Source organism: Mercurialis annua, linkage group LG6 (assembly GCF_937616625.2).
Source record: "Mercurialis annua linkage group LG6, ddMerAnnu1.2, whole genome shotgun sequence".
Taxonomy (NCBI): domain Eukaryota; kingdom Viridiplantae; phylum Streptophyta; class Magnoliopsida; order Malpighiales; family Euphorbiaceae; genus Mercurialis; species Mercurialis annua.
This window is the reverse complement of record NC_065575.1, coordinates 12,241,360-12,385,538: the sequence shown is the minus strand read 5'-3', so window position 1 is coordinate 12,385,538 and position 144,179 is coordinate 12,241,360. Positions and strand designations below refer to the sequence as shown.

At 32.9% G+C, this 144,179-nt stretch overlaps 12 protein-coding genes and 1 pseudogene across 19 annotated transcripts in view; 3 read left to right on the top strand and 10 right to left on the bottom strand.

The window, feature by feature from the left end:
* The window catches only part of LOC126653777 (probable WRKY transcription factor 57), a 6,204-nt gene extending 3,977 nt beyond the window's left edge, over positions 1-2,227 (top strand). The window contains exons 4-6 of one of the 7 annotated variants that reach the window (XR_007632315.2): positions 83-156; positions 1,828-1,875; positions 2,028-2,227. The gene's annotated coding sequence lies outside the window, so the exon portion shown is untranslated. Of the gene's footprint in view, positions 1-82; positions 157-1,827 lie in introns of all 7 variants that reach the window. The other 6 variants (XR_007632314.2, XR_007632318.2, XR_007632317.2 and 3 more) reach the window with 6 other exon arrangements.
* A 21,459-nt stretch (positions 2,228-23,686) lies between these two features.
* Positions 23,687-29,108, top strand: LOC126687309 (pescadillo homolog). Its single transcript, XM_050381839.2, has 13 exons — positions 23,687-23,804; positions 23,868-23,953; positions 24,023-24,271; positions 24,644-24,769; positions 24,878-24,962; positions 25,046-25,156; positions 25,460-25,553; positions 25,696-25,976; positions 26,599-26,706; positions 26,822-26,943; positions 27,680-27,896; positions 28,173-28,376; positions 28,898-29,108. Exons 1-13 carry the CDS (start codon positions 23,772-23,774, stop codon positions 28,976-28,978), a joined length of 1,797 nt encoding a protein of 598 aa, XP_050237796.1. The 5' UTR covers positions 23,687-23,771; the 3' UTR covers positions 28,979-29,108.
* A 6,055-nt stretch (positions 29,109-35,163) lies between these two features.
* LOC126686081 (uncharacterized) lies at positions 35,164-37,616 on the bottom strand. Its single transcript, XM_050380104.2, has one exon. It carries the CDS (start codon positions 36,971-36,973, stop codon positions 35,441-35,443), a length of 1,533 nt encoding a protein of 510 aa, XP_050236061.1. The 5' UTR covers positions 36,974-37,616; the 3' UTR covers positions 35,164-35,440.
* Positions 37,617-61,401: 23,785 nt separating this feature from the next.
* Positions 61,402-62,284, bottom strand: LOC126687593 (uncharacterized). The gene is made up of 2 exons (XM_050382151.2): positions 62,159-62,284; positions 61,402-61,833 (listed from the first exon to the last, which is right to left on the bottom strand). Exons 1-2 carry the CDS (start codon positions 62,216-62,218, stop codon positions 61,411-61,413), a joined length of 483 nt encoding a protein of 160 aa, XP_050238108.2. The 5' UTR covers positions 62,219-62,284; the 3' UTR covers positions 61,402-61,410.
* Positions 62,285-68,093: 5,809 nt separating this feature from the next.
* LOC126687362 (UDP-glucose 6-dehydrogenase 1-like) lies at positions 68,094-70,401 on the bottom strand. The gene is made up of 2 exons (XM_050381909.2): positions 70,293-70,401; positions 68,094-69,775 (listed from the first exon to the last, which is right to left on the bottom strand). Exon 2 carries the CDS (start codon positions 69,749-69,751, stop codon positions 68,309-68,311), a length of 1,443 nt encoding a protein of 480 aa, XP_050237866.1. The 5' UTR covers positions 69,752-69,775; positions 70,293-70,401; the 3' UTR covers positions 68,094-68,308.
* Positions 70,402-75,430: 5,029 nt separating this feature from the next.
* Positions 75,431-77,251, bottom strand: LOC126688155 (NAC domain-containing protein JA2-like). The gene is made up of 3 exons (XM_050382761.2): positions 76,858-77,251; positions 76,496-76,782; positions 75,431-76,403 (listed from the first exon to the last, which is right to left on the bottom strand). Exons 1-3 carry the CDS (start codon positions 77,129-77,131, stop codon positions 76,332-76,334), a joined length of 633 nt encoding a protein of 210 aa, XP_050238718.1. The 5' UTR covers positions 77,132-77,251; the 3' UTR covers positions 75,431-76,331.
* A 1,543-nt stretch (positions 77,252-78,794) lies between these two features.
* Positions 78,795-81,761, bottom strand: LOC126688175 (uncharacterized). The gene is made up of 3 exons (XM_050382783.2): positions 81,061-81,761; positions 80,729-80,906; positions 78,795-80,588 (listed from the first exon to the last, which is right to left on the bottom strand). Exons 2-3 carry the CDS (start codon positions 80,898-80,900, stop codon positions 79,153-79,155), a joined length of 1,608 nt encoding a protein of 535 aa, XP_050238740.1. The 5' UTR covers positions 80,901-80,906; positions 81,061-81,761; the 3' UTR covers positions 78,795-79,152.
* Positions 81,762-82,976: 1,215 nt separating this feature from the next.
* LOC126654135 (UDP-glucose 6-dehydrogenase 1-like) lies at positions 82,977-85,505 on the bottom strand. The gene is made up of 2 exons (XM_050348201.2): positions 85,286-85,505; positions 82,977-84,635 (listed from the first exon to the last, which is right to left on the bottom strand). Exon 2 carries the CDS (start codon positions 84,608-84,610, stop codon positions 83,168-83,170), a length of 1,443 nt encoding a protein of 480 aa, XP_050204158.1. The 5' UTR covers positions 84,611-84,635; positions 85,286-85,505; the 3' UTR covers positions 82,977-83,167.
* Positions 85,506-86,013: 508 nt separating this feature from the next.
* Positions 86,014-95,199, top strand: LOC126687592 (bifunctional riboflavin biosynthesis protein RIBA 1, chloroplastic-like; annotated as a pseudogene).
* A 10-nt stretch (positions 95,200-95,209) lies between these two features.
* LOC126686651 (beta-glucosidase 40-like) lies at positions 95,210-101,942 on the bottom strand. Its single transcript, XM_050380793.2, has 13 exons — positions 101,158-101,942; positions 98,870-98,936; positions 98,238-98,296; positions 98,074-98,149; positions 97,913-97,984; positions 97,606-97,693; positions 97,266-97,521; positions 96,853-96,968; positions 96,547-96,758; positions 96,413-96,444; positions 95,767-95,869; positions 95,575-95,683; positions 95,210-95,489 (listed from the first exon to the last, which is right to left on the bottom strand). Exons 1-13 carry the CDS (start codon positions 101,293-101,295, stop codon positions 95,315-95,317), a joined length of 1,503 nt encoding a protein of 500 aa, XP_050236750.1. The 5' UTR covers positions 101,296-101,942; the 3' UTR covers positions 95,210-95,314.
* A 3,446-nt stretch (positions 101,943-105,388) lies between these two features.
* Positions 105,389-107,180, bottom strand: LOC126686652 (uncharacterized). Its single transcript, XM_056106333.1, has 6 exons — positions 106,918-107,180; positions 106,701-106,845; positions 106,328-106,621; positions 106,147-106,254; positions 105,560-105,856; positions 105,389-105,439 (listed from the first exon to the last, which is right to left on the bottom strand). Exons 1-6 carry the CDS (start codon positions 107,151-107,153, stop codon positions 105,389-105,391), a joined length of 1,131 nt encoding a protein of 376 aa, XP_055962308.1. The 5' UTR covers positions 107,154-107,180.
* A 128-nt stretch (positions 107,181-107,308) lies between these two features.
* On the bottom strand, positions 107,309-111,308 carry LOC130015688 (uncharacterized). Its single transcript, XM_056106332.1, has 7 exons — positions 111,284-111,308; positions 109,614-110,744; positions 109,115-109,427; positions 108,660-109,001; positions 108,274-108,590; positions 108,091-108,179; positions 107,309-108,013 (listed from the first exon to the last, which is right to left on the bottom strand). The coding sequence occupies exons 2-7, from the start codon at positions 110,740-110,742 to the stop codon at positions 107,309-107,311; spliced, it is 2,895 nt and encodes a 964-aa protein (XP_055962307.1). The 5' UTR covers positions 110,743-110,744; positions 111,284-111,308.
* Positions 111,309-121,668: 10,360 nt separating this feature from the next.
* Positions 121,669-131,560, bottom strand: LOC126686649 (beta-glucosidase 40-like). 2 transcript variants are annotated; one of them, XM_050380791.2, is made up of 13 exons: positions 131,182-131,560; positions 125,510-125,576; positions 124,850-124,908; positions 124,666-124,741; positions 124,517-124,588; positions 124,151-124,238; positions 123,811-124,066; positions 123,397-123,512; positions 123,087-123,301; positions 122,958-122,989; positions 122,584-122,686; positions 122,391-122,499; positions 121,669-121,922 (listed from the first exon to the last, which is right to left on the bottom strand). In XM_050380791.2, exons 1-13 carry the CDS (start codon positions 131,326-131,328, stop codon positions 121,748-121,750), a joined length of 1,515 nt encoding a protein of 504 aa, XP_050236748.1. In that variant the 5' UTR covers positions 131,329-131,560; the 3' UTR covers positions 121,669-121,747. The 2 variants fall into 2 exon arrangements, with proteins under 2 accessions (XP_050236748.1, XP_050236749.1); XM_050380792.2 differs by lacking the exon at positions 122,958-122,989 and having other exon boundaries at positions 123,214-123,301.
* Positions 131,561-144,179: the final 12,619 nt, after the last annotated feature.

The window sequence follows — 144,179 nt, the reverse complement described above, 5'->3', positions numbered from 1 at the left end:
GATATTGATCAAATTTAATTTTCAATTCTGAAACTTGCATGACAATGGCATTTCCAATCTGTTTATATGTGTGCATGAGCAGGTGAGAGAGAAAGTAAATCAATATGTCAGTGTACAACCCTCACTATGTTTGGCCTGCTCCTTGCTTTTTTTTAGGTTAGTCTTCTCTGTTTAACTATATAATTATGCTCTTTCTGCAATTAATCTCTATGATATATGAATTTGTTTTGTCTTTCTATAATCATATTTCAAAATGGAAAAGGAATAACAATAGTTGAACTTTTTATATTTAAAATTAAATAAAATTATAATACTATTAGTCAATATATTTCATAATAGGAATCGATTTCCATTTAACTTTTAGGTACGTTAAATTATTAATAATTTTATTTCAATATCTAATAAGATTCTTTTTAAATACTCCCTGCGTTCTATAATTATAAAAGTATTTCTATTTTGAATTGTTTTATATATAAAAAAAATTCTATTTTTAGTTACACTTTAAATACTCTTATTCAAGTTTTCCACAAAATGTATCCTTATTTTTATGGGTGTTAACAATTATGGACTAATCTTAATAGTTCAATAAATTCTTTAATTCTATCCAATGAGAATAACTAACTAGAATAAATCTAAGAGTTATATTGGAATCTTATTAGAATAGTATATAATATTAATGATAATATTTGTTATATGTAGTTAAAAGGAGCTAAAAACATTTTCTGTAATAATGGACTAAAAGAGTATTAATCATTAGAACAAATTTAAAATTAATATTATATAAGAAAATAATAATATGTATTTGTGGAAAAATGACGCGAGAATGTTAGTTAATTGAAAGTGCATCTTTTATTAGTAATCATTTATTAAAAAGATAAATATTTGACTTGTATTGTTTAAGAGTTTTATTTCTGTTCCATGTATTGTGTTTTTTTTCCTATCCCATTCTATGTTTACATGTATAATTTATTAACACTATAATTTTATTTTATTATTTTAATAATTATAAAAGAAGAACGTTTGTAGAAAGAACAAAACTCACAACCTAATATATATGACTTATAAATTATTGGTTATAATTTTACTTTTCATTTATACATATATAATAAATGAAATTGAAAAAAAAAATCGATCTATCAAATGTATTAGTTATCACATAATTTTTTTTTAAGATAATTATTAGAGAGTTTAAATAACTTTTGATGGGTCAAAACAGATAGATAAAAACCTTGTGTAAATATTAGGGTTTAACGCATATTTTGATTTATGTACTATCATACTTCTAAAGATCCAGTCTCTAAATTAAAAATGTCCGCGTTGAATCTTTCAATAGCAATTTCATTCAAATTACGTCCTTCTGTCCATTTCCGTCCATGCAAATACATCGAATTCATCTCTAACGGAATTGAATAGAAGGACTCAATGGGTTTACAATCGATAGTATAAAAATCTAATATGTACGTTTATCAAAAGTGTAATAGTATAGAAATCCAGATATGTATTATATGCCAAAATACCAGTCCATTATTATCAACTTTCGGCTTGTACCTTTTTGAACAAGCCATAGAGTGAAAGCATGAAAGGAGTGTTAGAAGCTGAAGTAACAAACTTTTGATGTGACTTATCATGAACAGATAAGTAGGGTAGACTTGTACATCACTGCTATATGCTACGCATGTCCTCCTTTTGCTTGTGGTAATTGCCAACATGAAAGTGTCCTTATTGAGTTCAAACTTATCTAATTCTGTGACTTGAAAATTTATTACTTTTACAAATTTACAATACTACTACTTCCTTGTTTAACCTGACCTTAATCCTCATGGCCAGGCTCTGATGCAGTCTTCAGATACATGCAGGGGCGGAATCAATCACTAAGTTATCTTCAGTTGTTACTCTGTTTCTTTCAAAGTTTCAATGTCGTTTTTTATCGAATTATTATTGTGTTTCTACTTCGATCACCGACCATTTTTCCTTTTTTCTCTCTCGCTTTCTTCTTTTGTTTCTGATCAGGTGTGTATATGTTGCAGGAAATTCATGGTGCCTTCTTTTATTATGGAGAAGAAAAGGAGAAAGAAAATTTTAACTGGACGTTAATTACTTATTAATTACTTGTCTGAATTGTAATTCTATGTAAAGTTGATAGCTTAAATCTTCATTGTAAACCTAGCTTTCTAATTTGAGTCATCATTTTACTAGTATATAAATATTGTTATATTTTCTGGGGTTAGTTATTCATGAAATGTTTGTGATACTTTAGGTACTGATTATATAAATACTGGTCAGAGAGTAGTTTAGGAAAAGAATGTGGCTGAGAAATGGGCCACTTGATGTTGTTGGTGGTTCAGTTGCGTGGATTTCGATGTTGCTTCAGCCTTGCCGACACTGCTTTTTCACCTTTCTAATTTATCTTTTTCTTTGAATCTTTTTTACCTTTTTAATTGGTTTCTTTCTTCATAATATTGTACCGTTTTTAGCGTGTGCAACAACAGAATCGAATGGAAAAGCTAAATTAAATTAAATTAAAATTGAAAATAAAATAGTTAATATGATTTAATTCGATTAGAATTTATAAAAATTATTAATGAGTTATAGTTCAAACGGTAAAAGCGCTAAACAACAATCTGCTAAATCGTGAAATTAATTCCTCCCACAAGCGTTCTCCCACCCTCTAATTATAAAAAAAAGGAATTTATAAAAATTGTGGTTTTCGATTTCGGTTTGATTTTAGAATATGATATATCGAACCGAAAAAAAACAGAAATATATATCTAAAGCGGGCCAACTTTCATCATCTGGGTCTTAAAAATGTCATTTTTGTGATTTCGGCAGTTTTTGAGACTTTTTAGTTTATTTCGTTTACACCCAATTTAAGGTTTTTATTTTGTTTTAGTATTCAAACAACCTTATGAGTTGTTGAACAACAATGGTTGATGTTTTGAGACGTAACATAAATACTGAATAATTATATAACATGCCAAAGCAATAATAATCCAGTCGGACCAATCCGACAACAACTAGAATAAAATAAAGACGTCTAGTCAACTACTGCGGCCTAAGAATAAAATAGTTTGACAGTCTATCAAAATAAATGAAACCTCTGGGAAAAGTAAAGACGGAGGTCAACAAACTCTCTCAGATCATAACCCTGGGAAAAATTGGGAAAACAACGGGGTCAGATATACTGAGATGAGTTTATACCACTATTTACATTTATCAAGTGGAAAACCTTTAAAACCGTTTAAAACATTTAATAACGATATTACGATTAATAGTTGGAACCCTAATCCACAATTCTAAATAATAACATAATCCAATATGCCTGATCTCGAGAGCTGAGCTACACCGAGTTACCACTGACCACACTTTTACCATATCCAGAGTCCCGAGAGCTGTGCTACACCGAGTTACTCTATTTGGTCCCGAGAGCTATGCTCACACCGAGTTATCACATTTCCATATATACCTTACCCAGATAATTACAGGTGCGCACGCAGTCCTAACGATGTCCATTAGGTAGCACGTTCCAACCAAGAGCCATAATATAAAAACAGTTCGAAATATACGTACAGTATATATATATTTAATATTAAAATAACAATTTACTTAATAAAGCGGTAAATAGTAAGTACAAACTCACTGCTTGCTAATCCACGTGATAACCGGCAAGCAACTAATCATGGTCCGCCTCTGAAGCACGAACAGTAGACGGGTCTAGACAAATAAAATAATTATTAAAAACAGACCCTAACTCTATAGAGCACTAGACACCACATAGGACTAGTACAAATAACACGTCGGAATTAAACAATCCAGAACAACACAAAAATACCCAATAGATAGAAACGCCCAATTAATACAAGTCCATTGAGTTCTCACTTTAGAATCCAATTTACAAATATTATTTAAAAGTCTTTAAATAATAATTAATTTCCAAATAGTGGGTTAACCGAGTTATCAATAACTACCAAGCTAACCTCACTTGTCGGGTGACCCCAGTCTAACCCGACTCAAAACGTTTATCAAATATAAACCCGAGTTTATATTTATAAAAAAATAATTCGATAAAATAATAATTCATTTTAAAAGCAGAACTCAATAACGTCAATTTCAAGTAACCCAAGTTACAACCAAAACTTAACCATTTTAAGTTTATAAAAGTTTAGGGACTAAACTGTACTTTAGCCAATTAGGGACTAAATTGTACTTTAGCCAATTTGATACTCGAAATCAAATTAATTACTTTTTGTTTATAATTAAAACAAAATATAAAATTACTAACCAAAAACTTATTTAAATAACTTATAAAAACGTTCAGGGGCTAAATTGTAATTTAGCCAATTTCATGCCAAATTGATAATCGAAATTAAATATAGAAATTATATTTCAAAATGAACTATGAAGTTATAACCAACAATTTAATTTAATAAGTTTAAAAATGTTCAAGAGCTAAATTATAATTTAGCCACTTTTTGATATTTGAAAATAAATATATATAATTACCCGAGTAATTATATTATCCTAAGTTTGCAAAATACTTATCGTTTACAACAATTAACCTATAAATCATAACAGAATCAATTGTTTACAAAACAAAAGATAAACTAACTTTAAGCATTTATTTGATTTAAGTAAAACATTTTGGTGATCCTAAAGAGCATTTAACCATCTTCCTTATTCAATTTGAAACTCATCTCACTTAATTTTTTTCTTATTTGATTATACGCATGTTTTAAACTTGATATAATGGATTTGTTAGAGCAAAACTTTAATTTCTGAGGTATTTGTGACCTAAGGTACTATCTACTTTGTCTTTGTTCTTCGTTTTGTTATTTTTTTGAGTTTGCTTGTTGATTTCATGGTTCATGGGTTTAATTAATATGTCTTTAAAACTTCTATTTGTGTTTCTCTTTTTACATATTTGGAGAACTTTAAAAGGTGGAAGCCTGAATCTATTGATCTGTGTCATTGATCAAAGGTAGTATATTTTTCTTCGTTTTTCTCTTTTTATTATGTTGATTTTCTAAGATGTGTTGTTATGATCTATTAGTCAGTATTTGACACTTTTATGTTTCTCTTTACATGTTTGCCATTTTTAGTGGAAGCCTATGATCTATCTATGTATTTGTGATTCTCTAGTTTTATCTATGATTCTCTGGTTTTTATAAAAGTGGAAGCCTAAGTCCCTCTGTTGGCAGATGGAAACCAATTCACAGGTATGCACTTGATTGATCAAACTGTCTCTGTGATTTTGTTTGTGGTTTGTTGTTTCTGTGATTCTGAAATGGATACCTAAGTGGGTGTGGCTTGTTTTCCTTTTGTAGATTATAATGGTTGAGCGAATTAGGACTGAGAGCAATGTTGCTCTCGGTCCTATTGCTCCTGTTGAAGGTGTTGCTGCTGCTGTGGGTAATATTGAGGGCTCAACACAGGCTCAACTAGAAAATGTAGTTGAGCCTAATACAAAAAAAAAAAAGAACCCTATTGTTAGAAGGTCAGCTGTTTGGGACCATTTTGAAAGTATTATTAATGATGATGGTAGAGCAGTTTCTGTTAAATGTTTGTATTGCGCTAAAGTATATCAGTGTCATAGTAAAATTAATGGGACCTCAACCCTAAGGGCACATATGCTAGCTTGTTTGAAAAACCCTCAAAGTAAACAAACTAGGCAGGCCTTATTAACTTTGCAACATGTTAATTGCAATTCTCTTGATGATGTTGGTGATAAAGTAAACATAGGGGCTTGGAAATTTGTCAAGATGTTATTAGAGAGGCCTTAGCTTACATGATCATAGTTGATGAGTTGCCCTTTAGGTTTGTAGAAGGATTAGGGTTCAAAAAATTGATGGTTACGGCATGCTGATGTTTAAAATACCTTCAAGATAGACTGTAACCATAGATCTTTAAACTTTATGTTGATGAGAAGTTAAAACTAAAATCTTTTTTAAAACATCATAGTCAAAGGGTTAGCATTGCAACTGACACTTAAACTAGCATTCAAAGAATAAATTACATGTGTGTCACTTGTCAATAGATTGATGATGCCTGGAAATTGCATAAGCGTATAATTACTTTCATGCATGTTAGTGGTCATAGAGTGAATATATCGCTAAATTTGGAACATTGTGTTGTTGATTGGGGTGTAAAGAATGTTTTTTTCTATTACCATGGACAACGCCAATAGTAATGATGTTGATGTCTCTGTGTTTAAGAAGAAGATGATGTCTTGGGGAACTGCTGTAACTGAAGGAAAATATCTGCATATGCGTTGTATTGCTCATATTCTAAATTTAGTTGTTAGTGATGGTTTGAAATATGTCAATGAATTTGTTAAAAAGGTTAGAGATTGTGTGAGGTGCATAAGAAATAGTCCTGCTAGACTTAAAAAATAAAATTAAAAAGTTGTTGAGTTTGTTGGAGTAGAAACTAAAAATGGATTATGCCTTAATGTACCTACTCGCTGGAATTCAACCTTTTTAATGCTTTCAACTGCTTGTTTATATGAGAAAGCATTTGAAAATTATGATAAGGATGAATCTGCATTTAAGAGTGATTTGGGTGGGAATATTCCTGATTTTCTAACCTTGGAGGTGGTTAGAAAGTTTGCAGATAGTCTTTCACACTTTTATTTTGTCACCTTGCGCATATCTTGTTCTTTGTATGTTACTTCTGATATGCATTTTCAAGAAATCTGTGATTTAAATGTTGTGTTGTGTGATATGATGTTAGGTGAGGACTTTGAGGTTAAGAATTTGGGTGGGAAAATGAAACTGAAGTTTCACAAATATTGGGATTATCCTGATAAAATGAACAAGTTAAATTTTTTTTTGCCTATATGTTTGATCCTTCAACTAAGTTAGAAGGCATAGAGTATTCTCTATGTATTATGTTTGGGAATGTGAATGGTGCTATATTGTACAAGTCTGTTATTGATGAGCTTAACTTGTTGTTTAATGAGTACAAAACTTTGTATGAATATGGTGGGAGCAATATTTATGTCATTGAGTTAAGCTCTGAGGCTCACTTATCACAATCTGAAAGGGGCTTTAACTTAGCCTCTGTCCCTGTTCCTGGTGCTAGAAAGAATAAACGTCATTTAGTAATGAAAGCACGATTCAAGCAGCACATGAGGGAAATGGGAACCTCAAGTGCTCGAAGGAGTGAGTTGGATGTTTATCTAAGTGAGGACTTGATTGTGAATGATGATGATCTTGAGGTTTTAAATTGGTGGAAGCATAGCTCATCACGCTTTCTAGTTCTCTCTCAACTTGTCCGAGATATTCTTGATGTTCTTATTTCCACCGTGGCGTCTGAGTCTGCATTCAGTGGTGGTGGGAGAGTTCTTGATTGCTTCAGGAGTTCCCTAACTCCTAAATTGGTGGAGGCACTCGTCTGTACTGATGATTGGCTTAGAGAAGCAAATAAAGCCCCTCTAGTTATCGAAGAATCAATTAATAAGCTTGAGATATTTGAGCAAGGTTATGCAATTCTATCCATTTCATTATTTCATGTTTAGCATTACTCATTATCTATTTTATTCTAAACTTCTTTTTCTTTTGGTTTTGGTTTTCAGAGTTACCAAATGTTGGCCCTCCTACTTTCTGAAATAAAGTATGATATGATCAATCTTTTTGCTTTTAGAACACATATTCATCATGTATAGTTTGGAGCTTTTTGATGGTGGAAGCCAAACTGTGGAAGGAATTGATCTGTTCCAATGTCCCTTGCCTCTTTTGAAATCATAAGCTATGATTCTTTGAGGCCCTGAAAAGCTATGAAGCTTATGTCCATTTGATGAGTCTTGTCCTTTGACCCTTCTGAAAAGCTATGATGTTTTCATTGCTATGTCTCTTCTGAATCTAAACTTCCCTAAATTGGTGGTGGGAAGAAAAACTAAAAATATGATTTTGTAACTCTTTTAACTCTTTCAAAACAGTTTATTTTATACTTTATATAATGTTTATTGACAATGACATTGATTAAATTTGAATGTTTTATGATGAATTTGATCTTTTTTGAAATTCCTGGTTTCAAATTCTATCTTTACTTTTATGTTTTATGTTGAGTTTGATATGTTTTGGAATTCCTTATTTCAAATTATAGTTTTAACTTCCATTTTTTATATTGCGTTTGATCTGTTTTCTGATTCCTGCTTTCTGATTCCTGAGTCTCAGACCTGATTTGAAATCTCTTGTTTCAAAGTTATTGACCTGTTTTGAATCTTTGGTTTCAACTTTCAAATTTTACTTTCATATTATTTAAGTGATATTTTGAAACTTTTAGTTTTGGGTAATGATAAAGCTTGCACCACTCTCAAATTTTATAATGCCTTCTTTATTGATATATGAAACGGAACATTGTGAGCCACCATGTCTTACTTTGCATTACGAATGTCACGCTAAGCAAAATTCTGAGCCCCTGCTTTTTGTTAATCTTTTAACTACTAACAATTTAATAGGTTTAATGTTTAATTGTTTAGTCTTTTGTTTCGTAGTCTGTTTAATTACCTGCTTCTCTTGCAAACAACTCACTACTAGAAAAAAGAGAATTACCGACGAAAAAATCATGATTCAGCGACAGATTTTAGCCTTTTACCGACGGAGAAATAATTTATCGACGGATTTCAACCTTTTAGCGACGGAAAAATCTGTTGCTAAAATGATATTTTCTAGTAGTGAATGAGTTTCTTGATGAATTACAATCAGCTTATGGATTGCATTTGGTAGGATTTGATGCGATCTAAACTTTGAAGTTCATTTTTTTTCAAATATGAACATTTACTGCTGTAAATTTGTGGCTCTGTAATCTGTTTATTGCTGACTTGTAGTTTTGTAAATTTTTTGTAACTTTGGAAAGAGATGTATACAAATAGTAATAGTTAGTTCAATTTTTTGTAGTCTAAATAGTAAAATTGAATTTATTTTTCTTGAATTTAAAGGACCTGGCCTTGGCCCATTTGAAGGCCGATATCGAATGATAAAATCGAATCCGAACCAAACCGACCAAAAAATTACGGTACTAGATTTAGTCGGTTCTATTATAAAAATTAAGTAATTAGGTTTTTAAATTTAGATAGTTAAAAACCGACAGTTTCTGCAAATTTATATATGTTATTGTTTTGGGATAAAAATTGTTTTTTGATGCAATTAGGTTAATTTCAGTCACAAGCTCCTCGACAATTTAGCATGGTAAACTTCAAAAGTTATATTTTATCATTTCGTTCTTTTTTTTTCCGTTACAACCATGTCAATTTTCAGTTATTAAATTTATAACATTAATTAGATAATAGTATTTAAAAATATATTATTATTAAAGTAGAGTCCTAACCAACTAATTAAAGGAAGGCAGAAAAATAAGAATTTGTTGGATAAGAATTAGTACAGTTATGACACTACCTTAATTAAATTTGTCACGTCCTGTGAATTGTTTCTTTAAAAAAACAATAAGATTTTATTGGATAAGAATTTTCTTAAACCATCAAATGTTTCAAATTTCATAGACTTTCGTTTCCGTTTGGACTCTTAAAAATAAGAATCTAAATCTAATTAAAAATATTATTAAGACAATAAAAATTAAATTTAATTAAAACTCTTAATATAATTAGGTTAACTTTATATTTTATATAGAATGCTTCACCTATATATTTCATTATTTTCTACTCTATGTAATTATTATTCTTTTCATCTATTGCAATTATAATACAATGTCGTCGTCTTCTGCTGATACTACACCGTCGTCTTTTGTTGATAATCAGTCGTCATCTTCGATTAACAATGCGAGTAATATTTGAATATTTTTTATTTATAATTTTCTTAATGTATAATAAAAGTGATGGTTTATATAATAATTTTTTTCCAGCTACAATTAATTCTCTTGAAGTCGGTGATAAGAGCATCAAATTTTTAGTTCTTCACATATTTGATGTCGAGACATTTAAAAATAACAAACAAACCAGAAAAATAATATCGATTGATACTAAAATAATATATTTATGATTTTTTTAAATTAAACAACATAATGCCGTTAATAGTTTTTGACATGTTCAACGTTTTTTTATATAAAATAATTACATTCTCTAGTTGGATTTATAGTGTACATCATTCGATATAATATTACAACTAATAAATATATTGTTTTTAACATCTTGTGAGTTTCGGTGGAGCCATTTTAATCAATACTGAATTTTAAAATTACATTCTTTAGGGGCAACGCTTTTTTTAATATTGATCTTAAATCTAGAATTATGATTATTGATTTAATCAATACCGAATTCCTTTAATTAAACCTTTTTTTAGAGGATTCTTTAATTGAACCTTAATCATTTAATGTAATTAAATCTATGCTTTAACCAATAGTAATCGGTTTAAGGATAATTAATATCAACTGTCCAAATGGGTAACATATGCAAAACAACAGAAGGGAAATTTGAGATACTTTATGGATAGTAAACTAATGGGACAATATTCTTAGAACATAATTGAACTAGGACATTCCACAATGACATTCTATCTTTGCTGTTTTGATATATACATGCAAGTTTGGTTATCTTTTCGGCCAACTCGCTCTATATTATAAGTTTATATTATTGAGTATTTGATTTTAATTTATTTGAATTAAAATTTCAGGGAACAAAAATTATGGCTATAATGTGAAAAATAACAATCCAGAGATTTTATTTTAAAGTGGGAAAAACATACCTAAAGAACATGACAATAAATAGTTCATAAAAAATATGAACTCACATTGACAGTATATATAGTTCATATAATGAACATGACGTAAGTATACCTAAAGAAATCGTGATATATAATTTTATATCTTATAAGGACGTGAAGGAATATGCCACGAAACCACAAAAAAAAATTAGGTATGTTTTTTTTCCTTTTTACTTTATTCATATATTTTTAAAATTAATTTTACGTTTTTAATTTATTTTTCTGAATAGATTTTTTAGGTGTTATAGTGCACATCAAACCCGCTTATCCAACACAACTGAATAGTTATATGAAAACAGAAATTACACTTGTATCTAAAAGGTAAGAATTTTTTTTAATGATGATTATTATTATTACAGTTGAATATTAATTTTCTATTTTGAATATAGCTTCGAAAAATTGCCTCTTGTCTTGTGGGAAGACTTAGCTGAAACTGAAGGTGCAATTATTGAAAAATTATTTAATAATAATGACTAAAAGCCAATAATTGCTCTATCAAATGCCAGTGCTCATATTTATAATGGTATAAATAAATTGTTTTTTTTTAATAAATATATGTGTATTATACTATTTTTTTATCTTAATCAACTTATTTTTTATTAACAGGAGAGATTCAACTATCGACAATAAAAATTAGTTTGGTGCAAATAAATCCAAATACATTAAAAGTGAATGAACTGCGCAAAATGTAAGTTAATTATTCATATATTTAATTTTAATATTTTTATTATCATTAAATTATTAATTATTAAATTATTGTAGTGTACTAATATATAAATAAATTATTTTGGCTATAATGACATTGATGTTGGACAATGGTGATACATGTTTCTTATCAAATATGAAAAGATATAAACAAATACTCGAAGTTAGTCTGCACCAAGCAATGAATAAAGAATTTAAGGTGATGTACGATTCTAATATATTATTTAATTATATTTTAAATTTAAAGATATAGTCATAAAAAATATAATCTATTTTTTATAAGAATTTGAATGTTATTTCAAAGCAACATTTGAAGAGATCGAGAATAAATGATCAGGTTGGTATTATTCTTGTAAAAAATGCACTGGTATGGTTTTTCCAACTGTAATCGAGGGAAAACATAAATACTTTAAATGTAATCATGATGATGCCAAATTTATTGATAGGTAATACAAAAAAATAACGTTTTATAATATCAGTTTATTGCATTGTTTTCATATTTATAAATATTAATTAAAAAATATATTTTTTGTAGGTATATGTTGAAATTTTGAGTGACCTATGGAGATAATAAAGTGTGAATCACTATATTTGTAAATATTAAAATACTATTAGGATGTTGAGTAAGCCAATATACAAATTTAATAAAGATATATGCTATTCCATTAGCTATAAAATTATCAAAGTAATAATTTTTTAATTAATTAATTTTTTATTGTAGAAAAAAAAAAGACAGTGAGTACTATAACAAATTGGTTGACATAAAAGAAAGCGAATATTATTTTCTTATTCGATTGAGCAAAATTAATAAAGAGATGACACATTTAAGAGTTTTTATCGCTTTAATAATACAAAAGATTGATAAAGTTAAAAAGATAATCAATATTGAAGATGAAGAGGCACATGAACAAACAAAACTTTTAAAGAAAATTAAAGTCGAAAAAAAATTAAAATAGCTTATATGTAATTTTTATTAAACTGTTCATAATTTTTGTTAAATTTTTTATAATGGATTTTATTTATAACTATTCACTTTGATTTATATATTTATATATAATTATAAGAGAAGATCACAAAAATACCACAAAAATAGCTCAACATTTCACACATTGTCACCTAACTCCCTTATTTATCATTCCTACCACAAAAGCAAAAAAGTTTACAACAAACACCATTCCATTAAATAGGTGACACATGGCAAGCATAATACCATCTTAATAAAAAGGAAACACAACAACTAGCACATGTGATTTTCGTGTCAGAGCGCGTCAGCGCGCGTCATAACGCGTCAGCACGTCAGAGCGCGTCAGCGCGTCAGCACCTATAGCAAGCAAGCATCAACAAATTATAGACACAGTTTTGTAATATCATATGATACATCTCTGATACATCTCTGATACATCTCTGAGACATCATTTCAAAAAAAAAATTGATAGTAATCTATTTATTTTTTAAAAATATATACTGATTATTTATAGTATTTTATTATTTCTGTACATTTACAAATATAAAAATAATCCACAAAACTATTCAAAATAATATTTACAAAAAGTAAAAAATTAGTTTAATTAACTAACAATAAATAATTGTGTATCAATGATGTATCAAACAAATATAATATTGATATATATCGGACACGGGTCCGATGCATGAATAATATATTTTTCATGTATAAATTATGTATCGAAGATTTATCAAATATGTACTAAAAATAATTTTATTAATTATTATCGAATATATTGTTCATACATACCGAACACGGGTCTAATGCATGAATAATATATTTCTCATGTATAAATTATGTATCGAATATGTATCAAACATATATTAAAATAAATATATAATACATATAATAAAAAATTTGATACGTCGCAAAATGTATCAAATAAGTGTAAAAAATAAGTGTAATAAAACTGTATATATCATGTATCTATTTAAATATATATATCGTGTATAAATTTAGTAAAAATGTATCTATCATGTATATATTTAAATATATTTAAAAATATATCTATCGTGTATAAATTATGTATCAGTGATGTATCTATTAAGTACATTTAAAAAATATATCTATCATGTTTAATATTTTTTTATAAATACCACGTATAAATTATGTATCGAAAATGTATCACGTATGTATCCAAGATGCATTAAATATATATCGGAGATGTATCAAATATTTATCGAATATTTTGCACTTATATTCGTCTTTCTCATTTCTTCCACCTTGGGACTTTCAGTCAAATAATGAAAACAAACTGATCAAATATATATAAAACAATAAATATAATAATATTAATTATAAGCTTTTTTAAATTTAAAAACGAACCAATTAAATTAGTCAGTTAATTCAATTAATGTATCAAATATGTATCTATAATGTATAAATTGTGTATCAGAGATGTATTAAAAATATATTCGAGTTACAATTAAATATAGTCGATTAGAATTAAATAAAATATGTATCGGAGATGTATCCATTTTTTAAAATATAATAACAAACGGATCTGATTAGTCGGTTGATTTAATAAAATCGATAAAAAAATAAAAAAAATGTCTAAACGATCTAAATTATATATCAGAGATGTATCAAATATGTATCGAATATGTATCCAAATATGTATCAAAAATATTCACTAGCAAATTAAGGGTTATATATATATAAAACAATAAATATAAAGAATTGGTAAACACATATGTGATTTGGTAGACACATATGTGAAATTGCAGGTGTTAGACTGACGTGATAACCAACTACACCACGACACCATTCAAGCTAATTATCTCAAATAATCTAACAATAATTTCATCAAGAGGGCTAAATTCAACATCACAGAGCAACATCTTAGCCAAAACCAAACAGTTGAAGCGATAGAGCGAGCCACCATGACGAGCAACTCAACATCTCCGCTCACAATCTCTGCTCACAGTTCAATTTCATTAAGACCATGGCAATCCAAAAGATGAAAATTTCATATTGAATGCCTAATTTTGATTTCGTTTTTGATTAGGATCATTGATAGAATAGATAAAACTGACCATATCGGCTTCGATTGAATCAAACCCGAGAACAATATCATCAAGCTTCCCTGTAATGCGAAATCAATCAAGAAACAAAATTCATTGAATTGTTAAAAGCAACCTTGGTTATCGGGAACAAAGAGGGAAGTGATGGTGGCACCATAGTTGGTGAGATGGAGATGAATGGTTCCATTGTTGAGTTCAAAGAGCTGCTGGCTCATCTTTTTTATTGTTTGGTTGTGTTATGGTGTTTTCCTTCTTTTTTTTTCACCTGCAATTTCAAAAAAAAAATGAAAGATGAAAGAGAAGGCAAAGGATGAAAATGACGTGGAGAAAAAGAAATTGGTAAACACATATGTGATTTGGTAGACACATGTTGTCTTGAAAAGAAGGTGGTGGTGGTTGAAAATAATAATGAAAGATGGTATTTTATGAAAGAATAATTGTAAGAAAGTAAACAAATAAATTAAAGTTGTATTATGTGAAAAAGTGGGTAATTATTATGGCTTTCTTGTTATTTTCTCTAATTATAATATCATGTCTTTATGTATAATATTGATTCATTTAGCAGGTATCTATGTGTCGAATAACACTATTAAATAGGTAAGTAAATGTAATCTACTATATTTATAAAATGGGATAATATTATAAAAATTCATCAACTTTACACGTTTTCTGAATTTAATTAAGTTTTTTTAAAACTTCTCATAAAAATACACCAACTTTCATTTTTTTCCCAAATTCATACACGATGCTGATGTGGCGCTCATTCATTGGTGCAATTTGCTAAGGTGTAAGCTATTTTTAACCAATGAATGAGTGATACGTCAGCACCATGTATGAATTTGAAAAATAAAATAAAAGTTGTTGTATTTTTATGATAAGTTTTAAAAAGTGTGATTAAAATGAGAAAAAATGTAAAGTTGGTGAATTTTTATGCCATTTATCCTTATAAAATTAAATAGGAAACAAAATTTTAGTAAGCAAAGTAAATGTCATGCCAAACTATAAAATTAATTTTCTATGGTTATTAAATAGATACTGTACTTCCTTAAAAAAATTTAGTTATAATAGAAGTTGTTTAAGTCAATTATTATTTTTTAGTTAAATTAATTAATAATAAAAGTAATAGATAAAATAATTAAACTTAATGAAATAAGAAATTAATTTTTTCCTTATCGGATGTAATGGTATCTTAATTTTCAATGATATTATCATCACTCAAATTCTAGCATCTCCCATTCCCACATAAATTCCCATCATCATCACTCCTCTTCGAAAGCCAAACACACGATCTACGGCGGTTTGATCATTAATTTCAATTACGTTTTTCTAAATTAACTTGAATCAATGGCATAATCACTAGCTCTAGAAAAAACTCACCTCATCAAATCTCATTCCCACATCTCTCTGTTTCATGATCCGTCCAACCGCCACATTCCCATCATCCGCCTCTCGCTATTTCAAACCAACGTCGTTCGCCAGTTCGACGACGACGAAGATGAACACGATTGCAACGCTTGTCGCCGCTCCCTCTCTCGTCGTCGGGATAACTTCTTTCAAATATACATCTTTTCTCTAGCTTTAATACAAAAAATATTATAAAGTCACTTTACTTTTTTGTTGTAAATTTTTTAGGATTAGGATTATAGGCTCATCGATAAACACAGAAGATCCTTTTTCTGTAAGAATTAGGAAAACCTCTTCTTCTTTAAGAATTATAATTTAAAAGTTTTTTCAGTTTTAAGAATTATGAGTTATACTATAAGCACAAAATATCATTTCCTAAATGGATTATGAGGAAATCTTATGATTTTGTTTTCCAATCTCATTCTGTTTCTATAAAAGGGATTCTTTACTTGGAAATGTATTTTCATCATTCATAAAATAATTTCTTTTAATCTTTATACAAAATGCAGCCTTTTTATGTTATGAAGAAATCTACTCGGATTTTTTTCCTCTCTAACACTGCTAATTTATAATTTGTTCATATGTTTTTTTAATTGTTAATTGAATCAATGGCGCGATCACTAGCTCTAAAAAAACAGCTAGTGGATTGGTTATGTAGAGTTTTACTACAACCCAACCAAGAAGAAGGTAAATTTATTTATTCAATTATATTTGTAAAACTAATTTTAATACTTCAAAGTTCTGGTTCATAGTTTTGAATGAATATGAACGCATAACACTTTAAATCACCTTTTAAACAGATTAACTTATTCATCATCCATTTTGCTCACCTTTACATGAACTGAAAAATGTGCCTTCATGCATGTATTGCGGAGCAAAAGAATTTGAATACGAGACGCAAAGCTTCTGTTGTCAATGGAGGTGGCAAATGAGTGTTCTTGGGCGGGTTTGGGTGGGCTTATCTGGGTTTGGGCATTTTTTTTGGATTGGGTAATTTTGGGTCACAATATTTTTGGGCAGTTTTGGGTTGGGTAACTTTGGGTTGGGTTGGGTTATGAAAGCCTAAAATTACCTAAAATAGAAGGTGAGATACTTGAAATCTATATCGCAGATAAAAAGTTCAAAAAAAAATCAAATTGAATTTTTTTTAAAGAAAATTACTTTTCAAAATATTATTTTTCAGAAACAAATATTTTCCGGAAAAAAAATTTCTGGAAAAAAATAATTTTCCGGTAAAAAAAATAATTTTCTGAAAAAAAAAATTCTGGAAAAATAATATTTTCCGGAAAAATAATTTCTGGAAAAAAAAATAATTTTCTGAAAAAAATTATTTTGAAAAATAAATTATACAACTTATAAATATTATTTTAAAAACTCAAATACTCTTCAAATTGAAATTTGTTTGGACTTCATTTCACCTATTGGGTCATTCTTATAAACCCATTTTAGGCCAAAATATTTTGGTAAAATGGGTTGGGTCAAAAGTTACCCAAACTTTTTTTGGGTGCAAATGGGCTGTATTTCTTTGGGCGGATTGGGTTGGGTGCTTGGGTTGGGCATCTATTTGCCACCTCTAGTTGTCAAAGTGGAAAGATCAAGCTGCAAACAACACGTCCCCACAAGAATTATTTGAACTACTAACGCCAGAATCAGAAGATGCTCTGGAATTTAAAAAAATATCAGACTTTATAACAACGTCTTCACATTCACCTCATTTGGAGTACGCATTAACAGAGAATTGACATCAAATAAATATGGGGTTTACACTATGCGAACCCAATGCCAAATGTACCATTATTTACCTTAGATAACACCTACAGATGAAACCCCAAGGTATTTCTAATTGTATTTTTATGACAACATTAACGAAATACAACACAAGTTGAGTGCAGCAGGTCCCATTAAGTTGTGTGAGTCTGTGATGACAAAGTTGAGAACAATTTTAGCAAACAATCCATATGCTAACGTTTTCAAAAAGAAAAACAGTTATGAATAAATAGAAAATCTTAATATATGGATTAAAAAACCAACTCATCAAAACACAGACAGTACAACGCTCCAATAGAAGATGATGTGGCAAGTATATGGGTGAAAGGGAATAATCCAGTCATCCCTTCAAAAAGAGAAATTGTCATATATTCACATTCAGGGAAAGATTATAGAGTTATGCATTTTTTGGATGTTATGACCCATTGGCATACCCCGATTCTTTATCGAAATGGAGAGAGTGGACGGCATCAAAAGATAAGGATGCGTCATTGATCGGTCAATTCTGCAAGTATACAGAATCAATTGTAGCAAGTAATACTCGGAGTATCCGAGGTCGAATCCACAAGGACGAACTCTTTAAACTGTTATTTGAATTAACTTTTGTTTAAGTAACCGTTCTGTTAATTTGAGTTGGGTTTGAAAACAACTATGTAATAGACGAAAATTAAAAGAATATTTTAGAATAAAATATCAAGAGTTGGAATAACTAGGATTTCGGGTTTCACCGTAGTTTGAGGGGAAACTCTATCATATCTCATATTACATCTCAAAAGCTTTTTCATGACAATTGTTTCTAAAATATGTTTGTTCCCTCTCGAGACACAAACTTGTGTTTAAATGACTCTGGATATTTCTCAATTACCATGTAAATCATTTAAACCCATTAAATAAAACAATTAGCGTCATCACAATTTCTTAGATATATCTCTATTCTTAAGTAAATTGTGTTTAAATCTCTAGATCCAAATTCATGTTTCATCGCTAAGTACTTCACATAAATTCTAGAATAAAAACATTAAGGTAGCTAAACTTAACATTTAAGATCATAACAAGAGATCTAAAGAAAAACCTTGTTTAAAACATTAATGAGATATATTACAAAATAATCAAGAATTTCCCCCAAACTAGGCTACATCCCTAATCCTAGTTTGAGGCTTAACAATCCATTGTCATATTGATAATAACAATAGAATTGTTATACCTCAAGAACATAAAATACAAGAAGAGAAAAGAGAGAATGGTTGAGAGGATTTGTGGATACAAAGAAGTGTGTAAAATGTCTATCTAAAAGGTCTCCCTCTTCTTCTCCAAATGAAGCCTATTTATAGTGGAGCTAGGAGTGTTCCCCAAGGCATGCATTTACTTCGTCTCATAAAGAGGTGGAGTAAGGATCAAGTTTGAGATCATTTGTTTCCATATGTAGCTTGAGTGATGCCCAAGTTAAGCCTTCCTTCCATAATTAGCTTGATTTTGAGATCTTTTCTTAAGTGTTGGCCAAGAAAAATCTCTCTTGAGTGTGGTTCAAGGCTATACTGATATGGAAGGTATTTGAGTGCTCATCAAGACTTCCGGATTCCCCAAAACGTGCCAAATATCATCGGGACAGAGCTTGGCCGGCTCCGGGCCGGTTTGGAGTCATAGACCGGCTAAGCGCCGGCCAAGACTTTTCAAAGTCTTGTTTTGTTAAGCTGGGCCGGCTTGTAGCCGGCTCAATGTCGAGGACCGGCCTAGAGCCGGCCTAGGCTCTGCCTGGGTTATTTTGTTTTGTTTTGGCTTTCGTTCGACCGGTTTGGTTCAGAACTTGGTCGGTTGACTTCAAACTTGATTCAATATACTTTGCCTTTGATTATATCTGCAATTTATTCAAGACTAAATACAAAATTGTTAAGTATTTTATAATTTTTTATTATAAACTACAACAAATGTAAAAGAAATGAAAACCCTTCTATTTTACAAATAAAGTACTAAAAAATACTAAACAAATGGTATAAAAACTACGTAAAATAGAAGGTTATCAGTCATACACCAAATGACTCCAACATCGACTCAGACCGCAATGATGAGGATGGTTCTAATGTGCAAACTACAACGTCGGCTGAAGGTATTCTACAACAAGAGGAGAAATGTAAATACACGAAATTATTTTTGTAAATTATAATTTAAATTCAACACAACTTCCAATAAATTATTAACACTATTTAGATTTTATTCCTTTTAGGTGTCAAAAAACCAAATCCAAAAAAGATATCATGTCGGGAGTACTACTGTTACAATTGTCAAATTAGATAAAAATGGAAATTCTCAACTACTATTGTCACAAAGACTAATGCAACAGTTTGTGGTGGACATGTATATAAAAATAAAATCAACAAGGCTAGACTTCTTGCGAAATAAGCAGTCTCAAATACGATGTGAATTATACCAAGGCATTGTAGACTGTCAAATCGGGAGAGACTAGAGAAATGCAGGTAGGAGAAGATCTTATTCTCCCGGCGTCCTTCATCGGAGGACCACGAGACATGCGCCAGAGATACCTTGACGCAATGGCTCTGGTACAAACATATGGAAAGTCAGACCTCTTCATAACGATTACATGCAATCAAGATTGGAAAGAAATAAAAGAAGCATTGCAACTGAATCAAACTGCACAAAATAGACCGGACTTGAATTATGGGGTATTCGGAGCAAAGCTACAAGATTTAAAAGATCAACTTTATTAAAATACAATATTCGGAAGAGTAGCAGCCCATGTACATGTCATAGAATTTCAAAAAAGAGGCTTGCCCCATGCACACATGCTGATTATACTAAAACTTGGACGTATAATCTCGAATCCAGATCAATTTGACAAGTTCTTTAGTGCTGAAATTCCATATAAATATGAATACCCAGTATTACATTCTTTGGTTGTAAAGCACATGATGAACGGACCTTGCGGAGAGGAAAATAAAAGTTCTTCCTACATGATAGAAGGGAAATACAGATTCAAATATCCAAGAACTTACTCTTCAAAAACAAGTCAAGGAAAATATGGATATCCGGTCTACAAAAGAACGAACAACGGCCATGAGGTAATACAGATAAAATAAAAATTAAATATAAAAATGTATGTTTATATATTATATAATTTGATGCATAATTACTATTTTATAGGTCACATAAAATATAAGAAGCTGGACAACAAATGGGTTGTACCTTATAACCATTATTTACTGACGAGATACGACTGTCATGTCAACATAGAGGTATATTTAAAATTCATATACAAGTATTTATGCAAAAATAACTAAATAATATTAAAAGATTAATAATAAATTTTTTTACAGATTTGTTCCTGTATGAAAGCAGTGAAATACCTATATAAATATATTAACAAAGGACACGATAAGGTTGCAGTATATATTGCTCCAAAAAATAGAAACGACAGAGCTATAGACGAGATAAGACAATTTCAAGATGCAAGATTGGTATCGGCCGAAGAAGCTATGTGGAGGATATTCGAGTTCGGCCTCAATGAGATACATCCAGCGGTCGTGAACTACTACACCTACCCAACAAACAAATGGTCTCATATTAGAAACATCAGAATCTGGAAAAATTAGTTGTTTGGGATGACGCCACAAAGACCATGTTGACACAGTTTTTCAAAAAATGATCAGAAGATGAGCACGCAAAGGGATTGGTTTGCTGAGAATTTCCACAACATTATGTTTGGAACAAAATGTATAAAATTTGGGAAAGAAGGAAAAAGGGAAATGTTATCGTTCAGATCAATGCAGCAAATCCAATTGAAGGTGAAAGGTATTATATGAGGCTACTATTAAGCCATGTTAAAGGACCAAAATCATTTTGAAGATCTGCTTACATTGGATGGCACCAAATGCAATTCGTTCAAAGAGTCTGCAATCAAGAGAAATTCACTCGAATCAGATCAAAGTGCATTAAAGTGCATGAGCGAGGCAGTGGCTTTCCAAATTCCTAGAGAGTTGAGAAGACTATTTGCAATTTTATTGGTATATTGCGAGAAAACAGACGTCAGGCAGCTATGGGATGATTAACATTGAAGACATGTGTGAAGATTTCAAACGGCTCCATGAAGATTCGGTGGAAACCCAAATATCATTGATAATAAATAGCATTCAAAAGCACTTATAAGCATGGGAAAAGATATACATAATTACGATGTGCCAATAATTCCAGATAATCAAGCACAAGAGCGGTCGAGAAATATAAGAGAGATTGAAGAAGAACTGGCAGTTGAAATACCGGCTGAAGATGTTGATGCGGAAAATAATATAAACCGGGAGCAAACATATGCATACAACACTATACTAGATAGAGTCAAATCTAATACAAATGGAGTATTCGTTGTGGATGGACTTGGAGGAACTGGAAAAACATTCTCATACAAGGTATTACTGGCTAAAATCAGATCAAGTGTTATGATAGCTTTAGCCACAACAACTTCGGGCGTAGCAGCTGCAATCATGCCCGGAGGAAGGACAACCCACTCCCGTTTCAGCATCCCACTCAATCCAAATAGAGACAACCGTGTGCGGCATATCAAAGCAAATTGGAAAAGCAGAACTTCTGAGAAGAGCTAAATTAATCATTTGGGATGAGGCGTCAATGCCAAAAAATTTGCAATTAAAATAATTGATCGAACCCTTAGGGACATAATGAGCCTTTTGGAGGAAAGATCATCGTATTTGGTGGAGATTTCAGACAAGTGCTACATGTGGTACCGAAAGGAACAAGAGAACAATCAGTTAGTGCAAGCCTTGTCATATCATATCTTTGGCATAAAATGGAAAAACTCAAACTAAGTATTAACATGAGAGCAAGATCATATTTATCTTTTAGTCAATTTTTACTTAGTGGGTAACAGAGAAGATCCAACAATAGAAGAAGATAATATAAGACTCCCAAATGATATGATAATACCATACAATGCTAAAGAAGACATCGAGACATTGTTGATTAATGCAGTATTTCCTAATTTGAAAGAAAGTTCATCATCACCGAAATACATTATGATTAGGGCAATGTTGGCTACAAGAAATGAATTTGTTGTCACCCTAAATCAAAAGATGATAGACTTATTTCCCAGCGAAACACAAATATATAATAGCTATGATTAGGCTGTGGATAATACAAATAACTACTACCAAGAAGAATTCTTAAATACTCTGTTACCCAACAGTCTTCCACCAAATAGACTTGAGGTGAAAATTAAGTGCCCGATAATACTATTAAGGAATGTAGATGCAACAAACGGTTGTGTAATGGAACAAGAATGGTATGCAAAAAGTTCGACAAAAATGTTATGCATGCAGAAATAACGGTCGGGCAACATGGGGGAAAACAAGTTTTATTACCAAGAATTCCTTTATCACCGGCAGAAAATGAATAATACCTATTTCATTTTAAAAGAAAGCAATTTCCAGTAAGATTGTATTTTGCAATGACGATCAACAAGGCACAAGGATAAACAATACCAAACGTCGGAGTTTACTTGCCGCATGATGTATTCTCGCATAGACAACTTTATGTGGCATTATCAAGAGGAGTGTTAGCATCGGCCACTAAAATACTGGCCAAATTAAAAAAGAAGATACATACACAAAAAATGTTGTCTATAAAGAAGTTTTCAACTCTAAAAGATAAAATTTTCTTAAAAATTAAACGTCCTTCTATTAACACATTGAAATATACAAATATTTATATTCTAATTTTCTAATTATATTTTTTTTACAGTGACCCAGAGTAGTAATGAAAAAAATAGTTGTAGATATAGAAAAATAGAAATCGTTAGTATTTTATTTTTATTTAAATTTTATAAAGACTTTTTAATTATTACAACTTTAATTTTCAAGTAACATTAACAATTGTAAATAATTAAATATAACAATAAAATAACAAAAATAATAATTGATGAGTTACATTACGACCCACTTGCGTTGCACCGCGTAAAGCGATACTAGTTCTAATAAAATGTAAAAAATAAAAAAAGAAATAAAAAAACCGGTTTTGGTTGCAAGTCAAGTCCAACCGGTTTTCATCCAATCCATGAAATTACAAAAACCCTAAAAACCCTAAAATTATTCTTCCCTTTCTTCTTCGTCTTCCATAGTCCGTCATTGAGCAGCCAGCATGACAAAGAAGATTAAGCATTACAGACCTCCGGTAAGTCTAATCAAACTCCTTAATTAATCTCCATAACCACGCTCTAATTATTCAACTCTCCAGGGTAAGAAGAAGGAAGGCAACGCCGCCAGGTTCATCACCAGGTCACAAGCCGTCAAGCAGCTACAGTGCACTCTCTCACTCTTCAGGTACAAAACGGCATAGTTTTGATCAATTCTTGTCATTTCTGCGTGTTTACGTTGTGTTTGTATCTGCAGGAGATTATGTATTTTGAAAGGAATATTTCCTCGCGAGCCGAAGAAGAAAGTTAAAGGGAATAACCACACCTATTATCATGTCAAAGATATTGCTTATCTTTTACATGAGCCCTTGCTTGACAAATTTAGAGAAATTAGGGCTTATGAGAGGAAAGTTAAGAAAGCTTTGGCTAAGAAAGATATCGATCGAGCTCGTCGTCTTCAAACTCGTCAACCTACTCCTACTTTTGATCGCGTCATTCAACAAAGGTTTGATAGCGGAAAAATGCTCTATTGTATTGCTTTATTGTTGACTTGATTTGTTTTTAAATTGTAGTTTTTTAAAGTATTAGGAAGGTCTTAAGAGTTTAATTTGATTGATCTCGTTTATAATTAGCGAAAACGGCATTTTGAAAGAAACTGCGTTATTTTTTGAAATGTCGTTGTTGCTAGGTGTGCTATTTCTATTATAGAATATGTCTTTTTGAAAGATATGAAATAATGCTGCAACCGTAAGTGACATTATTTTGCCAAAGTTTAAATGAATTGAATCATTGCACGTGATTCAAACAAAAGCTTATACTTTATTGGAAGTCGGTTATGATATTTCTTTTGTTTTTTTTTCTTCTGTTGGTGTTGCAGGTATCCCAAGTTTGTTGATGCACTTAGAGACTTGGACGATTGTCTTACTATGGTGCACCTGTTTGCAGTGTTGCCTGCTACAGAAAGATTGAAAATTGACGTGGAATGTGTTCATAACTGTCGGAGGTAGCTTTCTCAAATTTTTTATTCAATAAGATTGGGAAATGTTAGTGGTGCATTGTCTGTCTGATGTATACATGGCTAATTTTGTATTCTATGTTTGTATTTTATTAGGTTGAGTCATGAATGGCAAGCTTACATAGTCCGCACTCATAAATTAAGAAAAGTTTTTGTTTCTGTAAAGGGCATATATTATCAGGTAGACTAATTTATGTTTCTTGTTCTTTTATCCTTTGGTATTTAATCATGCTTGAAACTTATTTATTGTTCTAACTTCTGTAGGCTGAGGTTGAGGGTCAAAAGATTACATGGTTGACCCCTCATGCGTTGCAGCAAGTTTTACCTGATGATGTCAATTACAGTGTCTTGTTGACATTTGTGGAACTTTACCAGGTGAAAATTCAACGATTCCGCTCTAATTTGGGTTTCCCCTACTGTTTAGTACTTATAATCTGTTTTTATGTTGTTGGTGTCATTGTAATGTTGGAACATGTTAATATTTCTGTTAATATGAATCTTTCCCTTTTTCAAATGGAAATTTCCTAGTATTATGTTTTAGATATATCTCTGTAACTGTACCTTTACAATAATACACAATAAGCTCTAGTACCATAAGTGATGAACAACCTCCAACGCTTCCAAATATGTTATTAAGATACTACACTCCTTTTAACACTTGGTTATTTCTTGGTGCAGAATCTTCTCGGCTTTGTCAATTTTAGGCTTTACCATTCTATAAATGTGGCATATCCTCCAATTCTTGATCCTAAATTGGAAGCTTTAGCAGCAGGTATTACTTTATAATTTACTTTAAATCTAAGTTGAAATAAATATATTCTTTCGAGTTATATGCATGTTTAAATTGTATGTTATATGCTGTAATGATCTTATTGCATAATGCTATTTGGTGATTTTATGTCGTCAATCTGCAGGTCTTTATGCACTCTCAAGGTATATTGATGCTCACTCTAGCATGTCTGTAGAGGAACCTAAAGCTCCCACTTCATCGGAACAAGTTAAGGCCCAGGTAGAGGCAACAGAAAATGAGGAGTCTGAAATAAGACTTGCCCAACTTCATCGTCAACTTCCGACCAATGAACCTGGCGCTTTGATGCACCTTGTTCGGGATGCTGAGGCTGAAAATGAAGATGATCAAGAAACAAGAGATTGCAAGAAGCTGTTTAGAAATATGAAGCTCTTTCTGAGTCGTGAGGTGAGTTATATTATTTATTACTAAAAATTATAAAGCGTCTCTGGTGTCATATCATGAAGTTGGATGGTAAAGTTTGTGTGTTTACCAGTATCTAGGGCTGAACCTGCTTCTGATAAGGTCCTGAGCAAGACTAGGGTCGATAACTCCATTATCTCGTTCAATATAGCTTATGTGTTGTTTTGTGAAGTTTCAAAATTGCATTCACCTGTTGTGTCCTCCCTTATTTTTGATACTAGTTTTATTGGTATTTGATTTATGGAGTACTGTAACTTCAAAAAGTATTTTTTTTTTCTCAACCTTAGGTTTTCACTGGTTTTACAGATGAAGTTTCATATTACTGTCAGCATGATATTTTTTTTCGGCGTTCTGAACCTTTTTGCAACTTTTTGTCTTGTATTATCTGGAGACTTTCAGTTTTGTGCATCTTAATTTATCTTGAGATTCATACATTTTATACTACCTATATTTTTGATCTTGCTTAGAGTGCAGAAGATATCTCCTTCCTTGCATAAACCTTGTTGTTTTTTCACTTTCAGAATTTTTCAATGTTACATAGTAACACCTATCGAAATTTAACCAATTTTTTTTACCCTGTTTAGTTAACTAACAAAATCTATTCCAGGTTCCTCGTGAGTCCCTGCTTTTTGTTATTCCTGCTTTTGGTGGTGTAATTTCTTGGGAAGGAGCTGGGGCTCCATTCAAGGAAGCAGACCAGAGCATTACTCATCAGGTTTTATATGCATAAATATGTACCTTTGGATGCTTAATAACCATGCACGTGAGCTTATATCGTTTTCATTTTCTGGAATGTGCTTTAATATCAATGAATGATTTAATCTGTGCAGATCGTTGATAGGCCAACCCAAGGTCATAAATATCTTTCAAGAGAATATGTTCAACCGCAGTGGATTTATGATTGCGTAAATTCTAGGATCATATTGCCAACTGAGAATTATTTAGTGGGAAGGTAATTTTAGAAAATGCAAAATAGTTTTTCCTTGCTTGTGGTGCCTATTAGTGGGCCATGTCTGTCCTTGGCTCTCTAAGACTAAATGTTGAAATAGAGTTTCTTTTGCTTCATCAATAGGTTGGCTCTTGTTGTAAATACAGTATACTTTTGTGGCATCTAATGCTGCTGATTTTAACCTGAGATTCAAAAAAAAAATCATTTTCTGATAGTACTGTCAATCTCCGTGGAGGATCGGATGCCTATCAAGGACTGTTTAGTTGGAAGTTATACATACTTAGTTTATTTGCCCAGGAAGTATTTGAACAAAATCAAACTATTGAGCGAACTGCCGGTTTTATAAGGTTTAATGAAGGTAATAGAAAATCAGAAGAATCATATGTCATCATTCATTGGTGGATTATATGAAAAAGAGTGCTGTCCTGGCTCTAAATTGGTTAAGGATTTGAAGAACGGTTTAACGGTTTCTTTTGATGGAAGCAAAATGGATCCTTGTTTTTGGTAGTATTGCTGGCTTATTTGACAAACTCCTTACCTTATGTTTTTTTTTAAGTTGAGTATAGGAATTAGGATCTGGTTCTTTCTTCTCGTGCAATCATGTTTGATAGCTTGCATTTTGTACTTGTCTAGTATGCTGGACCTGGCACTCCTGTTGGCACCCTTTGTTATTTCTTTTTCTTCAGACAATATTAGAGGAAATATTCGTTCACTTCTAACATTATGGCTCTCCCAACAGAATTCCTCCACCACACCTATCACCTTTTGTTGATAATGAAGCAGAAGGCTATGTTCCTGACTATGCAGAGACCATCAAACGTTTGCAGTCTGCGTCCAAAAATGAAATTCTTCCAATTTCAGGTGCTGGGAATGATATAGATAATCCTCAGATTTTGTTGGCTGAAGGTTACATCAGTCGAGCAGAAGCTATTGAAGCTGCTGAGAGGAAGCGGAAGGTACATAGCTGTTATAATTGAACATTGAATTATGTAGTAGTGGCGACATGGTAGATATATTTATTTAACAAGTGAGTTTATAGTAATCCAATAGCTGGACTGTAAGGTGTTTAATTCCTCCTGCCTGTAAGTTGATACAATGGAACCTGTGACCTCTAAGTTGTTTGGTTTATATTTTTGTAGCTCTATGAAATTTGTATAATTTTTGTATGAATACATGATACGTGTCTTTTTTTTTTCCGTCTTCCTCTAGCTGACCATGTTCTGAAATTGCAGTTGGAAGCTCATCAAAAGCAGTATCATGAAGAGCTAAAGAAGGAACTTGAAGGTCAATCTTATTCATCAGCAGCAAAGAAAATTAAGCAGAGCTCTGTGGAGGAAAAAGAGCCTCTTGATATACAGCAGATTGCCGACGACACGGAAAATATGCAAAAAACACTCATGTCACGTAAAAAGAGGGGACTTTTGGAGGCTATTCAGGTGATGTCGATTACTCTGTATTATCTGTTGATTTTTCTCAGAAGCAACATCTTAAATTTACGTTTTTTTTTCATTTTATTGTTTAGTCTGTCAGTAAAAAGTGGGTTTTATGTGTTCTAACCTTGGAGTCCGATTTTTCTGTATGATATGAAAAGTCCACTATTTTGGTTAATTCGTTTCGGTTAACAAAAGATTCGGTTTGGTTACTGTCAAGAGTTTTTCAAATTAGGCTAACTGAAATAGTAGAATGATATATATATTTTATTTATCTTAAAATATTATTCCTTAAATTTATATTGGTTTGTTTGAATTAACCTAATAATTGAGTTTGGTTTTGCATCTTCTAGATTTTAGTTAATTTATCGGTTCGGTTTAAGTGATAATGGAATTTGTTAATTCAATTTAGCTAAATAGGTCGGTTCTTAACCAAGTTACTGTATGCTCACCCCTACTCATGCAGTCTATTACCTGATTTTCTTTTATATCGTTTCTTTCTGATTTGTCCTTTTTTTCAAATCCAGAAAAACCATGAAAGGAAGGATTCTCGCAATAAGAAACTCAAGGAGAGGAAAAAAGCAATTGAAGCTCAGAAATCTGAGTAGAAATATGTCACTCTGATGTTCCAAATTTTATGTATCATTTGGTTGCTTTCAGTTTTACTATTAAACTTAAAACTGTACCATATATGAATTTTGACCATGCCTATTAATATTGGCTTCAATTTTGTTTAAATTGGTCCAGCAGATTTGTTTCTTTAAATGCAATTGTTGCTGCTTGTTTGTACATTCAACATAGGTGTTTATGCGGCTCAGAATAATTAATGTAAATCAAATAAATGCTAATTTGATTTTCAATTTTTTGCCAAATAGAAAAATGTATCATTTACTGGATTTTGTTATTTTTATTTTACTAATATGACAATGGAATTCAAATGATATAAAGTGTATTTGTGTCTTTTAGCAGAGTGATAATAGGAAAATGGTTAAAAGCGCTTGGTATTATTTAAGAAGTTGAAACATTAAGAGCATTTCAAATGCAGTTCCATATTTTAAGTTAAACTTGGCACATAAAAATAGCAAAATATTGTATTTGGTATGAAATTGTAATTTGTTTTCCGATGCTAAATGCTAAAAGGATGTGTATGATTATTTATTATAATAACTATTACTAATTACTATCAAGGACGGAGATAAGTAGGGGCTGGCAGTGGCACTTGCCCCTACAAAGAATCCAAACTTTGTAGATTAACTACCACATTAACGTTAATTACTAGCATCCATTATTATGAAATTTAGCATCCAACAACCATCAATAACCATGGCAGCATCAATATTATTACATATCAACCAATCAATAGGAGTCTTAATTTGTCCGGACTAAATATAATTTTCTATAAAACAAACATAAAAAATTATGGCAACATCAATTGTTTTAATTCAATTAGTCATTCATTTAATAAAAGAAACAATAATGTCATTAATATATTTCTATATTTAACTAGGTCTATTTCTTATTACGATATGAAAAAGACGCATAAAATTACGCGACTGATATCTAATATTGTTTTATTGAATTAGACATAATTATTTATATTAGTGAAGTCGATTTGATTTTTTCGGCCCTAAAAAAAAATAATCCTGGTTTCGTCCCTGATTATTATAGTAAAATATTATTAATTACTATGATAATTATCTATTAATTTCACCTATCTTCTCTATTATCGGTGACCCTCTGAAAATTTGCGTACTTTTTTTATTAACAGAAGTGAAATATTTTAAATATCTACGCACTTTTAATTAATAAAAGATTTTTCACGTTTTTTATTATATTGGATTATTTCTTCCATTACAAAGAAATTGATAGAGACAAAAAAACATAAAAAAATATGAAGAGAGTTTTTAAGGAAAAAGAAAGAAAAAGAAAAGAGTTTTAATGAAACAGAAAAGTGAAAAATAATAAATGTGATTAAAATTATGGTAAAATTATAAATAAACAATCAATAATAAAATTTGGCATGTGCTATATTAGATGCTAATTTTAGCATGAAATATAGAATATGCTAAATTTAGCATCAAGTATAACATTACATTGGAGTGGAATTTAAAGACGAAGTGTTAAATTATACAATTGACATTGTTTTATAGCATTACATTAGAGATGCTCGGTTTATTATATTTTAAAATCCTTAAACTTTACCACTTTATTCACAATGACTCATAAACTTTTTTCATTTTCTGTTGAACCTCTTAACTTTCAATTTTATTCTAATTAACCCCTCAACTTCAAAAGTTTTAACGATCTGACCCCTTTTTGTCCAGCGTGAGAAAAAATGCGTGTATTCAAACGTTTTGAAGCGCGTAAAGGATAACTAAAACATAAAATTCAACCCTTAAACTATACTATTTTGTTTTATTTAACCCCAGAACTATTTTTTTTTTCTCTTGCACATTTTAATTTTTAAGCTTTATCCATTTAACTTTCTCGAAAATACTATTATTTAATTTTCAACCATATTATAACTAGCATGAATGCTTAAAAACATGTAAAATTAATTTAGGTATGATGACATATAATTTTAAAAAAACATATGTATTGTAAATTTTAAAAATATTTTTATAAATTGTTGATGATGATAGAAATTAGAAAAAAATAGTAGAAATAAATAAAAATTATTTAAAGTTATTCAAGTATTTATATGATATTACTTCTTATACATGTAAATAATTTTTTACATTTAAACAATGATAAAAGAAGTCTGTCTCTCTTTTTTAACGATGTTTATAAAATACATCAATTTACTATACTTGATGATATTAAATAAAGGTTTAATTGTTTATAAAATTATAACTTTTAGTGTGTTTCGCAAATTTAACACGAACTTCCAATTTTGAAAATTTTAAGATACCAACTTTCATTTTTTTTGTTGCAATTTTAAACCTTTCAAATCAATTCCAAATCTTTCAAGTTTGTACTAAAATTACAAAACACGTTAAAGTTCATGAATTTTAAGCAATTAAACCTTAAATGAATTTCTAAATAATATATAAAATACACCACTTTTTATTTTAAATATAAAAAACATATTTATATGTTTTTAAAAATTAATACATTGCGTGTAATAAAAAAAATTCAGTTAAGAGGTCAAGTAGAACAAAATTCAAATTTTTTTTGCGCATGCCAACTCGCGTGCATTCACGCACGATTTGAGGGGTTTGATAAAACAAAATTGAAAGTTCAAATGTTCAATAGAGAACTAAAAAAGTTTATACATCACAAGAAATAAAATAGTAAAATTTAAGAGTTAAAAAATGTACTAAGCCATAGGTATACTCCAACACCCCAAATTATTCTTGCTATCATCACACCTACTGAGTAATAAATAATCATCAATTAATAATTAAAGCAGTAAAAATTAGTTAAAGAATTTCTCTATAAATATATTAGTCTGACTCATGTTTTATAATTAAGTTAAATCAATTATCTTTAATTCCTTACTCGATATCAATCTAACATCAAGCAATTACTGATCTGTTAATGACTAGCATTAAGTTCAATATTAAAAATTATATAAACAAGAAAAAATAATTATTAAATAAATAATATAATTATTTATTCATATTATTCATAATATCTTAAATTGAAAATTTAGCTAGACATATAATAACAATAATAATAATGAATTGTGTAATTAAAAAAAAATAGAAAAATTAATTGAATTTGATATGATTCTTGAATAAAATTTAGTAAATAAACTAATTAAGAATTTATAAAGAAGAAAAGGTTAATAAAGTGTAACTAATGAACTAAGATAAAACTATTAAGGTACAATAACCTTTGTTTGAAGCTCTATTTAGAGTAATTGTTTCACACTATGGGTGTGACACATCATTTTTACAATAAATCAATGAGTATTTATATTAATGAATAAGAGATCATTTTCATTTCCGAACTTGTGTCAAAGTATCAAAAAAGTCCAAAGCTAAAAAAGGGATCACTTATACTCTAAACTTGTGTAAAACGGGTCAAAAACCCCCCTCCCCACTCTCACCCAAAAGATTTCCGGTTTTACATAGTGGTTTTATTGCCTAAGGTGGTTTTTGATAGAAAAAAATTTAAAATGATCCTAATTTTTTTTAAACATTATAAATTAAGACCTAATAATTAAAAAAGTACAATTTAATCACTATTATTCTAAAATCTAAAATAACAAATTAACCCTCTAATTTTTAATACATAACAAATTAATCCCCAAATTTTAAAATCTGAATTAACTAATTAACCCCTAAAATTAGAATATCAACAAATTAACCCTAATTTTTTAATATACACAAAAAAATTAAATTTTTTTAATTTTCTTTTTTAAAAAATACAGACCCGTGGGTCTGTTTTTCCAGACCCGCGGGTCACAAATCCTCAGGTGAGGATCTGTTCAACCTGAGAATCTGTTATCTGTTCAAGAAACAGATCCTCCGCCGAGGATTTGTCAAGAACAGATCCTCGCGCGAGGATCTGTTAGTGAGATCCTCGCCTGAGGATCTGTTCAAGAAACAGATCTTCCAGCGAGGATATGTTAGTGAGATCCTTGTCTGATTATCTGTTCATGGAACTCCGGCGAAACGGGGAAGGCAGAATGGCGTAGGTGGAACGAAGTGTGTAAAAGGTGAGCTGAGAGAGAAAGGAGAGAGAATTTTAAGGAGAGAGAAACTAATTGTAATTATGAGTGTTTATGTTATTAGGGTTTTATTTATATAAATGGTATAAAAGTAATAAATTCTTTTTTGTATGATAATTTTGAAATGTCAAATATAAGTCAGTATAAAAGTATATTAAATTTAATTGTTGGTTATTTGAGTAAAAAGTCCTTGTAAAAATTTGGATGATAAATTAGGGTAAAGCCCATACGAGTGTATGATTCTGAGGGTAAGCACGGGTGCTTATTCCTCTCAAGTAGAAGTTGATTAAGTTAGAGGTGTGATGCAATGGATGGATCAGCTAATATAAATGGACTTCTACAAGTGGTCCTCTCCTCTCTATTTCCATCTCTTAACTCTCCCAAAATATCATATGAACTCAACTTTACAATTCCTTATAAAACCAACAAATTATTTGGGCTGATATGTGCAATAATAGGCTATAATTTGAATTTGACATTTTACAAGGCATTAACCAAGGTTGAAATAGGTGTGAGTTATCAAAAAAGGTGGGTATCAATTGAGGGCATTATGAAACCGACAAGCATATAGGTAGAAACAAGAAATGAAAAGGATTAGTAGTTTCATGTTTTAAGTAGTAATGCAACAACTTTAAAGTAAACAATCCTGAAAACAATGAAAATCAACCTTGAGAAAGTATGTTTATAATATGCAATTTACTAATATTTTTTTTGATTCCTCACAATCCTTCTCCCACATAAACAATCGAGAGTATTCCAACAACTTCTCAACACAAAAATGCGTAGCTAAAAGAGCAAACAAATAACTATTTTTGTCATTCAGTCATCGGCTATCACCGATTATGTTTTGTTCCTTTCAGTCTCATCTTTATTTCTTAATCTTCTATCCTTACTTCTCTTTTTCAATTACTACTATTTGTTTTCCAACTCTCTTACTCTTCTTTATTTTCTAATTCTATCACTTCCAACATATTATTTCTTCTTTCAAAGTCTAGACCAAGCCAAAGTTCCTTCTTGGGTGATAATGAGAGCAAACAAATGAAAGGCAATTATTTTTCTTGTTTGGAAATTAATTTTATAAAAAGAAAAAAAATTACTACAATTTTATTCCAATACACATTATATGTACTTTCACAAATAAATCTTTGTTTGGAGTTGAATGCAAGAAAATATGAGAATGTGGAGAAAATAGTGCCTAAGTTGAGTTTGTAAATTGAAAAGGAAACTTCTCACCCAAATCTCTAAGAGACACTTTTCTTTTTTGTATCTTCTCCCATAAAGCAAAGCAGGTGGTCCTTGAATCTCTTCGGAAGCATAACACTATTTCCTTTTTAACATTACATCACAATACAAAAAGGGGAAATTGTACTTTAAAAAACTCAATCTGAGCTGGGGCAAAAGGGAGGGGTAGGGGTGGGCGATGGCCCCGACACACCGGCCAAAGACCTCCTAGAGGGTAGTTCAATTCTCCGAGCCATCTTTTAAGAAGGCCAAACGGCTTGTTGCTTTATTTTTCGAGTTATTGTCATAAAATACACCTTTTACGTTGTTTTTATTTAAGTAAATTCTACTAAACGTGACATTGCACATCCTAATCTTTTCAATTTTTCATTCTATACACAGCCGTTTTAAGCGTTTTTTTTCTCGCAAACACGATGTCGTTGAGGCCGTTTTGAATGACCAAACTGGCATCGGATAAGGCAAGACTATAAGTGTCACAGAAATCAAAATCCGCCTTTTTATGCTAAAAAATGAAATGTTGAAACCACGTTTGGTAAAAGGTGCTAAAATCAGAAGAAGAAGAAAACGCGAAAGGCGAAAATATTTTATGACAATATGTAACCCTTATTTTTTTGTTTCTTTAACTGAATTGTTTTTTACTATGTAGTTCAACTTTTATTTTTTATTAAATATGTAGATGAAAGAGTTATGTCATGAGCTCTAAAAGAGTTTATAAGTAGTTTTATGTTTTTTTAGGAAGCATAACACTATTAGTACTTGATGTAGTTTGCTTCCAAAAAGATGATACAAAAAGAAAATCAGATCTTGAAGTTGAGTTAAAGGTAAGCATTACCCATAGAATTCAAGAATATTTAATAGCAAATTAATACCAAATAAAGAAAGAAACTTGGAATTTAAACTGTTGTTTTTTATGTTTACCAAAGCAAAAGGGCCTATAAATTTAAAGCAAAAAAACAAAAACAAAAAACAAAAATGATGCTTCTTACAATTTCATAAGCAACAAATAGAACAGTTGCCCTTCTGTTAGATTAAGACATCCTTGAATCTGAAGCAAAAGAGCCAAAACCTTCCTGTACACTCTAAGCATTGCTGTCATCTTCATCAATGAACTCGCTCGCCATTAGAGATCGCTTCATAGACCTAGTTTAGTTTACCATGATGGTATATAGTATCCATTTGCTTCTTCCTCCATAGGAGCGGGGAGATTGAGATCGATTAGCGCAGGCATCGACATCTCGGAAACTTCTTGATTGATCACCACCGTTCGATCCTCGCCACATCCAACAAAATGGGACCGCTTGTGCCCACCTAATGCTTGACCTGACTTAAACACCCTAGAGCAAAATGGACATTCATGTACTTTGTTTTTTCGCAAGCTCGATTTTTTATCGGCATCGCTCGATAAGTTGTGCTTTACGGGGTTTTTTCCATTGCTCGATTGGATCTTTCTCTTACCATGATTAGGAGCAGAGTCCGTATCGACGCTGTTTTCGCCACTTTCATACAGTGAATCACTACAGCCAATAATCCTTCTATGCCTGCTTCTGTTACTTGGCCATTTGCCTGTTTTTGAAACAATGTTGCTGAGCAGTTCCGGGTTGTTAGAGTCATTATTCTTGTCTCTAATTCTTGAAGTATACTTCGAAGAAACTCGATCAGTTTCATGATCGTATCCATCTTCCTCGATCACATTCTTCCCGAATTCTGTTCTAATAAGCCTTAACCTTCTTACTCTTTTCCCCAATTCAGGACTAATTTCATCTTCAAGTCTAGACCCGAATTCCGCCTTATGCTTCTTATATTCATCGATCGAAGCAGACCCGTGAACCGAGATATCAGATTCAACATTCTTAGGTCCATTTCTAAAGTACCCAGAATCAGAATTATCAGAGTAATCATCTCCAAAAGACATCACTTCATGCTGCTTTACTTTCTTGGTCTCCATAATTCCATTACTATTCTTAATACTAATCCTCAATTTATGAGATGTGGATGACTTAGTCTCTAAAACAACAGAATTATTATCAGACGAATCACCAATTGAACTAAAGCACCCCTTAAAAGCAGAATCCTTAGACAACATCATCAAACTCTTAGCTACCTCTTCTTGTTCATGCTCAATATCAGAAGCAGAGGATAAAGAAGCAGTATTAAGTAAACAATGTGAAGAAGAGTAAACACTAATATTCTTATACCTCATTCTCTTGGATCTCCTCCTCTTACTAGGAGCTGAGGACGTTTCGGTATCCGATTGGCTATCAAAAATCTGATCTTTCAGCTGCTTCTCAGTAGTCTCTGATTGATCTTCAAAGCTGTTCTTGGAGTGACAAGCCATATGTCCAGAGAGAGCTTTCATTGATTGGAACCCTTTGCCACATTCCTTGCAAACATTCTCCAAGAAAAAGTTAGGATTGGTTGAATCAGGCACAAATCTCCTAGTTTTCTTGGGATTTTCTCTCAGAACATAGCTAGATTGTGCATTGTTAGCTGCTTCAAACTCCATTTCCTTCTTGCCACCAAATCTCTCTTCTTCTATATCATCAGTTGAATTCCCATTTCCATTCGAATTCTTATGACTCCCACTCAAGTGGATCCTTATATGACCGCCCAACGATTTCCCACACGGAAACCTCTTGTTACAGAACTTACAGATGAACAATTTTTTCTTCGCATTTACCTCCATGATTATTGATCCGAAATTGAACAAAACTAAAAACTACCCAGAAAACGAAACAAGATCAACAATATATAGCTTGAAATTCTACTATCTCAACAAAACATTCTTCAAAAATACTGCATTTTGCAGATACCCAACAGCAAGCAAAATCAAATACCCAGATCAACCAAATCACAAGATCATCACGAGATCACCCAAGTTTAATTATTGCTTTACCAATCTAATGACGGAATCAAAAAACATAAAAAGATGGGACAGTTTTGTTTTGTGAAGTAGCACATAACAAGAATAAGATCAGAGGCACCCACCAAAAAGAAACCTTCTTTAACTTTACATTTCTCAAGAACACGCATTTAAAGACTCAATTGATCAGTTTTACTGGGCAATTTTGGTAGCAAACGATGGCAACAAACGATGGCGATGAAGAAGAAGAATCAAAGCAAAGCCATGGCTGGTTGTGTTGGTGAGTGTTGGAATGAATGTAGAAATTTTCTCTCTCTGAATTTATGTAAATTGTTTGTGTGGTATAGTTGGAGGAGAATTCCATGCATGGAAGCAAAACATTAAAAAGGCAAGAAAATATTGGGAGCACGTGTACTCAAGTGAGAGCCATTCGGTGTTAGAATGAAGGGCTGGGATTGATTGTTTTGTTGAGGATCCCAACGAATGAGGAATTTAGTAGATACTATGCCTTACTCTGTTTTTATGAGCTCAAACAAACGCCAAGTGAAAGGTCAGAGTCTCCAACCGTTATTGCCCCTTTTTTCTTCCTCACAGCGGATGTGCCACGTCATTTTTACTACAAGCCAATCATCATTTGCGATAGAAAATTTTTTTTTTATCATGAAATATTTGTACATGGCTAACGCCTCATTGATTTGTTACACGAATGACGTGGCGCAACCATTGCGTTGTTTAATTATTCTAAAATACATTACACACCCATAACCCAACTCCTCTCCATTTGCATTTTTTATTCTAAGTTGATAGCGATCCCATAATTATTCATGGGAAAAATTATACGACACGATCGTTGTGTTATGTTATTCTTACAATAAACTAATAATAAATTATACTGAACGGATTATAATTGTGAGACGGTACTTTTAAATTTCTATATTCGGATTATCCATACTTAAAGAGTGTAGGTCCCTGCGAACGACAGACTCTAAATCCAAATTTTAAACGGTTATATACATGAGTATTGTTCAAATCTGTGACCTTATTTGAATCAAAAAGCGTCTTATCAACTTACATGTATCTTAGAGTTATATTAAAAAATAATTTTAATTAATTTTGATAAGGGTGTAATCAGAACCAAATAATTTAATTAATAAATTTACTTTAATTCGGTTTAATATTATAATTATTTGAATTTTTTAGTTATGTTGGATTTTAATAGTTAAAAGAAAAATCTAATCCAGCTCCGATATGAATTGTATGAACAAGATTAACTCAATTAATTTGTTTGATTTAGTTTAAATTTTTCAAATATATCTACATTTGAGCAGATTCTAAATTTTATGATGAAATTTAATTAATTTTTTTTAATTAAAATTATTGACAAATGGGGTGCAAGAGAGAGCATGTCTAACATTTTTTTTCGATAATACATAAATCTTTTAGTATAAAACTCTTACAATGTGAATGCTATTAAATGTTTCACATCTAAATATGTGAGATAATTTGGAAATAAATGGAAGAATAATAATGTAGTTTCATACGATCAAAATTATATTTTATATTCCTCAAAGTTGGTGAGATAATGAATTAGTAAGACGTTTTTTTAATTTAAAGTAAACCGCGGTTTCAAATAGTAATTATGCATATACTATTTAAAATTTGAAGCCAAGATTTTATCTCTAACAAGAAACTTATCTAGTTTGATAAAAAAAAAAATCTAGATGTAAAAGTTGTAAATGTGTTACCACATAACTGAGTTTTATCAAGAACAATTCATATATACTAAAAATAAAAATAGATGTATAAAATAAAAATTTTACTTTTTAAATAATTAAATTTCTATATATTATTTTATTTGATCATGCGAGATTCAAAAATCAAAAAAATTATTATATTTTTATTTACGATATAATTTATTTTTACAATTGAAGCTCCTTTTTAGCTATGGATTCATATTTCAAACCCCTATCTGTAAACATGTACCATGTTTTTTCATAATCCTTATACTATAACAAGAATCCATTAGATGAAAATATTTTTGTTTTTGAAGAAAATGTAAGAAGGTTCATATAATTCCCGTGATATTACAAACACATCTTAATTTATTATGTTAAGAAAGATAAAATTATATGAATATGATTGTAATTACATAGGTGAATTGAATTAAGTGAAAATAGATGGCATAGTCAATAGTCAATCCTCAAGAGAAGGCAAAAACCCTTCTTATACGCTTGTTTTTAGATCACAAACAACACCTCACAGAGTTGCATATTTTAAATCTGCATGGGATTTTATAATCTGTCATTTTTCTTACTAATTAACAAAATTAAGTCTATTTTTAGTTCTTAATCACTTGTTTTGTTGCTTTGATCAAGTCAACCCACCTTTGTAGTGATCTCCTTGTCAATTGCACATTCTTATTATTTTTCATAAGTTCTTGTGAATCTGGTGCGCTTTATTTGGAAAATTAAAATTGATGAAAGAGAGAATGGGGAAGGGAAATTTAACTTAGATTGGGATAGTACATTGTGACTTTTTCATGTAACATCATTTTATCACCATGGACTTCATTCTAATCTCGATAATTATAGAGAAATTTGTGAAGGGGAAAAAGGATAAAGAAAAAATTATGTCATTGATAAATGAAAAATTTCAATTTCTTTCTAGTTATTTTTTTATTTAATGTTTTTTTATATATTGATAAAAGTAAAATAACACAACCTTTTTGCACATAAATTTTAATATTAAAAATTTGATCGAGATATTTTAAAAATAAAAATAAATTACTTAATCAAAAATATATATGATACTTTAATAAATTTACATTTTCTATTAATATTTAATTGAATTTTGTGAATTTTATATTTTCTCTTTTTAAAATAAAATTTTGTTGTCTTTTCAATTTAAGTTTAATTAAAGTTTTTTAAAAATTTATTTTGACTTTCTTTAAAAAAAGTTAATTATATTATTCCAGCTATGCTTTTAAATAATTCATAAATTTGGCCAATCCAGGTTGAGATTTAGCGGGATCGTTTCGGGAACGTGTCAACCCATTTATGACACGAAATAAATGGGTCGTGTCATAGGTTGACTCGCGAATCCATCTATCCCGCCTAATCCATTAACAAATTATATTATTTATAATAATATAGAATTAAAATAATTTTAATTTCATAAAATAAAGAATTAATTATTATATTAATTAAACATAGTTTTATTAATATAAAAATAAAATTCATTATATCAAAATTTTATAATTCGAGTATTGTTTGAGCTTAAAATTATATTTATATAATTTAAATATTATTAAATGTTAAATGGATCGTGTTAGTCGTGCAATTGTATTAATTATGTTAACCATTTATCTTAACTGGTTAATCGTGTCTTGCCACTTGTTTGAAATTCGTGTCGTGTTAGGGTTGAAGATTTTTTGAAACTATTAGTTAAATTAGTCGTGTTCGTATTTGTCTAATCTTTTATTAAAAAAAAACTCAATGTTTCTTTTTTTATATTTCTACACAATCTTTTTAATTTTTTATTTAAATTGTATCTAAAAGTTAGAAAGACTGTAAATTTTCAGTTCGCTCAAATTTATTGAAATATTATGATTTTGTAATGCATAGGAGTCGCCATCTGGTCATATTAGAAATATATTTCATACTGACTAAATATATCATCCACTTATGGATGTATAAAATATCATGCACCAAACTGAAATATTTGGACTCATATACATAACGAACTTGTAAATTTTTTTATTTTATCCAGTTTATTGATTTAAACATATAACCTAGAAACAAATATCTTGTTTTACAAGCAACAACAAATACAATTTATAAACATACGTAAAGTTCTCAAAACTAGGAAAAACTGAAAAACAAAATATTATAAAATGACGGGAAATATCGCAAACATGCACTATAATAATCTGAATGGCATATGACATTTCTGATTGACCATGTCAAGCATAAAACATATAATTTTAAACAAATATCTAGTCGTAGAATTTCTTTAGATTGCATGTATAAAACCTAAAACTGGAAGTATATGTGAAACTAATTTTAATATTTTATCATTTATAATGCATGTATAATCACAAGGACATTTTTATGGCGGTCTTATAATTTCTAAGTGTTTGATTATACAGGAATTAATAAGGCGGTTATCCTTTAATTAATCTATTAAAAATGAATCTAGATATACATTTAAAATTCATAAACGTGTTCCATAATTTATACATCTAAAGTTAAAGATACTTTTAAATCTTTGATTGTCTGATGTATGAATTTCATTGTTGTCTGAAAATACAAACAAAATAAATGTTGGAAATTTTGGTATTAAGGTTTTGGGTTGATCTAGGGATCGAATCGGCTCGAAATTATGAAATTTCATTTTTTAGTGAGATGGCGATGCCATCCTGTCTTGACGCCGTCACTAGACGACTAGCGAGATGACACAATTCCATTTCAATCTTTACATCACATGGTTTTCGCTTGCAACGTTTCTCGAAAGGTTTAGTTTGTTCTCCTCTTGCTCTTAATACGACATCATTATTAATCAGTTTGCAATTTGATGCTCAATCGTTGCAACTTATTTCTAATTTGAAGAAAGGAATAACCCATTTTTAGGTCCGTAAACTATAATTGTTTTTTCCATCCGGTCCTTAAATTATTTTTTGTCCTTATCTGGTCTCTCAACTTAATAAAAAATCATTTTCAAGCCTCTAAACTATAAAAACGCGGTGTTTTTTTATATTTGAAAATGCAATTTGTTACTCTAAATGGCATCGTTTTTGTCAATTAAGGACTCGAAAATGATTTTTTATTAAATTGAAGGACCAGATAAGGACAAAAATAGTTTAAGTACCGGATGCATAAAACATGTATAGTTTAAAGACCTGAAAATGAGTTATTCCTTGAAGAAATTGGATTTTACTCTTTATGTTGTTGAGCTCTTATGCTTTATTTTATGATACATTTGGAAATCCATGAATAGTTATGTTTTTAGAGATACACGACAAGATGAAATTACTACGGCCTTTCTGGTAGTACAAACTTATTTTGAATATGCTTTTAAACAAAATAATCTTACTCATACTTCTGTTTACTCCCCAAGTCTTATCTAGTCATCAGGATTCAAAAATTAATTATATTCCAGCAAGTGTAGACATCTATATTCCGGACATGTAAAAAATGATAAGAGGCTGAAGCATGCTATGATGATTTCCAGAGAAATCTATCCGGATGACGAGCTATCGATTTCCTTGCTGGAATCTAAGCAGGCGTAATCAGTGCATAGCTGCAAACTTGGAGGATGAAAGCATAATTAGCCGCAAATAGCTTATAAATATCCAAAGAGATTGTAGTGTAAGTCCAGAAATTGGAATAATTGCAATATTTTAGAAGTTTATGGGCCAATTTGCAAGTTTTAAGAACTAAATTGACCATATCCGTCCATAGGGTTCAAGAAGCCTTCTTAACACTTTTAGACACAAAACACCTTTTTACTTAAATAGCAAATCCAAATCTGAATTTTAAATGTAAGAACCTAAAAGTAAATAATTTAAAGATAATCCTAATAATCTATCACTTAACACTTCTTCCACCGCGAATCAATCTCCAAATAGGCAAAAAAGTAAATAACTAATTAACCTTAGAAACCCCAGTTCACCTCTATATAAACAGCATTAAGACATTAGCCAAAGGTCAGACTAGAGATACAAAACCCTAGTCTATGATTCGCCCCCCCTAAAAAATCAACCCTGGTCGAACCTTCAAAACAGACACACACACACATACATAAAATCACTCAATTCCAATCTTAAAAACACATAAATACGCTTCGATTCTCTAAGAACACAGCCCTGCACAGATTTGAAGCTGGATTCGCGTCCCCTTTGCTAGCTAACAAGCCAAAGACTCATAACGGTACTTCCGAGGACCCTCAATTTATCCTCTATCACTTTATGTCATATTAATTGTAAGTCACTGAGTTATTTGCCAATTAGGATGTATATTAGTTTATTTTATTGTTTTTGCCATAATTGTCAAATTATATGTTCTTGATGAAATTGCCATGTAAATTCAAAAATTAAATGATTTTAGGCTGTTTTAATACACATTGTATGCTAACAATTCAGAATTATGTCAATTATAGAGCTTGGAATGCATGTTAGGGTGTTTTTAAGCTTGTTTACCTAAAATTGCCTTAGCTAAATTCACCACGAAATCAGCTATTTTTGTGTTTAAATTCGATGTTAGACGCTTTAAATCCATCATGGTATGTGTTTTTTGCATTCCTTGTGCTTTTTGATGTGTTTTTGCATGAAAAACCGAACCAAAAATGATGTGTTTTTGAGTGTCTGTCAGTACAGTCGGATTCAGGATCTAGGAAAAATATGGAAGTTATTCCTCTTGTCGATACAAATCCACTGATTCAAATCGGAGTCGATTCTGAGTTCAAATGAAAAGGAAAACTGGTCTAAAAGTTGTTGGTCCGGCGGTTTGGGCTTCGAAGCCTATAATGACAAGTTGGGTCTACTGTTGCTGACAAGAAAAAAAGGTGCTGCTTGGGACTAGGTCGGGTAATTATAAAAATAGAACTTTCAACTGATATACAAAACTGTGTGCTCAATCGGGCATTAATTCTGAGCCCAAATGAGTCCGAAAACACAAAAAAACGAATTGGAATCAGGTCAAAAAATCTAGAGGAGGCTGACAACAAAAAACGTCAGTGCTAGATCAACCGGAAGTGCCGCTCTCACGACCCGATATCTCGGACCGAGACTGGCGCTAAGGAATGGGAGTGTTAGCTACAAAACCTGTAGTAAACCTAAAGATTATAATAAATATTCCACGTTTTGAAATTACAAAAAGATTTTCAACTTCTTTTCCGAATCACTTAAAAACCTTTATTGAAAACATTAACAGAAATCTGATATTGTATTTATAGAAACCAGGGCATAAACACTTGTCTCATATAGCATAACCGCCCTGATTTGAATACAATACCAAAACCATAAAACTAAGAAACAACTGGTAAAAACATTTATATAAACACGCAGCCATCAAAATAATATACAGGTAACAATAGTTTCATTACAGAGTATACAAGTTAAAATGAACTACTGTCAGACAAACTGTCAAAATATTGAACCACCGCGGCTCTAGAGTTTAAAAGCAGTTTTTCGTGACATTACATAAAAACGACTTCCGAAGTAAGGACTGGAAGTCTGGTCACGTCAAAATCACTGTTTACCTGAAATAGAGAAATACCTACGGGTCAGTGAAAACTCAGTGAGTTCATATTAAATACTAGTGAATATTAAATAAAAACACAAAAACACATGCTATAAATATTTTTATACATATGCAGCCAAATACGGATTCTAATTGAAACCCTAATCCCAAATTCAGACAATATTCTCATATCACATATACATATATAACAAATACATACATAAATCATAGATTGTTATATCTCTTATGGCACGGTCCCGAGAGCAGTGGCGGATCCATAAATTTTTTCCAGCCCGGACTTAATAACATGTAACTAATAAATAAATAAATTTATCTAAATAAAATTAATGCTGACAAAAAAATAGATAATAAATATAACCTACATTAGTTTCGATCATACAAGACAATTGCATTCTCCACATCTGTATAGCTTGAAAGCTGTCACGACCCATTTTCATGAATCGCGACCGGCGCTAGGGTATGGGTAATGTAGTACCGAAACCCGTAGCTAGCCTTTCAATTACTTCATAAACTCATAAACCTGCAGAAAACCAATGCTCGGGGGCAACCGAGACTTCAACCTAAACTAACAGTTATAATAATCAACAGTTGATATAACATGCTTATTCAATTCTGAGTCTAAAATAGAATTATCATAAACCAATATAAATAATATAACATGCCAAAGCAATATAACCAGTCGAACCAATCCGACAAAATATATAATAATAACAAAGACGTCTAGTTACTACTGCGGTCTAAGAATAAAATAGTTTCACTGTTTTACTAAAATAAAAGGGAACCTCCGAGGAAAAGTAAAAGCGGAGATCACCAGACTCTCTCAGATCATAACCCTGGGGAAAATTGGGAAAACAACGGGGTCAGATATACTGAGATGAGTTCATACCACTATTTACATTTATTAAGTGGAAAACCTTTAAAACGTTTAAAACATTTAATAACGATATTACAGATAATAGTTGGAACCCTAATCCACAATTCTAAATAATAATCATAATCCAATAGGTCTGGTCCCGAGAGCTGGGCTACACCGAGTTACCACTGACCACACTTATACCAGAGTCCCGAGAGCTGAGCTACACCGAGTTACTCTACCTGGTCCCGAGAGCTATGCTCACACCGAGTTACCACATTTCCATATATACCTTACCCAGATCAATACCGGTGCGCACGCAGTCCTAATGATGCCCATTAGATAGCACGTTCCAACTAAGAGCCATAATATAAAAACAGTTCGAAATATACGTACAGTATATATATTTAATATTAAAATAACAATTTACTTAATAAAGCGGTAAATAGTAAATATAAACTCACTGCTTGCTAATCCACGTGAAATACCGGCAAGCAACTAACTCTGGTTCGCCTCTGAAGCACGAACAGTGGACGAGTCTAGACAATAAAATAATTATTAAAATCAGACCCTAACTCTAGAGAGTACTAGACACCACATAAGACTAGCACAATTAACACGTAGTAATAAACAATCCAAAACAACACAAATATATCCAAAAGGTAATAAAGCCCAATTAATATAAGTCTATTGAGTTCCCGCTTAAAATCCAATTTATAAATATTATTTAATAATTTTAAATAATAAATAATTTCCAAATAGTGGGTTAGCCGAGTTACCAATAACTACCAAGCTAACCTCACTTGTCGGGTGACCCAAGTCTAACCCGATTCAAAACGTTTATCAAATATAAACCCGAGTTTATATTTATAAAAAATTCCATAAAATAATAAATCATTTTAAAAGCGGAACTCAATAACTTCAATTCAAAGTAACCCAAGTTACAACCCCAAAAACTTAGCTAAATAAATCAAATAAAAATTCAGGGACCAAATTGTATTTTAACCAAGTAGGGACTAAATGGTACTTTTGCCAATTAGGGGCTAAATTGCACTTTAGCCAATTTAATTTCCAAAAATCAAATTAATTACTTTTATTTACAATTAATACAAAATACAAAGTTATAAATCAAAAATCCACTTAATTAAGTTATAAAATAAGTTTAGGGGCTAAATTGTAATTTAGCCAACTTTTGACAAAACGACCTTTGAAAACAAATATAACTACCCGAGTAATTATATTAACTTAATTTATAAATAATTATCGTTTACAAAATATCAATTACGATTTATAACGAATTAGAAAGTTACCATCAATCAAAGTCAAAATTAAAACTAAAGGAATTCATTTGATTAAGTTAAACTAAGTTGATGATCAAGTTAGCTATTTAACCATCATTCTCAATTCAAAACAAGAACAGACCCGCCCATCACCAACAAAATCATAACTCACCATGTTTGCTACTGATCATAACTTCAACATCTTAAATCACTCAATTATAAAGCTAGCACATCAAGCTTTATCAAGAACAATCTGAAACCTAATCTATCAATTAAAACCAAGATCAAACTTCAACACCAATAACAAAACCGAAGCAATTCATACAAAGAAAGAAATGGCAGGATCATGGCGACAATATGAGAAAAGGAAGAGAGGCAGCCACTGTTTGTTCAAAACAATGATTGAAAACGAAACATCAAAAGCTTATGCCAAGGATAAACCATTAACAATCAAGGAGACAAGGGTTAATGATCATTAAAACAATCAAAATCATGGCCTAAACAAGTGAAACCATCGGCAGCAACCAAAATAATAAGAACAGCTTAAACAAAACAGAAAACGGAAACCGTACGGCGAATGGAAACGAGATCGACGGCGTACCGTTCAGCGAAATTGAGGTAGGGAAACGTAGATACGTGAGTCTAGATCGTCTGGAATCAAACGGTTCTGATTTCGATCTAGAAACGAGAGAGAACGAACCAAATTACGTAATGTCGTTCATAAGCAAAATCTGGAAATCATAAGAATCAGAAAACTTACCGAACAGCGATCTTTGGAAGATGATAACAGCTTCGATACTCAGCGAAATGTCAAGCGGAAAACAGCTAGGGTTTGTTTGCAGAGTGATGAAGGTTTTCTGTTTAGAAGTCGACTATAAATATCGAGAGGAGATGGGTCGAAAATGAGTACGAAGTGGGCTGGGCGAAGGGGTCTAAAAGAAAGACCTGTTCCCGAACGGGAATGGCCAAAATTGGCCTGATCCCGTTCGAGAAAGGGCCTGGTTCCGAACGGGACCAGGCCTGCAAATGGGTTCTCGTTCGAGAATCCTTGGATTCTCGAACGAGAACCTCAAAAAAATACTCAGGTCTCGATTGAGACCTGAGTTAACCAGAAGTGGTTCAACCACTTCGGTTGAACCACAACCTAAGAAGAAAATCCTTTTTTTTTTTTTTAAAAAACCGAACCAAAAATGAATCGAACCACAACTAAATTACGAAACTTCAAATACCCCTCAAAACACATCCGGAACCACGTCGGAAATTAACAAAAATAAATTTAAAATTTTACGGGATATTACATTCTCCCCAACTAATTAAAAATTCTTCCTCGAATTTAACACGATAAGCAATTACCATCAGAACAACACGTAACACAAGTAAAAATCATAAAAGTCACAGAAAACAAGATATTGTACCTCACGGAAATAGAAAAGGATAGCGATTCCGCATATCCAACTCGGTCTCCCAAGTACACTCCTCTACAGAATGATTGCGCCAGAGAACTTTGACCATCGGAATCTCCTTGTTCCGCAATTTACGCACCTGCGTATCAACAATCTCAACTGGCTGTTCCTCATAGGACAGCTCCTGGTCAATCTCAACACTCTGAGGCACAATCACGTACGAAGGATCAGAAACGCACTTTCTCAACATAGAAACGTGAAACACCGGATGTACTAACGACATGTCTGGCGGTAGAACCAGACGATAAGCCACAGCTCCAATCCTCTCCGAAATCTCATAAGGACCAATATACCTCGGTGCCAACTTTCCCTTGACACCAAAACGAACCACGCCTTTCATAGGCGAAACCCGAAGAAATACGAAATCACCAACCTGGAACTCAATGTCTTTCCTTTTCGGATCAGCATAACTCTTATGCCGACTAAAAGCAGTCTCTAACCTCCGCTTAATCAACGGTACCTTCTCTGAGGTAATCTGAATAATCTCCGCTCCCGAGAGTTTACGCTCCCCGACCTCCTCCCAACAGATAGGAGATCTACACTTGCGCCCGTACAAAGCCTCATACGGCGCCATCTCGATACTCGCGTGGTAACTGTTGTTATAAGAAAACTCAATCAACGGCAAATGAGTATCCCAGCTACCCTGAAAATCGAGAACACACATCCTGAGCATATCCTCCAACGTCTGAATAGTCCTCTCAGACTGACCGTCAGTCTGAGGATGAAAAGCTGTACTGAAATCCAACCGAGAACCCAAGGATTCCTGTAACGCTTTCCAAAACCTCGAAGTAAACACAGAACCTCTGTCTGAAACAATGGAAACCGGTACACCATGCAAACTGACAATCCTGACGATGTACAACTGAGCCAACCTCGAAGCAGTATACGAAACCTTTATCGGAAGGAAATGAGCTGACTTAGTCATACGGTCAACTATTACCCAGATGGAATCGTATCCCTGTCGAGTTCGTGGTAACCCAACCACAAAATCCATAGCAATTCGCTCCCACTTCCACTCTGGAATAGGTAGTGGCTGCAGATAGCCAAAAGGTCTCTGATGCTCCAGCTTCACCTGCTGGCAAGTCAGACACTTAGAAACATACTCAGCGACATCCTTCTTCATCCCGCTCCACCAGTAGGTACCCTTAAGATCATGGTACATCTTAGTAGAACCCGGATGAACACTATAAGCAGACTTGTGCGCTTCTTCCAGAATCTGGTCCCTCAAACCATCTGAATCCGGAACACACAATCTCGAACCATGTCTCAGAACACCATCCACAAAAGTAAATTCAGGATTTCCATCCTGCTGAACCTCCTCAATAATCCGTTTCAACTGTGAATCCTTAGCTTGTAAAGCTTTGATCCGATCAATCAAAACGGGTTGCACTTGCAACTGTGCTAACAAACAACCAGTCTGAGAAATCTGAAATCCATAGCCTGAAGCTATCAAACTGTGCCACTCTCTAATCATGGGCCTATGCCCAATCTCAGAAATATGAGCCAAACTGCCTGAAGACTTGCGACTCAACGCATCGGCTACCACATTAGCCTTACCAGGATGGTACTGAATAGTACAGTCGTAGTCTTTCAGCAACTCTAACCACCTCCTCTGTCTCAAGTTCAATTCTCTCTGATCAAAGATATACTTCAGACTCTTATGATCAGTGAAAATCTCACAAGTAGCACCATACAAATAATGTCTCCAGATTTTCAGCGCAAAAACCACAGCTGCCAACTCTAAATCATGAGTAGGGTAATTCACCTCATGCTTCTTCAACTGTCTGGAAGCATAGGCAATCACCTGTCCATGTTGCATCAGAACGCAACCCAAACCAATACGAGACGCATCACAATACACTGTGAAACCGTCAATGCCAGAAGGCAATGCCAAAACCGGAGCTGTAGTCAAAATCTCCTTGAGCTTCTCAAAGCTCGCCTCGCACTTGTCAGTCCACTCAAACTTGACACCCTTCTATGTCAGTTTAGTCAAAGGTGCAGATATTCTGGAGAAATCTTGCACGAACCGACGATAGTAGCCAGCTAAACCCAGAAAACTTCTGATCTCGGTAACTGACCTTGGCCTTTGCCAATCCATGACCGCCTCAATCTTCTTCGGATCAACCTTGATCCCATCTTTCGACACCACGTGTCCTAGAAAGGTAACCTGATCCAACCAGAACTCACAATTTGAGAACTTAGCGTACAACTGATGCTCACGCAACGTCTGTATTATAGTCCTCAAATGGTAAGCATGCTCCTCCTCACTCCGAGAATAGATCAAAATGTCATCAATGAAGACGATAACAAATCGATCCAAAAACGGCTTGAACACTCTGTTCATCATATCCATAAATGCTGCTGGTGCGTTCGTCAGACCAAAGGACATAACCAGAAACTCAAAGTGTCCATAACGAGTCCGAAAAGCAGTCTTAGGCACATCTGCATCACGGATCCGTAGCTGATGATACCCAGACCTCAAATCAATCTTGGAAAAACACTTCGCACCCTGTAACTGGTCAAACAGATCATCGATGCGAGGAAGAGGATATCTGTTCTTGACAGTAGCCTTATTCAACTGTCTGTAGTCGATACACAGCCGAAAGGAACCGTCTTTCTTCTTTACAAACAGAACTGGAGCACCTCACGGAGAAGTACTCGGTCTGATGAACCCGCTATCCAACAACTCTTGTAACTGGTCCTTCAACTCCTTCAGCTCTGCAGGAGCCATCCGATACGGCGGTATCAAAATCGGAGCTGTACCAGCAACCACATCAATGCAAAACTCAATATCACGATCAGGTGGTAATCCAGGCAATTCCTCTGGAAACACATCAGTGAACTCATTCACTATCGGAACACTATGCATATCACCACTACTAGTCTCCAAATCACGAACCACAGCAAGAAAACCCTGGCAACCCTTGCCTAACATCCGCTTCGCCTTGATGGCAGAAATCAGATTCTTAGGTGTCTCTGTCTTTTCTCCCTGAAAGGAAAAAGGTAGACCACCTGGAATCCTGAACTCGACTGACTTCCCTCGACAGTCAATAGAAGCATAATGGCGTGACAACCAGTCCATCCCCAAGATAACATCAAAAGAAAGAACGTCAAGTACAATCAAATCAGCACATAATTCTCTACCCTGAATAACCACTGGACACGAAAGATAAACAACGTCCACTACTACACCTTCAGACATAGGTGTAGACACAGCTAGAGGTTCACTCAAAACAGATGGTGCTCTACCCAATTTCCCAGCAAAACAAGTAGAAACAAACGAATGGGTCGCACCCGCATCAAATAATACCAAAGCATCAGTAAAAGAAATCGGAATGGTACCTTGCACCACAGCATTTGATGCACGCGCATCCTGAGGAGTAAGTGCGAACACTCTGGCCTGACCCTGCGGCTGCTGCTGCGAACTCTGTCCAGTACCATAACCGTTGGAACCTCTACCTCCGTTACCACGGCCACCAAAACCTCTGCCACCAGAACCACGGCCCCGCTGGCCACCAAAAGATGCTGCAGGTTGAGAGTACCCTACAGACTGTGTAAACGCAGGTCTCTGCTGCTGATAAGATGACTGCGCCACACTGGAGTTAGACATCTGCTGCCCAGATGTCGGACACTCACTAGAAAAATGACCCGGCTGGCCACAAGTGAAACAACCTCTAGGAGCTAACTGGCACCGACCAAAATGCCTACGTCTGCAATTCTGGCAGAATGGAATGTTCGATCCACCACTGTACCCGCGTCCTGAACCACGGTTGCTCCCACTGCTACTAGAACTGTACGGAGCACTCCTGGCACTATGCCTTCCTTTGTTGTGAGTCCGCCGACTCCCCCTGTTGGCCTGAGAAGAGCCACTGTAGTAGTTCCCACTACCATGCTGCACTGGGGCCTGCTGCCCCCCACTAGGAACGTCACTCTTTCCCTTCTGATTCTGGAAAGGGTCAGAGATCGTCCCAAACTGAACCATCGAATTCTCCATCCGCCGCGCACTATCCACTAACCGGGCAAACTCCATGTTTGTCCCTATCAGCAAAGGGAGAAACTCCGAGCCTAAACCCCTAATATAACGGTCGTTCACTCGCTCTTGATCACCCTGTAGATCTGTAGCAAACCGCCCCAAACGTACAAACTCAGTAGTGTAGTCTGTCACCGATCTATCCCCCTTCTTCAAAGTGAGCAGCTTTTCTCTGAAACTCTCAGTAACCGAGAAGGGTAGATAGTAACCTCTAAACCTGATCACAAAATCAGCCTAAGGCAAAGTATCCATAACTGGCCTGATGTTATCGCGATACCAATCCTTAGCTGGACCCTTCAGCGACATTTCCACAAGCATCACTGATTGGCGATCAGACGCTTGAATCCTCTGACTGTTGTACTCAAATTCCTCCAAAAAGTCAAGAGCATCACCAGTACCATCAAAAGAAGTCGGATTCAACTTCAAGTAGATCATCACCAACTCTCTGTCCGTCGGAATATGACCGACACCAGCAAGTCCACCAACACCAGCTACAGCACCAACCTGAGGTTGCTGTTGCTGCGCTAACTGACCCAGTATATTACACTGATTCTGCAGTAGAGCCTGATTGTTCTGCATCTCGACGACGCCAGCCAAGAAGGTAGTGAAGTCGAACGCTTGCATATTTGGTGCCTGCTGCACCCCTGGTGCTTGCTGCACGTTCGGTGCCTGCTGCACATCCGGTGCCTGAACGCCTGCCGCACCACGTCCTCCAGCTCCACCTCTACCAGCACCAGCTCCTCTGCCTCTGCCTCTACCTCTGCCAGCACCTCTACCTCTACCACGTCCAGCATTAGTCTGAACTGGTGGTACGTTCTGATCGACTTCCATGGAAATCGCATCATCAGCCACAGCTTCTTGCTCTGCCGCAGCACGAGCACGAGTACGAACAACATTGTCCATATCCTAAGGATTGAACAAAAACAATTTAAATAACAAATATTTCATACCCAAGTATGAACAAAACAAGCAACATATAGGATTTCCCAAGAAATCAACAGCAATAAAGTGTTCACCCAAGTGAAATAAAATTAACATTTAACAACATCAAATCAACATACAATGACTGACTCGACGCAATCCTATTGGTGTAGGCAAAATGTTTTTTTTTTTAAAATCAAAAGATGACGGTTTTAAAGACATGACAGAATCCTATATCCGCAGTAGTTCCTAAGACACAACCATACTTAACAGAGTAAACACATAGCAAGCAACTGGCCTTGGTTTGAAACCAAAGCTCTGATACCAAGTTTGTCACGACCCATTTTCATGAATCGCGACCGGCGCTAGGGTATGGGTAATGTAGTACCGAAACCCGTAGCTAGCCTTTCAATTACTTCATAAACTCATAAACCTGCAGAAAACCAATGCTCGGGGGCAACCGAGACTTCAACCTAAACTAACAGTTATAATAATCAACAGTTGATATAACATGCTTATTCAATTCTGAGTCTAAAATAGAATTATCATAAACCAATATAAATAATATAACATGCCAAAGCAATATAACCAGTCGAACCAATCCGACAAAATATATAATAATAACAAAGACGTCTAGTTACTACTGCGGTCTAAGAATAAAATAGTTTCACTGTTTTACTAAAATAAAAGGGAACCTCCGAGGAAAAGTAAAAGCGGAGATCACCAGACTCTCTCAGATCATAACCCTGGAGAAAATTGGGAAAACAACGGGGTCAGATATACTGAGATGAGTTCATACCACTATTTACATTTATTAAGTGGAAAACCTTTAAAACGTTTAAAACATTTAATAACGATATTACAGATAATAGTTGGAACCCTAATCCACAATTCTAAATAATAATCATAATCCAATAGGTCTGGTCCCGAGAGCTGAGCTACACCGAGTTACCACTGACCACACTTATACCAGAGTCCCGAGAGCTGAGCTACACCGAGTTACTCTACCTGGTCCCGAGAGCTATGCTCACACCGAGTTACCACATTTCCATATATACCTTACCCAGATCAATACCGGTGCGCACGCAGTCCTAATGATGCCCATTAGGTAGCACGTTCCAACTAAGAGCCATAATATAAAAACAGTTCGAAATATACGTACAGTATGTATATTTAATATTAAAATAACAATTTACTTAATAAAGCGGTAAATAGTAAATATAAACTCACTGCTTGCTAATCCACGTGAAATACCGGCAAGCAACTAACTCTGGTTCGCCTCTGAAGCACGAACAGTGGACGAGTCTAGACAATAAAATAATTATTAAAATCAGACCCTAACTCTAGAGAGTACTAGACACCACATAAGACTAGCACAATTAACACGTAGTAATAAACAATCCAAAACAACACAAATATATCCAAAAGGTAATAAAGCCCAATTAATATAAGTCTATTGAGTTCCCGCTTAAAATCCAATTTATAAATATTATTTAATAATTTTAAATAATAAATAATTTCCAAATAGTGGGTTAGCCGAGTTACCAATAACTACCAAGCTAACCTCACTTGTCGGGTGACCCAAGTCTAACCCGATTCAAAACGTTTATCAAATATAAACCCGAGTTTATATTTATAAAAAATTCCATAAAATAATAAATCATTTTAAAAGCGGAACTCAATAACTTCAATTCAAAGTAACCCAAGTTACAACCCCAAAAACTTAGCTAAATAAATCAAATAAAAATTCAGGGACCAAATTGTATTTTAACCAAGTAGGGACTAAATGGTACTTTTGCCAATTAGGGGCTAAATTGCACTTTAGCCAATTTGATTTCCAAAAATCAAATTAATTACTTTTATTTACAATTAATACAAAATACAAAGTTATAAATCAAAAATCCACTTAATTAAGTTATAAAATAAGTTTAGGGGCTAAATTGTAATTTAGCCAACTTTTGACAAAACGACCTTTGAAAACAAATATAACTACCCGAGTAATTATATTAACTTAATTTATAAATAATTATCGTTTACAAAATATCAATTACGATTTATAACGAATTAGAAAGTTACCATCAATCAAAGTCAAAATTAAAACTAAAGGAATTCATTTGATTAAGTTAAACTAAGTTGATGATCAAGTTAACTATTTAACCATCATTCTCAATTCAAAACAAGAACAGACCCGCCCATCACCAACAAAATCATAACTCACCATGTTTGCTACTGATCATAACTTCAACATCTTAAATCACTCAATTATAAAGCTAGCACATCAAGCTTTATCAAGAACAATCTGAAACCTAATCTATCAATTAAAACCAAGATCAAACTTCAACACCAATAACAAAACCGAAGCAATTCATACAAAGAAAGAAATGGCAGGATCATGGCGACAATATGAGAAAAGGAAGAGAGGCAGCCACTGTTTGTTCAAAACAATGATTGAAAACGAAACATCAAAAGCTTATGCCAAGGATAAACCATTAACAATCAAGGAGACAAGGGTTAATGATCATTAAAACAATCAAAATCATGGCCTAAACAAGTGAAACCATCGGCAGCAACCAAAATAATAAGAACAGCTTAAACAAAACAGAAAACGGAAACCGTACGGCGAATGGAAACGAGATCGACGGCGTACCGTTCAGCGAAATTGAGGTAGGGAAACGTAGATACGTGAGTCTAGATCGTCTGGAATCAAACGGTTCTGATTTCGATCTAGAAACGAGAGAGAACGAACCAAATTACGTAATGTCGTTCATAAGCAAAATCTGGAAATCATAAGAATCAGAAAACTTACCGAACAGCGATCTTTGGAAGATGATAACAGCTTCGATACTCAGCGAAATGTCAAGCGGAAAACGGCTAGGGTTTGTTTGCAGAGTGATGAAGGTTTTCTGTTTAGAAGTCGACTATAAATATCGAGAGGAGATGGGTCGAAAATGAGTACGAAGTGGGCTGGGCGAAGGGGTCTAAAAGAAAGACCTGTTCCCGAACGGGAATGGCCAAAATTGGCCTGATCCCGTTCGAGAAAGGGCCTGGTTCCGAACGGGACCAGGCCTGCAAATGGGTTCTCGTTCGAGAATCCTTGGATTCTCGAACGAGAACCTCAAAAAAATACTCAGGTCTCGATTGAGACCTGAGTTAACCAGAAGTGGTTCAACCACTTCGGTTGAACCACAACCCAAGAAGAAAATCCTTTTTTTTTTTTAAAACCGAACCAAAAATGAATCGAACCACAACTAAATTACGAAACTTCAAATACCCCTCAAAACACATCCGGAACCACGTCGGAAATTAACAAAAATAAATTTAAAATTTTACGGGATATTACAAAAGCGTTGAAAAATAGGCTCATTGTCAATCCTAAAAAAAATTACTTTCTCAATTTAACATGATAAATTGTCGCTCAAAAACTCATCCCCCATTTTATTATGCAAATTAGTCTTGGTAATAGTCATTGCTGAAAATGCTCTTTCAACTGAAGCAAATGCAACTGGTGAAATCAAAGCTAATTTACTCAATCGATAAATATTCTGCTAAACTATATACTTTTCTGTTTTCGATCAGTTTTTTACAAGTTGTCTGATTCCCACAAGTTCAAAAAAATCAACATTTTGCCTCAAATCATGTATCTATTTATCCAATTGGAGGTTGATTGATTTTGAAGGATAATTTAAAATTAGAAAAATTAGGTTAGAAATTTTAAAAGTTAGACTACAAATATTAAAATCTAAGTTGGAGAATTTGATTGAAGAATCTAGAGAATAATAAAAAATTGAGGGACTAATTAAAGATTTTAATAAGAATTAGCTAAATTGAAGGTAATTGAAAGATTAAATTGAAGGATTAAAGTGAGAAGTTGTCAATTTTGAAAGTGGAGAGTTGTGAACTTGTGGTTTTAATTGGCTGAGAGGGACTAATATGCATCAATTTGTTTTCATTTGTTTTAAAACGCAGAGGCCAATTTGGCCCCTTTTCTTTTTAACTTTAAAAGAGGCCAAAACGACCTCTTTAAATTTCAAAAAAAAAAAAGGCAGCCTCCATTTTTTACCGGCAGCCATGGCTGATTTTTAAAAGATTAGCGCCGGTTCTACAAACCTTCTGTGGCAGTCCGATCTTCAGCCTACCCGATTCTGAAGGTAGATCTGCCCCTACCCAAGAGATTTATTACTCTACCGAGTTAACCGTCCACCATTTTTTAATCTCAAGTTGTAAGTCCCAAGAGGTTTATTGCTATACTGAGTTAACTCACTAGATACAGGTTTCGAGAGTTTACTCCATCGAGATCACAGTCCCGAGAGCCTCTACTGAATTAATCTTATATCTAATATTTATTATTCTTTTTGTCATTATACTACTTTATAAATATAGAAAGCTCATTCATTACTAGTGCACACACGGTCCTTTTAACGCCTAATAGGTAGCACGTTTCATTGGATCTATATTGGTTTCAAACCATTGTATGCAATGCGATTTCATATAAAACATTTAAATTACAAAGCAATAAATTTGCAAATATCCAAAAATAAATAAATATAAACTCACAGTCTTTTGCTAAATTCCAAAATAACTACGCCGGCTAAAACCGTCAAGCTCCTTGATTCCCTGATCTGATAGCTTGGTAACTTGTCGAATATAATATAGGATTCAAACATCAAAACACAATTCACAAAAGGACATCCTAATTCTAGAGTTGACTCTAGACACAATAAACTTTCACTTGTAAAAATAATCCCAACATATAGTATTTCTTTAAAAACGTATCTTTTCACTTCCGATATATATACTTGTAAAATCTTTTCTTTAATCGATTTGCACAAATCATAACTTGATTAAAACGTCGTATCGTTTTCATAAACCGATTACTTTTCATTTCATTACTTTTTTAATCATCTAAACTGTCACGACCCAAAATATTGAGCCGCAACCGGCGCTAGGGAACGGGAGTGGTAGCTCCGGAACCCGTAGCAAGCCTAAAACCACTATTAATTTTTCGCAATTAATATAAACAAATAAAATCAAACAACGGAAGCAATTACATATATATATATATCATATACAAAATATTTACATTAACTGTTTAAACCTCGCGGGCTCTAGTTACCGTACCTCGTACGGACTAGCCTCGCGGTACTATATACATCAGTTAATGTCTCAAAACATCTCACCCGCATCTAGGGCCGTGGATCATATACCAAACACGTAGCCTATCAAAAAGCATATAAACAATGACAGCAGTTAATATATACAATCAAAAATGAACTGCTATCTAGGCTACTATTCTGTTGACGCAGGACCACTACTGCAGCATTCACAGAAGTCATAAACTAACATATACAGATGACTTCTGCACTTCAAAATTGGCTTCTAGCTAGGTCCACAAACTAAGCACCTGTAAGATATCAAAGGTGAGGGGTCAGTATTTGGGGAAATACTGAGTGAGTTGACATTTACTAACAGTATTAGTATAAAAACATATCATCGCATTTCAAGAAAACAATAATATGAAACATATAAACACGTATTTAATCTGTACGAAACTAATATCCTAGCATGCGACACATTTCTCGAATAATCATTATCAATCAACCCAATCATAAATATCAATCGCGAGTCCAACTCGCTGGTGGCCCAGCCACTAGATACAGGGACTCCAGACTACACCGTAGCCGAGTACTCACACGTATTAGAAACCCAATCGTAAATTTCATATTCATCAACAGCTCCCAGCTGTGTCAAGTCATTTCTCAATGCAAACATACTAGACTGACTCGATACTGGTGATCACACAGCCTATTGACATCCAATAGGTAGCTAGTTTCTTCGGATCGCATACTAGTTCTCATATATAGAATTTAAATAAACATATAACATTTCAGTCAATTATATATAATGCGATGCGTGAAAACAGTATATATATATCAAATAGTTTTAATACATGAAAGTAAAAGTACAACTCACAGTGACCGCAATCTAAGAAATGATATGATCGATCTGATAGTACGCTCTCGCTAGTCCGCCTCTACTGACTCCACTACTCGCTGACACGTCTGATTAATCGTTAATAGTTAGACGTGATTCTCGCATTCTTATACGTATAATACTTTTAAGTTTTAGGATTTAGTTTCATTTTATACTAGTTTATGTATTCAATAACTTTAGTCGTATAAACGACTTAGCGAATACTATTTCTCATAATTAAGGATCGCTTAACGTCCTTAACGTTTTCCATTGTTATTAATTATCTAAAACGTCGAGTTAATCTCGAGATTAATGATTCTCAAAGTCCGAAACCCGTCCTTTAGAGTCAAATTACTCAAAACGTCGAATACCTATGTCAATTACAGTTTGTATACGCGTGGGGGCGAGTTGGGGTGCACGGGCGTGCCCTTTGGTGGGTACACGATCGTGCAACCAAGTGCACGTTTGTGCACCTCACTGGTGCACGTTTGTGTACCTTCAGTACACGTTCGTGCACCATGAAAAGTGCACGTTCGTGTACTTTAGTACACGATCGTGTACCTTGCTAGGTGCACGCTCGTGTACTTTTGTACACGTTCGTGCACCACGTGCACAGCCCCGGAAATCAGATTTTCCGGGGTTTCGCCACAACCCCGACGTGCTAAACACATCCATACTCAATACCCATCTCTCGGTTTCTTCAAAAACACCATAATAACTTCAAAAACGTCAAATTCAACCCAAAATCACAATCTCATGAAAACAGCCCTATATATTCAAATTTATCACCAATTCTCTAGATATTTACCTTAAAATGAAGCTTAGGATTGATAGAGCTCTCGATTCTGAAGAGATCGCCGCGAAAATCACTTGAATCGGGCGTCGAACGGCGAAACGGCGGCGAAACGGCGGCGAAACGACGTAATCGGCGATGATTCTCAATTTCTCTCGAAGCTTCCTTCTGCTCTTCTATTTCAATCTTTCTTTCTTATATATTTTGGTTAAAGTGCCACTTTGGTCCTTGTTCTTTTTGTTTCTTATCATTTATCCTTTAAACTCTTCTTTCCTACGATTTAGTCCATAACTAAATCGATAAACTCTCTTATTATAACTTATACATATTATTTATATCCGATAAATAATACAAAACTCGATATTAACACTTTCCCGTCAAAATCCAATATTACCATTTTCGACACAAAGTGGCTAAATTACCACTTTGGTCCCTGTACTACATTTTAGACTTTTCTTGACATTTTTCCTTTTTATTCCAATTCTAACTTTAGAATTGAAATATAATATTAAATTATTTGCCATTAAGTTTTCCAAAACCGACCTACTAAAAGTTATTTATCTTAATTTTATCAGAAACTTTCCGATAACGCCACTCTGTCGAGTCAAAATTGGACACGTGGTCCAATTAGCTATTTAAATATTTTGGGGTATTACATTTAAACGTCCTTGCTTATGTTTTAAAATCCGTCTAAATTAAATTTGGACAAACTGCTTGAAAGTACGGCGAAACGCCTAAGATCCCCCCCTTGACGTCGATGTGCGCTCGCACAGCAACCCCTTATTGTGCGCTTGCACAGACCCAGGACTCGGTTCCCGAGCCTAACCGGTCTCGTTCCGACCTCCGGAAACACCGAAAACATCAATTCAACACTAATCCAACTCAAATCTGCAACGAAAACGTAAACGTTAAGAATTCCAAGGATCGATACGAATAACATAAGTTAACCAAAACAATAACCCAAGCACATAAAAAATACCTCATAACATGAATACGGGAGAAAACGGTACTCTGAACTAGCTCGGTTACGTCGAGAAACTAGTTAGAATAAACAGTAAACACTACTAAAATGCAACTTTTTAGCGACGGATTTTTCCGTCGCTAAAAATCCCATATCCGTCGGGAATTGCTTTCCCGACGGATTTCCCGACGGACGTAATCCGTCGGGAAATGTGGCGTCGCTAAATACATTAGCAATGGCGACGGATTTTTCCGTCGCCAAATGGCGAAGGACAGTCGCCAAACGTGTCGCCAGACGACGCGTTTGGCGACGTTCCAAGACGGATTTGGCGACGGATTAATCCGTCGCCAATGTCCGTCGCCAAATGGCGACAGCTTTGGTGACAGATTTATATCCGTCACCAATTGGTGACGGATTTATCCGTCGCCAAATCCGTCATTTCAATTTTATGGTTGGGTTTAGCGACGGATTCGATTCGTCGCTAATCCGGACAAATCCGTTGGGAAATTGACAAAAATCGAGCATAATTTTTTTGTTTTTTTTGGCTTTTTAAATGAATGCATACCCTGTTTAAATACGCATAAATTGACGCAAATTACAAAAACAAAGAAAATATCATATATATATATATATATATATATATATATATATATATATATATATATATATATATATATATAACGTACGATACATGAAAATTGTATACCAAAAACATCCCTACACTACAGTACTACAAATCTGTGACGTCGTCATCTGGGACAACGTCATCAGTAGCCGGTGAAGGCGGTGGTGGAGGCGGTGGTGGAGGAGTGGGTAACACATCTCTTGGGGCCCGCTGCTGCATCTGCTGCATCGCCGCTGCAACCGCAATCTGGACCTGATCACGGATCGTATTCGCGAACTGAGCGATGAGATCCGTACGGAACCTCGCATCGGCGGCTGGCGACATGGTCTGAGAGGAGCTGACGGCTCGTCTACTAGAAGTACCTCGCTGCGAGGCTACGTACTCAGAACCAACTGAGCCTAATTCGTAGATACGCCGCTTCCTCACCCCCTCAACAGCAAGATAAACTTCGTCCGGATCCACTGGGGTAGATGCTGTACTCCCCTCGGCTGTCTGTGTAGCGGCCAGCATCTCCTGCTCAAAACGCTCCTACAATAATAATTTAAAACAATTAGTTTCATATGAATTACGTGTTTCAAACAACTTAAACGTTATTTTTAATAAAAATTCGGCAGCATCTCGTTTATAAAATGAACATCACCCATTTTTCAGGGAAATCCTGCAAACTTCAAATCGTACAAACTAGCACATATCAACAACCAAACCACTTAATTCAAAGGAACAAAAAAGATACCTAATTCAAATAAAATAAATTACGTGTTTCAAACAATTGAGATATTATATTCAAACTATTCAACTACTTAAACTATTTGAATACTACTTTCAATCAATAAAATTTTAAAAAAATACTTACAGCCACAATCCTCGCGCGCTCATCCACGAATCGGGTCGGGTCAGCCTTCAGAGTGTGCATCCGCTTATGCACCTCAGCATGTGTCGGCTCGCGCCCCAGCTCCCTAGCATGCCAGACAAATGTAGTAATTTATAAGTTCATTTAACAACAAAATATAACATAAAATACTATAATAATTAAAATAAAAGATAAATACCAAAACCGCCTTATGCTTTTAAGCAGACATCGACCCTCCGGTATGTCGAACTGGTCCAGTGCCAGCTCCGGCCGGCTCGCTCATCCGATTGGCCCGCGCCTGGGCCGATTTCTTTTTTGCCTCATCAGAGTCCCAAACTCTCTCCCAAGCTTGCCACACGTCGTCTGTAATAGACACGTCTCTCTCACGAGAAGTCTTGTAGGTGGACAACTTATTTTTACAGCAGTCAATCACCTCAACTAGAAGCCCAAGCCCTCTGACTAATTTTTAATGTTGTACGAATTTTTCGCTAACTTGTTGTCTTTAGGTAACAGTTGATGCACAAACTTGCTCATTTCATTCATCAGACCGTCAGACGCTTGAAATCGGCACTTGAATTCTAAAAATTTTACGGCTGCAGACAAAGCGGAGTGTCTGTCATTCCCAAACCATATGGGTTCTTCGGCCGCACGCATCATATCATAAAACTTTTGAGCTTCTGCATTCGGAGGCTCTTCTGTCCATACTTCGGGACCAGCAGCATCAGTAACCATTCTCTGGAATGAACTGCAACCCTCGTCTTCATTTCTATGCTCCCACATGTTGTCCGCTTGCAGAACATTAACAAGCACCTCGACCTTCCTATTTCCTCACCATGGTGAGTCCAGACGTGGTAATTACTCACAAACCCGTCTGTGTAGAGATGAAACTCCACTTCGTCAACAGTTCGAAAAGCAGTGTTCCGGCATTTGGGTTTAGGGCAAGGGCATTTAATCTGATCCCCACTCATACACTCGGGGTGTTGCACAGCAAAGTTCAAAAACTCCCTAACGTTACTTATGTACCCTTCAGTCAACAATCCTCTGACCAGTCTCCCACTATACATCCAACTGCGATCTAAATTCATTTCTGTAGCACGTACATTTAGGTGGATTTAATAATCGGTTATAGCAAAGTCAATGTAATTGACCGCTTAAAAAGGTAGGGCCCTATCCCATTCGCAAAACTGGGTCTACTTAATACGATCACGATATATGCATAAATACGGAGAAAAATATTTGGCAGTCTTCCGGCGCAGTTCTCCAAGTGTATTATCAAATATATGCTGAATAACGCCAAATACATATTCCGTTAGGAACTAGCGTTACGCAGCATATACTAGATAGCCACCCGAAGAACATACGACGGAAAAACTACCAAATATTTTTCTACCGCATCTATACATATATTTTTTTCGTGATCGAATTACGTAGACACCAGTTTTACGAACTGTACACACGTACAATCCCGTGTCATTCAATCTCTTGAGGACGCGGGACGGGTTTTCTACGGCTATGTGAGATTTTATTCGGTGTGAATAAAATCTTTTTTTTATTCTTTATTTAAGTTCAGTCTACTTTAATTAAAAAAATAAAAAATAGAAAACAACGATACTTACTTGTTGTAGAGCAGAACTGCAAGATAATGAAGAAAAAAGGCGGGAGCGGTGCAAACTGACAACAATGTACAAAAACTACAACACGTACAAAAACTATCGCAAATTAGTATTATATTGTTAATGAAAATCCGGCAGCATTTCCCCTAAAAATGAGCATCACCCATTTTTCAAGGAAACCTGCAAATAAACAGTACATTTTCAAAATATACAACACAATAATTTAAGCTAACTAACCCAACCTATTCACGCCAATTAAAAATTAATTCAACAATTTAAATTATCGTTGATAAAATTCTAATTAACGATTAACTAAAGTAAATATGCCCTTTTTTATCAAATTTCCTAATATAACTTTTATAATCTAATTAAACCCATTAGACTAATTTAAACAAAATTAAGAAGTAATTACTTTTAGATAAATTCATATTTCACAATTTATTCACAATTAACAATAAAATAATCTTTTTATAACAATTAAATAATCTAACATACATTAAAAATAACTTTTAATACCCTAATTATAAAAATCTAAACTAATTAATCATAAATTAACCTAACTATAATAATCTAATTTAATAATAAATTACAAAACATAATAATTATATATAACATAATAATTAAATACACTTAACTTTTTATTTTTAACCTAATTAATAATAAATTAACCAAACTAACCTAGTATTTCCTTTAACGTAATTATATATGGCTTCCATTTAATTGTTTTTAACCTAGTATTATTTTTAACCTAATTTTTATTTTTAAATGGCTGCCATCTAATTATTTTAGCCTAACAATTAACATAAATTAATGTTATTAAGTAAAAATAGGAAAATAAAACAAAACAAAGAAAAAAAAATAAACCTGTTGTGGGCTGACGGTGGAGGCGGCGGCGGAGGTTCAGAAGGGGAGAGGAAGTTCAGGCGGCGGCGGGGAGAGGAGGTTCAGGCGGCGGGGAATCAATTTTCTGTTTTAAATAAAAAAAATTAAAAACCCTAACTAAATACCAAAAACAAAGAAATGTAAGAGAACTTACCTGGAAGACGAACGGCCGCGGGATACGAACGGCGGAGGGAGGAGAACCAACGGCGGAAACAAAAAAAATGGAAATGAAGTGAAATGAAGAAGCAGAGCCGTTTTGGCTGTCAAATAGATTTTCAATTTAGCGACGGATTTAAATCCGTCGCTAAATTGATATAATCCGTCGCCATGCGTTAATGAAAAGGTGCGTTTCATTAACCCATAGTTTGGCGACAGATTGCTTGAGTCCGTCGCTAAATTTAGCGACGGATTCAAGAAATCCGTCGCTAAACAGGGAGCATTGAAACGGTGAGTTTCAATGCGCCCCTTTTAGCGACGGACTCTTTGTCCGTCGCTACATTTAGCGACGGATTGCTTGAATCCGTCGCTACATTTAGCGACGGATTGCTTGAATCCGTCGCTAAAGAACGACAAAAAAAAGGCAGGAGGCTTCCCGCGTAGTAACTTTGGGGATTTGGCGACGGATTCTAATTCCGTCGCCAAATCCGTCGGGAAACATGGATTTAGCGACGGATCTCAATTCCATCGCTAAAATCCGTCGGTAAAACGGTGAATTTTAGTAGTGAAAACTGCTACAAAACTGATAAAAAAAAACCTGATAAAACCACCAGATCCTAGTTGGAAACTCAAATGAAACTCATACGATACTCAAGTATTGAACCTCAAATTTCTCCCAAATGGTAATCCTATCACAACACAATCCGGAGTAAGTCAAAAACACGACAAAAACATGCCAAAAATATACAAGGTATTACACCTTGAGCCAATTGTCTCCATGTAGTGATGTTGGCACTAAATTGCGATTGAATCCAAGATTTGATTTTATTCATCAAATTGAACGGAAACATGCGCATCTTGATTTGATCTTTTAGTGACGTTGTTAATCTTGAAGGTGTTGCATGCTTCATTGAACGATGCGATATGAGCATTCAGTTCTTCATTTGGTAGATAAAAAACTTGCAACAGCTTCAAAGAAGAGCAATTGTCCCTAACTTAATCTCAAAGTTGTTCACATTCACTAGAGGTGCAAAGTATATACTCACAAGTTGCATTGTCCACATCCAGCATAAAATAGTCCCCCAAGGTTCTTTGTCTCGAAGGCGGTTGTCATTGTTGATCCTCATTACCCCTTGCCTCAAATAACATCTCTCTATTTTGTATTCGAGCAAAATCGACTGCATATTCGATTCTCTAAGATTCGACCGTGATTGACGGTTGCGACGTTCGAAACTAGTGAGACCTAGTTGATATCTCTCGAGTGGTATTCCTGCACGCCGTGTGTTATGCATACACTAGTGCGATATAACCTACACATAATCAACCAACACACCAAGCGTAACAAGGGAAAACAAGTAAAATAAAAAGAAAACAGAAAATAAACGTTAAATCAAGCCGAAAAAATCTTAATTCTAGTATTAAAAAAAGTATCTATGCTTTTTCCGCTACGGCACAAAAAACTTGTTGGTCGATTTCCGCAACTATACAAATTCGTTCAACAGTAATAGGACTATGAAATCCGAGTTAGCGATCTCACAAAAAAAAGCACGTTCTAATCACTAGATTTAATATTACTCGATTTGGATAGCAATTAAAGTTTGGTTTTGGTAAAACTAAAGTAAAAGACAACTAAATTAGCCATTAACAAGAATTAAATCTAATTCAAAAAAAAATTAAATATATGAACTAGCTAACCACAAGATTTCACTACTAGAAAATACGATAGCGACCGAAAATTCGTCAAATAATTTAGATATATTATTCACAGTAACTTCCCCAACACCCATGCCTTTTGAGACTCAAAACTATAACCTTGTGGTTGACACTCTTATGCGTGCTGTTTTAGTTTCTGCTTTCCTCAGTTCCTCAATGATTGGAGGGCTAAGTTGTTGTTTTGATTCTCCATCTTATCGGTAATTCTCTCAAACATTCTTAATTTTTCAATACCTTGCTAGCTTCATTCTTCGGTAAAAATTTCGTTTGCTAAGTAGACTCTATTTTTTAAATGCTTGTATGGTGCAACATGTTTCCAGATCATTGCTTTGTTACCTGGTTTCGGCCCGTCCTTATGAACTAGTCTGGACTTTGTCATAGTTAGAATGTTGTTTTGACTCCTCTGTGCATCATGTTTTTTCTATCTCATGTTTCATTTGTTTCCTGATCAACATTTAATTATCCTGTTTCATTTCATATCTTTTGAGGCTTAATGACAAGTTCGATATCACGCTTAATATTGCTGAACTTCTCGAGAACTAATGGCAGGTCCCTAGTCATCGAAATGCTTGGAGACCGGTAGGGAAACAACTATACTTGCACTGATAGATTGAATAATTTTGTTGAGGATTGTGTATGTGTCTATTTATGAATAAACCCCGACAATGGCTTTCTGATCTACTAGTTTGGTTGCAGCAGGTGTAGTGGATATCAGCAACTGCAATTCACATATCGTGCAGATTATCAATGTTGTGTTTGATTCAAATAAATTCTGTAAAAAACATGGAATTCAATTGTAGATGAATATATTTGTGGTTGAGATCAGTTAAATATGAACTTGACAAGCAGACATGATCGATTTAGGTATGTATGAATATTAGAGCATCAATCCGAGTTTGCGTTTTCTAGTCGTAGCATGCATTTGAGTTGTGGAATTTTACTTTTAGCATTGAATTTTATTGATCATCACACTCTCTCAGTATTGACCTCATAACTATGGTTTCATTCCTCACACATCGTGTGAAGAGAATGATCCCTTCTTGGATGTTTTGGTTCTCATGCAGGTGAAGTAATCAAATTTTGGAAGTTGCACATTCTCTGATTTACTGGACTAAACATAACCCATTTGTTTTGGCATGGAAGCACACAGTTTCATTTTATGCTGATCTAATTAATAGAAATGGCATAATATCTTGGCTTAAATGTACCAAAAATCACCAACTTTCGCGTGTTTTTAGTATTTAATTTTAATTTTGGCAAAAAAATACATGAACTTTCAAAATTTTACAATTAAAGACATCGGCACCATTTTGAATGTAAAACGATACCGTTTTAGATTAAAACGCCGCCGTTTTGGATGGAAAATTGCACTATTTTTCAAAGGAAACACACACGTGCTCTTAATTGCAAAATTTGAAAGTTCATGTATTTTTTTGCCAAAATTAAAAGTTTATGTTGAATACCAAAAACACGCGAAAGTTGGTGATTTTTTGTGCATTTAAGCCTAATATCTTTTCCAATGGCTATAATTAATAAGATGGTAAGCAAAATACAAAAAAGGGCAGGAGAAAGAATAGTATAATATCGTTTATTTCTTTAAACCAAAAAGAACATTGATCATATTCAGATATGCTTGTAACTAAGCCAGATCTGGAAAATGATAACTGTGTTTTTGAAATCATTACAACATAAGAATCAATTGAATTGCAAAACAACATACAAAATGACTAAATAGGGGAAACCTCGTACAAGACAGCAACTAGGCATTTCATGTCATGCATTTTTTAGTTTATGCAATAGCAGGCATGTCCTTGAGCCATGAATCTAATGGCTTACCGATGGCGTAAACAATAAACCCAATTTCCCTTAACTTATCAGCATCCACGACATTCCGTCCATCAAACACAAAGGCTGGCTTCTGCATGTTATCATAAATCTTCTGATAATCAAGCGTTTTAAACTCGTCCCACTCGGTAAGAATGCAGATACCATGAGAACCTTTTGTTGCCTCATAAGGATCCCAAGCATGACTAACTTGCTTGACAGTTGAAGGACTCATTGGTTGCAGATGAATGGGGTGATCCCAGTCAAATTTCTTCATAGAAAGATCCCTTTGAATTTGGTCATGTGAAACCTGTGGGTCATATATGCTCAGTTGTGCTTTGTCTCCCAACAAGCCCTTGCACACATCAATGGCTGGGGTCTCCCTAGTATCGCCCGTGTCTTTCTTGAAAGCGAATCCCAAAATAGCAATCTTCTTACCTGAAACTGTGTTGAACATAGAAGCAACCACCCGGTTCACAAAACGGTTCTTTTGGTAGTCATTCACCTTAATCACCTGTTTCCAGTAATTAGCGACCTCCGGAAGGCCATTACACTCGCATATATATACCAAGTTCAAGATATCTTTCTGAAAACAAGATCCACCAAAACCAACACTGGAGTTCAAGAACTTAGACCCAATTCTTGTGTCCTTACCAACAGCATGAGACACTTGGGTGACATCTGCGCCGGTGGCTTCACAGAGCGCTGACATAGCATTGACAGAGGATATCCTCTGCGCCAGAAAGGCATTTGCAGCAAGTTTCGAGAGCTCAGCAGACCAGAGATTGGTGCATATGATCTGTTCCACAGGGACCCAATGGGCATAAACATCTTTCAGTGCTTGAATTGCTTTTTGCCCTTCAGGAGTTTCCCTACCACCAATCAGCACACGGTCGGGATTGAAAAGGTCTTTAATTGCAGTTCCTTCAGCAAGGAACTCAGGATTAGAGAGGATCTGAAAGTTGATACCTTTGCTGTTGTGAGTCAAAATCTTTTCAATTGCCTCGGCTGTTTTGACAGGTACTGTTGATTTCTCAACAACAATCTTATCCGATTTCGATACATCAGCAATCATTCGAGCAGCACTCTCCCAATAGGTCAAGTCAGCTGCTTTACCAGCTCCAAGCCCTTGGGTTTTAGTCGGGGTGTTAACCGACACAAACACTATATCAGCCTCCGAAACATGTTTCTCAACATCAGTACTGAAGAAAAGGTTTTTTCCACGGCGCTCCTTCACAACATCATCGAGACCCGGCTCATAAATGGGGAGTTGGTCACTATTCCAGGCATTGATCCGTGCCACAGAAATGTCAACCACAGCCACTTCAATGTTCGGACACTTAAGTGCAATCACAGCCATGGTGGGACCTCCCACATAGCCAGCTCCAATACAACAAATCTTCACCATTTTTATATGCCAGAAGCGGATTTCCTAGAATACGAAACAAAAGTAGCAACTTTATCTTAAATGGTATGACATAAAACAAGATTTAAACTTGTAAACACCTATATATCATCCTGATAACATAAAGGCACTAGATCTTCAAGAACAAATTTTACCACTTAAATTAAACAGATAATAACATTAATAAGTTATTCTAGAGAGACAAATGTGGATCAAAATTCGAGATCCAACACTCCATTGCCTAATAATGACAGATCCAAATTTCATAAATCTAACTGACAAAATCTGTAAATAAAATAAGCTGCTATACCAATTATAATTCGTGATCTAAAACAAGAAATATATAAACTGAACATGTAAATGAAATCACCACCATGGATCTGTTATTCTAACATAAAAATGCCCAAAAACCAAACTTTTAAGACAGCCCATATCATCAAACGCTAAATCAAATATATTCTTTAAGACATAACAAGCAAATATAAACAGATAGAAAAAATAATAAATAAAAGAGCAAAATTGGGATGAAAAATCAAATCTTTACCTTGTGTAATAGAGAGAGAATGTGATGCAGAAGAAGAAAATAAGGACAGACTCAAGATTCAAAAGAAATGACCTTTATATATATACACGCACATGCACCAAACTATTTTATTTATGTAATGTAGTTCCAAAAAGCTTTAAAAAATTGTACTAATTTTTTACAATTTCTAATTTGCTAACCTATTAAAGAATTATTAATTACCGTAAAATCACGAATTCTAGCATTTTAATTAAATTTAATCTGGATTTTTAAATTTTTCCATATATAATTTTTTTATATAAAATATCAAATAGTTTTTTATAAAAAAACTATTAATGTGAATGCAGAAACAATATATATATATATATATATATATATATATAATATATATATATATACATATATACATGTCACAATAATATTTTAGATGAACATATGTTTAGTGTTTCGAACTATACAAATAAAATTGTGTTTTTAAATTGCTAAAGTGATAAAATTTATAATTTTAAATAATTAAATTAGTATTTAAGTAAAGTATAAAATCATAGTATAATGAAATTTTCAAAAACTCTGCTATGATTTAATATTTAAAATTAGATGGGTAATAAATTGAAGAAAAATGAAGTGTTTGTGCCTCCAATAATTGAGAAACATAAAATAAAGACAAGCCAATAAGGCTTGTGCATCTAAAATATAGTTGAGTTGGGTCCTAGAAAGAGACCCATAAAATATGAGCGGTGGTTGGGGTTGAGAGTGGGAATTACGCTACTCCACAACTCAAACCAAACTACTTGTTGCTTAACAATCAAACATGTGATCAAAGCAAGCCAGCCAACTTAATTTCCACAAAGAAAAATTGGAGGAAATTATATGATACATCCAATTATCCTTGCCACTGCCATTAAAGCAACTCAAACAACCAGTAAACTTATCACCTAAGCGTTTACAAAACTGCGAGATCGCAATCTCGCAAAGAATGACAGCAGTCCTCCTGACCTGCATTGCATCTAACACAGGAACTGTCAGTAGCAAGGTGACGCCTACATCTTTCCTCATTCGTCAAAAGCTTGCCGTGGGAAGCAAGCCACAAAAAATAATGAATTTTCTCCGGGCCCGGCCAGCTCCAGACATTCTTCCAACGGTTATGAGAGATGTTATCATTACCTGGAAATGCTAAGGTATACGCAGACTTGCTCGAGAAATTCCCCGAGCTCGATAAACCCTAGTACGAAAAATCATCACCATTATTAGGACTCGGAGGGATAAAATGTAATCTGCAAACTTCAACCAACACCACCCACCATTGATATCCACAAAGCAATTGACAGTAAGATACAAAACATCAATAGGAATTTCAGACGTAGCAACACTGAGGAGAGTAGTGTTGTCTCCTAACCAAGGGTCGAGCCAAAAGCGGATAGAAGACCCGTCACACAGCGCCCAACGCGCACCTTCCTGCAGATTCCTCCAAATTTAACACTTTTAATCCTACTTAAAAGTTAACATTTGATTCATTGTAAATCTTCATTTTGTGCATTATAAAGGCATTCCTGTAGTCATATGTACGTACATTCATCATTTTTTTAATACTTCTGTTCTTGCTTTTGTCATGTAATTGTGTGATTTTTCGCATGAACTATTCCATTCAATTGATGTCCTACTTACGGAACTCTCCGAACGAAGGCCAAGGACGCTACAATTGCTGCATTGAGGAGACCAGTGACAGTTGGTGCTTTAAACACTTACTCCCTCCGTCCCAAATTGATAGGCAGTATTTTGAATTTCTTTGTCCCAAATTATAGACAATAATTTATTGCTTAAATGCTTAATGGCATATATGCCCTCATTAATTGAAATATATCTATCTATCTATCTATCTATCTATAATCTATCTATCTATAATCTATAACTATTCTATAAGTGTGAAGGGGGGGACAGGCAAAATTACAATATTAGCCGTTAATAATTAAAATATTTACGAAGTTTAACACAAGTCTAATTCTAATTAAAAAAAACAACTGTAGAAGTTCAATTCTAATAAACAACTATGAAATTAAAATCGTTGGAACATATTCGAGAGAGAAGAAACTAAAAAGATGTTAAGTAGGACTCTAATAACTCAAACAATCTTCAAAGTATGCATTAACTGATTGTAATCCATTTGGAATACAGGTAATGGTACGGATAAAAAAAGTAGATAAGTAAAAAAGTTTAATTTCAATGTAGTCTTCTATAGGTACTAATAACACGAGTTTCATATTAAATGTCTAAAAGAAATTAAGACAATTGCAATCCATTTGGAGTTTAATTCAATATAGAATACATACAAAATTAATTTTAATAAAAAAGATGAAATACTATACTGTTCATTTGCCAATTATATAGCTAATAATACCGCATAGTTTAATTATGAAAGTCAAATTGTAATAAAATAAAAAATAAATAAAAGTTTAATAAATAAAAATTATTTAACAAATTAAGAAGTAAATAGGAATAGTATATATACATAAATAAAAATCACGTTATGAGAAGTAATAAATAGTTGAATACAAGTTAAATTCTAACAAATTAAGAAGTTGGATAAACGTTAACAACTATAATTGTTAAGCACACACATAAACAAATATATTATCTAATTGTGTCTTATTAAAACACAAACACCTACATTTTTTCTATTAAAAATCATGTTACATTCCAAAATTTAATATTAACTTTTTCTATTAAAAAATCATGTTACAATTTCAGAATTTAATATTTAAAATATTATATAATTAGATTAACTTAACAATTATACTAATTAACGAAGAAGTCTACGAATTGATAGAGTCCATACAAATATTTTCCACATCTAACTAATAAGTTTACTGACAATAAAATTTATAAATTCTCTATAAATTGATGTAATTGAAAGTGAAGTTGCAAATGAAGGCGAATTTAATAATAAAAAAGATCAAAATATGGATTCTCTAATCAACTTACTTGATTATTAATAGCAATATTATCTATAAGCATTGGCGGAGCCGGAGGTACATGGAGACACGGAGCCACGGTCCCCCAAATTTCTAAGTCTCCAAGTATGTCCTTCTCATTTATATATTTGTCTTTTGGATCCTCTTTGAATTTTAACTATGGTCCTTCAAATTTTATCGATCCTACAATTATGTTTCATAGTTTACAAGTAATCCTTCATGTTATACATAGATTCTAACCATAACACCTTCTAATTTATATATATTTGTACACTCTAAATTTATTATTTTAATTCTTTTAAAATTTTATTACATTACATGTTTTTTTGGCATATATAAATATAACTATAGATAATGATAAAAATAGAAAAAATGAAGATAAAAACAAATTCGATAATTTAGTGTAAAAAATGGTCGATAATAGAAAATTATTAAAATATTATATTTAATAATCAAACAGCGGGTCATATAATTATCACGCACGTTCGAAGCACGCAAATCAATTTTTTATTTATAATTAATATTAAATTAGTTAAGAAATTTTATAAAAGTAAATATAATATATTCGGTTATTAAATTTTTTTTCCATTCTGAATTTATTCTTATTTTGGTTTTATAATAACCATAATTAAATAATTAACTTAATTTTATTAATAATATCTTTAAAAATAATAAGATAAAAATTTAAATAATACTATTATATTGACCCAAATACAGTATTTTAATTTTGTAGTTCAATCAAACTAAAAGATAGGTATTCCTACTAATTTGGAGACAATTTAGTTATCTTTTGCATACTAAATTGGAGATAATTTAGCTACCTATTCTAATTAGGACTTTAATTCAATAGTGATTAATTAAATACTCCCTCCGTCCCATTTTAGAAGTCTCATTTGAATTTACACACATATTAAGAAAACATTAATTATTCTTGTCTTTTCATGTTTTTTCATGTTTTGCCCCTAATAATGATAGTAGAATTTTTCATAGAGCTATAAAAGCACGGATAGAGGGGGGGGGGACAGGCACTTTTACCTAATAGGCCTTTCTAATTTATTAGTTAATTAGATGTTTTAGTAATTTGTTAATTGACTATAATTAAATTTTTGCTAATTGACTATAATTAAATTAGATATTTAACTAAAAAATAGCTACTTTTTAGTAATATGCAATTGTCGAAAGTTTGTGTTTGGACAACACCTTCAGGTTTTATAATTAAATTAGATATTTAATTAATAAGTAGCTACTTTTTAGTAATTAGTTTGTGTTTGGAATAATAACTCCTGTAAATTGAGTGAAAGTCAAATTCTAGCCAACATACCATTACCAAACATAAGAAATTAATTAAATTACTGCTTTTTTTTAATAAAATTCCTTAGGGCCGTACTTCGGCAACTTGAAAGAATTACCAAATCATGTCTTATGAAAAATTGAACATTACCAAAACATAAAGAAATTGAATAAAAATAAGAAATAAACCTGTTATACCATTGAATAACTTCCTGCAGATTTTTCCATCAGTTTTATTATTATTAGAGGTATTCAGTTTATTACTAAATAAAGGTCTTATAGTCATTAACTAATTAGTTATTTAATTAATCACTATTATAATTAAAATCCTAATTAGAATAAGTAGCTAAATTGTCTCTAATTTAGCTTTTAGTATGTAAAAAATAACTAATCTGTCTCCAAATTAGTAGGATTACCTATCTTTTAGTTTGATTGAATTACAAAATTAAAATATTGTATTTGGTCAATATATTATTATTTAAATTTCTATCTTATTATTTTTAAAGATATTATTAATAAAATTAAGTTAATTATTTAATTATGATTATTATAAAACCAAAAAAAGAATAAATTTAGTATGAAAAAAAATTTAATAAACGAATATATTATATTTATTTTTATAAAAATTCTTAACTAATTTAATATTAATTATAAATAAAAAATTGATATAATTATAATAAATTTACTAATATATACATTGACGAGTTACGTTACGAGACACGTGCATAGCATTTAATGCGAAACTAGTTACATTAAAAAGAGAGAGAAACCCACTAATAAAAAAAATCAACACTGCATTAAATAGGGGTAAATGTAGTATGTTTTTCTAGAATTACTCATTTTGCATAAGTTTACTAAATTTTTTAATACTTGTGTTTGTCCTAAACTGTCTATCAATTTGGGACGGAGGGAGTACCTTGCTTCAAACACTTGGCCGACATAATCATGACATGCAATCTTTATTTGGAATTTAATCGGCTCATGACTAAGAGCTTTACTTCGGAGTGCCCTCTTTTTGAGAGATAACCAAACTTCAAAAACATTATCGGGGAAGTCGAGCAGACTTAGTCAGTTCCTCCTGTTAAATCTATGTATGATCGCGAGGGATATTCGCTGTGGTTCTGTGACTATAAATACGATAAAGAGAATACCGTGTCATATATATGACACTCAAAATAAATTCTGTGGGTTTCTGTAAAGGATGAATTTGGCTTGCAAGTAAGCCTTTGGATGATGCTTGTGATCGGCACAAATCCTCCTTACAAGGTGAAGGGGTTATGGCTTTTCCATGGGCAAGAAGTTCATCAATTTATAATTGACAAGTGCTATGACATGGAGCTATTCGACTGGAAGAAGATTGACATCTTTGATGAAACTCAAAAGGAGCGCGCCAGCCAGATGTTCGAAGATTCTGAACTTTTTTTAATCTATTTTTTCCAATGATTAGTGAGCTTGTATTCTCTTGTTTTAGAGAGAAAAGTTGCAGCATTTTGTGATTTGAGTAGCATAGTTGGTCATTGACATGTAAGAATCAGATGCAGTAGCAATAATCTTCATATTAGAGGTATCAATTACATCTCTGTATCACTACTATTTTGTTCTTTTCTGATGCAGACAGGCAAAGAACAAAGCTAATCAACGTTTGTTTTTTCACAAATTCGAAAAATTGAATCAAATAAACGGTAACAAGAACCAAAAAAATAGCAGAATCACGCCAAGATTTGTCGTAGAGAACCGAACAGAATGAGCCGAAGATTTCTCGTAAGGTTATGCATCCAAATAGCTCCAAAATTCAATGAATTCAATCCCAATACGGGTCAGGATCCTTCACCAGTTCTCTATCTCGGATTCTGCAGACCACATACTTCTTCATCTGCTTCATCACGAAAACATAAAACCTGTTAAACACAATGATCAAATTGTCTACACTCAACTCAAAAACCAAAAAATAAATAAAATCAAGACCTTCAAGTCCAGGCCTTCATTCCGCTCAGTATGAGAATACAACGACGCATTCACTCTAATTTCATCCATAACCCACTTGGTTTGTTCCCCTTTCGGCGCTTTTCCTCGATGAAAAACCATAGTTTTCGTGTATCCCACGCACTGCTTCTTTCTGTTATCAGTCACACATTTTTCTCCCCCTGCCACTTTCCAATACCCATCGCCTGCTGTTCGTTTAGTCTTCGATTTCTTCATCACTTTCTCCGTAAAAAAATACGCCTGACCATGCGTTGAATACTCGAACTCATCTGAACCAAGATTACATCTTAATTAGAATCAAGAAATGATTCAGAATCATATCAGAATGAAAAGAAAGAACTTACAGACTGGAAGATTGTCAGGACTAGTGTTATAAACATCGAGTTCTTGAATTATATCGAGCGGTGGTTTATAGCCAAAGATTCTTGGAATAAGAGAGAAACAAACTAACTCGTAATCATTAGGACAAAACCTCATGCCACAAACTGAATTCTTGATTTGCATAACCTTTTCTCCATCGGACATTGGAGTAGTAGTGTCAAGGGAAGGGCAATGCAAGATTGGTTTCGGGATTTGAGGAAGATGAAGACTGGTTTCCTTTACATTATCATCGCCCATTGTTTGATTTACAGAGAAAAAATAGAAAATTCGTTTCAAAAATGTATGTGTGTTCTTGATTTTTAGGATTGGTTAAAAAGAATAGGGGACTTTTTTCGGTATTTATAGTGAAAATGTTTTCCTGAGTGGAATAGGATTTGCATTTATTTATTTCTATATCAGGATTTATAATTAGGTACGGAATACTAATCCAATTAGGATTCATACTATTGGTTGGATTAATTAAGTCAAATTCCTTTATTTGTCAAAAAAAAAAAACAAAAGTCAAAATCCTTTACATCTGGACAATTTTGGGCACCTTTTCTTTTCTGGGCCTTTTGGCCTTGGAATTGTTGGAAGAATAATATATTAAAATAATTATTATTATCCCGTAAAGTTATAGTGGTAATTTCCTGAAATACATGTTTCGGTAACTTATTTACACTTTAACCTGTTAAGTTTTGACTTTTCTTTTCTAACTTTTTTTATTTAAGAAAAATACCTTTTTAAAAAATTTCAAAAATACCTTTTTCGGTTTTAAATTTCGATTTTCAGTTTTTTGGTTCGGTCGATCGAACCGACCGATTACACAGCCCTATTTTTCAGTTTTTAATAAAAAAAAAAATTTATAGATTTTTTTCCTGAATTTTTTTTTTTACTTTTTTATAGTATAACAATAGTGTATATATAATGTTTTTATGGTATTTTTATAGTGTACATATAGTGTATTTATGACATTTTGTAGTATTTTTAAAATCTATACCATGAAAACACTGCAAATACACCATAGATATACTAAAAACCGGCATAAATACACCAAAAAACATAGATATCCCGAAAACACCAGAAATACACTAAATACACCGAAAAAAAATAAAACGTAAATATATTATAAAATTACTACAAATGCACCATAAATCAATTTATTTTTTTTATAAAATCAGTAGCAATAAACAAATATATGAATAAGAGAAAGACAAAATAAATAATTATATGGGTAATAGAACAATTTTATAAATAAAAAATTATGGATCTACAATAATTTATTTACAAAATGTTTAAATTATTACAAAAAACCTAAAAAATTATATAAATCTAAAAACGAGTCGAGAAATCCATAGCGCGAACAGAAGAGACGAACAGGCTAGCACGAACGGAAAACGACCGGAAACGACGAGAAATTAGAAGTAGACGAACGGAAGCGCGAACGGAAAAGCGAACGGAAAAGATGAACGAAAAAGTAACCGGAGGAGACAAACTGAAAATCAAACGAAAAAAATAAAAGAAAAGAAGAGAAGAGAAAATTTTGAGAGAGAAGAGAGAAAAGTAACCGGAAGAGATAAATTATAATTATTTTTATTAAAACTATAATGAATTTAATTTAGCTTAATATTATTAGTTTAATTAGGTTCATTTTATATATTTTTCTAGTCAACTATCTTCGCTTCTAAAGATAGAAATATTTTTATTATTCAAATTGGAAAACAGTCTACAAACTCAAGACAAAATTATTTTGTATTTTTTAAGTATATGTATTAGATGATTACAAAATTTTATTTCAATTATATAAACTTAAATATTAGAAAAGCAATAAGTGAATTAAATTTAAAATGTAGTAATACTAATTTTAATATAAATTTTAGAAGATGATAATAAAACATTTATTAAATGAGACTGGAGTATGTAATTTGGAATTGGGAAAAGTACCCCTTAATCCTTTATAGTTTATAATAACTTATAAATAAACAAATGGAGAAAGCTTCGAGGGAATATTGAAGAAGTTACATTCCAATTTTCCACAGATGATGAATGCTCATTAAGAAAACCAAAATCTCCTCTTTTTCTTATCTCTCATCCTACTTCCCCCACCCAAAAAAAAAAACAGAGAACTAATGATCCTGAAAAGGAAAGAAAATTCTTACTAATGATCCTAAGAAAAAAAAATTCTTACATTTTACTTGGCTAATAAAAAGCCATAGTTGCACACTGTACACCAAGGAATGCTCCCAAAAAGGCAAAGAAACTAGCAGCTGCGGAAGTTACTACTTGTCGCAGGATGTTCCTAGCCCAAAAATTTCTTCAATTATGTTACATGTTGGTAGAAGATCGACACCTTTAATGGGAGCTGAGTAACGGGTATCCCAAGCTTTCGCATCACAGGAGTCCAATAAGTATAGCTGGTCCACTCCATCGCTGTACCCATCAACACTACCAGGGAAGCATTCAGTTTGATTGCTCTTAACTTGACTACCTCCCAAAGCACCCTCAGTTTCAACTGAGTCAGCTTGGAACTCAAATGACATGCACGAGTCATCTTGAACACTTTCTGTATATTTATTGAAATGCTTAGACGAATCAACTTTGCTCCCATTAAATGGCTTCATATCATGCGCTTCTGAGGCATTGTCTACCCCAGAATCTTCTCCTGTAGCCTCTCCACTATTGTATCCAAGTTCCCCATCACCATCACTACCATCATCATCATCATCATCTTCATCATCGTTTTCAACAAGCGTATCCTCTCCATGGTCTTCATGATCATATTGATCAATAGACTCATTGTCAGAGTCATAATCTTCATCTACTATTCGAGCTCTGTAGGATCCTCTATTAATTCCATGCAGTTCATCATCATCACTGTCAATGTCCAGCAAGTGGGATCTGTTCTGAGCAGCCCGCCTCCTAAGCATGAAGACATTGAAGTAATAGCTGACAATTTCATTGGTTGATCGTGTAGGGAACACATGTGACAGATGCTTCCAAAAATTTTGCCCCAATGACGCAGGATTGGAATTCACAACTGCATGAAACACCCGTTCCTCTTCCTTGGTCCATTTGTTTGTTACCTCCTCTCCCATCTCGTAAAAACCCAAATCAACTAATTTCTCATGCCCAAGTGATCTTCGCAGCCTTTCCCGAGCTTCCATTATGTGCTGTTGTACACATCTGACAGAACCTTCATCCATGCAACTACAGTCTTTTTTCCCAACTCCAACCTCGTTACTATTATAGCCAGATGACTCTATGTCTGGCATTGGAATGATGCAAGTGCCCATAAGCTTCTCTTCATCGTCATTATAAATGTTGAAATTAGACTCCAAGAGCAAGGAGCTAATGGGACGTAAAGAGTCTTTTTGTCCTAACTGTTTCTTATTTACATGACCATCCCACACCGGAATGCTGGCTTGATGATTAGGCCCAAGAGGAATTGGTTTTCTAGGAGAAGAATCCAAGGAGGAAGAGCAAGTATCCTCAGAAGCTTCTGATCTCTGAAGGGAATCTAATTCACAAGTTTCCAAGAAATCAGAAGAGTGTGGTGCTAAACGAGAACCAAAATCATCACCATTAAAATTAGTGGTAATCGCCGACCAAGGATCATTGATTCCAAAATTATCAACCAAATTTGAAGCTTCAAAGATACTTTTGTTCTCAAATGCCTGATGTTGTTGAGTTTTTGCAAAGCTTCCCTCATGATCATCTGCTTCACGTAACATGCAAACTAAGTCAGTAAATGATACTTAGCTATATGATGATCAAAACAGAGAAGGTTTAATCGAGTTCGCAACACAATAGGGAAGCTCAATATGGGTACAAGAATGTTTGAAGCCACTAAGTTACCTGTAACATCAGTTCCCTGAGATGTAGTTCTATATAAATTTGCAAACTGAGTCATCTTGTTGCTATAGTCCACCTGTCTAGCCTGCTTAAAAGGAAGCTCATGGACCTGTCTAGCCTGCTTAAAGGGAAGCTCATGGAGGTCCTCACAATCAAAAGGTCGCTTAAAACCCATAATATCCTGCACAATGTAGAAGTAAACATCAGCAGAAGCATCTCACAAAAACATGCTTTAGAAACAAATAAGATGCTTTATAGCATAAATAAACACAAACTGTCATTAATTGTAAAAATTCAATATCAATTAAACAATAATTAAGGCAACAAGTATGTACCTCCAAACTTCTTCTAATCCAAACCCTAAAACAGGACAGGAAAATTATGGCACCTGATTTGGTCGTGAAAGGTAATGAATTTGACAGCTAAGATGATTAATTGGTTCCACAGACAGAATCCCCAAATCAATTTGATAAAAAGAAAACCTAATTTTTCAAAAACAAAAACCCTAACCCTAAATTCCCTGTTCGCCAACTATACACCAAATTTCTAGCCAAAAAAGGGTAATTTAGAATCGGAATTACGAGAGGAATAAAAGCCCTAAACCAATTTACAGATTTCCACACAAACCCTAAACGAAACAAAATCTTCGAAACCCTAATCTCAAACAGATCCACAAAATCAAGAGCAATTGAACCAAATTGACAGGGGAATTACAGTATATACAAAATAGAGTCACAGCCCATAAGAAATCAAGAACCTAAAGGAAAAAATAGTCGCTAAGGACGCGACTAAGAAACCCTAACCCTAGAGTTTTAAAAAATCAACGGCTGAGAACGAAACTGGTATCAATCGAAAGAGGGGAAAGCGAATTGAAACAATCGGCAATCGATTAAGAAAAACGGAGTGAAATTAAAGAGAAATCGGAGATCGATTTTGGATTGAATTTCGTGAAGGAAGGAGATGATAGAAATATACGATTTTTCGGGTTCGTGATTTTCTTGTACACGAGGGACGCGGTCCAAGAGATCAACCGGTTAGATTTGTCTTTAAACCAAACCGGCCGGTCTTTACTATTTCTATTGTGATGAATTTCATAAATGTACTAGGACTTTTTTAATAATTTTGAAGGTATTTATTTTTCTATAAGTTAAATGGATGGTTTAGCTTAATTCTCTATAGCTTGCACCAAATTATGCTTTTTATTGTGAAAAATAGTGATATTAATTGATTGTTCAAAATTAAATTATTTTTTATTATTGTCTTAAAAATTAATGAAAAATTATATTTAAATATAGTTAAATGCCAATATTTTTACAATAATCTCTATTCTATTTCGTCAAAAAAGACTTATTATTGTTTGTTTACCAGTAAATTTATACTACATGGACAACTTTATTATTTGTACATAATTTTAATATTATGGAATAATTATTATTATTATAAACTCTTGAGGTTAGGTCAAATTAACTAAATTTTTTTAAATAGTTAACTTTTTTGGTATTTGATCAAAATTATAATTATTCTCTCCGTCAAATAAGGCCAATTGATCCTAATTTATTTTTATAAAAGTTTATAAAATCATTAAATTAAATTAGTTTTAAAAAAATTATTTATAAATTAAAATCATTTTTTATTGTTGTTGTGTTTGCTTTGCATTAGCATATCATTTTATAATAATAATAAGTACAATAATAGTAAATATTATTGATAATAATTCATTCATTATAATTAAAAAAAATTATTTTAAAAATATTAGTTAAGTTTCATTAAGATTAATTAAAAAATTAATTATATAATTAACATTCTAATAAAAAAGTATACATATATAGTTAGATGTATTATTATTTTAAAATGAAACTACAGAAATATAAGTAAATAAATGTAAAGAATAATTTTATAAATAATCACATACTATATTTAAACTTTATTTGAATTTTCATGATTTTATAAAAAAGAATTAAAAACTAAATTCAAATCGAATTACATTTTTAATAATTAGATTCTTTGACAAAATTGACTAATATAGTTATAGATAATAGAGATATAAGTGAATTTGATCAAATATAAAACTGACTTTTTTAAAAAATCTAACCTCAAATCGGTTTTAGGAACTGTCCCTAATATTATAGACAAAGTCGTACTATAAGGGAAGAGCTCTCACAACAGGCAAAAGATGCTGCCATAAGCCATATTCAGAAAAAAGGAAAATGAAAGAACATTGCCAAAGCAGAAATATGCACCAAGAGTAGTATACTTTCATAAGGTTCTGCTTTATTACTTTAAATCAGTACCAACATATTTCAACCAAGAGATCTAAACTGTAAAACTAATAAATTTATAAGGTTAAAGAGGAACAAAAAACAAACTAAACTAAAAGATTATAAGGCCTCCTGTATATGAATCGACAGATCATGAGGCACTTAAAGTCTAATAGTTTCAGGTTTATGCAACGGCAGGCATGTCCTTCAACCATGGATCTAGTGGCTTACCGATGGCATAAACAATAAACCCGATTTGCCTCAACTTCTCAGCATCCACGATATTCCGCCCATCAAACACATAAGCAGGCTTCTGCATGTTATCGTAAATCCTTTGATAATCGAGAGTTTTGAACTCATCCCACTCGGTAAGAATGCAGACACCATGAGCACTCTTTGTTGCTTCATATGCATCCCAAACGCAATGAACTTGCTTGACAGAAGTTGGGCTCATCGGCTGTAAGTGAATGGGATGATCCCAATCAAATTTCTTCATTGAGAGATCCCTTTGTATCTGATCTTCTGATACCTGCGGGTCATATATACTCAGTTGAGCTTTGTCACCCAATAAGCCCTTGCAAACGTCAATTGCTGGGGTCTCCCTCGTATCACCAGTGTCTTTCTTAAAAGCAAATCCCAATATTGCAATCTTCTTACCTGAAACTGTGTTGAACATAGAAGAAACGATCCTATTCACAAAACGGCTCTTTTGATAGTCATTCACCTTAATGACCTGTTTCCAGTAATTTGCAACCTCAGGAAGACCATTGCATTCACAAATATATACCAAGTTCAAGATATCTTTCTGGAAACAAGATCCACCGAAACCAACACTGGCATTCAAGAACTTGGGCCCGATTCTTGTGTCCTTGCCGACAGCATGAGAGACTTCGGTGACATCTGCACCAGTGGCCTCACAAAGAGCTGACATGGCATTGACAGAAGAAATCCTCTGTGCCAAGAAAGCATTTGCAGCTAGTTTTGAGAGCTCAGCGGACCAGAGATTGGTGCATATGATATGTTCCACAGGGACCCAATGGGCATAAACATCTTTCAATGCTTGAATTGCTTTTTGCCCCTCTGGAGTTTCCCTACCACCAATAAGCACGCGGTCCGGATTGAAAAGGTCTTGAATTGCGGTTCCTTCTGCAAGGAATTCAGGGTTAGAGAGAATCTGAAAGTTGATGCCTTTGCTGTTGTGGGTCAAAATCTTTTCAATTGCCTCCGCTGTTTTCACAGGGACTGTTGATTTCTCAACAACAATTTTATCAGATTTGGATACATCTGCAATCATTCGAGCAGCACTTTCCCAATAAGTCAAATCAGCAGCCTTGCCAGCTCCGAGCCCTTGGGTTTTGGTCGGGGTATTAACCGATACAAACACTATATCAGCCTCGAAAACATGCTTTTCCACATCAGTACTAAAGAAAAGATTTTTATCTCTACACTGCTTCACTACATCGTCAAGCCCTGGCTCATAAATGGGGAGTTGGTCGCTATTCCAGGCACTGATTCGCGACACAGAAATATCAACCACGGCCACTTCAATTTTTGGGCACTTGTGTGCAATCACAGCCATGGTGGGGCCACCCACATAGCCAGCTCCAATACAACAAATTTTCACCATTTCTATAGGTCAAGGAATTGATACCCTGAATTAAGAATCACAAAGCAGCAATTCAAATCAAGTTATTTTGAGAGGGAAGACATATATGACCAAATTAAATTAAAAAAACTACTACATAACTCAAGAAAAGGATCAGCCTAGCATGAAATAAAAAATTCTCAACATAAATATAATTATGGATTAGGCACTTTGAAATCTAAGACAGTCTCTATCATACATATATTCAAATTCAAGAAAGAAAGAACTAAACAGAAAAATGAACTCCATGTCATGATTTATTCACAAAAAAAAAAGTACTATATGCTAAAACTTTCTAGTAGAGAGAAGTAAATAAGAAAACAATAGATCTATGACCACAATTGAAAAAAATAATAATTAAAGATTCCAACTTTATAAACAAATTATATATAGAATTCCAGTGATAAACACAAGACAAGATGCACCATTAACAAAACTAAATATTAAAAATAGCAAATTCAGCAACCAGAATCACAACAAACACAAAAAATGGCATGAATTTGGACACACATATTGAATTATGGAACAAACCAAAACCCAACTCCCAGCAAAGCCGACTACTCAATATAAGAACGACCCACATCATAAAACAGCAAAATGAAATTACCCATTAGCAAGGAAAGATTAGAAGATTGATAAAGTTCATTTCTTTTTTACCTTGCAATTCTCAAAATTCTGAGAGAGAGGGAACGAGGAGTTGTAGAATAGAAGTAGAAAGAAATTGGTCTAACGAGGATTAAGGAGATCAAGCAATTGTTTCCTTTTAAATGGTTTCTAAGTTTCCATGATTAGACTAACTACGTGAAAAAGAAAAGGGAAATAATGCATCAAAATGTTGGAGTTATACTTGAAAGTTGAAACGTAGTTCCTTCAACCTTTGAATTTGCTTTCAATTCAATGACTTTATTTTTTTCAATCTTATATCCTTTTTCGATAGGCTTATTCACCAAAAAATACCAAACTTTTGCGGCTTAAGTCAATTTTAGCCAAATTTTTAAAAACAACCATATTTAGTCAAACCTTATATGTTGTGTTTCTTTTTCAACCATTTTTGAATCTAACCGAATTTTATGCCTACATGTCATTCATGTCACTGCCAACTCAGCAAAACTAGCTGACGTGGCACATTTCAAATCACTAACCCAAACCTAATCAAACAAAAACAAATTCAATAAAACAAATCAATTCAAAAATTATTTAAAACTCATAAATATTTTAAAAAATTAATATTAATCTATTTTATTTGATAAAATAATAGGTATATTATTAATTTAGACCGACCGCCGAAAATTGCCACCGCCAACTCAAACCGACCGCCAGAAATTTTTTCCGGCGGTTTTCTTCCCCGACTTGTTCTTCCATGGAAGAACAGGCCCTGTTCTTTCATGGAAAAACACCTCGAGATCTGTTCTTCCCATGAAAGAACAGACTTCGATCTCTTCTTCCATGAAGAACAGGTTGAGGAAGACGACCGCCGTAAATTATTCCGGCAGTCGCGATCGGTTCGTTTTTTTTTTTGTTGGCGGAAAATCGTCGTTTTTGGAAAAAAGTTAGGGGTAATTAAAAAGAATTTATGTTAATTTTGGATGATTTAATTTATATTTTTTATTTAACTAAGTAAAATTTATATAGAAATTAATTAAAATTAAATTTAAAAAAATTTATTAGTCGGCATGAATTTTAATCGGAATAAAATAAAATGTTGAGATAATTAGTATTTTTTTAATTAAATATATATTTTTTAAAATTGAATTGATTTGATTTCGTTGAATTTGATTTTATCTTTGATTTGGTTAGGTTTGGGTTAATGATTTGGAATGTGCCACATCAGCTAGTTTTGCTGAGTTGGCAGTGACATGAATGACATGTAGGCACAAAATTCGGTTCGATTCAAAAATGGCTGGAAAAAAAACACAACATATAAGGTCTAAATATGGTGGTTTTTAAAGGTTTTGCTAAAATTGACCCAAGCCGCAAAGGTTTGGCATTTTTAGGTGAATAAGCCTTTTCGATACTATACTGACGTTAAAAATTTATTAATTTTATCCTATTTCACATTTTATTATTTTAATTGTATTCCAATTTTTTAATTTTTGTCAATTTTTTACTTAAATGATGAAATCATTCAAAATAAAATTAAATTCATTTACATTAAAAAAAATACGAATATATCCTTTATTTTTAAAAACTAACTAAAAACCAAAATCAAACTAAAACTGATTTAAATTTTTAATTAATTTAACTAAATCTAAATAAATTTTAAACATGTACAATAAATATATGTTATACATGGAGAACGTTTTTGATTTTTTTTTTCCAAATGAAAAAGAAGTAAATTTAATATTTCAGGATACAATTGAAACGATAAAATGCAAAATTGGGTAAAATTGACAAGTTTTCAACGTCAGGGTAGGATCGAAAAGGGGTTACAATTTCAGAGTTTTTTAAGATATATTAGGCCTTATTTTTTTAGTAATTTAGGTTTTCATAAGAGGTTAAAAGGTAAATTATTTTAAAGTCATTAACACTTTATTCTTTTCTATTTGAAAATCAAACGATATGATCTCTCATTTTTGTTTCCATCAACATTTTAGTCCTCTGTCCATCTTTTTGAGTTAGTCAACTGAGTCAAAAAAATTAGCGGTAAATTAATTTTCAAACATGAGAGACGAAATCATTGACATAAATAGAGAACCGCATCGTTTTTCTGAAATTAATTTTTTTTACTTTAACCATTTGACTCGGTTGATTGACATCAAAACTGGACGGAATAACTAATCATTGACGAGCATAAATCTTTCTTTTCTCTTCAAACCCTATCCGGCTAAAGTTTTTTTTATTTCTTCTCTGAGAGTCATCAATGGTTTGATTTTTCTGTTAACGTTAGCCATTAGCCATCCCTTATTATGTTATTTTAACTTCATAAAATATAATAAATTGTCAATTTTTTTTATTTTTTAATGGGCTGAAGTTTATCGACGAAGCGCAATTCAATTGTCAAGAAATAAAGATAGATTGAAGATCTTTCAACAAAAAAATGAAAATCGTTTATGAATCATATTAATTTTATTTATTTTTCATTATTTATCTTTTTTTTGATATTTTATTTTGTCCTTTATTTGTGAAATGTTTGTCCTTTCTCTGTGAAAAGTTTGTTATCTCTTTTTTATAAAGCAATTATCAAATGATGATTGAATTGGATGCTGTGAGTTTGCGGGTGATAGGAAAAGTTTGATTGAAGACTTATTAAAGAGTGCACTTAACTAGCAAAACAATTAATAATTTATTTTTATTTTCGTAAGTAAGATATGCGAATTAGGCAACAAGTTGTCTATTACATATCAGGTTATCGAGTTTAGTTTTCGAATTATTACTAATTTTTTTATAAATGTAACTGTTTCATATTCGATTTAATGAGATTTAATGAATTTCAAAAAAACAAAAATCATTGATAGTGTATACACAACTAACATTGTTCCGAACAAAAGTATGTGCACCCAAAATATAATTTTCAGTTTTTTAGTGTTTCACAAATATTTATGTAACGAACTGAATATGAACACCTTAAAATTCGGCTCGGTTTATATATTATCCTAATTTTATTGTAGTAAAAACAACATATATACTCTTTCTTCTTTGACTTAATCACCAAAAAATGTCAAAGCTTTACATCTTGTGTCAGTTATAGCCCAACCTTTTAAAATCACCAGCTTTAGCCAATTTTATCATACTCTGTTTCTTTTTCAGCCATTTTTGAATCGAACTGGATTTATTGCCTGTATGTCATCCATGTCACTTCCAACTCAGCAAATTAGCTGACATAACAACGTCTTAAATCACTAACCCAACTTAGCCAAATCAAGAGAGATTCTTAGGTAGACTCGGTCTACCACGTCATCCATGAACTATCCTATCACATTATGACACGTCGTTAAAACAGCGGCACTATTGTAATTTTGTTTATTACTTTTTTATACTTTTGAATAGTAATATTACGATAGTGCCATTATTTTAATGACATGTCATAATGTGATAGGTTTAGTCTACGGATGACGTGGTGGACCGAGTCTACCTAAGAATTTCTCCCAAATCAAATATTAAATCAAAAAAATCAAATCCAACTAAATCATGTTAAATCAATAATTAATTAATTACTAAAACTCATATATATATATATATATATTTAAATTTTTACTAAATAAATACAAAATTGTAAAATTCTAAAGGATATCGTAAAATTTAATATTTTTTATATTTAGAAATAATTAATATTTTTAATTAAACTAATTAAAATTGATATAATGTCTAATTAAAATTAAATTTTATTAAAACAAGTCTTAATTATCTCAAGACCCACCGCCACCAAAACCGACCTTCGGAGGAGGAGCAGATATGTTAGTTATTAAATGAAATAAATTTATATTAACTTTTTAAAATACTTACGAGTTTTAGTAGTTAATTAATTATTGATTTGATTTGATTTGATTTAGTTGGTTTTGATTTTGTTTGGTTAAGTTGAATTAGTTGTTTGGGATGTTGCCATATCAGCTAATTTGTTGAGTTGGAAGTGACATGAATGACATGCAGGCAATAAATACGGTTCGATTTAAAAATGGCTGAAAAAGAAACAAAATATGGCAAAATTGGCTAAATCTGGTAATTTTGGAGGTTTGGCTATAACTGACACAAGACGTAAAGATTTGGTATTTTTTGGTGATTAAGCTTTTTTTTTTTGTAGTTTTATTTTGAATACTTGTATTCTAATATAATAAAAATAAAATATAATTTTTCTCTTTATATTTTTTATAGGTAGAGTCTGATGTTCGAAAACTACCCCAACTAATTTGAAAACATTTTTTCGTAGTAAAAATAAAACACATTCTTTCATCTTTACATTTAGTGCTGATTCTATATAAAATCACCACCTTTACATGTTTGTTTTTTATTCTAATCATGTTCTTTAAAAGGTGTCATATAAATTTAATTACCACCTTTTATTTTCTTGTAAATTTATCACCTATGAGAATATCTGATGTCTTTCTCGTCCCAAATAAATGTCATAATCTGACTAATGGCCTAATTAAAACATAAAATACCTTTGTCTTCCTTTTCTTGTCGATTTCGGTTGTCGAGTCAAGAAAAATACACTAAATTTTCTCATCGGTGATAAATTTACAAACTAATGAAAGGTGGTGAATTTATATGACACCTTTTAAAGAACGTGATTAAAATGAAAAAATGTACAAAGATGATTTTATATGAAATTAACCCTTATATTTATCATTCAAATTTTGGAATTATTGTCCTAATAAATTTGGGCTGAATTGGATATAATCTGCTAAAACGATTAAATTTTTATAATTTTTTTTTATACAAAGGCTCTATATAGAACTCGAGTATGACGAATCTGATTATAGGGAAACAAAATCTTGCAATTTCATCTCAAACTTGCTGATAAATGAATCATTTTTGAATCCAGTATTGCATTTCCTTCTAATCCATTAGATCTAGAAAAAAGTGAGATTTGAGTCAAACTTTTGTATACATCAGTTTGCTTCACAATTTTTGGACATTTTTTATTTCCATATAAAATTATGATGATTCGCATTTATAGCGATTTAAGTATGACGTTTAAGATTTAGCAAAAAAAAGCTCAATTTTCCATTTTTTATAATTTATGGCACTAAGACATTTTTTCTATGAACGATGTAGTTTTGGCGGGTTTTTTATGACTGAAATTATATTGAATAATGACTTTGAACTGTAAAGTATCAAAAAATAAAAGTTTAAACTTTTTTGTGCCAAAACATTAAAGGTTGTACATTTTTATTCTAAATTCTAAATATTGCGCTTAAATCGCTACAAACGTGCAAGGTTTTATATGCAAATAATCCTATAATAAACTAATTAAACAATCAAAATGGCTTAGTTAAGTTAAAAAAAATTCTTGATTATATTTAAGTCAAGAATTTAAATTTTGAAACTTTGCAATGTAATACAAGAAACAAATGAGCTATAACTCAAACTGTATAAGCGCTGGCATAAAACTTCTAGGTTGTGGGTTCAATTCCTCCTACAAGCTCTCCTCTTTCTCACTTATCAAAAAAATGTAATACAAGAAAATGTTCTAAATCCTAATAAAACCTATATGAGTAATTGTTCGCATGAAAATAATTCCACACTCGAATATTTGAATTTATAAATGATTACTGTACGACTCGATGTTTTAACTAGTTAAGTCCGAAAAGTTGAACATGGTTTGATTAAACTAAGCTAAACTGAAAGATAAAATCAATCTAGGTTTAAAAAACCCATGAGAGATTAATATTTAAGAGGAAGGGAGAAAAATTAGTAGATTGTTCTTCTGCTGCTAGGATACCGACAATGTACAGCTTACTGCTGTAGATGGATGGCATTAGACATATTGCTATGGTTGAGGTGAGCAACACTATTTATATACTCAGGGGCGGTCTAGCTTTGGGCTCGGGTAGGCTCGTGCACGGGCTGCCGCCGGAAGTTTGGAGGACCGGCGCTGGTCTTCTGAAAGCTAGCCATGGCTGCCGTAAGAAAAAAACGAAGGCTGCTGAATTGAAGGATGAAGAAGAAGGCTGTTTGCCTTCTGATTTTTTTTTAATTGGAGAGGCCAAAACGACCCTGTTTTGGCCTCAAATTTCATCTGCTCCGTTTTAAACAGAGCAGATGAAACGGGACTGATGCTTATTAAATGCATCAGTCCTAAACTTCCACCATTTAAAAAAGTATGAGCCTCACACCATTTTTCTCATTTAATATTTATAAATCATAATGTTTCTATTCAATCTCTCAATTTTTCTTGTTATATGGCATTTGAAGTAAATATTATTATTCTCTAAATTTTTTAACCTAATTTCAAAATCTACAACCTAATTCCTACATATTATAACCTAATTTTTCAATTTCAAATTCTCCTCCAAAATCAATCAACCTCTAACTCTAGGTAAGTTTTTTTCTTTTAGAATTTTCTTTATGTAATTTTATTTAATTAATTTAGTTGTTTTATTCAAATCTATTTTTTGAGGTTTTCCACTTGATTTATTCATAAAAAATTAAAAAAAAAAGGAATTGGACTACAACAAGTAAATATTCTAAATAATTGTCATTTTATTATGTTGATAAATATTTGATGAATATTATTATTATATCGATATTTTTGTGAATATTAAATTAAATTGCATGATAAAACTAATTGAAATAATTGTATTTAGGTTATAGATAAATATGTTATTAGAACACCAAAAATTGTTAATTCTTGTGATAAAGAAGATGATTTTGGGTGCATTAACGGGAGAAAAAAAGAAAACGTGTTGAGTTGGATTCTACTGGTGTAATTGCAGACCCTGGAGAACGAATTTCGATTGATGACTACGAAATCAATATTAAAGATGAAGTGAGACGTGAGTATGTGCTTAATGGTCCTTGTCAACCAAAGGGTCATAAATTTCCTCAGAAAAAATTTAGAAATTAAAATAGAAGTTTTCAAAACACCACTTGATTCCGTGATTATGTGTGGTTGGAGTATATTGTATCAAAAGATTCATGATTTTACTTATGGTGTTATTTGTTTAAACCACCTAAGCCCAAGTCTCAAGGCGATCGAGAAGTATTCACAAAAACAGAATTCAATAACGGGAAGAATGCATGAGCTAGTTTGGCAGAACATGTTGGAAATATTGACAGCGACCACAATTATGCTGCGAGAAAATATGAAGCATATAAAAACTAACTACAAAGTGTGGAGCACATATTTACTCAACATTCTTCTCACACAGAGATTGCTTATCGTACTCGATTGACAGTAGTATTGGATGTTATTCGATTCTTACTTAAACAAGGATTAGCATTCCGAGGACATGATGAGTCGAGTGATTCATTGAGTAGAGACAACTTTCTTGAGTTACTCCAAAAGTATTGTGAGCATAATGAAGAGATTGCAAATGTGCTAAATATTAATGCTACAAGTAATTTATAAATATGATTTAATTTATTTACATTTAACAGTAATATAATATAGTTTAATTATGTCTAATTATCAAATTATTTTTTCAATGTTATAGGAAATAATCAGATGATTGCTCCAAGTATTCAAAAAGAGATAGTGAATGCTTGTGTAGAAGAAGTGAGAACTACTATTATTAAGGATATTGGAGATCGTGTTTTCACACTCATGGTTGACGAATCCCGCGATAACTCTATGAAAGAACAAATGGCTATTATGATGATATATGTTGACGATCATGGAGCAATCCTTGAGAGGTTTCTTTTCAGTTGAGCATGTAGCAGATACTTCATCACATACTTTAAAGGAAGCTATTGACAAGTTTTTTGTCAAGTATGGACTGTCAATATCTAGACTGCAAGGACAAGTATAAGATGGGGCTTCAAACATGCGTGGAGAATTCGACTGTTTAAAGGCTCTCATACTTAATGAAAATCCTTATACTAGGTATGTTCATTGTTATACTCACCAGCTTCAATTGGTAGTTGTTGCAGTTGCAAAAACATTACTGATTGTGGAGAATTCATTAAGCTATTTATCCATAATTGTGAACAATGTTGGAGCTTCCTGTAAAACAAAAGATGCACTAAGACAAAGCCAACATGATCATATGGTCACACAATTAGAAAATGGTGAAATCTCTTCGGGAAGAGGGTTGCATCAAGAGACAAGTCTTGCAAGACCTGGAGACACGAGGTGGGGTTCTCATTATCATACGGTAATGCGCATATTGGCGATGTGCCCTTCAGTAATGAAAGTGCTGGGAAATGTTCATAATGATGCAATTGGTTCAAAGGATAGAGGTGCAACTTTGGGTTTGCTTGACCCAATGAAAAATCTTGAATTCGTATTCACCTTACATTTGATGAAAAGAGTATTGACAATTACAAATGGATTGTCACAAGTTTTGCAAGAGAAAAAACAAAATATTGTGAATGCTTTGGAAATGATACATGTCGTGAAGGTCAAGTTTCAGTCATTTAGAGAAGATGGATGAAATAATCTTTTTGATGAGGTATGCAAGTTTTGTGTTGAAAATTCTATCGACGTGCCTAATTTAGAAGATAGTTTACCAATCCATGGTCGATCAAAACATGAAGGTCAATGTATAACATATTTTCACCGTTACCGTGTGAAATTTTTTTTTGAGGTTAGTAATTTCTTGAATATACTATTTTCATTATTATTACACTTCATAATTTTCCTAAGTTTAATTTTTTTTACTTTTATTAGGTTATTGATGTGATTGTGCACGAGAGGAATAATCGTTTCTCAGAAGGAAACAATGAGTTACTTTCTTGCATAAGCTGTCTGGATCCGAGACAATCATTTTCTAGATTTAATGCTCTGAAATTGCGCCGTCTAGCTTAGTTTTATCCAGAAGATTTTTCTGCATTTGATTTGACGATGTTAAGCGATCAATTGGATATATATACATATATGATGTGAGGTAAAGGGCTGATTTTGTTGAACTTGTGGGAATCGGACAACTTGCAAAGAAGCTGGTGGAAACAAAGAAGTACTTGATTTATCCTCTTATTTATTGATTGATAGAATTAACATTGGTTTTACCAGTTGCAACTGCTTCAGTTGAAAGGGCATTTTCAGCAAAGAATATTATCAAGACCGATTTGCATAGCAAAATGAGAGATGAGTTTTTGAGCGACAATTTATCATGTTATATTGGAAAAGCAATTTTTTTGAAGATAGATAATGAGCTCATTCTACAGCGCTTTCAAGTTATGCAGACCCGGAGAATGCAATTGCCTCGTATTGATCGAAATTAATATAAATAATATTTATTGTTTGTTTTTTATTACATAATTTTATGCAAATGAGTTTATTTATTACGTGTTATTTAGCCGGGCTGAAATGAATTCCTAAATCCGCCACTGTATATACTCATTACTCTTTGGGCTTTAAACTCTAAAGTCAGTTAACTTTGTCAAAACATAAATAGCTCATGATGAATGGATTGTGTTGAAATTTTCAATTTTGAAGCCGACTAGCTCGTTTGAAGAGTTGCATGTGGTGGAGATGATAGCTGCGTATGCAAAATAGGGTGAGATTGGAGATGGGCAGGATATTCTCTTGAGGGTACTTTCACAATGGCTTACGGGGAATATATTTGGGTCTGCTAGATCTGACTGTGGGAACCAGCCGGCAGTTGGAATGTAGCAGACTGAGGCTGCTGCCGTGGGCATGAAGGAAGAGGCATTGGCTTAGGCCACAAGCTTAATGCTTACAACCTACAGGATGCTGTGTGTGGTGCAGTTGAAGCAAATGAAGATCTCAGTTTGCCTGTTGATTCACGAGAATAAGGCGTTGGTTCTCAAGTTTATTTTTCCTAAGATTTAGTATCTGATTACTATATTTAATTCGGTTTTGAGCATGCACTGTAACTGTCACATAGGCAGCAAAACTCGTCCTATTAAGTTTTAATGCGGCATTTTATGGAGAAAAATGTGCATTATCTAAAGTCTCAACAATCTTTTCCCTTAATCTTCGTAATGCCTTCAAATTGGCAAATTGGTGATGACATAGAGTTGGACATGCAATTTCATAAATTAAGATTAGCAATATTAATGGTTCATACTATCTATAGATACAAATCATAACACACAACACTCAGTTGCAAATCTATGTGTCATTCAAGAAGATGTTAAGAAATTCTTGAACCATTTTACAGAATCTTTAGGGTATCTCTTGAGGTTGTCTTTATAATCCACAAAGTAGAGACCAAATCTTGAAGTATATCCAGCTGCCCATTCCCAGTTATCCAATAAAGACCATACAAAATACCCTTTCACATTGCATCCATCTTCTCTGCAAAATTACCAAAAACACAACCAAATCTTAGGTTGCAGACTTATTACAATACAAATGGCACTAGTAAGAGAAAAATTCATACTTGATAGAAGCTAGCAAGTTGGTTAAATAGTCATTGTGGTACTTGATTCTTTTCTCATCCTTAATAGCATCTTTAATAGGAGTAAGAGGGTTATTTGGGTCATCCATTCCTGAAAAATGAAAAAGTAAAGAAAGATCACAAAACTGAAATAGATTCAAATTAGTCTTTAACACGAGCTCATAGAAGAATTACCGTTTTCGGTTATCATGATAGGAATGTTGCCATACTTGTTCTTGATGTAGTTCATTAAACTTCTCATCCCTCCAGGAACTATGTACAGCCATATAGAGTTTGCCTGTTATTCCACGTAACTGAAAATTGTTAGTCAAGTTTAGGAGGGTAACTGAGTAGAGTCTAACTCGCGAGATATTCAAAATCGTCTTTGATATTACTCGAATAGAGTTCGAACTACTTGAATCAATTGCCGAACCAAGTTTTATATTGAGATACTCGTCTCGGCAAGCATGAAAGCCTAATCGAGCTTTAATTCATTTAGCTCTATATCGTTTATAGTTATATATACACAATAAAATACCCTTATTTCTATACTATAAATAATATATTTTATATAGATAAACGACTCGAGTTTAGTCTCGAACTCCATTCTAAGTCATTCTACTGAGTTCGGGCTTTTAAAATAAAACCTAATAAGCTCGAGTCGAGTTTTGAGTTCAAGCTTCTAAAATAAAGTTAATTTGATCAAGTTCAAGTCGAGTTTTGACTTTGTTTTACAGTCTGGTCGAGATCTAGTTTGATAGAGTTCCGACTCTATCAACTTGATTACACCCCAAGTTGAACTAAAGAATACAGAAGAAGTTCACTTCAATAAGTTGCATACCTTGTTTGAAATAGGCGTCAAGCCCTTGAATGCTGGTAAAAACAGGAACAAAAATAGAACACTCAGTTAATGACTATTCTAGTACAGTCAGAAAAAGAAACTTAAAACTATGTAGGGATTATAGCGGCACTTACGCAGTGTTGTAGCGCCAGAGTCTGCCTGAGAATCTTTAAGGCTAACTCCAGAATTTTCTGAGGCATAAAATGTAGTGTAGTGATTAATTCCCACAAAATCCAAAGACCCCTTAATAAGAGCAACCTCGGATTTGGAAAATGTTGGCAGCCGATCTTTGACTCTACTTTTCATTGAACTCGGATAATCCCCCAAGATCAATGGTTCAATAAACCTACAGGCACAGCAGCAATGATAAACAACAATTTACCAAGTTGGTAGAGTTCAACAAATAGTAGTTGTGGCAGAGTGACAAAACAAATGATTACCAGCCAAGCTGAAAATCTTGTGCTCTTTGAGTTGCCTCTATGTCTTTTGTAGAATTGCTTGCTGGTGTGAACCATATTACGTCAAGTGATATGCCAATTGATCCGCGTTGTTTCGCCTGGAAAAAATTGATGATGTTAAAACCAGTTTGTGCTAGTCATCGATGTTACACGGCAATGAAAATGCTTGAAGTCAGAACACGTTGAAATGAAGTGGTAAAAAGATATTGTTCTTTGCGAGAACAGGTTAAAAAATGAAGTTTCGGAGTTTCATAACCATTTGCAGTAACAGAAATGGAATTCCAAAATAAAAGACTTGATAAGTTTGCGTGCAACATAGCTTCATTATATTCATATGAACAGAAGCAGCACAATTAGTGTTCATCATAGAACATATAGTGAAATGAATTCTCTACCTGGTACTTTTTCCGGTAAATATCTACTACAGTTCCATGAGTAAGAATCACGTTATGGGCAACAATGTAAGGTTCAGTTGCAGAATTTCCAGCTCTGCAGAGTATACGCAGAAGGATGGAGCATCGTCCTGGAGCTTGGAGACCAACATCATACCCTTGAATGGTGAACGTGTGAGGTTCATTGAAAGTGATCCAGTGCTTCACTCTGTCACCAAATGCTGCAAAGCAAGTCTCGGCGAAGGCTGCGAAATCCTTTCTGCAGATGACTCGGGTCAAACAAGCAGAAACATAAAAGGTAAACTCTAATGGTAAATATTGATTGAATCAGAAAGTCATTTACATGATTTGTGGGCTGAGCCATCCTTTGTATCTGTCTTCCAGTGCTTGAGGAAGGTCCCAATGGTACAATGTCACATAAGGCTGAATTCCTGCATGTATTGACTCCAGTGAGGATTCATATTAGCTCTATAACTCCAGTGACGAAATGTTTCTTTTACAAAAAATAAGTTACAAATATTTAGTTTCGGAGTTTAAAAAGTCATTTTGGAAGCAAAAGCAAATTGCTAAAACGTAGAACTGGAGAAGTTTCCGGGCTACACCGATGACATTTATTACCACCAAGAAAAATGACTAAACAAAAAGAATACCTGCAGCAAGTAAAGCATTGATAAGTTTGTTGTAATGATCAATTCCTGCCTGATTTATAGCTCCACTACCATCTGTATGAAACATGTATTGATAAGTTTCCTTAATGTGATATGTATTCAAGCCAAATCACAGGGGAATGTGTTTTATCTGATAAACTTACTAGGATAAATTCGAGGCCAAGAGATTGAAAATCTATAGGCATCCATGCCCATATCCTTCATGAGTTGAATATCTTCCTAAATCATATCTAAAAAGTTAAAATATTGCTCTGCTAAAAACCGAATGTGGTTTTAAGTAGTCATAAATTGGCAAGAGAAGACATACAGCAAACCTATGGTACTGATCGACCGCAACATCAGCATTACTAAGATCAAGAACCTTGCCTGCAAGATAATATAACTTGATATGATTATAAAGATTGCAGACTTAATTCACCATGTTCTTTTATGTAGGCCTAATATCTTATAATTACCAAACGTTTTCGAGTGAGGTCAATTTTAATCAAACATTTGCAGGTGACGTCAATATTTAGCCCATTTTCAATAAATACATTTTTATTTTAGCCAATCATTTATTCTATTTTAATAATATACCAAATCTCTTCGAATATTTTCAGTTATAATCTAACCCTACCATCTTTCAGAAAATACTTATTAAAATTAAAAATAATTGACGAAATCGTCATAACTGAAATAAATAAAAAAGGTTCAGTATTTTTTGAATAAGAATGAACAATTAGCTAAAATTGAGAAGTAATTATTCAAAATGGGATAAATTAGTGATTTTAAAAGATTTATAAGACACTAAATCTTTTTTGTATTATATTTAACAAGAAATTTTTTTTCATATAAAATAATTATATTAAAACAAGATAAATTTTCAAAATAGGAAAATTATGTAATTATTTTTAAAAATTACTTTGCTATGGACAAATAAGAATGAAAAGAGTATTATACCAAAGGAATGTGAGAAAGAGTCCCAAATACTTGGTCCCCTCCCATCCTCTTTCACTGCTCCTTCATACTGCAAAAGTAATTATTAATTCATCAACATAAATTTAATGTGTTCATAAGCATGTTCCGGTTTTAGTGGTGCAAATATATTTGGCATGATTCACATTATCCCAATCCACTTCATAATTTATGGTGGGTCTGCTAAATAATAAAATATAAACAAAATAATGTGGAAATATGTTATTGTTGACTAATTAATTTCTCATTATCAAAACACTTGACTCTGAGTCAATAACACTGACCCACCAACCATCCATGTTCTTCTTCATAAACATTTCCATGTTCAACAAAACTCTAAACATTTCTTAATCACAAGTCAACATAGGGTCTTTATGAAATATAAATCGATATTAGAATTAAAGAGTAAGATACTAGAACTAAAAATCGACAATCTATAATACTAAAAAAAAATTAGAAAACTAATTTTCTAAACTTTTCAAAAAGATAAAATAAAGAATAATGGAAAATAAACGTTAAATCTTTCAAGTTTTTGTAAATAAAATTTTAATTTTAATTTTATTAATTTTAGTCAATATTAAATATTTACAACATTACTATTCCATATTTTAATTAACACGTGACATGTTGTATTAATAATTAATTTTAGAAAATATCTGTATAGAATCATGAAATAAATATAGTTACTGTATACATATATATATATATATATATATACATATATATATATATATATATATATACATATATATACATATATATACATATATATATATACATATATATATATATATATAAAGTTTATTTAGTTAAATATTACATATTAAATTAAATTAAAATTAATATTTCAAAGGCTTAATTTTTTAAAAATACCTTTATTTTTTTAATTTTATTTTTTATATTTTAAATTTTTAAATTGTCAATTTTACTCTATTTTTTAATTTTTGTTTCAATTGCATCTATTTTTCAACTCGGAGTTTTTAGTTTAGATATATCAAAGGGTTATTTAGACCAAGTGTTAATTATGAAGGACACATTTCAAATTTTTTGAGAGTGTAAAAACTCCAATTATAAAAATGATACTCTCTCCGTCCCATTCTAATTGAGAAAATTTCAATTGCACATTATTTAAGAAATTTTAGTAACATTACTTTTATATCCTTACATTACATTAAATGCATCATAAATTTTCAAAAATATGCTTTCTAAATGCATTAATTGAAGAGGGTATAAAGAGAAAAGTAGTGTGAAAACTACTCTATAAATAGAAAGTGTCAATTAGAATGGGACACCCAAAAAGGAAATAGTGTTCAATTAGGAGTACATTAAAACAAAATGGAGTAAATTTGACAATTTTAAAAAAATTGTATTTAAAGGAAAAAAATCAACAAGTTGATAATTTTTATGATTAAGTCTATTTTAAATTCTATTAAAATCAATAATTTTAGTCAAAATTTGTAAGAAGATGAAAAAAATGATTTGTTTTTGAATCATATAAAAAAATGCTCATATAGATCAAACTTTATACTAATGTATTAGAATTTTCAAGAATCATGTGGATGAGTGGACTAAATCAAACTCTATCTTGCTGCAATTTTTTATGGCTAGAGATTGTTCAAACTGGTGAAACCCGAAATAATAGCATAATTCAGATAGAACTTGAATAAAAAAAAAAACTCCATCATTAAAGCAGCATAAATTTGGTTATATACTTCATAAAACAAAAGTTATGGCATATATAACTCATAAAAATTGAGAGAGACGTCAGTTAATTTGTTCTTGTTATAACAGAACTTGCCACGTCCTTCAAATATGATAATGAGAGGATCATTAAAACTGCATCACCCTCTGCAGGTGACGTTAAAAGTTAACCCCTTCAAACGGAAAGTATCTAAGCCAAACCGTCAATGGCAACTTATAACATGTTAGCCAATCAGCAGAACCAATAAATAACATACAGAAAATGTTAAAATAAAAAATGATGAATTGAGTTTTTAGAGCTTAAAAAATATTTTTAGAAATAAAAATAAGGATCTAGCTAACACGGGCATTCGTTCAATCCACGCGCCCTGTTTCGGACACTTGACGTTTCGGACACGAGAGTTCGATTTTCACGTCAAAAAAATCCCCTTAAAATAACGGTGTTTCTCTGTGTCTGTGTTCAAGTGTTCCGATTTTCCGTGTCCATGTCTATAGTCTATACTATCCAGATACGAACTGAAAAAATAACAAAATATTTTTGTCAATAATAAAAAAGTTTAGAGTGAACTAACCTGAAAAGCAGAAGAGGCAGTTCCGAATACAAAACCTTTAGGAAAACTGGCTCTACTAATCTGCTGCGCTAAGCATGTCTGGATCTCAAGAATCAGCACTACCACTACAATAACCAATGAAATAATGCTTCTTCTCATCACTACTGCTAGTATAATCAATAATTTTTTGTGGAGAAAAAAATGGGCTGGTTATAAATCTGAAATATGGCGGACAGATTCGGATTTTATAATGAGAAAAAAGAAAAGAAAAACAGAGATATATATAGAAGAAAAGAAATAATAGAAGAATGGAATTATAGACTTATAGAAAGATGAGTCGGACTGGTTTGGATTTATATAGAAACAAAAAGAAAACAATTTATTGCATACAATTAATGGGTGATGAAAACCAATGGGAGTCGGTCCAAGTGGTAAGCGGCTTGGTATCGCTTAAGCAAGGTCTCGGGTTCGAGTCCTTGTGAATGCAGAAAATTTCCACTGGAAGACTCACCCACCATGCCAGGTGCGCGACACGGGTCGGATCCGGATTAGTCAGGGCGAAACCTTGGAAACCGGATGGGCTTACCAAAAAAAATGGGTGATGAAATGTGAAATGGGTTATGGAAAAATCGGTGGTGATAAGTGGCTCAAGACGGCGGCGAAGTGGTGGTGGTGGTGGTGGTCACAGAAATTTAAAAGTCTTTATACAGAATCTAAACGCGTGAAACATTTTATGAGCACATAATTTTTCTCGTTACAGATGGATTTTTGTAGATTGCTTTCAGACTAATGTTGCTTTGGTTTTGGGATTAAGCTTCTATTTTGTTTATTTCTTTGGGGTGTTTAAATTTTATTTTTCTTCTAGTTTTGCTTCATTGGTTAATGTATTACTTACGCTCACTCAAATTGGCTGCATATACATTCTTTTTCTTTAATTTTTGCCATTTTATTCTTACTAATCCCTCTAAGCTTTGGGAATTTACAGGTAGTGTGCTGCTAATAACTCAAACTTCTTAAATTAATCTACATTCTTCATTGTGAAATTAACCAGTGGCGGAACCAGAAATTTTTTATAGGAGGGTCGAGATTTAACATAAAAATTAACCAAAAAAAATTATCAATTCACCAAATCAATTTAATTTAATTTATGGCAAAGAAAATTACCTTAAAAAATTAATAAAAAAATCAATTTAATTCACCAAATCAATTCATCAAATTATGGCAAAGAAAATTATCAAGCAAATATTACAATAACCTTCTATATTAGTTTCGATCACTACGTTTTGTATTGTTCACGTCTTTTTAACACGTCTTTTTTTATTTTGAAGTTGAGTTCGGATTGTTTTCTTTATCATAAGAGTTGACGTTTTTTGGCATTCTAATAACAAATTTATCTACAATCTAAATAGATAAATTTTGATAAGTTCTATTTTAAAATATTCATAAAATACTTAAAACAAAATTAGAGAATTAATAGAATCAGCAACTTTTGATTGAAGTAATTAGAGACATTTAGGTTAATTTCTTTTAGAAAATTTGATTAATTGTTTTAGGAAATTAATAAAAGAATTAACAGAAAATTAATACAAAACTTAATACAAAAATAATAATTAAATTTAAAAATATTATGGCGGATATGCCGCTGAAAACAAAACTGATGCAAATAAAATTAACATCTTCATTTCCAAAAAAAATTAACATCAGTCATGTTTTACTTTATTTTACAAAAACAGCATTGCCTATTTGGCCCTCTTCTTTAAGTAAATGATGGGCCAATTTGGCTCTTCTCTTTTTTAAGGGATCTTTACAAAAATACCAGAAAAAGTGAAAAACTTACTTTTTTACCATGTAAAAAAAAGTTTTTTCAAATATGCCATATTTATCCGTCATATTTATTTTATGTTTATCTTTAGTTTATTTTTTGATTATTTTTTTATTTATTTTTTTTATTTTGTATTTATTTTTTTCAAAAAAATAAATCTGGTATAAAAGTAAATAAAAATAAAAAAATCTGGTATAAAAGTAAATAAAAATAAAAAAATCTGGTATAAAAGAAAGTCTTTAGAAAAACATAGTAAAAAATAATTTTTTTCAAAAAAGTGGTATTTTTAGTAAATTTCCCCTTTTTTTAATTAAAACATGGGCCAATTCAGCCCCTTAAAAGTACAATTAGGGTAAAAGTATATTTCACTCTTTCATCTTCCTCTTTGAACACTGAAACAAATTTCAGCGCTGTCAGCCTACATCAACTGCTAAGACGGTGACATAGGAGGGTCGAAAACAGCAAGGGACCGGTCAAGAGCAGCACCGGTCCTTCGGTCTTTCGCCGGCGAGGAGGGTCGGTCGACCCTCCTGACCCTCCCGTGGTTCCGCCACTGAAATTAACGGTCTATATTAAAAAACTTAACTATGTTAAATTAATCTACATTATTCATTTTATAGTGAAAGTGCAAATTAATTGTTTATAATATGTCATGTTCAATCAAGTTGAGAAAAATATTAAAATGCTTTTTATTTATTTTCTTTTTTTCTAAAATCAATAATAAGAGTGATTATTCTGTGGTCAAACCGAACTAATATGTTTAACCAACCTTTTTATTAAATTCCGTTAAACTTTTTGACTAACCAAATTAACTGAACTACCCGATTAATTCCAATTCGGTTTTATATTTTTTAGATTTTAAGTAATTTGTTTAAATCAATTAAGTTAAAATTAACAACGTGGCTAGTTCGGTTCAAAAAATAATATAATTAAATTAAATTAAATTAAATTGATAGATTCTTAGTCAAACCACACAAGATTGTAACGGCTCTTTTATTGATTCTATTAATGAAGAAATACAAACATAAGATGTTTATATAGTTACAACTTATGAAAAATAATTATAACAAAAAAGACTCACACAACACATGTGTGATACTTGTAAAACTAAGAGTGATACCCTCATACCAGGCTTACAATAAGCTTAACAAAAGCTATAAAGCACTAATGCAAACAACCATTGCAGTCTAGATAATCAAACAATCTAGAGCTCATCAAGTAATTATTGCGATTCTGTCTTGCTTAGAATCCTTAGGCTTTGTTATCCACGCAAGCTAGAGCATATATGTTACGTATGCTAAGCTTGAAATTTTCGGAATGACAAAGCATGTGGAGGAAGAGCTTTGATGAAGCAATCTGCAACTTGATTGACAGAGAAACTAGGTAGGAAATGGACAGTATCATCTTTTATTTTCTCACAAATGAAATGGCAAGCATGAAAGAGTAGAGTGTTTGAGGGTATAATTGTGTGATTTCTAACAATGTAGAAATCCATATTTATATAAGAATAGGTACAGGATATACATCTCAATCTAAGATTACAAGAATCAAGTAATTACAAAAATTTAGACTATAAGTGTGGCTAATTAGTAGTTTCCTTATTATGGTTGATTTCCTTAATACATGGGATGTTATTTCCTTCTGAAGATTGAACTCTATCACTCCCCCTCAAGCTGGAATGGGAAACTTGATGCATTCCAAGCTTGGAGCATAACAGCTGAAATTGTTTGCGCAACAGCAGTTTTGCAAGTAGATCAACAACCACTACAAGAAATCAGCCAATTAGCGACGGATATTTCCGTCGCTAATTGGCTAATATCCGTCGCTAATCTTGATTAGCGACGGATTACCGACGGACTCAATCCGTCGGTACAATTTGGGTCGCTAATCGTTTAGCGACCCAAAAAACGAACCGTCGCCAACTTACCGACGGAAATTTCCGTCGGTAAGTTGACCTGGACCTGTCGGTATTTTGGTCGGGTTGACCGACCAAATACCGACACATTTAGCGACGGACAATTCCGTCGCTAAATCAGCGACGGAACTGTCCGGCTAAATGTAGTCGCAAAATTGGACTATTTAGCGACGGATTTTCCGTCGCTAAATAGTCCAATTTTGTCGTTTTTGAGCATTTTAGCGACGGAATATCCGTCGCTAAAAGCTCATATGTGGTCGCTAATTTTTTGTTTTTTTGGCAGAAAATTCCCGTTTTTCGGCATTTTTCGATTTTCCCTGTTTTTGAATAGACCCGTTAACTAATCACAGACAGACACAATAGACAACAACAAATAAACAAAAACCGAAACACAAATAAACATAAACCGAAACCGTTATATATAAATAAACGGTAAAAAAGTATACAATTCGATAAATACTAAATAAGTCAAAATATGCAAACTGTATTATAAAAATCCAAGTCCAAATACTATACTACCCCAAACTAGTAGTGTCGTCAGCCGGTGGAGGTGGAGGTGGGGGAAACTGCGGTCGTAACTCCGGTGGGAGTGTAGTCATCAGTCGCGCAAGCTCAGTACGGATCCGCTCGTCGAAACCCGCCTCCACAGTACGGATCCGCTGCTCGACCCGCTCTTCAAAACCCGCCTCCACAGTACGCATCCGCTGCTCGAGTCGCTCCTCAACCTCTCTAGCAATGCGCTGCTCGATCTCCTCACTAACGACCGCCTGCTGCTGTGACTGGGATGATCCGCCGCGACGCAATCGGCTGCTCTGGCCGATGTAGGATGCTGAAGCCGAACCAATACCGTAGACTCGCTGCTTCTTGATTGCCTCGAGAGACAAAAACAGCTCGTTCTCGTCGATCGGCTCTGGAGTCGACGAACTCTCTTCTCCAGCCGCCTGAGACTGGGTCGCTGCAGCAAGCTCTGCCTGGAAACGGTCCTGAGAATAAAAATACAAATTTATAGTTTAGTAAAACTTTATAAAAATACTTCACAAATATTAGTTTTAATCTACATTTCTAACTAAAATTCGGCAGCATTTTCTCTAAAATTAGATCATCACCCATTTTTCAGGGACATCCTGCAACAACTACAGACAACTCTGTTCAACAATACGAAATAGCAATCACAACACCCACAACAAACACGTAAACATCCTATAAACAACTAACTATATAAAGTTATATTTATATCATAGTAAGCAGTCACTTAAGGTTAAAATAAACTTACGTTTTTATCCTTTGATCTCTTGTCAACGAAGACAGTCCGATCAGCCTTGGTCAGGTGCAACCGTACATGCAACTCAGCTAAAGTGGGCTCTCGACCGAGCTCCTCAGTCTATCATATGAAATGAAAAAGTTAATTAGTAGATAAACAGAATATATAACGATTAGTAATATTAAAAACTTACCATAACTGTCTTATGCCTCGTAGCCGATCTCGATCCTGCGGTATGTCGAACCGGTCCGGTGCCAGCTCCGGACGGCTCACTCAGCCGATTAGCTCGTGCTACCTCAGACTTCTTCTTAGCCTCAGCAGTATCCCAGTCTCGCTTCCACGACGCCCAAGTATCAGCACTAACACTGCCCTCTTTTTTATCTGGCTTCATGTTGTGGAGAGTATCTTTGTACCGATTAGCCGCATGTCGGTAGAAGACCCCTCTAATCAGGTCCTCAGGGTGGGTGGAGTCCCAGCAAAAACCCTTCTGCAAACCATTAATTAATAAAAACAATTAGAAATCAAAAAGACAGTAAAACATATATTTAAAATTTTAATTTAACAACCTTGAACTCCTCGAAGTAGAAGCCCTTATGCTCTGCTGTCAGCTTCTTCCACGAGGAACCCTCAGGGAACCAGCTAGATCGGAAAATGGGCAAGATCGCCCTCGATGCGCTCCCGCTGTCGTTCCTGCTATCTAGTAACCTTTCTCTGTACGTTACAAAAAAGTTAGTTTTCACATTTTTGAAATAATATTTGTTAAAAAAAAGTTGTCAATCATACCTTGCAGCATCAGGTGTAACTCTAATCCTCCCAGTCTCGTCCGTAGCTGGCGGCTGGTCCTGTGGCTGTCTCGCCGCTCTCCGCGGTGCGGGTCTACCCGCCAGCACCTGCTGCTCAGCCCCTGGATCCGAGCTCTCAAGTGGATCCTGCTCTGGGTCGCCACGTCCACGTCCACGTCCCTGACCAGTGTCCCTACCCCGGCCTCGGCCGGCAGAAGAAGAACCTGAACCTCTCATATCTGCAAAACAAATTACAAAACAATATTCGACAAGAAAAAAATAATCACATCTATTATAAAAACCATAACACATAATTTTTTAACAAAATAAAGTTACTACATCAACAAACGTAAATAAAAGTCAAAATTCTACAGAAATAACATTAAAACAAATCATGCAATTTCTATATCATCTTCCGCTCCAATGTCATCATCGTCTGATGAGGATGGTGGATAATCATCTTCCGTCTCTACTATTGGAGGGTTGTGTAATGCAGCCTCGTCCGCCTCGCCATTCGGATCAACTAAATTTGTCGGGTCGTCATTCGTTATGACATCAAGCGGATGTTCTGCACTATCATCTTGGAAAGCTGGAACAGTTGTTTCAGGCATGTCTAGCTCAGAGCGAGCTTTTATCTTGCATACTGCCCACCAATCTTTCTTGTCCCGCTTTTTGCTAGGATAAGGTAAGTAATGTACTTGGTCGGACTGTTCAGCTAAAATGAAAGGTTCATATTTGTTGTATCTCCTTCTGTGATTAACATCCACTATGTTATACCGAGGATGGACTAACATACCAACCGTTTTTGTAGGATCAAACCAATTACATTTAAATAAAACCGTCCTCTTTATTGGTAGAGCTGGATACTCTAACTCAATAATGTCAGTCAACACTCCATAAAAGTCGCTTTCAGCTGGGCCGTAGAGTGATCCTTTTACACAGACTCCGCTATTCATTGTGACCCGATCCTCCCCATATTCTTCAGTATTGAATTTAAACCCGTTCACACAGTACCCCTTGAATGTTTTGACCGATCTAAGCGGTCCCTTTGCAAGACTTAGAATATAGGGATTGGTACTGACAGTTGGGTCTTTCACCTGTAGCACAATTATTATACGGATCAACACGATAATATAATATACAACTACGACGGTAAAACAACATTAATACTTACATATTGCTCGAACCAAAAGGCGAATTCCCTCTCCAATTTGACTACGACTTCGGTCTGTGTAATTTCGGGGTTGAATTCATACAACTCGCCTTCAAAAACTCTTTTTACAAGAATACGAGCGAATTAATACAATTTGTATCAAATTCTTCAATACTGAACTTAAATTTGTATATTAAGACTTACTCTCTGTAAGGTTCGATTTCAGGCAATTCAAAAGGATGTAGCTTCGGGCAGCAACATATTCAGCATCATCCAGATATCTGTTCCGACAAGCACCTACAGGTCGCCCTTTTGGTTTGAAAATATTTAATCTGTCGAAATCATCATCAACGTCCATTTCGCAAACTTCATTTCTTTGCATCCGACATGGTACCATCGGATCACCATCCTTGAAATAAAAAGATGCAAATTTTGCTGTTTCCTCCAGTAGATATCCGCTGCTAATGCTTCCTTCCACTCTGCCTTTATTCGAAACCTTATTTTTGAGTTTTCTCAGGTATCTGCATAATCATATAATTAGTTAATTTACCTAATTATCGGTTGACGAAATAGAACTTTAAATATATCACCTTTCAAACGGATACATCCAACGATACTGAACAGGTCCTGCCATCATAGCTTCGTATGGAAGGTGTACGGGGAGATGTTCCATCGAATCAAAAAAACTCGGCGGAAATATACGTTCCAACTTGCACAGTATCTTCGGGATATCAAACTCTAATCTCTGAAGATCTGCCTTTTTCAGCGATGTGGCGGTTAACTCTCTGAAGAATATACTCAACTCTGTTAAAGGCTCCCACACTTCTGCCGGAAGAAGCTCCCGAAGAGCAATTGGCAAAAGTCGTTGCATGAAGACATGACAATCATGACTTTTCATGCCCATCATCTTTAAACTGTTTAAATCAACGCACCTAGACAAGTTGGACACGTAACATTGAGCACGGTATTGAAAACGTTGTCAAATACATTTTTCTCAATATGCATGACATCGAGATTATGCCGGATCACATTTGTCCTCCAATACGGTAAATCCCAAAATATACTTTTTCGGTTCCAACCACGGCCTTTAGATAGTTCATCATTCGTAGCCTTAGCATCATTCTCATAGGCCCTCTTAAACCCCAAACCGTCCACCTCTGCTAACACTTCATCTCCAGTCCTCACACCTCCAAATTGATGTCTAACTTGTTTGCCTTTTCGGAATTCGGTAACATTCCGACGGAAATGGTGACCTGTAGGTAAAAACTTTCTGTGGCAATCAAACCACGATTGTTTTCCACTCTCGGGCAACGTGAAAGCCTCAGTATTTTCCATACAATACGGACATGCCAATCTTCCTGATGTGCTCCAACCGGACAACATTGAATAAGCGGGAAAGTCATTAATTGTCCACATAAGCGCCGCCCTCATTTGAAAATTCTGCCGTTTTTGAATGTCATATGTCCGGATTCCAGATTCCCACAACTGATTCAACTCCGCTATTAATGGCTGCAGGAAAATATCCATATGGTTTTTTGGATTACCGGGTCCCGGGACAAGTATTGTTAGAAACATAAACTCATCCTTCATGCACATGCCAGGAGGCAGATTATACGGAGTCACAATAACTGGCCAGGAAGAATAATTTTTCCCAAAACTACCAAACGGTTGAAACCCGTCAGTACATAAGCCTAGCCTGATATTTCTTGTTTCGTCAGCAAAATCTGTATGCAACTCACTGAACCGTTTCCAAGCCGGAGAGTCAGAAGGATGACACATCTTCTCGTCTTCCATTTCATGTTCAGCGTGCCATGTCATATGTTTAGCTGTGGCTTTGGAAGCGTACAATCTTTGCAGCCTCGGAGTTAAAGGGAAATAAAACATTTTTTTGTACGGAACGTTAGCCCTTCTTTTGGCCGAATTGCTTTTCGTTACAGGTTTCCACCGAGGAAATGTGCAAACTTTACAGTGGGTTAAATCCTCGTCCGCCCCCCAGTAAATCATACAGTTGTGGAAACAGCAATCAATAACCTCGACCGGCAACCCGAGACCTTTCACCAGCTTCTTGATATTAGCAAAAAATTTCGGCATTTTGTTGTTCTCTGGAAGCAGTTCTTGTAATAAACGGCAGGTGTCATCAATCAAAGATATCGACCCCTGATGTCGACACTTAATATCCAAAATTTCAACAGATGCGGACAGGGGTGAGTGTTTGCTATTTCCGGGCCATATTTCTTCTTCTGCCGCACTCATCATATCAAAAAAATTCCGAGCTTCGTCATTCGGGGTCTCTTCCTCAAAAACTTCGGGACCAGCAGCATCAATAACCATTCTCTGGCCATAGTTTAAATCTCCCCCTCCCTCATTATAGTAATCGTATTCATTAGCCGGCTGCTGAACTACAGGAGGGACATTCACCTCACCGTGGTGAATCCAGACATAGTAATCTGGAACAAACCCAGACTGCAAGACATGTAGTTTCACAACTTCGACATCTCGAAAATTTGTATTTCTACATTTTGTCCTAGAACATGGGCATTTTATCTCTTCCCCACTCATACACTCGGGATGTTGTACAGCAAAATTCACGAACTCTTCAAGATTAGGGAAAAAATCAGGCGGCAGGAAGCCTCTGTCATGTCTCGTATACATCCAACTGCGGTCTGGATTCATTTCTGGAGGACGTACAATTAGGTACTGGTTCATAAGCTCAATGTAGCAAAGTCAATGTAATTGACTGCTAAAAGGGTAGGGTCCTATCCCATTCGCAAAACTGGCGCCCCATAATTCGATCACGATATATGCATGAATACGGAAAAAATATTCGGCAGCCTTCCGGCGTCGTTCCCCAGGTGCATTATATAATATAGGGTGTGTAACGCTAATTATATATTCCGTAAGGAATAAGCGTTACACAGCCTATATTAAATAGCCACCCGGAGAACATACGCCAGAAAACTACCAAATATTCCTATACCATATCCATACATATATGTTTTTTCGTGATCAAATTACGCAGACGACGGCAGTTTTACGAACTGTACACACGTACAATCCCGTGTCGTTCAATCTCTTGAACACACGGGACGGGTTTCTACGGCTAGGTAAGATTTTATTCGGTGGGAATAAAATCTTTGTTAATTAAATTTAACAGTTGTTCAATTTACTCTAACTAATTAATTAAATTGAAATACAAAAAATCAATAACACTTACTTGTTGAAGAGCAGAACCGCAAATGAGAGGACTCCTGAGAACGGTCGGTTTAGTGCGAAAACAATCTACGGCTATCAGCGCCAAAATCCTACGGTTTAAGTTTTTCATTAGTTTTTAATATTTAAAAAAAACCGGCAGCATTTCCCCTAAAAATGAGCATCACCCATTTTTCAGGGAAAGCCTGCAAGTAAACAATACGTATTCCAACATAACCAACAACTTATTTCATCTCAATGTTTTTCCAATAAAGCATATTGTTAATAAATTACGCTAATTTCATTTAATTAACATAAATTAAAATTATAGGTTGCCTTATATTACAAATTAACTAACTTAATTTAACAAAATTAAACAAGATTAAACAATACAATTAATCTATTAAAATATTTAACCTAAAATATTTTGAATTTAACCTAAATTCAAAAATAATTGAATTAACCTAATCATTCAAAATTTAATCAACTTAAAATTAAACAATGTAATTAACCTAGTCATTTATAATTTACAAAATCTAATCAATTTAAAATTAAACTATTTAATTAACCTAATCAAATAACCCAAATTTACATAATTAATATAGAATAACCTAAATTTAATAATTTTAGGTATAAAATTAACATTAATGTATTAACTAATTATAAATTAAATAACCAATTAAATAACCTAAAATTACAATTTAATTTTATTAAATACCTGGACTGTAACGGAAGACAGTGGCGGCAACGGTGGCGGCAGCGGTGGCGGCAGCGGGCGGGCTGGAAATGGGCAGCCAACAAAATAAAAAAAAAACCTAAAATTGTTTTATATTAAAACAAACTAATAAAAATAGAGAAGAATACATACCTGGATCGGAAGCGGCAGGCGGAAGAAGGTGGACGGCGGTGGCACGGGGTCTACGGCGGTGGCAGCAAAATTGACGGCGGGAGAAAATAAAAAGGGCAAGGACGGCGGTGGCGGGGGGTCTGAACTGGACGGCGGTGGAAGGGGTTCTGAACTGGAACGGCGGCGGGTCTGAACTGGAACGGCGGCGGGAGAAAATAGAAAGGGAAAGAAAAGAGAAACGAAGAAGAAAAGGAAAGAAAGGGCTTCTGCCCGTTTTATTTTACTGAGATTAGCGACGGACACAATCCGTCGCTAACCTCAGTAAAAATGAAACGCAGCGTTTCAAGGGTTATAATTACCGACGGATTAACATCCGTCGCTAATTTCAGCCCTTGAAACGCTGCGTTTAAAGACACAATGAAATTAGCGACGGAATGTTGGAATCCGTCGCTACGTTCAGTGTACAAATTTGGCGGGCTAGTTCCCGCCAAGCTTTTTGTGTGAATTAGCGACGGATTGCATAATCCGTCGCTAATTTCAGTGGGAAAAATTGGCGGGTTGGTTCCCGCTAAGCTTTTTGTGTAAATTAGCGACGGATTGCATAATCCGTCGCTAATTTCAGTGGGAAAAATTGGCGGGTTGGTTCCCGCCATGCTGTTTTGTAGAATTGGCGACGGATGACCCATCCGTCGCCAATTCCGTCGGTAATGAATAGAATTAGCGACGGATGATGAGTCTGTCGCTAATTTCGGTCGCCAATCTGCTGATTTCTAGTAGTGAACTTGTTATGTGCTTGGAACGTAACGTGTAACAAGAGAACCAAAAGCTATTTTCTCTCGGTCAAAGTGGTAGTCAAGCTCGATATGCTTTGTTCGAGCATGAAAAACTGGATTAATGGACATGTGAAGAGCGCTGATATTATCACAAAACAGTTGAGGAGCATTAGGAAGAGAAATACCGATATCACGTAAGAGATATGTAATCCATGTCAACTCAGCAGTAGCAGACGCCATAGCCCTATATTCTGCTTTTGCCGTTGATCGAGAGACCATGGGCTGTTTCTTTGAAGCCCAAGAAATGCAATTGGCACCAAGAAATATGCAAAACCTAATAATGATGCGCCTTGTGGTGGAACAACCTGCCTAATCAGCATCGCAAAAAGTAGATAACGATAATGAACTTTGAGAAAGAAAGCGAATTCCATGAGAAAGAGTCCTCTTAATGTATCTTAAAATACGCTTGACCTGTCTTAGGTGAGATACTATCGGGGCATGCATATATTGGCAAACGCGATTGACAGCATGAGTAATGTCTATTCTAGTGACAGTTAGATATTATAAACCTCCGACAATGCTTCGATATGATGTAGCATCAACAAGATCATTATCATTGGATGTAGAAGTTTCCTTACAAGCCATTGGAGTAGAGATGGAAGATGCTTCGATCATGGAAGCCCGAGAAAGAATATCACGTGCATATCTTGACTGAGATAAAGACATGCCGCCTGCAAATTTATGAGCTTCAATACCTAAGAAAAAATACAGAGGACTTTAGTCTTTAATGACAAACTCACGACTTAGGTGAAGAATAATTTGCTCTAATAGATGATCATCACTAGCGGTAAGAACAATGTCATCGACATATAGGAGAAGAATGATTGTTCCTTGCTCAAAATTAAGAGTAAAAAGGCTTGAATCAGCTCTACCTCAACAAAAACCCATTCGCAAGAGATGAAGAGTGAACCTATCAAACCATGCACGTGGCGCTTGCCGTAAACCGTAAATAGATCGATTTAAGCGACATACATGATTTGGATGAACCGAATCAAGGAACCCCGGAGGTTGTTTCATATAAACTATTTCTTTCAGTTGACCGTGAAAAAAAGCATTTTTAACATCAAGTTGTCGAACTGACCATGATAGTGTAGTTGAAATAGCAAGAATCAGACGAAGAGTCACTGGCTCCAAAACTAGACTGAATGTTTTAGAAAAATCAACTCCTGGAACTTGAGAAAATCCTTGAGCAACAAGACGAGCTTTAAACCTCTCTAAAGACCCATCAGAGTTCAATTTTATCTTAAATACCCATTTAGAGCCAACCACATTTGGATTAGTTGGACATGGAACCAAATCCCATGTCTTGTTCTTCTTAAGAGCTTCCAATTCATCACACATAGCAGCATACCAATGTGAAATTTTAAATGCCTTTTTGACTGATTTGGGTACTGAAATATCTAGAGCTATAACATGATTAGAGGAAAGAGTGGTACCATTGCATGAGCATGATTGTTGAAACTTGTTTGGACATCACCCGTATGTTTTCCACTACAAGTTCTTGTTTGTATAGGATGGACAGAAGTTGAGCTTGAGTTGGGCGATGGTGGGGGAACGCCGTAATGGATCGATATGGAATTAGGAGATGATGAAGTGGAATTATCTAATGGGATCAAATCTTGTGAGGGTGGTGAATAGGAAGGTATTGGTGTGGTTAGTGGACTTTCTAAGTAATGTTGGATTCTTGAGGTTTCTTCAATTATCAGTATGATAGCTCCTTTAGTTGCTTCAGTCATAGGTGTTGGGCTAGGAGTTGTGGTATGGAGCGGTAACGATGAAGCATTCTCAATTGTGATTTTGGAGTTGAGGAAGGTTTTGAGTCTTTAGAGTTGTTAACAGCTGAGATCTGCGGAAAATTAGAAGATTGAATCCACTCATCAGAATCTGGATATGAGCTTATCTCCCTCTGTGAGTCAAGACTAATAGACAAATGAGTAAGATTAGTATAAGGAAAAAAATATTCATCGAACGCCACATGACGCGAAATGTACATCTTTTGTGTTGGTGTTTGGAAACAACGATATCCTTTATGAGATGGACTATACCCAAAAAATACACAGGGAGGTGACCGTGGCTGAAGCTTGTTGGAAGTGTAATGCCTCAAATATGGAAAACATCTACAACCAAAGATCTTGAGAAAAGAATAGTCAGGATTCCTTTGAAAAAAGACGTTTAAATGGTGATTCTAATCGAGAACATGCGTAGGCAGCCTGTTGTTCAAGTAAACAGCTGTAGAAAAGATTTCAACCCAAAAGCGCATTGGTATGTTGGCATGTATGAGCATAGTGAGACCTGTTTCTACAATATGACGGTGCTTTCTCTCAGCTACACTGTTTTGCGCTGGAGTATGAAATACAACGATGTATACCACATTTATATAGGTGTTCAATAAATTCATTGTTTGAGAATTCTCCTCCACCATCAATTGAAATTTTTTGATTTTAGCATCAAACTGATGTTCAATCATCTGTTGGAACTTATAGAAACCTGATTAAAAATAAGATTTTCTTTTCAATGCATAAAACCAAGTGAATCTATTAAAATCATCTACAAAAATAACATAGTATTGAAAGAATTGCATGTAGAAAACAAGTGCAGGACCCCATAAGTTACAATGGATTTTCTCAAAAGGATACTTGCATGTTCAGTATTTAAATTGAAAGGTAATTTGCAACTCTTTCCCATTTGAAAACTATTGCATAAATTTGGTGTTTTTCTCCAGGAAGAAACCTTAATGATTTCTTTTGAAGCCATACGCTGTAAAATACGAGAGTTTAGATGTCCCAACCGCTGATGCCAGATAGTATCTACAACCTCGTTATTTTTTAAGCTCAATAATGCATGTTCAACACCTCCTTCAAGAGAGTAAAGCTTGCCTCTTCTTGTTCATTTAGCAAGAATCTTTTTAGTTAGTGGGTCCTTAATAAAAAAAACCAGAAGATGAGAACTCAAAAATACAAGAATTTTCATCAGTGAGTTGAGCAACAGATAACAAATTCTTCTTTAATTCAGGAACCACTAGAATATTATTCAGTTTAAGCGAATCAATAGTCAATGATCCAGTATGTGTAATTGGGAGAGGAGTTCCATCACAACTATATACTTTCATATTTCCTCGGTATGAAGAGCGTGAACGGATCAGATGTCATATGTGATGTCGCTCCCGAGTCAGCATAAATATTTGAGTCTTCTTCTATAGGTAGTGATAAGAGCAGCGAAAGCTTGGGGTAAATCCTCACTTTGATATGCATAATCAAATTTGTAGAAACATGATAAAGCAAAGTGACCACTAATGCCACAAATTTGACAAATACCTATAGTTTTGGTTGATTGTGCAGCTGGTTGGATATTTCTCCTTTGATTAGTCCCACGGTGAGCATGTGGATTATTGTTGGTGTAAAAGTTTCTATTATTTCCACCGCCATGTCTGTTGGATGAGTCAGATCTATGATTGTTGTTATATGTACCAGTTCGAAGAAAGCCTTTGCCTCTCGAACTGAAATTTCGACCACCATTATGTCTGCCTCGTGCTCCTCGTCCTCTTTGAATAAAGAAAGCTTGTTCAAAATTTAGAGCTTTAGCTTTGTTTTCTTCTTCCTCCATTGTGAGTTATTGATCAAAGCCTTGAAGACCCATAACATATTGATTAAAAGACGGATAGGGAGGTTTAGATTGGACAACCAAATTATAGGGTATGTATTGAGATTCTAAGACCCTTGATAATTAAAAAACTTTCTTCTAACGGTTGTTTTATAGCAGCAAGGTTGTCATATGTATTTTTAAATTTCTTTACAAAAGCATCCAGAGATTGAGTTCCGTGTCTAACGGAAAGCTGATTTTTAAGTTGCATTTCCTTCTCTTTGGTAGATGCAAGAAAGTGCTCTTTAAGACACTCTCATATTTGCCGAGTAGTGTTGCATCCCACGACGAGACCGAGAACTTCCTCTGCCATGGTTCCTAAGAGCCAACTTGTGAGAAGGCCATCATTGTTAATCCATATATTGTATTCAGGATTAATCTCTTCTTCATTACCATTTTGAATTATTTCGGAAGGTGCTTCTTCCGTAAGGTGATGTAACAATTGAGCAGTACGTATGAGAGGACTGACTTGTGATTTCCACAGCAAAAAGTTGGAATAAGAAAGTCTGACAGAAACCAGACTAGTCATTTGATGGAAATTTTGAATTGTTAATGAGTGATTGTTTTTCTTCATGGGAGCCATGAGAAACAAAAGCTAGAAGAATGATTTAATCAGATGCAAAGATTGTTCTGCTCTGATACCATGAAAGATTAGAGTGTTTGAGGGTATAATTGTATGATATCTAAAAATGTAGAAACCCATATTTATATAAGAATAGGTACAAGATACACATCTCAATCTAAGATTATAAGAATCAAGCAATTACAAAAGTTTAGGCTATAAGTGTGGCTAATTATTTTGACATTTAGTAGTTTCCTTATTAATGCTGATTTCCTTGATACATGGGATGTTATTTCCTTCTGAAGATTAAACTCTATCAAAGCAATCTCAATATGCTTGGAATGTTCATGGAAGACTGAATTATGTGTAAGCTGAATTGTTGATTGGCTTTCACAATAAATCACAACGGTGTTGGATGAAATTGTTGAAGATCTTTAAGCATATAAAGCGGCCCCAACAATCCACAAGTCAAGGAAGCAAAAGTTCCATATTTCTTCCTTGGAGCTGGATCTAAAGGTGCTAGATTACGTTTTAGATTTCCGAGAAATGGGCGACTTTCCAAGAAAAACACAAAATCCAGTGATAGATTTGCGAGTATCTATGCCAGATGCCCAGTCCAAGTCTAATTTTTTTCTCAATGTAAGACTAGAATTGGAGACAAAGAAAAGGCTACATCTTTGAGATCCTTTTATGTAAATCATCTGAGCTGCTGAAAAATGAACTGTAGTAGGACAATTTAAATATTAAGAAAAATGTTGTACACAAAAGATATATCAGGTCTTGAAAATTTGCAACCTGATTGATTATGACTCTGGAAATTAGAATTTGCAGCTTGTGGAGGATGTGTGTATCTTCAACAATGCGGAATATATCAATTCTATGCCCATCAGGACAACAAGAACTAATGATAGGGTAATATTGCATTATTCAACCAACAATTTCTTTTCGGTGTGAGGAGCATATCGCTTGGAGATGAATAGTAGGTGGCCGGCAGGTAGCTCAGGTGGGGGGTCAAATAATGAGGTCCAGGAATGGAGAAATATATTGAAGATAAACATTCCTCGGAAGATAAAGCATTTTGTGTGGAGGGTTTCCAATGATAGCCTTCCTACGAAGAGCGCGTTGCTACACAGGACAAAAATTGGCGATGGGCTTTGCTTAAGATGTGGAGAAAAAGAAACCATTGACCATGTTTTTAAAGAATACCCTTGGGTTAGAGGGTTTTGTTTCGGCTGCTCTTTTGGAATGGATACTCAAGGACTGCCACAAATCGGTCTTTTTATATAGGCAGATCAGTATAGCAGGGACTTGAGCTCATGTGATATGGATTTGTTCTAGAGAAATTTAGCCCAGTTACAGGTTTAGGCCTTTTTATTTTGAATATTACTGTGAGAAAAGTCTATTTAACAAGTTACGGTTACCAATTTTCATTTAAATTTACAAATTTTCCTTTGCATAAATATACTTTTAAAATCAACAAAATACAGAGCCCTTATTTAGTAAAATAAAGAACATTTTTAAAATAAAGAATGATATTTCTATTTTCACCCTAATGGACTCTCTAAATTTAATTTTAAATTTTTAAATTTTTATAGATAATAATAAAAATATTGAAATTAATAATATTAATTTAATGAATTTCTAACATAAATTTCTTTATTTAATTTATTTTTTATAAAAAATAATATTAATAATATATATTAATAATATAAATTTATTTTTATTTTTAAATTATTTATTTAGTTAGTTTTTGTATTAAAAACAATTAATATTATATTTTTAAATAAAACTAATTAACTTACTTTTTGAAGATTTAAAAAATAGAGAGTCCATTGGACCTTTAATTTATTGTCAAATTCTTTAAATTAAAGAGTTTGGCAATTTTAAAAAGTTCTTTAGAGATGCTCTAACATCCACAATTCTCTAGCATGTTCTCATATATCTTAAATTTTGCAAAGATTCTTGCCGGATTTCTCTCCATCAATTCATTAATCAAATCTTTTCCATTTTAGTTTGAATTTAGGTTGAAACAAATTTGATATGGCGAAAATTAGGTTTTCCACAAATCAATCTCCTATAAAATTAAAATTTGTCGTCGTCCGAAGAAGATGAAGAGATTACCGGCGTCCGATCCGAAGAAAGAAAATGATGAATTGAACGACGATGAGGATTTTATTTCGATGACTCGCAACAATTTTGCTGAAATTAGGTATAAAGGAGATTCGTTTGGAAGGAGGCGGCGGAGTTAGGTCGTATAAGGTGAAGCAATTATGGCAGAAGGAGGACGTGTGGGCGCGGAGGACGCAGGAGGCGGCAGAGTTATTCTAGTTCTACTTTTTTTATTTTGTTTATTATTCCAGATCTGCTTTTCTAAATGAGGCGGCGACGCTGTTCTGTAATGGAGGCGGTGACGCTGTTCTGTAATGGAGACGGCGGCTATTCTACTTTTTCGATGGAGGCGGCGGCTGTTCTACAATAATCCTTTTGATTTTTTTTTTCATGTTTTTTTCTTGTTTTTTTCACTTTGTGTATCTCTAATATTTTGAGTGTTGATTAACCAATGGTTAACCTTTGGTAAACCGTTGGCTGTTTTGCAATGATGCTCTTAATTTTCTAATATAAGTTTTTTTTCACATTTTGTATCTATAATGGTTTGTTGGTTAACCAGTGGTTTGCTAATGTTACACCAATAATTTTATTTTTAGTACACTTTCAGTAAATGTTGGGTTAAGCGTTTGGTAAACTTGTAATAAATTTTATTCTAAATATATCGTTAATGAATCATTAGTAAACCGTTGATAAGTTTGAATCGTGTATTTTTAACAAATAGTACTTTAAAAAAATTATTTTTAGAATACCGTTAGTGAACCTTGAGCAAACCGTTGATAAATTTATAATTAATTAATTTTTAATAATTTTTTAGTAACTTATATTGTGCGTTTAAAACATAAATTATGTTTTAGTATATCGTTAGTAACCTATTAGTATACCGTTGGTTAACCAAAATCATATTTTTGAGATTAAAAACAATGAACCATGATTTTTTTTTAAAGTGAACCGTGATTTTCAAATAATGTTTACAAAATATTACCATTGATTTTGTTTAAATTTAATTTTTGAAAGATTTTAATTGATTTTATTTGAAAAGATCTTTAATTGCTTTTATTTTGAAAAGGTTTTAATTGATTTCATTTGGAAAGATTTTAATTGAAAAGATCTAATTTATTTGGAATGATCTTATTTGTAGGAGAGTCTTCACTTTCATCTAACTAACATTTCTTATATAATAATTATTGTATTTTTATAATTAACAAAGTATACTTTTGCATAAAAAAAATGGATCCCGTATTTTTCAATTTTGAAAGTATAACTAGTATTCTTTAGAATATTTTACTATAACATAGGTACTTGTTAAAAAAAACCCTAGGTTATGTGTCGGACTACTTGGAATGCTAGAAATCAGCTTTGTTTTAACAAGAATGATATTCCAGTCGATTTTTGATAGGTTTTGGTTGTAAAACATTAAATGACTTCTTGGAAGCTAATAAATGCACGGAGAATAAAACGAGCACTGGAAGGAAGCACTGGACCAGACCGTAGACAAATTGGATAAAACTTAACGTGGATGCTGGATTAGCGAGACACGGCAGCTGGGGTTCGGGTATGGTTTGCAGAGATCATGAAGGGGAAACAATTGTTGTGGGCAATAGAACCAGGCCAGCTGGTCTTCAAATTATAGAAGGAGAAGCTCAAGTAGTTTTATGGGGATTGCAGGTAGCGAAGGATGACTCTCTCAGCAGGTTGGAGGTGGAATCAGATTGTTCTCAACTGATTGCTGCTTTGAACCATAATCTTAAATATCTTAATGAGCTTGGAGTCATTCTAGAAGAGATCAGGAAATAGCGAAAAGTTTTGAAGGTATCGCTAGGAATTTTTTTACCAAGGTAATCAAATAGTTTAGCCCACAAATTAGCTGCAAATGCAGAGGTGTACTACAAAAAATACTAGAATTAGCAGCAAACATTTTTACTGCTAATAGTGCTAAAATTGTTACTATTAACATATAGCAACAAAAAAACATTGTGGCATGTTGCTGCCAATGAAACGTTGCATTAAGTAATTGGTAACAAAATTTGCTATAAAATACTGCTATAACTTAACTAATGGCAGCAATTTTCAAAATTAATGCTGCAAAATGTTTTTTAGCAGCAAAAAAATATTAGCTGCAAAAAAATTTGTTGCCAATTACAGAATTTCTTGTAGTGGTGGTTGATGGAGTGGTTTGGATAGAAGAGCTTCCCCATCAATGGTTACATATGTTGGAATGATGATTTAGTTGGCATTTCTATTAGAAGTAGCTAGTTTGTGTTTTTCCTTGCTGTGCAAGGTTATTGTCTTTTCATAAAATAACAACAACAAAATTTGAGCAAAAACAATTATCATTCCAAGTGAGTACTAGTAATTGCAAAATGATGCTATCTGATGATGTAATATGCCTTCTAATTGGCAATTTGGTGATGACTCAGATGTGGATATGCAATTTCATTAATTAAAATTAGCAATAATGGTTCATAACATACAACACTTGATTGTAAATCTGTGTGTCATTCAAGAAGATGTTAAGAAATTCTTGAACCATTTAACAGAATCTTTAGGGTATCTCTTGAGGTTGTGTTCAAAATCAACAAAGTAGAGACCAAATCTTGAAGTATATCCAGCTGCCCATTCCCAATTATCCAATAAAGACCAAACAAAATACCCTTTCACATTGCATCCATCTTCTCTGCAAAATTTACCAAAAACACAATAAAATTTTAGATTGCATACTTATTACTAGGGGTGAGCATTTGGTTGGTTCAGTTAAAACTGAACCGAAAACCCCCAAAACGAAACTGATCAAAAAGATATTTTAATCAAAACCGAACCAACCATAAAAAAAAAATTCAAAATCAAATCAAGTTGAAAGTGACTTTTTTGAAAATTTTGGCTAGCTCAATTAAAACCGATATAAACGCAAAGAAAAATTCAAAAATTCAAAAAATTGGTTATTCATTGAGTTCGGTTGATTTCGGTTTTCAAAATTCAAAATCGAAACTAAACTGGAAAAAAAAAACCAAAACCGAACCGACCTCTGATTATAAAGAACCAAATCGATCGAAAGTCATCGGATCGGTCGGTTATGTCGGCCGACTTAAAATTTAGCTCTACTTTTTACAATTGAATGCAAATGTAGTAGTAAAATGATTCATACTTAATAGAAGCTAGCAAGTTGGTTAAATAGTCATTGTGGTACTTGATCCTTTTCTCATCCTTTAGAGCATCTTTAATAGGAGTAAGCCGGTTATTAGGATCATCCATTCCTGAAAAATGAAAAGAGTAAAAGAAATCTCATAAAGCTATAATAGAACCAAATTGGTCTTTAGCTTGACTCATAGAAAAATTACCATTTTCTGTTATCATGATAGGAATGTTCCCATACTTGTTCTTTATGTAATTCATCAAGCTTCTCATCCCTCCAGGAACTATGTACAACCATATAGAGTATGCCTGTTATTCCAGGTAAGTGAAAATTGTTAGTCAAGTTCAGGAGTATAAACGAGTGGAGTCGATTCATGAGCTACTTGGTATTGACTCGCAAAATATTTTAAACTGGTTTGATATCAATTGAATTGAGTTCGAGCTACTCGAATCAATTGCCAAATCGAGTTCGAATATTAAGACACTTGGCTCGATAAGCTCACGAATTAATCAAGGTTTGATTACATCCCTAGTTGGACTAATAATTACATAAAGTAGTTCACTTCAGTTAGTTGCATACCCTGTCTGAAATAGGTGTCAACCCTCTGAATGCTGGAAAAAACAGGAACATAAATAGTATACTCAGTTAATGACTATTCTACTACAGTTGGTAAAAAACTAAAATTCTGTAGGGATTATTGGAAATTACGAATAGTTGTAGCGGCAGAGTCTGCCACAGAATCATTAAGGTTAATTGAGCCAGAATTATCTGATGCATAAAATGTAGTATAGTGATTAATTCCCACAAAATCCAATGATCCCTTAATAAGAGCAACCTCTATTTTGGAAAATGTTGGCAGCCGATCTTTGACTCTACTTTTCATTGACCTCGGATAATCCCCCAAGATCAAAGGTTCAATAAACCTATAGGCATAGCAGAAAAAATAAATGACAATATACCAAGTTCTTATAGTTGAGAAAATAGTAATTGTGGCAGTGACAAAACAATAGATGATTACCATCCAAGCTGAAAATCTTGTGCTCTTTGAGTTGCCTTTATGTCTTTTGTCGAATTGCTTGCCGGTGTGAACCATATTACGTCAAGTGATATGCCAATTGATCCGCGTTGTTTCGCCTGGAAAACACTTAGATGATATTAAAACCAGTTTGTGCTAATCTATGTTACACTAAAATGGAAACACTTCGAAACAGAAAACGTTGAAATGAAAAACGGTAAAATGATAATTTTTGTAAGAACATATTATAAAAAAAACGTTTTCGAGTATCATAACCATTTATATATGGAAATGAAACGCCAAAATATAAGACTCGACAAGTTTGTGTGCAATATAGCTGGTCAATCCAATTTACATGCATATGAAGCAGCACAATTGGTCTTCAGCACAGCAAATACAATGATACTATTCCTCTACCTTGTACTTTTTCCGATAAATATGTACCACAGTTGCATGAGTAAGAATCACATTGTGGGCAACAATGTAAGGTTCAGTTGTAGAATTTCCAGCTCTGCAGAGAAGACGCTGAAGGATGGAGCACCGTCCTGGAGCTTGGAGACCAACATCATACCCTTGAATGGTAAATGTGTGAGGCTCGTTGAATGTAATCCAGTGCTTCACTCTGTCACCAAATTCTTTAAAGCAAGTCTCGGCGAAGGCTGCGAAATCCTTTCTGCAAATGACTCAAGTCAAACAAGCAGAAACATAAAAGGTAAACTGTAACAGTACATATTCATAAAAAGTGAAAGTCATTTACATGATCTGTCGACTGAGCCATCCTTTATATGTGTCGTCCAGTGCCTGAGGAAGATCCCAATGGTACAATGTCACATACGGCTCAATTCCTGCATGTATCGTCTCCAGTGAAGATCATTTTTGCTCTAAACCATGTTTCTATTGAAAGTGTAGCAGCAGATTCTGATAGTCTATATAGCAAGAAACAGAAATACTGAAGCAAAAACAAAATGGGAATGCTGGAATGATATTTTTCTTACAAAGAATAGGTTTCATAAGCGTTTTCAGAAATGGAAGTAAAATGTTGTAATGTCGGACTTGAGAAGTTTACGTGCAGCAAAATTGACAGTTATTATCACCAAGAAAAAGAATTAAACAAATAGAATACCTGCAGCAAGTAAAGCATTGATGAGTTTGCTGTAATGATCAATTCCTGCCTGATTTATTGCTCCACTACCATCTGTATGAAACATGATAAGTTTCCATAATGTGATACATATTTGATGCCAAATCACAGTCTCTATCTGACAAACTTACTAGGATAAATTCGAGACCAAGAAATCGAAAATCTGTAGGCATCCATGCTCATATCCTTCATGAGTTGGATATCTTCCTGAATACCATGAATCATATATAAAAAGTTAAAATATTGATGCTAATACCTGAGTTTGGTTTTACTTAAGCACTCATAAGATAGATGAAATGGCAACAGAATACATACAGCAAATCTATGGTATTGATCGACCGCAACATCAGCATCGGTACGATCAATTACCTTGCCTGCAGGATAGCGTAACTTGATATGAATATGAAGATTGCAATTCACCATTTATCAAAATACTACATGAATGGAGGTAGAAGAAAATGTACAAGCAAGTTAAATATGTTTGTAACTTAGAAGAATTAGAGCAGAGAGGAGAAATAGTTTTTAATATTCAGAAGGAAAAAAATAGACAATCTTGTAAACGAGGCTGTACTATTAGAATTATCGCCAGCAAGGGCTGTCAATTTCCAACACGATTTACACACGATATGGAGTTAAGCGGGTTCGAGTTGAGCTTATACATAAATGTATCAATCCACTTATAACACGGAAAAAGTACAATTGCCTAATCAGCGAAAAATATGTTTGAACTTATTTGTTAAATGTGTTAATAGATTAACTTATTGTTTCTGACCCAAATATACCTATATTATATGACAAATAAGTTTAAACGTATAAAATGTTGAAAGTGGAAAAATTATAAAGTATTTTATTTATTCTGTTTTATTTATTCATCATTAGAGTAAAATGATTGTTATTCTTCTACGTGGAGAAATTAAAATTTATTTGCTATGAACAAATAAGAATTATGAGTGAGTGAATGAAAAGAGTTTATACCAAAAGAATGTGAAAAAGAGTCCCAAATACTTGGTCCCCTTCCATCCTCTTTCACTGCGCCTTCATACTGCAAAGGAAAAGTAAAAGTAATTAATTGATGAATACAATATCTTCATAAAGCATTTATTATGGGTTTAAAATCACCCACGGTTTTTAACTTGTAGGCCTTTCATCACTAATCTATACTATACTATAATTCTGAGCTCCTAAATTTTGTTTAACACAATTGTGACAAGTGGCAGTTTAATATGCTGACATGTGGACTGCCAAAATAAAAAAACGCTTCTAGACTCCTAAATGCTAAAACTCAAACGCTTCTTGCCTCCTGGAATTCTAAAACATTTATACGTTACACAGCTCTTCATTTACACCTGCATCTCTATTTAACTCACACAACTCCTCTATGTCATCTACTGCTCTATTCAATCTTCCACAGATTCAGCTTACACAAACAAACTGGGTATCATCTCAATTAATCGCGTTTTGGAGCTCTGATATCAGCCTTCTTATTAGTTCTCCAGGTACTTGTACTTGTACTCCTTTTCAAAAATTTCTTATTATATATGTAGCGGCCTTCTCCCATTGTCTAGCCGAATTAACGTCTGACTTTGAATCTTTAACATTTATGTTTTGCTAATGTAACTATTTTGCACATAAGGTGTTCGATTAATTGAACTGTAAAGGAATTTAAAAAAACTGTCAATTCCAGCCTTTTTATATTTATTGAAACGTTAGGTAATACGTATTCTTTCAATTCTAGCTATGAGACGACAAGCAAAATCATGAAAGTATCCTCTTCTTCGATACATTAGAACCTCAAGTTACTGACTTTGGACCCTATTAGGACTGAGTACATGATTTCGTAAAAAGTCATATAAAACTTAATCGCGCACTTCTTTTGTTTTGGATGCTAAAAAGATGTGTACAAATATTTTTCTTTTCGTCGCTTCTCGACTTTTATTGGCATCTAATGTTGAGTTTTTCTATGACATTACGATAAGAAAGCTATGTTTTTTGGTATGCCATTACGATAGGAAAGCTATGCTATCATGTATTTTTTTATTGCTTAGGAACCACCAGGTGATATTCCTGTAGTCCTCACCGGCCCAGATGATATAGATACTGTTGTTCAGTTACTTACCGAAGAAGCTCAAGCAGATGGAAAGAAATCTTCAGGTATAAAATAATGGCTTATAGATGTTATATATGATCATTCGGATTATTACCGTGCTGTTTTCTTAGCTGTCAGGATTCTCTTGATGTTTTGTTTTAATAGCTTGAGTTATTGATGTACAGGTACTATTGTGCATTTCTATAACCTTGGAGTTAGTTGTTACATATAAACTTTTAAGCTGCATTGCTTTCCATTAATACATATTTGAATTGAACAGGCAAGGCACTCAATTTTACTCTGACTTTCGTGACTCAGTTTGTAATTCTTGGACAGATATTATTAAAGAAATTATTAGGAACCCCGAAGAGTGCGGTTGGCTTACTTTTCCCATCTCACTAAAGCATATTTTTCTTCTTGTTATACTATATAGTACTAAAATGAAAATGTTGAAATAAAAGAACCAAAATGATGAAATAATAGTGTTTGGAGTTTCAATACAGTTTACAAAAATGTAAACAAAACATGTACCCATAACCCATATGTGATGTAGAGTTTTGCATTCACTGTGTTGTGTTTATAATGCCTTTTTCTGTGATTTAGTTTGCAAAAGAAGGTGGTTAAAAATGGAAAGCTTTGAATGATGGAGTAAGTTTCTTGTGGCTACTTTCTCTACTGGAGAAGCCTAATACTAATAAATTATATCAATAAATGATCTTGAACTCTATGATTTGTTTCAGGAGAAGAAGCTTTATTTGGATAAAGCTGCCGAGATCATGGCTGAGTATGTGAAGGCCTTGGAATAATCAAATGATGCTGATAATGAAGATGGTGAGTAGGAGGTGCATGAAGTACTTGATGAACAGTAGCAAATGATGCTGATAATAAATTTTTACTACTGGCTAGAGAATTGTAAATTTTAGTAGATACATATTTTGGGATGTTTGGATATTGACACAATTTTTGTTTTGGTTTTTGACTTGTTCAAGCATAACTTGTTATCAATAATTTGGCTTGATCTTCAATTTCCTTGCAAACATCAGCAAAATGTTAACTTAATATTATCTTCATATTTCAATTCAGATGATCATTGATAATGAACCTTTTTTTGTTATATCTTTAATTTTTATTTTGATCTTGTATCCATGTGATGTTTATGCTTGCTGATGATTAATTTGTGTAAATTTTAGCTCCATTGTACGTTGTATTTGAGTTATTTTCAGCTTTATGCCAAACCAGCTACATACCACACTTTTAGACCCAATAAATGGAATCATCATCTCCATTGTATATTAAATTTTAAATTTGTTTTATTTTCTCTTAAATTTAGATTTACAGTAGTACTTTGAGAATAACTGGGTTGCTATTACTTAAACCATATTCATTTTGTAATTTTGACATCCAAACTTCCATTTGTACTGGTGATTTCATTTCTAATTGGCTTAATGAATCTGAATTTTAAAAAAATTCCACTTTTATTAACACAAACTAAGTTTTTTAGTATATCAATCATAACCTTATTTATAGTATTTTATTAAAATTGTAGCCAAGTCTTCCCAATTAAAATAAATTAAGTATGATTTGATGACCTATTGAAGCTTCTCCTTTTTTTGTCAAAGTTTAAAACTTCATTAGATAATTAGTGTATCCACATGAGCTGGGAAAAAATGGGTATCATCAGAATTCTGCATTAATTAATGCGAATTCTAAAAATAAAACTTTTTAAAATTAATCAATAAATTATTTTAACTATATTAAATTTATTAATTTATTAGTTTAATTTAAATTTTGATCTTAAATTTACTGATTTATCAATTAAATTAAATAGGACTCTTAAAAACAATTAAAATAACATCGCATGAATTTAAATTATTATTAAAAATTATTAAAATTATCAAAATCACCCGCGCAAAGCGCGGGCATCGACCTAGTGTCTCTAAATTTTAATTGAGGAAATTACACCATTTACCAAAAAAAAAGAAAATAATTACAAAACTACATGTTGACTTTTTTCATTTACAAAAAACTTAATAATATTTACAAAAGTATAAAAAAATAAAAAATAATATCAAACATACGGTGTATACTGTGGGTATAATGTCAGTATACTAATAAACTAACATTATATCAACATTATACCAAAATTATACCAATATTATAAATACTGAGATATTATTAATATTAAATAAAAATTTACCAAAATTACATCAAATTGTATTCTAATAATTAAATTAATAATATACCAAAATTATACCAACAGTATACCAAGAGTGTACACATCAAAATATACTGAAATTTTATTATTACATCAACATTACACCACATCGCATACTAAATATTAACCTAACAATATACTAAAATTATACCAACAATATACAAATTCTCTAGTTCATTACCAACTATAGTGAAAAATACATATAAAAAAAATATACATGTTATGAACTAGAAAATATATATAAAAATTTATTATCGATAATACCGAAAATATATTGAAATTATACCAATAATAAACCAAATATTATTTTTAAGTTATCTGATTTATAGTTTTAATATTCCAAAATTATACCATAATTATACCGACATTATACAAATCGTACTTTTGTAATTAATTTTTATTTTTTCGTACTTTTGTAATTAATTTTAAATCAGTCGTATTTTTGTAAATAAAAAAAGTTTACAGGTACTTTTGTAAATATTTTTAAAATTTTAGGTACTTTTGTCATCGTCCCATTTTAATTTCGATGCAAAAACCCCATGAGCTTTGATTTGAAATCACAAAACTTCTTCCGTCCATTTTTCAGCTATTAATAGCTAACGAAAGCTTATGTGGCATTTCAAAAAAAAAAAAACACTCCACATCACCTGATATGTCATCGATGGAAGACGAACATTGGTTCATTTTCAGGCAAACCCAGCCGGGTTCGCCAAAGTGGGGAGGGCGCTGGGTTGTTTTTCTTTGGTTTTTAATTTTTTTGTTTTTTTTTTCTAAGAGTATTTTGGACATTTAAGATTTTTATGGTACCTTGATGACGTGACAGATGACGTGGTGTTGAATAATTATTTTATTTTTTTACATGCTAAGTCAGCCAAGGCAAAAACTAACGGTAGGAACGGTGGTGATTTTCAAATGGCAAAAGGCTCACTTTAGCCCTTAAGGTCAGAGCGAAAGAATTAATAAGACCCTGAGGTCGAAGTTGGCTCAATTATCTCCCCGAGGTTGTCCAAAGTGGTTCAAATCGCACAAAACTTTAACTCTGTTAGTTTTTTCCGTCTAGGCCCTCAAAGAAAATATTCAAAAACATCCTTAATGTTTAAATTATTTACCAATGTTATATTTATAAAGTTTTTTAATCATTTTCACCTTTTTCTTCAATTAAACCAATCAAAAAAATTAAACCTAATTAAATTTAATTAAACTAACTAAAATTAAAACAAAAATTTGGTTAAGCACCCCGATTTTTTCTCCGAATCTATTCAGCTATCAATTCTTTTTAACGACCGCCGGAAAATTTTTCCGGCGGTCTTCTCCGGTGGTTCTCCCATGGCAGAACAGCAGGCTGTTCTCCTTTGGGAAGAACAAATCTGTTCTTCCCAACCTGGGAAGAACATCGCTGTTGCTCTTCCCAGGATGGGAAGAACAGACCTGTTCTTCCCAACCTGGGAAGAACGCCGCTGTTCTTCCCAGGTTGGGAAGAACAACACTGTTCTTCCTAACATGGGAAGTACAGCGGCTGTTCTTCCCAACCTGGGAAGAACAGATCTGTTCTTCCCAGGTTGGGAAGAACAACACTGTTCTTCCCATGGGAAGAACAAGAAGAAATCTTGTTCTTCCCATGGGAAGAACAGTGGAGCGGAGATGACCGCCGGAAATAAATTCCGACGGTCGGTAAAAGAGAATGGTCAAAAAATAATACCGTTTTTTTTTATTAATTTTCTTTTTAATTTTTGTTTGGAATTTTTTTATTGAAAGTTATAGAGGTGTTATCCGGCGGGTGTGTAGCAGTGGGCGGGTGAATTAGAAAATCATAAAATATAACATATTGTTTCTTTTTTTATTAGATTTTTTATTTGATTTTTAATCGGAATATTTTTATTTGAATTTTGATTGGTTTTATTGAATTTCGAAGCGTTTAATTATGTTTCGAAGTGTTTAATTGAGTTTCGATTGTTTCAATAAATAAAAAAGAGGGTGAAAATAGTTTAAAAAAATCATAAATATAAAATTGGTAAATATTTTAAACATTAAGGATGTTTTTGAATTTTTTTCCTAACAGCCATGTCATCAGTTAGACAGAAGAAACTAACGTTGGTGCGATCTGAGCCAGTTTCGACAACGTCAGGGGGATAATTGAGCCAACTTCGATCTCAGGGTCTTATTAATTCTTTCGCTCTGACCTTAGGGGCTAAAGTGAGCCTTTTGCCTTTTCAAATCAAAGCTCAAAGAACTTTTGAATTAAAATTTAGGGGCGTAAACGAACCGAGCTGCTCGCATGACAGCATTTAAGATATGACGAATAATCCTTAAACAGTAACAATAGTAGAGAAGTTAGAGTGAAGTAACCTGAAAAGCAGAGGAAGCAGTTCCAAAAACAAAACCTTTAGGAAAACTTGCTCGATTAATCTGCTGCGTCAAGCTTGTCTGGGTCTTAAGAATAAACACTACCACTATAATAAGCCATGAATTAATGCTTCTTCTCATCACTACCATCTTCTCCTAAACCAATCTAAACACACAAAGAATTGTTTGTAGATATAAATGAGAGAAATGGGTTGGTTATATAAACAGAGAACCTGATTGAGATATACTATATAGAAAAACAAAATAATGCAAGAACAAATTTATGGGATGATGAGTAAGACTGGCTTGGATTTATATAGAAAGAATTTATTTGAAATTCGGTGATGGGTGGTGGTGATCAGTGGCTAAAGACGGCGGAGTGGTGGTGGTGGTGGGGTGGTCATTCAAATTTAAAAGTTTTTGGGTCTTTTTAGTTCAGCTGTTTTTTTATAATTAATAGTTGTTAAATGGTGCTAATAGCTTATGGACGTGTTTGATGAAATTTAATTAATTATTGTTATTTATATGTAACATGACAAATAGATTATATTATATATATTTAATAAAAAAAATTAAGTTTTTTTTTATAAAAAAGTAATATTTAATTTAAATTTATTTATATATATTTTTTGATAAATTTATAATTTTTTTAAAATGATTGAATTATATCTACTCTAATAATTTTATCTAATTTATAAATAATTAGAGTATTTTTAAAGAAATTAAATACTTTTGTATATTATAAAAATAGTATATTTTAATAGGGATAATTTTATCTAAATAATTTAAAACATTAAAATAACTATCAATTTTTGATAAAAAAAAAATCGAAATACAATTTTTTCTAACAGTAGTTGTTTAAGTTTAAAAAACTTTAAAAAAATTGTTAAAAAAAAATCACCAAACGCATAAATAGAACTTTTTAAAGAGTAAAAATTAAAAAAATTATCGGAAAGTTGAACCAAGAATCCTTTTAGATTGTTTGGGATTAAGTATTAGGCAAATTATACTACTGATTGCTCACTCATTGACTGCTTATACAGTTTTTTTCTTTAGTTTTCCCCATTTTTTTCTTACTAATCCCACTTGACACTCACCATTACAGATCGTGTATTAGTAGATCATGGATAATTGATTATTTTGGTATTCAAATTATTATTATTTTAAATTTTTGTGATTAAATTTTAATTTTTTTGTTTAATTGTTTAACTTTAATTTTATTTCAACAAGAGATTTTCCGGTCAAAAATATTCAAGTGGCAGCCAAATTTTTATTTAAAAAATTGTCATATATGTATAATTTGGCCTAAAAACTCCTTTTAAAATAAAAAATGCGCAATTTAATTTTAAATTTTTTTTCTATTTCATAATGGAGAATGTAATGCACGTAGGGGGCAGTGGCGTAGAAAAAGTCGGAATTAAGAGGGGCAAAATAGAAATTTTTTTATTTAATATACAAAATCTAAAATTTATTAAAATTAAAGGGGTCAATATGTAATAATTGTTTAAATAATATGATAAATTATTTAAGAGATTTATATTTTTGAAAAAATAAAAGGGGCAAATGTCAAGTGCAATTGGAGAAGAGTCTTTTTGATTCTACCAATTTCTAGGTTGAAATGATCTGATTCGCTTGAGAATATTTTTTTTGATCTTTTATGTCATGTTGAAGGGGTGAATTGATCCTTTTTCAAATTAATCTATACTATTTTTCTATGTTTTGTAAATCGAGAATTAATCAATAAAAAATAATCCATTTTTTTTTTAAATTTTAATTACACACTTGTGATCAAATTCACGGAAAATAATCAGATCTTTTGTAAGATTATTATTACATCAATTTGTGAAACATATACAGTAGACAAGAGAAAAAGATGTGTTATCATCTAAGAAGTACGGAAATTTCGACAAAATTCTGTGTCCCGTTTCGAAAACGTTTCAGAAACCGAAACTCTCAAAAACTCTTTAAAATTAATAAAGAAACATTTCCGGCCGTTTTCGTATATAAAAAAAATTATATAGATATAGAAAAACCTGAAAAATTCCCAACTAATAATTTTTTTGAATCAATTACCCATGATTTTTATTATTTACTTTATCTATAACAGAACTAATCTTTTTATTTTTATTGGATTTAATCATTTTTGATTTATTTTATTAATTGGTATAAATATATAACTAAAATTTAATATATATTATATTTATAATTTCTAATATTGTAAATATATTGCTATATTTTTTATTATTTACACGTTTCTCTCACGTTTCGTGTCCTTCATTTTAAAAATTTGCCGTTTTTTCATGTTTGTTTCGTGTCGTTTTCGTTTTCCATTTTCCGTTTCTGTGCTATCTATCTTATCATAAGAAGCGCGTGGCCTGGGTGTTTGCCAAAGTTAAGAGAGCATAAACAACATATGGTTCCATGCCACAAGGGTCCATCTCTAACAAATCCAACACGATTCATCAAACTTTCTTGGAAATTTAGGAAATGTCAGCATAGCCTCGATTTTTATGAATCCCTGCATCATAATTTTAAAGTAATGATTTTAGAGAAATTCCATTCGGCCAGAACTTTTTGGACACATTGTGGCCAGAAATTTTTTGGTATTAAAATTAGAAACATGATAAGGGTATCCTTGCAAAACAAATACTCCAGAATATAATGATGTTTTGTGAATTAGAAACTGGTATTTTTTTCCTAAAAAATAAAAAAGTGGTTTTTTCAAACTTCAAATAATTTAATCAACACGATTAGTATTACTACATTTTATACTATATCATTTGATATATTAAGTTAGAGAATTGATATTTTTTTTCAAATTTTTTCAATATATGATAATTTATTTTCCTTTTGAAAAAACATAATCACTCGAAGACCCCTCATCTTTAGGCTTTTTTTCAATTCCACCCCAACGTTGAAAAATTGTCAATTTTACCAACTTTTAAATTTTTCGTTTTCAATTGTACTCTAATTTTTTTAATTTTTGTTAATTTTTTTACTTAAATGATGAAATCATTCAATTAACTAAGTCTAAAGATGAAATTAAATTCTTTTTTATTCAAAAAAGTACAAATAAGTCCTTTGTTTTTAAAAACTAACTAAAAACCATAATCAAATTAACACTAATTTAAATTCTTAATTGATTTAACTAAATTTAAATAAATTTTAAAAACATATAATTAATATATGCTATACATGGAGAATATTTTTGAATTTTTTTCAAATGAAAAGGACGTTAATTTAATATTTCAGGGTACAATTGAAACACAAAAATACAAAATAGGATAAAATTGATAAATTTTCAACGTCAGAGTAGGATTGAAAATGGGCTAAAAGGTCGGGGTTTTTAAGGAATTAAGCCTTTAAAAAATGACACATCTATTTTATATATAGATAAAAATATATTAATTATATCATTTTTTTTATTTATCTTTATTAATTATAGTCTTGTAAGTTGTGTTTAGAATTGTAGTCATTATTGTAATATAAGGGATAAAAGAGAAAGTTCATTATAAACTGGCATAAAAAATTTGGTATGGACATTTTAGACGAGACATATAAATATAGGATATATCTCATTTTAAACATAACAGAAAGAATATTATTTTTATGATAAATTGATCTAGATTTAAATAATATTTTATTTAACTTTTATAGTAGTATAATTTTAATAACTATATATAAATTTTCAAAAAATTAGAAGGGTTTTTTTGTAAACTTTAAAATTTTATCTTTGATTATAAATAAATTTATTACAAGAGTAAATTAAGAGACTCAAATATATTCTATTGTTATTAATTAATTTTTTTTATTTTTTTATTAAATATTTGAATATAATTGTCAGGAGTCGCAAAATTAACTGACTAGATTATTAAAAAAAATTAATTATTTTTATTAATTTAATTATAATTATAGATTAGTAAACCATTTTATGTTCATTATTTATTAGGAGGTTCGCGAATATTCTTCTTGAAAATATTAATTTCATAATTTCATAAATATACATATATCAGTTCATTGTTTATACTTTGTACTAGTGTTTTAAAAACATGACCGGCCCGCCCGGTCGAACTAGTTAAATCGGAACCGGCAAGTGGTTCTGTTTAGAACTGTAAAGAACCGGAATTTACAGTTGAACCGAATTGGACAGAATCAAAACAAATCAAATTGAATAGAACCGATAAAAACTAGAGGTTGAACCGGTGAATCGGAGAGTGAACCGATAAAAGACTAGTTAACCGGAACTTTTTTTAATTTTTAAAAATTTATAAACCGGTTGAATGGAAATCGGAGGCCTCACCGGTTTGACCACCAGTGAGATTTTTTTTTTTAAATAATGCTTTATACATGATTCAACTAAAACTTCAGTTTTATGGGTATTGTAGTTATCATGGATGGAATAATAAGTAATTTCTTGTGGTCAAGTAAAACAAGAACAATGGAATGAGCATATGCTGAAGGAAATGTGTTATCATGGATGGGATCTCATTGTTGAGGCATAGAATTTTAAGGGTTTTACTATTAACCGTCCCTTTTTACTTAACACCGTTCCTATAAAAGATATTTTTGCCCTTCTAGCAAAACTAAAATTAAAAAATTCTCGCAACTCATTCGAACAAATACGTAAAAAGTTAATTAAAATGACGGACAACGATTACAATTCGTCGGATAATGATTATCGACGTTCGGAAATAAATTTTTCCGACTTTTCCGAAAAAAAATATTTTTTTAAATTACTCCGGAGACGTGACATCCTTCCACATGGGAAGTCCCTCCATGAGGAGAGAGGGATGTCCCTCCGGGACGTCCCGGATTAATTTAAAAAATAAAAAAAACATGTTTTTTTTTTCGGAAAAGCCGGAAAAATTTGTTTCCGAACGTCGATAATCATTATCCGACGAATTTATAAAATTATTTTAAATTTTATAAATTGTTAAACGTAATTATTTATATTGTGCAGGTTCATTTAGAAAATTTTAGCGGTGACGAAATTGATTACAGCTATCGGTCTTTTTCAGTCACAGATTCCGATTCAGCCGTACGAAAAAATATTAAGCCATACTACTAATATTCAGTAAATATTAAATCGATTAAGTCTCTAAAATAACTAAAATTATAAAAAAAAAATTCTATATTTTTTTAACAAAAAACCTGGCTACGACGTTTCCGGTCGCAGCCGGAAACAGTCCCTTGAAGGGGGACAGTCACGTAGAATATGATTTTAGTTTGAATGGATTGAAAGGTTTTCGTTTTGTATAGAAATAGGGAAAAGGGTAAAAGGGTAAAATGTAGGGGCGGTGGGTAGTAAAAAGGGGCGTATTTAGTAATCCAGAATTTTAACCGATCTATAATAAATTTAGTTGACTTGTGCGTTAGTAAAATTTTTACTTTCTTCCTACTATAAAAATAGAAAAATTAATGCTTTTACATTAAATATGACTTGTTTTTATTTTTAAGGGACAAACAAATGACTATTTTTTCTATTTTTATAAAACAGAGAGAGTAGTAATTATACATTTAGGCATCAGTTTTTCTTGTCGATAGCACAGTAGATTTCATTGCTAATTTAACTATATTACATTTTAATAAATTAATTATAAATTAAACTACGCACCTTTCATTCTCAAGGAAAGTAGGAAAAACACGTTAATTTTGAAAATATTATCATAACTACGTGCTTTTATTTTTCTAAAACCAAAATCTTGTCTTATTTCCGACATGTGGTAACTCTTTTTGATTGAACAAGTACGTGATGAGTTAATCAATTTTTGTCTTACAATTAACCACAAAACATACTTCTCTTTCTTGGTAGTATCGCAACCACCGCTATTACCACCAACAATAAAAAAGTTCTCGACTCTTTTTTGATTCTTTATTTATCTTTTTATCAAATATGATTTTTAGATGAAGGTAGAATTTTTAATTTAGCTAAGCCAAAAATTCTTCCAATTTTTGATTTATTTTGGAAATTATTGATAAATATCTTGAAACTTTTACAATTATATCGATTCTGCTTTCAGATAAATATATTAAATTTGTGTTCATCTGAGTTTAATTCTGTTTTATAATTATTTTGGAGAATTTATTTATCTTAATCAGTTGTTTAATTACATAACATACAATTATACTGAGATGAACTATTCTTGCACTGTATGATTTTTGGATGATATACGATGTGGAAATCTTGATATGTAGAGGTGGCCACGGTTTATGACCCGGCGGTTCCGGTTCGGAACCGCCGGGTCACGGTTCAAGAAAAAATAGAACCGGCCCAGAACCGCCTAAGAGACGGTGCATGACGGTTCGAAACCGGACGGTTCCGGTTCCGGTTTAGGACGGTTTAGAAAAACAATTAAAATTTAATTACTAAAAACTGTAATTTAACAATAAAATAACTCACGAAGATAGTATTATAAGAAAATAAAGATTTTTTTTGAAAAAAATTAAAATATTAACCAAAAATTTAACTAAAATAAATATAACATATATTTTATTGTAAAAATAAATATATTATAGTATGATAAAGTTATAATATGTATTTTAAATATATAATATTTATTTTTTATTAATGGGTTAAAATAACCCTTGAACCGCCGGTTCCGATCCGGAACCGCCGATTTACAGTTCAACAAATCTGGAACCGGCCCGGAACCGCCTTTTGTACGGTTCCGGGCCGATTTTACTCCGGTTCCGGGTTTGACCGGTTCCGGGCCGGATTTGACCGGGCCGGTTCACGGGCTGACCCGGCCCATGGCCACCTAATGATATGCGATTGAGTTATGATAAAATGCCCCAAAGCAACAAAGATCTTTGGATAGTTATAATTTATGTGTTTGTAGAATATGAAAGAGTTGAGAAGCTATTGTGCTTTTTTTATCAGTTCTATTTTGGCTTTTTTTTTAATACGTCAAATTTCATAAAATATAATCTGAAACAATTACATTTGTAAGCAATTCGGAAAATTTAAAAATTAACCCGAAGGTCTGACATGGAACAGACTATTTATGCTAACATGCTTTTTCTGATTTGTAGATCTACTTATCAATACTGTCACGACCCAAATTCATGGATCGGGACCGGCGTTAAGGTATGGGTATGGTCGTACCAAAACCCGTAGTAAGTCTCGCGGATAAACATTCAATCATATAAACCTACAGAAAAACACTGCTCAGGACAACCGAGACTCCAACCTAAGTCTAGCAGTTTATATAAACAGTTCTAATATAAATATTCGGCTCAAATCTGAGACTTCGAAATATGCTTCATATATAAATAAGTCAAAGTATAACATGCCAAAGATACAATAAACAAATCGGACCAATCCGACAATCCAAAATATAAGACATCCAATATAAAAAAAACTAGTTCTACTGCGTTTTAAGAGTTAAAAACAGTTAACTAGTTCAAATGACATAAAAACCTCCGAGGAATAAAAGAAATGGAGATGACCAAAGCTCTCAAATCATGAACCTGGAAAATTGAGAAAACAACGGAGTCAGATATACTGAGATCAGTTCATAATGCTATTTATATTTATTGAAATCCTTTCATACTAATATATACTTAAGATTATGGAATACAGTATTGAAATGAAACCCAAAGTATATAACCCAAAGTAGATGGAAATAAATCCTCATCAATTCCCAAAGTAGGCGAGACATTGTCAGACAATCCCAAAGTACTTTCCGGTGCACACAGTCTCGATACTCGCCTATCGACTAGCTCGTTTCAATCCAGATACATAATCATTTAAAAATAGTTCGTAAACAGTTGTATACTAAAATAATTTGTGATACTTAATAAAGAGGTAAATAACACTATAAACTCACTGCTTGCGTATCCACGTGATAACCTTGGCAAGCAAGCTAACCTTGTACAGACACCGAAGCACGAGTAGACGACGGGTCTAAAAACAAGGTACAAGTTAAAAACCATTCAACCCCTAACTCTAAGAATACTAGACACAACATAGGACTAACATCTCAATCCACAACAGAAGTACACATCAAAGAATCCATACAATCCATATAAAACAAATAACAAGTTAAGCTTAGACGAGTTTTTACTTTTGAAATCAAATCCGAAGTTTTTAAGTATTTAAATAATTATTTCAAAACACTTAGTGTTAAACATAAACCATATTTTGGTTTAACACAACATGTCGGAAGACCCAAGTCTAAAACTAACCTAAGTATAAGTCAAGTGTAACCCAAAGTAATAATCCTTTAATTCAAAACCAAAGTAAATCAAATCCTTTAATAAACCAAAGTTAATTTGAAAACGATAGCTCATACTAAACTTAACAACACCAAACCATAATGAGCAACAAACCATATACCTTGCCAACACTTGGCAAGTTTCACCCAAAGTATATGCAATTTAAATAAACCACCTTAAATGAAATCACAAAAGATTTAAACACCTTTTACATATTCAATTCAGATCTGAAATAGCCTAGTAATCAAATGACCAACACAAGGGGAAACCTCACATAACTTGCAATTAGATCAACCATTTGGTTACCCAACAATCCGTGATAAAACCAACCTTTTATAATTGTCAAAAACATTTTATAAACCTTAATTACAGCCTTCACCACTTGATCAAACCACCTAAGGTGAGCTACATAACTTAGGCAAAACAAGCACGAGATTACCAAATAGACATCAACCAATAAACACCCAAAGTACTCATTTTCAATTTATGAAATTAGCCCTTTAATTACTAATTTCCAGCTACTTAGATATGTTCTTAAAATAGCGAATTACTTTTAAAAAATGCCACAATTTACACTATACTAAGATCTAGTTAAAGGTTCAAATTTACCCATTGTACAATTGATACCTAACAACCTATTATCGATTCCCTTAAGGATTCCAGATTTTAGTTTAGCCTAAAACAAAATTATAACTCAAGAATGGCAACAATTCAATATAACCCTTCTAATCAAACAAGTATTCTAATCGCCCAATATAAAGCCAACATCCATAAGCCAAACCAATTTTCAGATTTCATAAATCAAACAAAACAGAAAACATAAGCCAAACACCCTAAGTAAGGATTTAACACATCACTCAATCAATAAAACACATAGATCCTATCATAAAACTAATGTAAAAGGAGTTACTAACCTCTTGAATGATCAAAAGAAGAAAACCCAGAAAATATAACAACTCAATTCAACCTATAACATTATATTAGAAGGAATAAAATTTAGCAATAACCCAATGATTAAACAATGTAAAAGAGTGATTAAAATACTTACAATTGATCAAAATAGGCTAAGGAATGATAGGAAAAGGTTATCGGAACGTTATCAGTCGTTTAGGATTTTTACTAAAGTTTAGAATTTGATTTACGTCGAAATAAAGAAGTTTAAATAGAAAACAGCGAACTGAACAGTGCGCAGGTCGCGCCTGTAACACTCATGTCGCGCCGCGACTCAGGCAGATCGCGCCCGCAAAATGATACTGCCTACGATGAAAAATTAAATTTTTAAAAACGAGCTCAAGACCACTCTGAACCCTAAGGCCACACTCAAGACATCTCAAAACATATATTAAAAGGTTTGAAACTCGAAAACCATGATTCCAAGTGGTCGAACAACTCAAACGAATCCCAAAGTGAACGATAAGTTTAACGGAATTATTCGGAAAAATATGAGGTGTTACAAAAACAAAGACCAAATTACTAACTATTTCGTCAATTAAATGCAGTTCTCGATCAAACTTATTTAATGCCTATTAACTGATTTTAGATATCAAAAACTACAGCCATAACCTCCGATCAACCACCACCCGACAAACCCTCTAAAAAGGGACAACAAATCTTTTATAAAAAAAAAACATAAAAAAAAGAAAAAAAAAACAATAGAAAACAACAATAAAAAACTAATATATTTTAAATTTGTATTTTGTTTGCATTCATCTTATTTTAAATTTATATTAAATTTAAATTTGGTTTAATTTAGTAAAATCACATAAAATTTATTAATTTACTGTTAGATTAATTGTCACTTTGTAAGTTTATTTTTACTGTATAAATTTTTAATAAACTAATTTGATTAAAATAAATTAATTTTAAATTTATAATAAATTTATTAAGAATTTATTTTAGGTTAGTTTACTTCAAATTTACATTGAGTTTAGTATAAATTTATTTTAAAGTTACATTTAAATTAATTTCATTAAAAATTTAAATAGTTTTATCATGAGAAAATCACATTTTTACCACATTAATTAATCAGTATTTCACAAATTACCACCTAACTCTCCTATTTTACATTACTACCAAAAACAATCAAAACTTTTCACCACCACCATCCCTATCATATGATGCCACGTGTAATAGATAGCTCATTACTGTTAGTGAGAATCTACCACGGGATCCGCGCCTTATTTGTTGTTGCATTCTCTTAAAACACGGGTTTCTTTCCTAGCTGATTCAAATAACACTTGATTTTTTCCTTTTTAAAAGATATCAAATCAAAAACACATCACAAATACACAAAATATACCATCGTCTTCTTCCTCAAAAATAGCATCGTCTTCTTCCTCAAATCTTTTATATCAAATATTGTATCATCATGGAATCTATTCCAGTGATGATACAACACAAAGGCAATTGGATTGAAGCAAATCAATATGCAGATTTTGAAGTTATTGGTGTCATGATTCCTCAAAATTCTACATATTTGGATCTTCTACATATAATAGCACAAGAAATACAAGTAAATTTGGAAAAACAGAATATTGAGATAAAATATCAAGTAAAGATTCAGTATCCACCACTCAAAATCAGTGATGATTCAAGCTTCAGATTTTACTTAGAAATCAAGAAAAAGGAAATCGACTTCACTATGTATCCTCTCTGCATAGTAGTTATCAGTGATACTAGCCAGATACAGACAATTCTTCCAGATGCAGCAGCAAGTATTTCAACAGCTATTTCAGAATCAAACAGAGACCAAGATACCATATCGATACACGATAGATACATGTTTGATACATTCGACGAAATAGGTCAGTATACAAAACTTCTTGCAATTGATACAATAGACTGTAACGATGATCAAAATCAAGAATCAGTATCAGATCCACTACAAGATATAGATCTGACAGTTGGAAAAACTTTCAAAGATAAAGCTACTCTTCAAGCATGCTTACGACTTCATGCAATCAATAATCACTACCAACAAAAGACAGTTAAATCATGCCAAAAGAACATTTTTGTAAAATGTATCGATGATACATGTCAATGGTATCTGAAAGCGTCAATTACATTAATTCACTGAAACTACAGGTATGTAAATCTCATATTATAAAGTACAAACACTATTTTATGTTGTATGTATATTTTATATATCTGACTTGCTGTGAACTTCATAAATTTGTCTCTTCTATGTATCAAATATGTATATAAACGGTATCTTGATATTGTTTTTATTATACTAGGTGAAACCATCTTCAGATGATATCATAACAGTTCTCGAGAATGGTAAAGAATACACAGTCAATATGGTCAAGAGAACATGTACATGCAAAAAGTTTGATATCGATGAAATTCCTTGTAAACATGACGTAGCATTTCTAGCCGACAAGAAGATTGAACCTTATGCGTACTGTTCAAGATACTATACAAATGCAGCTATGTTAGCGACATATTCTGAAACCGTATATCCATTGGAGAAGGAAGAAGAATAGATTATTCCAGAACATATCAAGAACATGATTGTCTTACCACCCCAACATAGAACAAGAACTGGAAGGCCTAAAAAGAGTAGGTACACGTCAAAGTGGGAAAATCCGAAAAAAGGGAAATGTGGAAAATGCGGACAAGCTGGACATAATAGGAAAACATGCCGAAACATGCCTAAAGCTACCTAGATTATCATTTCTTTCAGTATTTTTTATTCTATTATAAATTTCCAAGTATTATATACAATTCTGATACATTAAAGATTGTTGTATGTCAATTTCTAATTGCACAGAACATACATATCCGATATGATATTAATTGCAGATACATATATTATACAAGTCGGATACATAAATGATACACAAGTATTACATTCAGTATCACAAGAACATTTATATATGCATATCCGGTAACATGTTAAGTTTAGATACATTTATTATATATGTAAGATACATACATTATACAACATAATAACTTTCAATATCAGAATAACATACATTATACATACATTATACAACATAATAAATCACAGCTAATTTAACCGCGTCTTCATCCAACTTGAAAACCTTGTTCAAAAATATGACACCCAATCCATCTCGAGTAACTTCACTATTTGGGAAATAGGTATCAATCAACCGATTCTGTAATGGAGCAAAAGAAACAGGATTGAAATCACCAACACAGTATATAATATTTAAAAAAAACACAGATCTTAAAACCTACAAATGTAAACTTAAAATGAAAACAACTGTAAGATACATATAATATACATAAATGATACATGTATTAAAAAAGCTTATTTCGTAAACTAATTTTAAAACCGAACATGACCTAACATATCAAAAATGTAAACTTAAAATGAAAACAACTGTAAGATACATATAATATACATAAATGATACATGTATGAAAAAAACTTATTTAATAAACTAATTTTAAAACAAAACATGACCTAACATATCAAAATACATCTGTTATACATGAAAAATACACATATAAAAAAAAAATACCTGAACGAAACGAGTTGGTTCTTCAATATGCAAGGATTTCTCAACTTTCTTAGGATCAAGTACAGCATCAAAAGCCAAACGCCTTCTTTTCAAACCAGTGTCATCCACCTTCTTTCCCTTTGCTTTAACATTCTCAGAGGCAGAAGCAACAACACTTCCTTCAACATCTTTTTGCGCTTTTTTTACTAATTTCCGCTTCATTTTGACAGGAGCAGCAGAATCAATTTTTTCTTTTGTAGGAGTTGATCTTGTAGACATAACCATGATGATATTTATAGAGGTAATATAGTTAATA

Bases quoted from the DNA above. Each gene is read 5' to 3' on its own strand.
- LOC126687309 (XM_050381839.2), top strand. From the start codon at position 23,772: ATGACAAAGAAGATTAAGCATTACAGACCTCCG. The intron at 25,157-25,459 runs GTGAAAATTCAA...TTCTTGGTGCAG, and splicing joins CATTTGTGGAACTTTACCAG to AATCTTCTCGGCTTTGTCAA. The intron at 28,377-28,897 runs GTGATGTCGATT...TTTCAAATCCAG, and splicing joins GACTTTTGGAGGCTATTCAG to AAAAACCATGAAAGGAAGGA.
- LOC126686081 (XM_050380104.2), bottom strand. From the start codon at position 36,973: ATGGAGGTAAATGCGAAGAAAAAATTGTTCATCTGTAAGTTCTGTAAC.
- LOC126687593 (XM_050382151.2), bottom strand. From the start codon at position 62,218: ATGCACACTCTGAAGGCTGACCCGACCCGATTCGTGGATGAGCGCGCG. The intron at 61,834-62,158 runs GTAAGTATTTTT...TTATTATTGTAG, and splicing joins AGCGCGCGAGGATTGTGGCT to GAGCGTTTTGAGCAGGAGAT.
- LOC126687362 (XM_050381909.2), bottom strand. From the start codon at position 69,751: ATGGTGAAGATTTGTTGTATTGGAGCTGGCTATGTGGGAGGTCCCACC.
- LOC126688155 (XM_050382761.2), bottom strand. From the start codon at position 77,131: ATGGGCGATGATAATGTAAAGGAAACCAGTCTTCATCTTCCTCAAATC. The intron at 76,783-76,857 runs GTAAGTTCTTTC...ATCTTGGTTCAG, and splicing joins TCCTGACAATCTTCCAGTCT to ATGAGTTCGAGTATTCAACG. The intron at 76,404-76,495 runs GTCTTGATTTTA...GTGATGAAGCAG, and splicing joins ATGAAGGCCTGGACTTGAAG to ATGAAGAAGTATGTGGTCTG.
- LOC126688175 (XM_050382783.2), bottom strand. From the start codon at position 80,900: ATGGGTTTTAAGCGACCTTTTGATTGTGAGGACCTCCATGAGCTTCCC. The intron at 80,589-80,728 runs GTAACTTAGTGG...TACGTGAAGCAG, and splicing joins TCAGGGAACTGATGTTACAG to ATGATCATGAGGGAAGCTTT.
- LOC126654135 (XM_050348201.2), bottom strand. From the start codon at position 84,610: ATGGTGAAAATTTGTTGTATTGGAGCTGGCTATGTGGGTGGCCCCACC.
- LOC126686651 (XM_050380793.2), bottom strand. From the start codon at position 101,295: ATGAGAAGAAGCATTATTTCATTGGTTATTGTAGTGGTAGTGCTGATT. The intron at 98,297-98,869 runs GTATAATACTCT...ATTATCTTGCAG, and splicing joins CTCTTTCTCACATTCCTTTG to GCAAGGTTCTTGATCTTAGT. The intron at 96,759-96,852 runs GTAATCATTTGT...CTGTGCCTGTAG, and splicing joins CAAGATTTTCAGCTTGGCTG to GTTTATTGAACCATTGATCT.
- LOC126686652 (XM_056106333.1), bottom strand. From the start codon at position 107,153: ATGAGAGGTTCAGGTTCTTCTTCTGCCGGCCGAGGCCGGGGTAGGGAC. The intron at 106,255-106,327 runs GTAAGTTTTTAA...TTCATATGATAG, and splicing joins CGAGGCATAAGACAGTTATG to ACTGAGGAGCTCGGTCGAGA. The intron at 105,440-105,559 runs GCGGGTTTTGAA...TTACGACCGCAG, and splicing joins AGCGGATGCGTACTGTGGAG to TTTCCCCCACCTCCACCTCC.
- LOC130015688 (XM_056106332.1), bottom strand. From the start codon at position 110,742: ATGAATCCAGACCGCAGTTGGATGTATACGAGACATGACAGAGGCTTC. The intron at 109,002-109,114 runs GTATTGGAGGAC...CAACTTGTCTAG, and splicing joins AGTATATTTTGGGATTTACC to GTGCGTTGATTTAAACAGTT. The intron at 108,014-108,090 runs GTAAGTATTAAT...ATTGTGCTACAG, and splicing joins CCTTTTGGTTCGAGCAATAT to GTGAAAGACCCAACTGTCAG.
- LOC126686649 (XM_050380791.2), bottom strand. From the start codon at position 131,328: ATGGTAGTGATGAGAAGAAGCATTAATTCATGGCTTATTATAGTGGTA. The intron at 124,909-125,509 runs GTATAAACTCTT...GCTATCCTGCAG, and splicing joins CTCTTTTTCACATTCTTTTG to GCAAGGTAATTGATCGTACC. The intron at 122,687-122,957 runs GTATGCAACTAA...CTGGAATAACAG, and splicing joins TGACACCTATTTCAGACAGG to GCATACTCTATATGGTTGTA.